At 48.4% G+C, this 136,344-nt stretch overlaps 10 protein-coding genes, 1 non-coding gene and 1 pseudogene across 33 annotated transcripts in view; 5 read left to right on the forward strand and 7 right to left on the reverse strand.

Annotated features, from left to right (window-relative positions):
- LOC138825481 (zinc finger protein 263-like) overlaps positions 1–237 on the forward strand; it is a 6,739-nt gene extending 6,502 nt beyond the window's left edge. For both annotated transcript variants that reach the window (XM_070020097.1, XM_070020098.1), the window contains exon 6: positions 1–237. This exon is cut by the window's left edge. The gene's annotated coding sequence lies outside the window, so the exon portion shown is untranslated.
- A 503-nt stretch (positions 238–740) lies between these two features.
- LOC138825482 (zinc finger protein 75A-like) lies at positions 741–22,813 on the forward strand. 7 transcript variants are annotated; one of them, XM_070020101.1, is made up of 9 exons: positions 741–1,111; positions 2,000–2,517; positions 5,063–5,255; positions 6,533–6,624; positions 7,150–7,276; positions 11,001–11,111; positions 19,934–19,979; positions 21,919–22,203; positions 22,674–22,813. In XM_070020101.1, the coding sequence occupies exons 2-9, from the start codon at positions 2,110–2,112 to the stop codon at positions 22,735–22,737; spliced, it is 1,326 nt and encodes a 441-aa protein (XP_069876202.1). In that variant the 5' UTR covers positions 741–1,111; positions 2,000–2,109; the 3' UTR covers positions 22,738–22,813. The 7 variants fall into 7 exon arrangements, with proteins under 7 accessions (XP_069876202.1, XP_069876204.1, XP_069876201.1 ...); XM_070020103.1 differs by lacking the exon at positions 22,674–22,813 and adding an exon at positions 19,137–19,200 and having other exon boundaries at positions 21,919–21,941; XM_070020100.1 differs by lacking the exon at positions 22,674–22,813 and having other exon boundaries at positions 21,919–22,539.
- Positions 15,825–17,660, reverse strand: LOC138825505 (HAUS augmin-like complex subunit 2 pseudogene; annotated as a pseudogene).
- Positions 22,814–32,397: 9,584 nt separating the features above from the next.
- LOC138825487 (olfactory receptor 2C1-like) lies at positions 32,398–33,861 on the reverse strand. Its single transcript, XM_070020119.1, has one exon. It carries the CDS (start codon positions 33,759–33,761, stop codon positions 32,823–32,825), a length of 939 nt encoding a protein of 312 aa, XP_069876220.1. The 5' UTR covers positions 33,762–33,861; the 3' UTR covers positions 32,398–32,822.
- Positions 33,862–38,332: 4,471 nt separating this feature from the next.
- Positions 38,333–39,370, reverse strand: LOC138825324 (olfactory receptor 2C1-like). Its single transcript, XM_070019726.1, has one exon. It carries the CDS (start codon positions 39,269–39,271, stop codon positions 38,333–38,335), a length of 939 nt encoding a protein of 312 aa, XP_069875827.1. The 5' UTR covers positions 39,272–39,370.
- Positions 39,371–42,823: 3,453 nt separating this feature from the next.
- On the forward strand, positions 42,824–54,258 carry LOC138825489 (zinc finger protein 174-like). Of its 3 annotated transcripts, none has more exons than XM_070020121.1 (4): positions 42,824–43,286; positions 47,780–48,410; positions 49,585–49,807; positions 50,859–54,258. In XM_070020121.1, exons 2-4 carry the CDS (start codon positions 48,009–48,011, stop codon positions 51,455–51,457), a joined length of 1,224 nt encoding a protein of 407 aa, XP_069876222.1. In that variant the 5' UTR covers positions 42,824–43,286; positions 47,780–48,008; the 3' UTR covers positions 51,458–54,258. The 3 variants fall into 3 exon arrangements, 2 of the variants coding, with proteins under 2 accessions (XP_069876222.1, XP_069876221.1); XR_011371413.1 differs by lacking the exon at positions 42,824–43,286 and having other exon boundaries at positions 47,611–48,410; positions 50,859–51,966; positions 52,429–54,258; XM_070020120.1 differs by lacking the exon at positions 42,824–43,286 and having other exon boundaries at positions 47,611–48,410.
- Positions 54,259–55,978: 1,720 nt separating this feature from the next.
- LOC138825492 (N-alpha-acetyltransferase 60) lies at positions 55,979–91,946 on the forward strand. Of its 6 annotated transcripts, none has more exons than XM_070020124.1 (8): positions 55,979–56,154; positions 58,497–58,564; positions 86,361–86,476; positions 87,548–87,677; positions 87,853–87,949; positions 88,640–88,874; positions 89,700–89,989; positions 90,625–91,946. In XM_070020124.1, exons 3-7 carry the CDS (start codon positions 86,367–86,369, stop codon positions 89,854–89,856), a joined length of 729 nt encoding a protein of 242 aa, XP_069876225.1. In that variant the 5' UTR covers positions 55,979–56,154; positions 58,497–58,564; positions 86,361–86,366; the 3' UTR covers positions 89,857–89,989; positions 90,625–91,946. The 6 variants fall into 6 exon arrangements, with proteins under 6 accessions (XP_069876225.1, XP_069876230.1, XP_069876226.1 ...); XM_070020129.1 differs by having other exon boundaries at positions 89,700–89,943; XM_070020127.1 differs by lacking the exons at positions 55,979–56,154; positions 58,497–58,564 and adding exons at positions 69,069–69,153; positions 69,795–70,093.
- On the reverse strand, positions 56,470–68,717 carry LOC138825490 (zinc finger protein 107-like). Its single transcript, XM_070020122.1, has 3 exons — positions 68,465–68,717; positions 66,265–66,391; positions 56,470–62,913 (listed from the first exon to the last, which is right to left on the reverse strand). The coding sequence occupies exons 1-3, from the start codon at positions 68,486–68,488 to the stop codon at positions 60,434–60,436; spliced, it is 2,631 nt and encodes an 876-aa protein (XP_069876223.1). The 5' UTR covers positions 68,489–68,717; the 3' UTR covers positions 56,470–60,433.
- Positions 85,677–85,740, reverse strand: Trnaa-cgc (transfer RNA alanine (anticodon CGC)). The gene has a single exon. It is a non-coding gene; the product is annotated as a tRNA-Ala (tRNA).
- A 2,180-nt stretch (positions 91,947–94,126) lies between the features above and the next one.
- On the reverse strand, positions 94,127–97,421 carry LOC138825325 (uncharacterized protein C16orf90 homolog). 2 transcript variants are annotated; one of them, XM_070019728.1, is made up of 3 exons: positions 97,351–97,421; positions 95,459–95,812; positions 94,127–94,622 (listed from the first exon to the last, which is right to left on the reverse strand). In XM_070019728.1, the coding sequence occupies exons 1-3, from the start codon at positions 97,370–97,372 to the stop codon at positions 94,465–94,467; spliced, it is 534 nt and encodes a 177-aa protein (XP_069875829.1). In that variant the 5' UTR covers positions 97,373–97,421; the 3' UTR covers positions 94,127–94,464. The 2 variants fall into 2 exon arrangements, with proteins under 2 accessions (XP_069875829.1, XP_069875828.1); XM_070019727.1 differs by lacking the exon at positions 97,351–97,421 and adding an exon at positions 96,481–96,593.
- A 1,294-nt stretch (positions 97,422–98,715) lies between these two features.
- On the forward strand, positions 98,716–119,772 carry LOC138825496 (clusterin-associated protein 1). Of its 4 annotated transcripts, XM_070020141.1 has the most exons (13): positions 98,716–98,831; positions 100,476–100,587; positions 101,597–101,681; positions 103,732–103,911; positions 105,375–105,470; positions 107,251–107,334; positions 109,217–109,350; positions 112,563–112,704; positions 113,184–113,256; positions 113,928–114,035; positions 116,015–116,070; positions 116,334–116,390; positions 119,438–119,772. In XM_070020141.1, the coding sequence occupies exons 1-13, from the start codon at positions 98,810–98,812 to the stop codon at positions 119,585–119,587; spliced, it is 1,299 nt and encodes a 432-aa protein (XP_069876242.1). In that variant the 5' UTR covers positions 98,716–98,809; the 3' UTR covers positions 119,588–119,772. The 4 variants fall into 4 exon arrangements, with proteins under 4 accessions (XP_069876242.1, XP_069876241.1, XP_069876240.1 ...); XM_070020140.1 differs by lacking the exon at positions 116,334–116,390 and having other exon boundaries at positions 98,718–98,831; XM_070020138.1 differs by lacking the exons at positions 98,716–98,831; positions 116,334–116,390 and adding an exon at positions 98,909–98,998.
- Positions 116,346–136,344, reverse strand: part of LOC138825494 (NLR family CARD domain-containing protein 3-like) — a 25,548-nt gene continuing 5,549 nt past the window's right edge. The window contains exons 3-20 of one of the 5 annotated variants that reach the window (XR_011371414.1): positions 135,640–136,344; positions 134,502–134,588; positions 133,611–133,694; positions 133,027–133,110; positions 131,455–131,538; positions 129,555–129,638; positions 128,751–128,834; positions 128,089–128,172; positions 127,351–127,434; positions 126,775–126,858; positions 126,028–126,111; positions 123,646–123,729; positions 123,177–123,260; positions 122,299–122,382; positions 121,827–121,910; positions 121,439–121,541; positions 119,258–119,347; positions 116,346–116,434 (exon numbers count right to left, since the gene is read on the reverse strand). The exon at positions 135,640–136,344 is cut by the window's right edge and continues 1,048 nt beyond it. Coding sequence is in view for 3 of the 5 variants with exons in the window: in XM_070020134.1 (XP_069876235.1) it covers positions 121,421–121,541; positions 121,827–121,910; positions 122,299–122,382; positions 123,177–123,260; positions 123,646–123,729; positions 126,028–126,111; positions 126,775–126,858; positions 127,351–127,434; positions 128,089–128,172; positions 128,751–128,834; positions 129,555–129,638; positions 131,455–131,538; positions 133,027–133,110; positions 133,611–133,694; positions 134,502–134,588; positions 135,640–136,344 (2,005 nt within the window). In the remaining 2 variants the exon portion in view is untranslated. Of the gene's footprint in view, positions 116,435–119,257; positions 119,348–119,833; positions 121,565–121,826; positions 121,911–122,298; positions 122,383–123,176; positions 123,261–123,645; positions 123,730–126,027; positions 126,112–126,774; positions 126,859–127,350; positions 127,435–128,088; positions 128,173–128,750; positions 128,835–129,554; positions 129,639–131,454; positions 131,539–133,026; positions 133,111–133,610; positions 133,695–134,501; positions 134,589–135,639 lie in introns of those variants that run through there. The other 4 variants (XR_011371415.1, XM_070020136.1, XM_070020134.1 and 1 more) reach the window with 4 other exon arrangements.

Consider the following 136,344-nt stretch of genomic DNA (forward strand, 5'->3'; position numbering starts at 1 on the left):
CTGTAAACTAGACCTTGCAGGCGAGCCTAGGAGTTGACAGGTGAAATGTTTGTGTAGTCTACCCGTGCAGAGACAGATCTCTCACTTGTGTCCAAAAAATCTGAATCTTGTTCCTGGGTGGAGGGTTCCATTAGAGATGGATTCCCTGGGAAATACTTAAAACTATGAATCCTAGAAAACTTGAGAGGTCTTTTTCTTGTTGGAAATGTTTGGATAGTAATAAACATCTCTAGGAAACGTGTGTGCGCGTCTTCATGGCTGGGTGGCAGGGGGTCGGGGAGGGGGGCTGCCCCCCTCTGTACCACTACCTCGTAAAGGTAAGTGTCCTTTAAAATAGGAGCGCGTACCCCCGTCAGGGAGGAACTGTGGAGGGGGAGGGGGGTGTGGGGAGGGAGAGTGGGGAGGGAGGGCGGGGGCGGGGGCAGCGCAGGCCCCGCACTCCCTCTGAGCAGCGGCCCGGGGCGGCCCGTGCGGCGCGGGCAACCTGTCCACAGGGGAAGCCACGTTCGCGTGGAAACGCGCTTTCCCGGAGGAGGAGGAGGAGGCCGCCGGCGAGCGACGCCTCCGGAGCGGGGACCGCGGCGTGGCGGCCGCAGGGCCCCTCTAGGCTTCGGCGGGCTCGGAGACTCGGTGGTGTACAGTCCCCCGCCCGCCAGGCAGCAGGGGTGGGGGGGCGGTGCTCTGGGCAGGTAGCGCGACGTCACTTCCGGCCGGCTGCGCGCGGGCTGGGAACGGCGACCCGGAGCTCACGAGCGTTCGCGGTCGGCCGGGGTCCGGAGCGGGCCGCCGTCCGCGGGGCTCGGGGCTTCGCTCGCCGGCTCGCCGCCGACCGGTGCGGGAGGCTGGCCGGTGAGCCCGAGAAGCCGGCAGCGGCCTCCGCGGAAGCCGAGCTGTCTGAGGTAACCCTTCGGCGGCCGGACGCGGGGAGGCCGCGGGGCACCGCCCGGCGCGGGCAGCCGGCGCCGGCGTCTCCGAATGCCTGCGGCACCCTGGGCGAAACCTCGGTTCCCTGAGGGAGGAGGTGAGGCCCGCGAAGCTCCCGAGCCTCCCGACGCCCGGGGGGTGTGACGGCAGGCCCGGCCTCTCACCAGCTCCCACTCCGCCTTAACAAGTCAGTTGTGATTTTTTTTTTCCTAGTCCAATTAAGCAGACATGCAAAATTCTGCATAAATGTTCTTGCAAAGAAAGGGGAGCCTCTGGCTTGCCCGGTGAAGAGACCTTGAGAAAAATGGGGCTACTTTCTCCTTTTTTTTTTTTTTTTTTCTGTGTTGGCTCACGGGGTCTTAGTTCTTTGCCATTGTTCATAGAGTGGAAAGTGCCAGAAGGGTTGTGGAAGTTGAACACTTCCTAAACTCAGATTGGGGTGAGCTGTTAAAGAGAAACTAAGAATAGATTGTTATTTTCTCCTACTTTTTTTCTTATGGGGAAAATGGGATAGGAAACACACAAATCACTTGTATGTGGAGCCTTCACACTCCTTTCAACGTGTTGGTGCTGATTTTTTTCTATTGCCTGCCTTTCCTGAGTTAGCTTTTTTTTTTTAAGAGCAATGTTATCTATTGACATTTTTCCTTCTCTTAGCTGTGTTTTACTTTGAGTGGCAGAAAGGAGAGAACAAAAGGCCTGGCAGTTGACTCCCCCATTCCCCTACTCTTATTGAAGCTTAAGCTCAGGTCTGTTTCCTTAGCTTTTTCACTCAAGGTTGGTGCTCTACCACTTAAGCCACAGCTCCACTTGCTGCTTTTTGGTGGTTAATTGGAAGTAAGTCTCATGGACTTTGATGCTCAGGTTGGCTTCAAGTCTCCATCCCCAGCTATCAGCCTCCTGAGTAGGTAGGATTACAGTCATGAGTCACTGCTGCTTTGCTCTGGCAGTTGATTTTAAATGAGAAAGCAAGCTGGGACCTTTTCTGTTTATTTTTTTCTCATAATTATATAACTATTATAGTTCATGTGACTTTATTGACATGTACTTTTTTTTCTCCCCTTGGTGACTTTAGGAAGAAGATATTTTCACTCACTTCTTCTGTACCACACCAGACAGGACCTTGGTGGTCAAAGGTGGCACCACTGAGGTGTCAGACATAGGAGCAAAACTTGCTACAGCAAAATGGTGATGGTAGATCTGAAGATTGAGTATTTGAGCCCTCATGTCAAGGCTCTGTGGGAGACCAACGAGCCTGTGACAGAGCACTCCAGTCAAAGTAAAGTGTCTTCTTCACAGAGAGACAGTCTCAGACACAGGAACTCTTGTTGGCACTTCAGGAATTTTGATTATCACAAAGCATCAGGACCCCGTGAGGCTGTCAGCCAGCTTCAAGAATTATGCCATCTTTGGCTAAGACCAGAAGTGCACTCCAAAGAGCAGATCTTGGAACTACTGGTGTTAGAGCAGTTCCTGTCCATTCTCCCAAGGGAGATGCAGACTCGGATACAGAAGTACCATCCAAAAACCATTGAGGAGGCTGTGTCCCTGGTAGAGCACTTGCAGAGGGAATCTGATCAAATAAGGAATGGGGTGAGAAGAAAGATCCCTGACACATACAATGAAATAGGATGAAGGTGTTTGTAGTTGGGGTGGGGGTAAGTTATGAGAAATGTTAGATTAGGTCACTTCTGTTGATCCTTTAGGGAAGTTAAGGTGGAAGTTGAAACATATAGGTGCTTTGGAAAAATCAGTCCACTTGTTACAAAAAAACATAGAATATACTTCCCTTGCTTTAGAGAAAAAGTTGATTTTTTTTTTTCCTCTTGAAATCATCATTAATTGAAGATGATGGTCTTGGCTAAGAAGACTTGAATTCTTAGGAACCACAATAAAAGCAAGGGCAGGGGGACTGTCTAGGACTTAAAAAAAAAAAGGCCTGCCACCAGATGGTGGCTCACACCTGTAATGTTAGCTACTCAGGACTCTGAGATGTGAAGATCGTGGTTTGAAGCCAGCCTGGGCAGAAAAGTCCATGAAATTATTTTTTGTTGTTCATGGGGCTTGAACTGGGCCTGAATGCTGTCCTTCAGCTCTTCAGCTCAAGGCTAGTGCTCTACCACTTGAGCCACTGTGCTGTGCCACTTCTGGTTTTCTGAATGTTTTATTGGAGATAAGAGTCACACACTTTCCTGCCTGGGCTGGCTTTGAACTGCAATCCTCAGATCTCAGCCTCCTGAGTAGCTAATATTACAGGTGTGAGTCACTGGCACCCAGCTTTCCATGAAATTTTTTTTTGGGGGGGGGTCCGGTAGTGGGGCCTAAACTCTGGGCCTGGGCGCTGTCCCTCAGCTCTTCAGCTCAAGGCTAGCGCTCTACCACTTGAGCCACAGCACCACTTCTGGCTTTTTTCTTTTTGCTTATGTGGTGCTGAGGAATCGAACCCAGGGCCTCAGGCATGCAAGGCAAGCGCTCTACCACTGAGCCACCTTCCCAGTCCCCCATCCTTGAAATTCTTATCTCCAATGAACTGCTTGGGAAAAGCTGGAATTGGTTCTGTGGCTCAAGTGTAGAGCACTAGCTTTGAGCAAAAGAAACTTAGGGACAGAACTCAGGTCTTGAGTTCAAGCCCCAGGACTGGCACAAAACAAAAACACACCAAAGAAGAGACCCAGGGAAGCACGGTGGTTCACACCAGTTATTCCAGGTACTTGGAGGCATAGATGGAATTGTGGCACAAGGCAAGTACAGGGAAAAATTTGCTAAGACCTTATTTGAAAGAACAAGCTGAGCATGGTGGTATACATGTGTAATGCCATTTATGTGGGAAGCATAGATAGGAGGATTATGGTCTGAGGCTAACAGGCAAAAAACATGTGACCTTACCTGGAAAATAAAGGCAAAAACATGGAGTCATGACTTAAGTAGCAGAATTATTGCCTAGCAAGGGCAAGGCTCTGAGTTCAGACCCTCATAACTGCAAATAAATAAAAGAATATTAATAAACGAGAGCAAGGATAGTAAAGAAAAGGAGAAACAGGGTGCCAGTCTGTAATCCTAGCTTCTTAGGAGGCTGAGATCTAAGGATCATGGTTCGAAGCCAGACTCTTATCTCCAATAAACTAGTCAAAAAAGCCACTGTGGCACTGTGGCTCTAGTGGTAGAGTACTAGCCTTGAGCAAAAAGAAGCTCAGGGACAGAGCCTAGGCCCATAGTTCAATCCCTAGGACTGGCAAAAAAAAAAAAAAAAAAGTGCAGTGGAAGGGGAAAAGACAATAAAACAAAGATTTTGAAGGAATATCCCAACAGAACTTTGATAAGATACCAAGGAATTGTGGCCCCTACTGTAGCTTAGCCTTAATGGTTGGTCCTTGATTTTGCTTGGAGTAGGGAGTCAGGGTATGGCCTTGTATTGCTTAGGTAAAGAATATAGATAGAAGCCAGGTGCCGGTGGCTCACGTCTCTAATCCTGGCTACTCAGGAGGCTTAGATCTGAGGATCCAGGTTTAAAGCCACCCTAGGCAGGAAAGTTTGTGAAACTCTTGAATAAACTACCAGAAAACCGGAAGTGGTGCTGTGGGCTCAAGTTGTAGAGCACTTGTCTTGAGCTGAAAAGCTCAGGTACAGCATCCAGGCCCAGAGTTCAAGCCCCAGGACTGACACACACACACACACAAATTTGTTGGGAGTAAGTTAAGAGTCACTCTTCACATTCTCTATTCTATCTCCATTCTCTGAAAAACCTTTCCTGGCCTTAGGAAAAATCTGCCAATAGCAAAAACTTTGTTCAGTTCTTTAAATTTTAGAGAAACAGGATAGACAACCACTAAAAAAGAAATATAAGTCAAGAGAAAAAGCCAGAAAAGGCAATATGTGAATAGGTGGCCTGCCCAACCCTGTTTGGTCTGAAGTGAGGGTTGATATGGTGCTGGAGGAATAGCAGCAATTTCCCCCCCTTCACCTCAATTTTCCCATATTGTTGCTATCCCTGTAGAAAAATGGTCACCCCATATCTAAATCCTGTGGTTTTCTTCCATGACTCATGCTTTGACTGTTTGAAATGTATACTTGTTCCTCTTCTTTGTCTCTTCCCAACTCAAAAGTAAGCCTTTTGTAACAGGATGGGAATTACTTCTAGGTCACAGTCCCTGAGCCAGGGAAGGAGGCAGTGTTCTTGGGAAAAACAGCAGAAGCCCCAGGCTTCAAGCTGAAGGCAGAAGAGGCTCCACCAGAGGGAATGTCCCAGGAGGAAGAATTTTGGAATACATACCAGGGTCTGCAAAAACAGAGCAAGAATACTCATAAGGAAGCCAAGACTGTATATGAGAGGGGTAAGGAGCTTAATAATTTCTTAGAACTATTAGCAGTTTGTTCATCCTAAATGTCATGAGCATTTTTGTGGGTACCTAGGTCTGTGGGTCTGTAAGAAGAGCAGTTAGGTGACCCCCTCAGGCAGTGGAAGAATGTACCAACAATGGGCAAAGATAAGCTTTGCCTAGACTCTAGAAACATCCAAATCACAGAACCCTGCATTGTACTCCTTAGAAAAGTGAAGAGAAGGAAAAGAAATCAAGAAGCAAAGTTTGGGGCTCTTTCATCCTGAAGAAATACAGAATTGTGATCAGAATAGGTTTGGTGTTTTTGTTTTTGAAAAAGTATCGGCATCAGGATGTAAAGACAGGAAGTGGCTCTGTAGCTCAAGTGGTAGAGCGTTCACCTTGAGCTGAAGAGCTGAGGGACAGCGCTCAGGCCCAGAGTTCAAGCCCCACAACCAACCAAAAAAAAAAAAAAAAAAGATGTAAAGGCATGTTTATTAGGGAAGTAATTTTGTTTTGAAAAAGTATTACTGTCAGGATGTGAAGACATGTATTAGGGAAATAATAAAAGGCAAAATAATTCCTACCATATACTGGAGTCAGTACTTCTTTTTTTTTTTTGCCGGTCATGGGGCCTGAACTCTGGACCTGGGCGCTGTCCCTCAGCTCTTCAGCTTAAGACTAGCGCTCTACCACTGGAGCCACAGCACCACTTCCGGCTTTTTCTGTTTATGTGGTGCTGAGGAATCCAACCCAGGGCCTCATACTTGCAAGGCATGCACTCTACCGCTGAGCTACCTTCCCAGCCCCTCGGTACTTCATTTGTAATACCTTTTTCCTAACTCAGGAAATGTTATGTCCTGAGAAGAAAAATTGGGGATTGTATTCATTTCTCATGACAATTAAGGAAACAGCTGAGGAACTGAGTGTGAAGGTTGGTAGAGTCTTGTTTCTTAACTAGATGAAGGTTACCTAAGATATTCCATCATTTCTTTTTTCTCTCTATCTTTTCCTAAAGAATGAGGACCTCGGGCTGGGAAGGTGGCTCAGTGGTAGAATGCTTGCCTTGCATGCATGAGGCACCTTAGCACCACATAAGCAGAAAAAGCTGGAACTGGGGCTGTGGCTCAAGTGGTAGAGTGCTAGCCTTTAGCTGAAGAGCTGAGGGACAGCACCCAGGCCCCATGATCGACAAAAAAAAAAAAAAAAAAAAGAATGAGGACCTATATTGTACAAAAATGACCTCAGAATGCTTATAAAAGAAATTTCCTCTGGCTTTTTCTTACCCACAGCTGTGCCTGCTCAACAGATTCTAGTCTTTCCTGAGCAGACTAACACCAAAGACTGGACAGTGGCACCTAAGCTCATCTTGCCTGAATCCCAGGTGAGCTGTGATTTCCACCTGTTCAGAGCTGCCTTTCCTTGCTGCCCATGAATCCTACTGCCCAGGAGGGCCTCAGAGGCACCTTCTTGCTTGGGAATTGGGTATCTGCTAGGCTGTTAGGTGATCCTTTGGCTCCTTTCTGCATTCTCACTTTAAAAAATATTACAGTCATGTAAGGATGAGGATGCTTTCTGAGAAATGTATTACTATAAATCAGTTGCTTAATGAGGCCTCAATAAAAAAATGAATATATGAATCTACTTATTTCTAACTACTGTATAGTGTATATAACTATACACTAATAATTGCAGCAGTATCACATGAGAAGTACATAGCAATATAACTTCACAAAACAGTAGAAATTGTGCAAATCCACTATAATCTTATAGGACCACTGAACATATGAAGCCCGTTGTTGACCAAAGTACCATTCTATATGTCAAATATTGTTAATTCCTTTAATATGTGGCTTACCAAGCTTCTGTAGTGGTAAGTACTGAGCTAAAAATCCATTCTCTTCTCTAGAGCTTGTTGGCATTTGACGACGTGGCCATGTATTTTTCTCAGGAAGAATGGGAGTTATTGAATCCCACTCAGAAGAGTCTCTACAATGATGTGATGCAGGAAAACTATAATACTGTCATCTCTCTAGGTAATGATCCACTCTCCTTTTGTGTAGAAGTTTGAGTGAAATCCTGTCTTAATCTTCTCTTTTTTTGGGGGGGGGCGGGTCCAGTTGTGGGGCCTGAACTCTGGGCCTGGGCGCTGTCCCTCAGCTCTTTAGCTCAAGGCTAGCACTCTACCACTTGGGCCACAGCGCCACATCTGGCTTTTTTCTTTTTGCTTATGTGGTGCTGAGGAATCAAACCCAGGGCCTCATGCATGCAAGGCAAGCACTCTACCATTGAGCCACCTTCCCAGGCCTGTCTTAATCTTCTCTCAGCTGGTCGTATCTGAGGCAGATGATGAAGAGAGAAGATAAATTCAAATTATCTCAGGGAGCTTTTGCCAAATTTATATGCTTATTTCTTTCAAATTCTTTATTCCTTTTTCCTCCAAATGTGCTCTCCTATATCTTCGATACTCTAATCTTGACTAAGTGATAGTATTCTTTTTTTTTTTTTCTTTTTTTTTGGGGGGGGGGGTTCGGTCATGGGGCCTGAACTCTGGGCCTGGCGCTGTCCTTCAGCTCTTCAGCTCAAGGCTAGCATGCCACAGTGCCACTTCCAGCTTTTTTTTTTTTTTTTGCTTATGTGGTGCTGAGGAATCGAACCTAGGGCCTCATGCATGCAAGGCAAGTGCTCTACCACTGAGCCACTTTCCCAGCCCATTATCTGTTGGTTTTTTTTTTTTTTTTTTTTGTCAGTCATGGGGCTTGCACTCTGGGCTTGGGTGCTGTCCGTGTGCTCTTCAGCTCAAGGCGAGTGCTCTACCACTTAAGCCACCGCGCCACTTCCTAAGTGATAGTATTCTTGGATCTACCTTCTGAATACAGCTTGGGCTGGGAAGGTGGCTCAGTGGTAGAGTGCTTGCCTTGCATGCATGAGGCCCTGTGTTTGATTCCTCAGCACCACATAAGCAGAAAAAGTGGGAAGTGGCTTTGTGGCCCAAGTGGTAGAGTGCTTGCTAGCCTTGGTCTGAAGAGCTGAGGGACCGCGCCCAGGACCAGAGTTCAGGCCCCATGACTGACCAAAAAAAAAATAATAGTAATAATAATACATTGGATTCAACCATGTCTCAGCTTCTTTTACTGTTACCATTATGGTCAAAGCCAGTCTTAGCTCAAACCGGATAGCTCTTTGGCTGATGCTTCTACCTTCATCTTGTTCTCCAGGTTTTTCTACACAGCAGCCCGTGATCTTTCAAATTTTAAAAACCCTTTGACTTCAGGAAAAGATCCCAAATCTATACCATTCCCAGGACCTGCCACATTATAGCTCCAACTTACCTCTCTATAATCATCTCTTAGTACTTCTGCTCTTGCTCCATCTTTTTTTTTTTTTTTTTTTTTTTTTGTCTGTCTTGGGGCTTGAAATCTGGGCCTGATTGCTGTCCATCAGCTCTTCAGCTCAGGGTGAGCACTCTATCACTTGAGCTACAGCGCCAATTCCAGTTTCCTGGTGGTTTATTGGAGATAAGGGTTTTATGGACTTTCCTGCCTGGGCTGGCTTTGAACCATGATCCTCAGATCTCAGCCTCCTGAGTAGCTTGGATTACAGGCATCAGACACCAGCGCCTGGCTTCTTCCTTCATCTTTAACCTTACTGGTCCTGTTACTGAAACTGGCCATGCTCATTTCCATCCTCCTGCTTCCTGAGGGCTGGGAAGGTGGCTCAGTGGTGCAGTGCTTGCCTTGCATGTTTGAGGCCCTGGGTTTGATTCCTCAGCACCACATAAGCAAAAAGAAAAAAGCCAGAAATGGCGCTGTGGCTCAAGTGGTAGAGCACTAGCCTTGAGCTGAAGAGCTGAGGGACAGCGCCCAGGCCCAGAGTTCAGGCCCCACAACCGGACCCAAAAAAAAAAAAAACCTCCTGCTTTCTGAAATTCAACATACTAGAGTCCCTGATTTCTTCATTTTCAAGCACCTTTAAGTTCTGCCCAACTCAGAACCATTAGTAGTGTTCAAGGTGGGAAAGCCCTATTTTTATTGTCATTCCTGAAAATAGAAGTCACCTAGGAAATGGGCTTTTGGTTTTGGCAGATACTTGATTCTAATTTATAATGGAAAAGCCATTTTGGTACCCCAGAAATGGATATACACATACTTGTAAAGGTGTCCCATCTCTACTGAAAGAGAATTTTGCTGGATGCTGATGGCTCATGCCTGTAATCCTAGCTACTGAGGCAGCTGAGATCTGAGGAATTGTTCAAAGCCAGCGCTGGCAGAAAAGTCCTTGAGAGTTCCAGTGAACAGCCAGAAAACCAGAAGTAGCACTGTGGCTCGAAGTGGTAAGCACTAGCCTTGAGCAAAAGAGCTCAGGGACAGTTTCCATGCCATGAGTTCAAGCCCCTCAACTGACCAAATAAAAAATAAAAAGAGTCAAGATCTTTTTGTACTTTAGAAATAAGCTCACGATACTGTTCACAGATAGAAATGAGAAATTTCCTCTGCTTCCTTTCTCCCTAAGCGCATGTTGCCTGAATCCCATGTGACTTTGCTTTTCAGATGTGTAGGGTTGCCTGAGCTAGACCTCATCTGCCTTTCTCTGCTGCTTCATGCCAACATTGCTCAGCTGCTACCTCCTAGGCACCTATATCCATCAGACTTGACATAACGAGAAATTTATTTTGGCTCAAAATTTCAGTCTACCATGTTGGGGATGGTGTGGCAGGACAGAAGCTCAGTAAGAAGCAGTGAAAGTATGCCTGTATTAGTGGCCTTTCTCTTTTTGTTTCTATTCCATCTGGGCCACCTCTAGCCAGTGGGATGGTCTCATCCATGTTCTGGATGTAATAGTCTCTGGAAATACTCCTACAGACATAGCCAGAAGTGTGCTCTATAATTTCCTACTTATCAAAGTTGACAAGATTCAACGACACAAAGCATTTTATCACAGATGTTCTTCAGGCAACCACACCTGGCCTTAGGAGATCAGGCCCTGTGCTGATTACTTGCCTTCTTCCTTTTCTCATTAAAAAAAAATGATAATGTGCATTTTTAATTCCTTCAGTACATAGCCTACTACACTTTTTTTTTTTTTTTTGGTCATTTGTGGGGCTTGAACTCTGGGGTCTGGGTGCTGACCCTGAGCTCTTCAGCTCAAGGTGAGTGCTTTACCACTTGAGACACAGTACCACTTCTGATTTTCTGGTAGTTATTGGAGATAAAAGTCTCTAGACTTATAATCCTAGCTACTCAGGAGGCTGAGATCTGAGGATCGTGATTCAAAGCCAGCCTGGGCAGGAAAGTCTTTGAAACTCTTATCTCTACTAAATTACCAGAAAACCAGAAGTGGCCTTGTAGCTCAAGTGGTAGAGCTCTAGCCTTGAACTGAAGAGCAGAGGGACACCGCTCAGGCCCAGAGTTCAAGCCCCACAACTGACAAAAATTTTTAAAAAGTCTCTGGACTTTCCTGTCTGGGCTGGCTTTGAACCACGATCCTCAGATCTCAGCCTCCTAAGTAGCTAGGATTGTAGTTGTGAGCCACCAGTTCCTGGCTTTCCCATATCCTTTTTGTTAAATCACTTTGAAGTTTATTTCTCAGTCTCTGCTTTTCATATCCATCCATGAATACAGTAGAATAGAAACGTTTGTGGATGTGGAAGACTCCAGCAGTAATACACTGTAAAAGTGTTCTTCATTCTCCCTAAGTATAATTAATGGAACAATTCACTGTTAACTTACATTGCTTAATTTCATTTTTTTCATCTCACAGCATTATTTGTGCTTCCCAAACCTAAAGTGATCTTCTGTCTAGAACAAGGGGAGGAACCATGGGTTCAAGGATCCTCAGATTTCAAAGACAGTCGTAGAGGATTTTGTACAGGTAAATTGTGATTTACGGGAGGAAACATGTTCATGTGAACCTTTTCAGGGACTTAATGTTTTTCTTCTAATTAAAAAAATAATAATCACTTAATTTTCCATCCCATTTCTGTCGTTTTCTTGTTCAGCAATACAGGTGGCTGAATCTTATGTTTATTCCAACAGGGTTAAAAGTAAAAAATGACCATGAAAATCACCAGCCTAGATCACTTTCTGACTTAGAAATGCAAGCATCAAAAGACATAGTATCAAAAAAGATCAAATTGGAAGTTTCCCAGAAAGCAACTGGCAAACAAAATCATGGTGATACACACAGAGTGGGGAAATGGCACCGAGATTTTTCAGTGAAGAAAAGAAAGAAACTTTCAACATGGAAACAAGAGCTGCTGAGACTTATGGATCTTCACAAGAAAGATTGTGAAGGAGAGAAACCCTTTAAATGCCCAGAATGTGGGGAAAGCTTCAAAGTTAGCTCTGACCTTTTTAAGCACCAAAGAATTCACACTGAAGAGAAACCTTACAAATGTCAGCAGTGTGATAAGAGGTTTAGGTGGAGTTCAGCTCTCAGTAAGCACTTAACCACACACCAAGGAATAAAACCATATAAATGTTCTTGGTGTGGGAAAAGCTTCAGCCAAAATACAAATCTTCACACTCACCAAAGAACTCACACTGGAGAGAAGCCCTTTACTTGTCATGAGTGTGGGAAAAAGTTCAGTCAGAACTCCCATCTTATTAAACACCGGAGAACCCACACAGGAGAGCAGCCTTATACCTGTAGTATATGTAAGAGAAACTTTAGTAGGCGCTCAAGCCTTCTTAGACATCAGAAACTCCACCAATGAGAGGAAGCTTATCCAGTGTCCTCATTCTGAAGAAATTTACCAAATAGAAGAGCTTGATCCTGGGCTGGGAAGGTGGCTCAGTGGTAGAGCACTTGCCTTGCATGCATGAAGCCCTGGGTTCGATTCCTCAACACCACATAAGCAAAAAGAAAGAAGCCGGAAGTGGTGCTGTGGCTCAAGGGGTAGAGCGCTAGCTTTGAGCTGAAGAGCTGAGGGACAGAGCCCAGGCCCAGAGTTCAGGCCCCATGACCGACAAAAAAAAAAAAAAAGAAGAGCTTGATCCTTAAGTGGGGAAAATGCAAAATGAAGAATGAGTTTTCACCATCAGAAAATTTGGAGAAAATAAGCCTTGTGTTTCACAGAAAGGAATTAAGGTTAGCTCTGCAGGGAGTGCTGTTTTTTTTGTTTTTTGTTTTTTGTTTTTTTAACCAATCCTGGGATTTAAACACAGAGCCTGGGTGCTGTCTCTGAGCCACAATTTTGCCTTCTACCACTTGCCACAACTCCACCTCATTCAGACTTTCCTACCCAGGCTGGCTTCAACTGCAATCCTCTGATCTTAGCCTCCCGAATAGCTAGGATTACAGGCGTGGGCTACTGGCGCCCATCACAGTTTTACTTTCAACTGTCAGGGAGGAATACCTTAGGAAGAGAGTTGTTCTAAGAGCATTCTAATTGTGGAAAAGGACTATTTTGGAATTGTACCAGAAATAGTAATTTCAGCTTCATATAGCAGGTGCAGCCAGTAGTCTGATAACAGAAGTAAATATTGTTGGGCTTGTGGGTTTTCTTTTCAACCTTAGAAATCTTCAGCCTAATCATTTGTAGCATAATTTTCTAAGGCAAAAAAAAAAATAAGTTTAGGATTATAAGCATGAAAATGAATTCTAGTTAACCATATTGGATTTTCTTTCTCTTATTGGACACTGTTCACCAAGTTGGACATTACAATGATCTCTTACCTATCCCAGAAGTTATCTTTCAGATGTCCACACAATATGTGAAAATCCAAAAAGTAGCAGCATTATATTTATTTTGTGTGTGTGTGTGTGTGTGTGTGTATACACATATGTATGTAACTTTTAAGACTATAAACCCCACTCTCCTATAAACCTTTCCCACTCTCTTATTAACCTTTCCCACACTTTGTGTGTTGCTTGTGGGCATTGAATTCAGGGTCTGGGTGCTATCCTGAGCCTCTTTGTGTTCAAAGCTAGCACCCTACCACTTTGAGCCACAGCTCCTCAATTTCTGGTTGTTAATTGGAGATAAGAGTCTCACGAGGACTTTTCTGCCCAAGTTGACTTCGAACCATGATCCTTAGATCTCAACCTCCTTAAACATTTTTCTACATTCTTAAACCTATGTAGTCTTAACAACATATAAAATTCTGTATGGGTACTCACCAGTGAAGTGTACTATAACTTGAACGATGACAATCATGAATTATGTAGCTATGCAGTGCTAATGGTAATGAAGGTAATGAGATGAGATGAGATGAATATACTGTATAACCAAGCAGCACATCGCAGCTCTTCTGAAGGCACCACTTCATCAGGCACATCAGCTGGTGGTGCAGTATCTTCGCCCTGGGCTGTAACTTCTGTTTCTGCTAAAGGCGTAGGCATAACTGATCTCTTTGTCTGTGTGATGAATATAGTTATGTGAAGTTGCTGGTGCTATTTTTTTTCCTGAGTGATAAGGTTTTTATAAACTAACATGCCATTCTCAGTTGTATTTATGCTGTGCAATGAACGAAGCATATAATAGGGTCCCATCTTCAGCCACTTGCTGAAATTCTTTGGCCATTCTGACCATGGTTACAAGATGATTGAGGGTTAGGCCAACCTCCTCCTCCAACCCATAGTTTGTCTGGCTCCCCATCCTCTTTTTCACTTGCTGACTTTGTCTTATCCATGTTAAACACTTGTTCAGTCAGATAGCCCCCTTACTCAATGATGGACTTGAACACTCCATTCTCGTGCTCCTTGGCTCTGGCTTTATCCTCAGAGGCAGCTTCTCCATGCAGAGAAATGCTCTTGAGTCCAAAGTGTCTGATATTTGTCAAACCAGCCGTTATTGGCTCTGAATGGGGTTGGTTTGGTGGGAGAAGCACTCTGTGTTCTGCTTTTGTGTCATCTTCATCTTCATCATCACCGTCGTGAAGGTCTGTGCTTTCCACAAAAAGCATAATGTTCCTTGGCCTTTGTACAGATGGTGTTGATATCCAACAAGATACTGTTGCTGCAGTCCTTTATCCACAGGGCCAATGCAGACTCCATCCTCACAATGACCTTATTCATCCTCACAATGACCGTATTGCAGGAAGTGACCACCCTCATTGCAGTTTTGTTAAACGTCCTTATTGCCATAGACCTAATATTCTTCTCATCTTTGTATAGTGAACAGTGGATACACTGATCCTGTAATGGTGGCCCAGACCATATAACCTTTTCCTTTAACACATCAAGAAAGTTCTACCTTTTCTTTGATGGTAAGCATCTTCCTTTGGCACTTAGGTTCACTGCCAGAAGTCTCAGAAAGTGCACAATGTTTGGGTGGCATTGTAGGGCTTGAAATAAGTTCAAACTTTTACAAAAATTGCACAAAAAGAGCACCACAGAGCACCACTATGTGCAGTGGTCAGATGTCCACGTGAAGTGCACAAGGAGAGAATGTATGGGCATAGTGTGGGAGAGCAGACAGACCACTGCTATAGTCACTGAGCCAATCAGCACCCAGGATACAATACACAGTGCTGTGGTTGGGCACCTTCCATTTTGTCAGACAATCATATGCTGTGTACGATTTCATGTTGGCAAACTTGCACAGGCAGTAGTGGCATACTGCATTTCCTTTGTGTACAGTATGGTATTCATCTGCTGATGAAATACAGTATATACTGCATTTTGATTCAGTATTTTAATATGGTTGAATTGACATCGTTGTAAGTGTTTTAGGCAAAAACAATCATAAATATATAAATGCCTATATATTGCAAAAATCCTGTGATATAGCAAAAACTGCTGTCCAGAATTACAGCGATCCCTCACCTATCCAGGGAGTTACATTCCAGAGACCCATGCGAAAGTGAAAATCTGTGAAGCAACAGCATTATATTTATTTTTTATATATAGTTTAAGGCTTTAGAAACCTCTTTTCCTATAAACTTTTCCCACTCTTACTATCCTTTCCCACCCTCTTATAAACACTTCGTTTGCTCTTAAACCTGCATATTTTTTTGGGGGGGGGTCCGGTTTTGGATCCTGAACCCTGAGCCTAGGCACTGTCCCTCAGCTCTTCAGCTCAAAGCTAGCCTTCTACCACTTGAGCCAAAGCGCCACTTCTGGCTTTTTTCTTTTTGCTTATGTGGTGCTGAGGAATCGAATCCAGGGCCTCATGCATGCAAGGCAAGCGCTCTATCACTGAGCCACCTTCCCAGCATAATTTTAACAACATAAAATCTGATATGGGTACTCACCAGTAAAGTACACTAAAACTTGAATGATGAAGACCATGAATTGTGTACTGATGGCAATGAAGGTGATGACCATGAGATGAATGTATTGCATAGCCAAGAAGAGGAAACAGACCAGTGCTATGGTCACTGAGCCAATCAGTGCCAAGGATATAGAATACAATGCTGTAGTTGGTCACTTTCCATCCTGTCAGCCAGTAGTGTGCTGTATAGTTTCACATTGATAAACTTATACCAGTGGTAGTGGCATACTGTATTTTATTTCAATGTAATATTTTATTTTTTTGTTAATTTACTTTTTAATTATCATAGCTAAGTTAGATCTCCATTACTGAAGAGCAGAATATAAACATACAGAAAAAAAATGAACCTAAATCTTGGTATTCCAATATTTCCATCAGCAAATTCTATAAATATCCATGTCATAGTTAACTAGAAATAGACCTTGTATGACTATATACAATTCAGCAAAAATAAAGTGGATAATCACTTGGTATCAATATTTTGAGCATAAACTTTAGAAGTACAAGATACTATAAAGCCATGTTTATGAAGATGATTTTCTTCAGCTAGTACTTTGGGGATACACAAGGAAACTTCCTTTTGTTTTTCTCACCACTTGAGTATATTTTCTGCAAGTTCTTCTGTCTCATTCACTAAAATGTCCATCTTGGCTAAAGCCTGGCTCATTTTCTTTAGATTTGCATCTAAATGAGAATTATTTCTAATTATTTCAAGATGGGTTTCCAGTTTCTCAATAAAAGTCACAGCCAATTTCAGCAAACATACCATCTGTTCAAATAGAAAGGATGAATAACGTCTGCTGACTCTTTTTCTAGTTCCAGAAGCTCAATTTCCAGGCTTTTCTGGTAGATTTCAGCTTGAATATTATTGATCTGCTGTACTCTGGAGAAATTCTCAAAACAAGGAGCTGTTTCCTTGGACATATTTAACATTTCCTCAGTGACCATCCCTGAAGTCACCAACTGGTTCAGCAGCAGGCCAGCTGTGTTGGACGCACTGGCCGGGTCCCATGGGTTGGGAACTGCCTTCCCATGACTGTTGGAACAAACCTCCTTGGATGGAACTGGGAGTGGTGAAGAGAAGGCAGGGCCAATGTAATATTTTAATATGTTTGAGTTAACATATTTTAAATTTTTAGGCAAAAAATTAAGATCATAAATATATAAATACCTGTATACTACAAAATCCTGAGATACAGTGAAAACTGATACAGAATTAGATACGTATATATATATATATATATATATATATTTTTAATCTGTGATAGTGAAGCTACAATAAGTGAACTGCAACATACCAAGGGATTGTATATATTAGATGTAAAGAACTTTCTGCAGTAAAAGAAGTTAGACTTACCTTAAAATGCCAATAAGGTAATTTAACCATAAAATGAGCACTTGCCAAAAGCACTAATGAAAGCAAATGGGACTTTACTATCAACAGTTTTTTTTTAACCTTTTGATGTGACTCATTTGTTACTAAGAAGCAGGATAGTTACATGTGTATAAGAACTGAAATGTTTATATGTTAGAGCAGGATCCTGTGGCTTGCTTGCCATGGAAGACGTGGGCATCTAGGCAATGGGAGGTTGAAGACTGGAAAATCAAGGATTGAGAACTTATCTTTGGTGTTGGACAAGTTCAGGAATGTTTACTTCTATGCGTTGTCTTATACTGAAAGCTCTTAAGGAGGCAGGGTCTACCTCTCTTCTAGCTCCAGCACAATAGCAGCCTCAAATATATTTTGTAGATTGCTAATAGACTATCCTCTATGAATTTTTTTTTTTTTTTTTTGGTCGTGGGACTTGAACTCTGGGCCTGGGCACTGTCCCTCAGCTCTTCCGCTCAAGGCGAGCACTCTACCACTTGAGCTACAGCGCCACTTCTGGTTTTCTGGTGGTTTATTGGAGATAGGAGTCTCACAGTCTCTTCTGCCCGGGCTGGCTTTGAACCGTGATCCTCAGATCTCAGCCTCCTGAGTAGCTAGGATTACAGGCGTGAGCCACCAGCGCCCGGCCTCTATGAATTTTTTTTAAAGGTTCTAGAATTTGAACTCAGTCTTGTGCTTGCTAGGCAACTTCCAGCCCCTTTGCTTTTGATTATTGTTGAAATAACATCTCAACATTTCTCCCAAGTTTACTTGAACCATGATCCTCCAATCTCTGCTTCTCACCATAGCTGATGAGAGAAACATGCACCATCATACTTCGCTTTTTCCTGAAATGGGGTCTCAGGAACTATTTGTCCCAGCTGGCCTTGTACTCCCATGTAGCTAGCATTACAGGTCTGAGCCCCCATGCCTGGCTTCTAGCCTGAAGATTCCTTCCCTCCCTCCCTCCCTCCCTCCCTCCCTCCCTCCCTCCCCCTTTCCTTTCCTTTCCTTTCCTTTCCTTTCCTTTCCTTTCCTTTCCTTTCCTTTCCTTTCCTTTCCTTTCCTTTCCTTTCCTTTCCTTTCCTTTCCTTTCCTTTCTTTCATTGGTCGTGGGGCTTGACCTCTGGGTCTGGGCGCTGTTCCTCAGCTCTTCAACTCAAGACAAGCACATTACTACTTGAACTACAGCACCATTTCCGATTTTCTGGTGGTTTATTGTAGATAAGAGTCTCTTGGACTTTCCTGCCCAGGCTGGCTTTGAACCATGATCCTCAAATCTCACCTCCTGAGTAGCTAGGATGACAGGCGTGAACCACTAGCACCCGGCTTTTTTATTTTATTTTTAAATAAGTTTTTGTACTGTACAGAGGGGTTACAATTACACAAGCAAGGTAATAAGTACATTTCTTTTTTTTTGGGGGGGGGGTCCGGTTGTGGGGCCTGAACTCTGGGCTTGGGCGCTGTCCCTCAGCTCTTCAGCTCAAGGCTAGCACTCTACCGCTTGAGCCACAGTGCCACTTCCGGCTTTTTTCTTTTTGCTTATGTGGTGCTGAGGAATCAAACCCAGGGCCTTAGGCATGCAAGGCAAGCGCTCTACCACTGAGCCACCTTCCCACCCCAATAAGTACATTTCTTATCAAGCATTGTTGCCTTGTTGCCTCCTCCTTTGTTTTTCCTCTACCATCCCTGCTCTCCCATCTCCACGACTATATCCCCCCCCCCATGAAGGTTTTCTTACAGCCCACTTTCTCTAGCTGTAACAGTGATTTAGGTTTGTTAGGGTTTTTATGTTTATTAGGAAAGAGGTTAAAGAAGTTATCTCTTCTAAGTATAAATGAGAAAGTTGAGAGATTACAGGAATTTGTTCAAGACTTAATCATTACTGCGTGTCTGTGGGCTGTCAGTTTAATGTATGAAGGCAGAATTAATAGGACTAATTTTGTTATATAATCTCTGAACATCTAGCCCAAATAACATTGTGTTGTATCAAATTTTGGTTTACAGAATATTCCTGTTTTTAGATGGATTCATCCAGAGTCTACTTTTTTGTTGTTGTTGGTTGTGGGGCTTGAACTCCGGGCCTGGGCGCTGTCCCTCAGCTCTTTAGCTCAAGGCGAGAGCTCTACCACTTGAGCCATAGCGCCATTTCCAGTTTTCTGAGTGGTTTATTGGAGATAAGAGTTTCACGGTCTTTCCTGTCTGGGCTGGCTTTGAACTGTGATCCTCAGATGTCAGCCTCCTGAGTAGCTAGGATGACAGACATGAGCCATGGACACACTTTTTTTTTTTTTTTTTTTTTTGATCATAGGGCTTGAACTCTGGGCGTGGACACTGTCCCTAAGTTATTCAGCTCAAGACAAGTACTTTACCAGGTGAGACACAATGCCACTTCTGGTTTTCTGGTAGTTTATTGAGGATAAGAATCTCATGGACTTTACTACCCAGGCTGGCTTTGAGCCACAATTCTCAGATCTCAGCCTCCTGAGTTGCTAGGATTATAGGTGTGAGTCACTGGTGCCTGGCTAAGTTTACATTTTTTTTTCTCTAAAATAGAGATAGCATTAAATTCAGGGTTCTAGGGGGTAAGTGGATTGATGAAACTAGAGCTGCTATAATGGAGCCTGGCCTGCAGAATGTGGCCAATACAACTTTTTTCTCTTTGCCCTGTTTCTCAGTAGTAATTTGGGATGACTGATTATGTGAAAGGAGCAAATGAGGTTATGGCTTTTGCAGTTCTATGCTAAGTTGATTTGATCCTTGGTTTTAATGCTTTATGGCCTGTGTAAGAAGAGATACCTCATCTGTAGGTCTGGAATGCTCAATAGTAATTTTGTTTCGTTTCTGTGAAATGGATTAAACCAAGTCCAATTTCTTAACGTGTAGCCAGCTCTTTATCAAACATTCCATTAGTTTTCAAGTCTTACAACTTTCTCCCAATGACATGATTTCCTCCTAGCACTACATTCATTTGGTTTGATTTAATGAGAACCTACTGTGTTCAAGGCACTTCTTGGACATATCATTTATTGCAGTGAAGTAAATAGGGAAAGAAGCTAAAGTGGAAATAAAAGTGATTTTTATTTATTTATTTATTTTTGGTTGTAGGGCTTGAACTCGGCCTGAGCACTGTTCCTGAGCTCTTCAGCTCAAGGTGAGTGCTCTACTGCTTGAGCCACAGCACCACTCCCAGCTTTTTCTGTTTATGCAGTGCTAAGAAATCTAACCCAGGGCCTAATGCATGCGAAGCAAGCACTCTACCACTGAGCCACCTTCCCAGCCCCTGGTCTTGATTTCTTGCACCTTGTAGTAAGGTAGGTTCACAAGATCGTTTTGGTCGGTGGGTTGTGCACAGAAGTCTCAACTTCTGGGCTGAAGCACCTGCTTTCTGGTATGAGACTCTAGTGCTTCCCTTTTCTGCCTCAGCTATGGAAACACAGAGAAGAACCATGAGATGAAGTCACTCCAGACAGCAGTTGTTCTGGAGTTTCCAGAGCTGTAATGGAGTTTGTGAAAATGAGCAATAAATGTTTATGTCAAACCATGGAGCCATTGTGCTGTGTGTTCTGGCCTGTCTTCATAGACTGAAAACTTGGAGGAGGGCAGTGGAAGTTGCAGATCCCTTTGCTGGATTTTGTTGGTAGAGTAGACTTAGAAGTCATGGCTCTCCTATGGCCTAGCCATAACCAGTCCTCCGAGATCAACACAAGCAATTCGGTTTAGGATCTTCTGCACTAGAAGATGATCCAAGTGATTTCCTAAGAACAGTCTCCAACCTTCCAGCATTTGTCATGGCAACGAGTTTGCAAAATGGCACTTCACTTTCATGAAGCCGCCAACTGCAGCATAGCTTTCGAATTCAACAATTTTACAAGTTTTCATCTACTTGTGATCATTTCCAGGTCAATGAAGATGAGTTACTCATCTCACTTGAGAAACCAGTTAGGAAGTGGCTCTGTGGCTCAAGCGATAGAGCGCTCTTCTTGAGCTGAAGAGCTAAGGGACAGCGCCCAAGCTCAGAGTTCAAGCCCCATGACCAACAAAAAAAAGAAAGAAAGAGAGAGAGAAACTAGTTATATAAGAAAAATGGTAGGAAGTGGCTTTCCAGCCCTGCTTTGTTTTTGTTTTTGTTTTTGTTTTGGTTGGTCATAGGGCTTGAATTCGGCTTGGGCGCTGTCCCTCAGCTCTTCAGCTCAAGGCCAGTGCTCTCTCACTTGAGCCACAGCGCCTCTTCTGGTTTTCTAGTGGTTTATTGGAGATAAGAGTCTCATGGACTTTTCTGCCCAGGCTGGCTTTGAACTGTGATCCTCAGATCTCAGCCTCCTGTGTAGCTAGGATTGCAGGCATGAGCCACCAGTGCCTGGCTCAGCCCTGCTTTTTGCTGGTTATACTTTTAGGAGTCTTGCAGATGTGGGCTTAGAACCTTGATCCTTTGACTCTTAGCCTCCTGAGTAGCTAGGATTATGGGCAGTAGCCACCCAGCTTTGTCGTATTATTTTCTTGCTTTATCCCCACGCTGGCCTGGACTGTTCTACTTGTATTTCCATGAGTTGGGGATGATGGGGCTGGCCGCTGCACCCAGCCACTGAGTGGAGTCCTGTGAACTTTTATGCTTGGGCAGGCCTGGAACTGAGATCCCCAAATTACTACTTTTTGGCAGCTAAGATGATAATTTGAACCACCCTGCCCAGTTTTTGTGTTTATGTGGGGGTGGGGGTGGGGGTGGGCAGGGGTGTTGGAGTTCGAACTCATTTGCTAGGCAGGTGATCTACTTGAGCCATTTTGTCACCAGTGACGTTTTTCTGTCAGAATGTGGATGGATTTGGTGTCTGTGGGATACATCTTCACCCTGGTGGTGGCATAATGTCTGTTTAACTTGTGACCAAATGTCCCTCTAATAAGAAACTTGTTTATACTGCTACATGCCTTTGTGACTCTTGTCTGACCTCTGTCCAGTTGATACTTACCAAGGTACCCACTGTCTAGGAGAGCCAAGATTTGGAAGGAAGTTAGCTTTGAGATGTTAGTCATGTCAAACAAAAGGAAAACTAAAACCAAACATAAAATAACAGAAATAGTTTTGTTACTTACAGATCCCAGAGAAGAGTGGCCTACCTCACAGGACCACTGGGAAGTGGGCTCCATCTGAAACACACATTCAACCAGCAACTGAAGAGAGCAGGAGGAAAAGAGAATAGAGGACATATAACTCTGGTTTCCAAGCCGTTTTCTAGCTGGGTTTCCTGTTGGAAGTTACAGACATCAGTTCCATCGAGGCATTCTGTGACTGCTCAGTGGCTCCCATGCATATCTGCACAGATGTACATCTGCTACGATGCACCCAGCTCTGCGTTCAGGAGTAAGCCATCTGGAGGCAGGTATATAAAGGCAGATGTGTGGACTGACCACACTGAAGAACTGAAAGGGAGTAGGCAACTCTCATCTTGTAATATCTGTGGTTTGGGATTAAGGTGATGATGACTTCATAGAATGATTTAGGAGTCAGTCTCTGCTCCCAAGTCCTGGAAGAGAGTATAAAGAACTGATGTATTAAGCCAGGCACCAGTGGCTCATGCCTGTAATCCTAGCTGCTCAGGAGGCTGAGATCTGAGGATCACGGTTCAAAGCCAGCTGGGGCAGGAAAGTCAGTGAAAACCGGAAGTGGCACTGTGGCTTAAGTGGTAGAGCGCTATCCTTGAGCTGAAGAGCTGAGGGACAGCGCCCAGGCCCAGAGTTCAAGCCCCATGACCAAAAAAAAAAAAAAGAGAGAACTGATGTATTTTCTTGTGGGGAGTGCAGCTGGCATGTGTTTACTGCATCCTAAAACCATTTCACTCTTCCTCCCCAGTAACATTCAGAAATCTGGGAGATTTCATTCAGAAATCTGGGAGGTTTCTGACCCTAGTTTGTAGGAGTGGAGAATGTGACCATAATTGAGTTGATAAGAGAAAGATTGTGCATCCTTGGCTGGACGATGGGTGAGTTGAACATAATATCCTTAAGGTGATGCCATCTGGAATGCGGGGAGCGGGGGCGGGGGCGGTCCTGGGGTTTGAACTCAGGTCTAAGTGCTGTACCTGAGCTTTTTTGTTCAAGGCTAGTGCTCTACCATTTGAGCCACAGTTATACTCCTGGCTTCTTAGTGGTTAAATGGAAATGAGTCTTGCAGATTTGTCTGCTCGGGCTGACTTCAAACCTTAATCCTCAGCTCTCAGTTTGCTAAAAGGGTTTAATAAAATTGTCAAAAAATAATATTAGAAAATATAGCTGTATACTGGTGGCTCACACCTATAAAGGCTGAGATCTGAGGATCACAGTTCAAAGCCAGCTTGGGTAGGAAAGTCCTTGAGACTTTAAAAAAATTTGTATTGTTATTATAAAGGTGGTATACACAGGGTTTCATAAGTCAAGCAATGAGTACATTTTTTCTTTGTTCTCTCTTTGTTCTTCCCTTCCTTTGTTCTCTCCTCATTTTTCCCTCCCGGCCCCACCTACAATTGTATAGTTCATTTCAACATAGTCTAATTGTACCGCTGCTGCCCCTCCATTTCTGTACCCTGAGACTCTTATCTGCAATTAATCACCTGAAAACTGGAAATGAAGCTGAGGCTCAGTGTAGCCTTGAGCAAAAATTTGCAGGGACACTGCCCAGGCCCTGGGTTCATGAATGCCCAGAAGAGTTCAAAGATGATCAGCATTTCCTATCCCTGTTTCCTTTATCCTTTCAGTTGGTTTTGAAAGAGTTGTTTGCTTTGCAGTATGTGAAAGCAAATCTTTTTCACCTTAGTTTGAAAGATACAAATAATCTTTGACAATCTCTATTCTAACCCCATCTTTGAGAAAGAGTTCCCACTCAGAAGAGCCTTCTCTCCCATAGGAGCAATGTTAATTGAAAACAGGTTTTCTCTCCTTAGAGGGTAACCAAACTTAACCAGCTTTCAAGAAGAGCACCTCTTGGTCACCTGTCTAGGGTATTCATTTATGAGAACACCAAGCATCCCAAATGCCTCATAATGAGGGTGGTCCAGAAGTGACACTACCTGCTTGTAGTAATCATCAGAGCAACAGCTTGTTAATAACTTGAAACTACATGATGAACTCTTGCACTTTTAATGAGCCCCAGAGTGACTCATTCATTAAAAGTTCAGTGGCATTAATTAATGGTTAGTTTCTTGGAAGCCTAAGGCACAAAATAATAATCATCCTCCACCATATAGGGAATGAGTCCCCAGAGTTCATAGTGCCCTCAGAATAATTCCTAATTTATCTACTTGAGTTAGCTTAAACATCTTAAATAATACATGACTGTTCTAAACATAAAAATGTTATTGTAGGGGCTGGGAAGGTGGCCCAGTGGTAGAGTGCTTGCCTTGCATGCATGAGGCCCTGGGTTCGATTCCTCAGCACCACATAAGCAAAAAGCCGGAAGTGGTGCTGTGGCTCAAGTGGTAGAGCGCTAGCCTTGAGCTGAAGAGCTGAGGGACAGCGCCCAGGCCCAGAGTTCAAGCCCCACAACCGGACCCAAAAAAAAAAAATGTTATTGTAGTAGTCCAATAGCATTTCCACTTGATCACATTTCTTAATTAGTTTTTTTTTTTTTTTTTTTTTTTTGTCGGTCGTGGGGCTTGAACTCTGGGCCTGGACGCTGTCCCTCAGCTCTTCAGCTCAAGGCGAGCGCTCTACCACTTGAGCTACAGCGCCACTTCCGGTTTTCTGGTGGTTTATTGGAGATGGGAGTCTCACGGTCTCTCCTGCCCGGGCTGGCTTTGAACCGCAATCCTCAGATCTCAGCCTCCTGAGTAGCTAGGATTACAGGCGTGAGCCACCGGCGCCCGGCTTCTTAATTAGTTTTTATCTGTCACTTTTGAGTAACTTCTAAGAAAAAAATAACCTGGAAATGTAATTTCAATTCTACTTTCTTCCTTTGTGACGATGCTGTGTGAGTTATGTTTGTGTGAGTGTGTGTGTATGTGTGTGTGTGTACTAGTATTGGGGATTGAACTGCAGGCTTTGTGTCTTGCTGAGTCTTTACTGTCCAAGGTTGGTGCTCTACCACTTGACCAAGAGCTCTACCTCCCAACTTCTTTCTGGTTAGTTAGAGATGGGAGTCCAGGAGATTTTTCTCACCAGACTGACTTAGAACTACAATCCTCAGATTTCAGATTCCTAGGTAGCTAAGACAGCATGACCAATGGCAACTAGCCTGCTTCCTCTTAATGAGTGATTTTTCTCCTATTTTCCCTTGATAATTATTTTTTCCATTAATCCTCTTTTTCTGGAATTAAAAGTAGTCATTAATACTTTAATACCCAATGCCCTGATAGACAAAAAGTATGGAAGATGAAAGGTCATTTATGAAAATAAGAAAATTGCTGATGTCTGGCAGGGAGAGATCTGCATCTTCACAAGACATTAAACCATCAGTCCTTGGTTCTAGGAATCCAAGGGGATCTGGGGTCACTGTGAAGTGTAATTATGTCTGTCCTGTAGATGACGTATCAGATTACTTACTGCATGTGCTGTATTGTGGTATGCAGCCCTTCCTCTCAGCAGATCTGGGTCACAGCACCAGAATGTGTCAAGTGGTTGGGGTGTCCCAGCTGTTCCTCAGATCTACATACAATGCCTAAAATTAGATGTAGCCTAGATACCAAGAGAACCCTGGAAGATCGTCAAGTATGAGTTATTTAGGAAAGCAAAATTACAACTTGATGGGTGTCAAAAATTAGTTCCTAGAAAGCTAGCTGCTAGTGGCTCACACTGGTAATCCTAGATGCTCAGGAGGGTGAGATCTGAGAACAGTGATTTAAAGTTGGCTGAGGCAGCCACATATGTGAAACTCATATCTCTAGTTCACCACCAAAAAAAGTTGGAAGTGGAGCTGTGGCTTGCATGTTACCTATGGTGAGAGTGCTAGCCTTGAGCAAAAGAAAAAAAAAAAAAAGAAAAAAAAAGAAAGCTCAAGGACAGCACCCAGGCCTGAGTTCAAACCCTAAGACCAGCACCAAAAAAAAAAAAAAAAAATCTGTAACAATGATCTTTATCCAGGCCAATAGATGGATTCTTTTCTTAAAGAATTGCATTAGTATATATTAGTGTCATAAGAGGAATTCATTGTGACATTCCCATAATATATAAAATGTACCGTCAGTCTCTTTCCTCCTTTCTTCTTTTTTAATTAACATAGTTGTACACAAATAGTGACATTTCCACACATGTACACAGATAATCCTGATCAGTGTCATGGGAATACATACATAGAAAGTATTTTGAGTAGGAGTGGCTTTTGTGGTTCAAGTGGTAGAGTGCTAGCCTTGAGCACAAAGAAGCTCAGGGACAATACCCAGGACCCGAAAAAAAAAATCCATTTGGGCTGGGAATGTGGCTTAATGGTAAAGTGCTTGCCTAACATGCATAAAGCCCTGGGTTCAATTCCTCAGTACCACATAAACAGACAAAAAAAAAAAAGCCATAGTTGGTGATATGGCTAAAAGTGATAGAGTACTAGCCTTGAGCACAAAAAGCAACTCAGGGACGGTGCTCACGCCCTAGGACTGGCAAACAACAAAAAAGCTGGGCACTGGAGGCTCACACCTGTAATCCTACTGCTGGGAATGTGGCTGAGTGGCAGAGTGCTTGCCTAACATGTATGAAGCCCTAGGTTCCATTCCTTAGTACCACGTAAACAGAAAAAGCCAGAAGTGGTGTTGTGGCTCAAGTGGTAGGGTACTAGCCTTGAGCACAGAGAGGCTCAGGGACAAAGTCCAGGCCCTGAGTTCAAGCCCCAGGACCAGAAAAAAATCAAATAATAATTGCTCTACTGTATCATTTACAAAGAAGTGTTGGTTGAGCCAGGTGCCTGTAGCTGACGCTTATGATCCTAGCTACTCAGGAGACTGAGATCTGGGGATTGTGGTTCAAAGCCAGCCCAGGCACAGGAAAGTCTGTGAGACTCTTACCTCCAATAAACCACCAGAAAACCAGAAGTGACACTGGCTCAAGTGGTACAGTGCTGGGCTTGAGCTGAAGGGCTGAGAGACAGTGCCCAGGTCTAGAGTTCAAGCCCCATGACCAACCAGGTGGCTCAGTGGTAGAGTGTTTGCCTAGCATACATGAAGCCCTGGATTTGATTCCTCAGGACCACATAAACAGAAAAAGCAACAAGTAGCAATGTGGCTCAAGTGGTAGAGTGCTAGCTTTGAGCAAAAGAAGCTCAGGGACAGTGCCCAGGCCCTGAGTTCAAGCCCAGGACTGGCAAAAAAAAAAAATGCTGTGCGCTGATGGCTCACACCTGTCATCCTCACTACTCAGGAGGCTGAGATTTGAGGATCACGGTTCAAAGCCAGTCCCCACAGGAAAGTCCATGAAACTCTTATCTCCAATAAATTACTCAGAAAAGGCCAGAAATGATACTGTGCCTCAAGTGGTAGAATGCTAGCCTTGATCACAAAGAGGCTTAGGAATGGTGCTCAGGCCCTGAGTTCAAACCCCAAGACCAGGCAAAAAGGAAAAAAAAAAATCTCAAACATGCTTAACCCACCAAGAGTTCTTTACCACTGGCTACTGCTACTGATTATCATCTTTTGTAATACCAAAACTGACTTCTTGTTTTTTGTGTGTGTGTGCCAGTCTTAGGGTCTGAATGCAGAGCCTGGGTACTGGCTTTGAATTTTTTCTCTGTGTGTGTACGCTCAAATCTGGCACTCTACTACTTGAGCCACAGTTCCACTTCCAGCTTTTTGGTGGTTAATTGAGCGATAAGAGTGTCATGTACTTTCCTGCCCTGGCTGGCTTTGAACCTTCTGAGTAGGATTACGGATATGAGGCACCATCATGGCCAAGCTCCCAAATTGACATATTAACCTCCTACCCCAAACTTACTCTGTACTCATGGCTGTCTGTTCCCTAATTTTTTTTATTTTTTTGCCAGTCGTGGGCCCTGAACTCTGGGCCTGGGCACTGTCCCTCAGCTCTTCATCTCAAGGCTAGTGCTCTACCACTTGAGCCACAGCGCCACTTCTGGCTTTTTCTGCTTATGTGGTGCTAAGGAATCGAACCCAGGGCCTCATGCATACAAGGCAAGCACTCTATCACTGAGCCACCTTCCCAGCCCCTCCCTAAAATTTTTTAAGATAAATATATTTTCTGGGTTGATTCACTCATTCCACATAGGGAAATTATTGATCAGTTGTTTTTTGTACTGGTCCTGGGGCTTGAACTTAGGAACTGGGCAATGTCCCTGAGCTTTTGTGCTCAAGGTTAGTGCTCTTATCACTTGAACCACAGCTCCATGTCAGCTGTTTTTAGTGGTTAATGGGTGGTAAGACTCTAAGACTTTCCTGCCTGGGCTGGTTTCAAACTGCCATCCTCATATCTTAGCATCCTGATTAGCTAGGATTATAAGTGTGAGCCAGTGATGCCTAGCTTGTGATTAAAAAAAAAAATCCTAAGTGGCACTGTGGCTCAAATGGTAGAGAGCTAGCTGTGAGCTGAACTGCTGAGGGACAGTGCCCAGATCCAGAGTTTTAAGACCCATGACCAAAAAAAAAAAAAGGACCAAAATAATCTGTCTCCAAGCCATCATGTTTCCTAATTTACTTCCTAATTCCTGTGTTATTCCCCCTCAAACAGTTTGAGCCTTATAATCTTTTTTTTTGGTCCGGTTGTGGGGCCTGAACTCTGGGCCTGGGCACTGTCCCTCAGCTCTTCAGCTCAAGGCTAGAGCTCTACCACTTGAGCCACAGCACCACTTCCAGCTTTTTCTGCTTATATGGTACTGAGGAATCGAACCCAGGGCCTCATGCATGCAAGGCAAGCACTCTACCACTGCGCTACCTTCCTAGCCCTGAGCCCTATAATCTTGTAAGAAAGGTTGGCCAAAGATCTCTTCAGCAAACACCCTGAGAACAGGGTGTTTGGCCCAACTTTTGAGGCAACTTTTCTCCTCGCTACCATTAAGGCTGAGACTACAGAACAGAGTGACCAACATTAGCGGTTCTGCTTATTGATGATGTCCATCTTCTGACACTGGCAGAAAGCTCTGACACTTGTCATTTGTAGGAGAAGCTTTTGAAGCCCAACAGTTGTACTTGTGGCAGTTTACCACTGAGGAATCAAACCCAGGGCTTCCTGCATGCTAGGCAAGCACTGCCACTATGCCCCATTCCCAGCCTTGAAATCAAAATCTTAAACTATTATCTCCTAGAAAATGATGAAATTGTGTAGGAACCTTGAATGAGTAATCTGAAGGTCTCCTGCTGTCAGTTGCAGGTGAATGTGAAGTGGTCCTTAGTAGGGAATGGGATATTGAAGAAAGCATTGTCACGATTCACAACAACAGGGTAAGTTCCCACTCAACACAAAAATGACAGTGGTTTCCTGCAGGGTCCTGTGAGTTTCCCAGCCCAGGTTCTGTTCTGCTTAAGATTCCAAACATGGGTCCCTTTGCAGAGGGGGTGGGCCTATTCCACCTGAACACTTAGAGGGTGCCTGCTTTATCTTGTTCATTCAATAGCTTGCTAGATGTTATAGTCCGTCTTTTTATCAAAAAAATTAGTCATCCCAAAAGGAAGATGTAAAATTTATTAACAGATAACACAATCATATACAGGAAATTCCAAGCATCCATTGAAATGATTAGAGTTAAGTTGCAGGATATAAGATCAATGTAGAAACACAGGCATGTTTTCATATACTGGCAACAAATGATTTGAAAAGCAAATTAGGGAAACAATTCCACTTATCATTAAAAAGAATTTAAGATTTGAGCATCAATTTGACTATGTAGTTTCAATACTTGTACACTGGTAACTATAAAACATTGCTGAAAGAATTACAAGCACACACTTGTAATCCTAGCTACTCAAGAAGCTGAGATCTGAGGATCGGTGTTCAAAGCCAGCCTAGATAGGACAGTCTGTGAGACTCTTAAGTCCAATAAACCACCAGAAAACCAAAAGTGGCATTGTGGCCCAAGTGGTAGAGCCTTCACTTTGAGATGAAGAGCTCAGGGACAGCATCCAGACCCAGAGTTCAAGCCCCAAGACCCATTAAAGAAAAAAAAATAGACATCTTGTGTTCATATGTTGGAAGACTTGGTATTGTTCTATATAGTTTTTGTTTTTTGTTTTTGTTTTTTTTTTGTCGGTCGTGGGGCTTGAACTCTGGGCCTGGGCGTTGTCCCTCAGCTCTTCAACTCAAGGCAAGCACTCTACCACTTGAGCTACAGGGCCACTTAAGACTTGGTATTGAAAAAAAAAAAAAGACTTGGTATTGTTATGATGTCAGTGTTACCTCAAATGACCTGTAGACTCTAGGTAATCCCAATTAAAATTCCAACAAGGAAAGAGACATGGCTCAAGTAGAACAGCAAATACAAGGCCCTGAGTTCAAATTCCATTATCTCCCTCCCTGCCCCAGAAAAATCCCAGAAACCCCTTTTGCAGAAATGGAAAAGCTGGCTGGCCTGTGCCTATAATCAGTGGCTTGTGCTATAATCCTAGCTACTCATGAGGCTCATAATTAAAAGCCAGCCTGAGCAGGCAAGTCCATTTGAATCTTATTTCCAGTTAAGCACCAAAAAAGCTAGAAGTAGAGCTGTGGCTCAAATGATAGAGTGCCAGCCTTAAAGTGCAGCAAAAAAAAGGATCAGGGACAACTCCCAGGCCCTGAGTTCAAGCCCCGACACAGACCACCCCCCCCAAAAAAAAAAAAAGGAAAAGAAAAACTAGTCCTAAAATTCATATGGAATTACAGTAGATGCCAAATATATCATCTGCTGATTTGCTTTCTTTCCATCAGGCTCCTTGTTGAACATAACTATTTATTTTCTTGTTTGTTTTTGTCAGTCATGGGGCTAGAATTCTGGGCCTGGGAGCTGTCCCAGAGCTCTTCAGCTCAAGGTTAGTGCTCTACCACTTGAGCCACAGTGCCACTTCCAGATTTTTGAGTGGTTTATTGGAGTTGAGTCTCACGAACTTTCTTGCCTGAGCTGGTTTTGAACCTTGATCCTCAGATCTCAGTCTCCTCAGTACCAAGAATTATAGGAGTGAGCCACCTGCCCTCAGCTTTCTATCTTTCTTTCTAAGAAATTCAAGGCCTATCTCCTCGTATTGTCTCGGGTGTCAGTTTCACCACTTATGCTGTTTATGTGGTGCTCATAACTGTATTTGTACACATGCACATATCCCTTCTAAAGGTCAGGTTATACAGAAGGAAATTTGTATGTAAATTATAGGAGCATGTAGTCAGGGTGGCAGAGAGAGATGGATGGAATGCATGGAGAGACAGACTGTAGTATTAAGAAGAAATAGAGAGGGCTGGAAAGGTGGCTCAGTGGTAGAGTGCTTTCCTAGCATGCAAAAAGCCCTGGGGTTCTATTATTCAGTACCACATACACACCGGGTCAGGTATCAGTGGCTCACACCTGTAATCCCACCTACTCAAGAGACTGAGATTTCAGGATCCCAGTTCAAAGCCAGCATGGGCAAGAAAGTCCATAAGACTTTATCTCCAATTAACCACTAGAAAACCAGAAGTAAGACTGTGGCTCACGTGATAGAGGGCTCACCTTGAGCTGAAGCACTGAGGGATAGCACCCAAACCCAGAGTTCAAGCCTCATGACTTAAAACAAAACAAAACAAAACAAAAAGTCTGGAAGTGGTAGAGCCCTAGACTTGAGCACAGAGAGGCTCAGGACAGAGCCTAGGTTCTGATTTTTTTTTTTTTTTTTGTAGGTCCTGGGGCTTGAACTCTGGGCTTTGGCGCTATCCCTGTGCTCATCAGCTCAAGGTGAGTGCTCTGCCGCTTGAGCCCCAGCACCACTTTCAGTTTTCTAGTGGTTTTATTGGAGATGAGTGTCATGGACTTTCCTGCCTGGGCTGGCTTTGAACCGCGATCCTCAGATCTCAGCCTCCTGAGTAGCTAGGATTACAGGCGTGAGCCACCGGCTTAGGTTCTGATTTTAAGCCCCTGGCCCAGCAAAAAACAAAACAATAGGGAGGGTCAGAGAGGTGGACAATAATGGTGGATGGATAAGATATAAAGAGGAATTGTTTGGGACTTCATAGGAAACTCATATATGACTTGATTTCATGGACTTATAATAACTATATAAAAACAAATTTAGGGCTGGGGTGTAGCTCAGGGGCAATGCACTTGCCTAGCCAGTGCAACATCCTTTTGATCCCCAGAACCAAAAAAAGAAAAGAAAAAAAATTTACTTTTTTAAGAAAATTCCAAAACCCAGTAGAAGTAGAAGCTATAATTAAATGTGGATAGTAGATACAGAGACAGTAAGACACATCTTTATGCCAAGAGCCTCTCATCTTTGGACTATCTGTTCCCCTTTTTGTTTTTTTTGTTTTTGGTCAGTCCTGGGGCTTGAACTCTGGGATTGGGTGCTGTCCCTGCATTCTTCAGCTCAAGCATAGCACTCTACCGCTTGAGCCACAGTGCCTCTTCTGGTTTTCTGGTGGTTTACTGGAGATCAGTCTCATGGACTTTTCTGCCGGCGCTGGCTTTGAACCTCTAGCCTCAGAGCTCAACCTCCTGAGTAGCTAGGATTACAGGAGTGAGCCACTGGTGCTCGGCTTTTTTTTTTTTTTTTTTTTTTTTTGGCCAGTCCTGTGGTTTGCACTCAGGGTCCTGGCACTGTCACTGAAGTGGCTTTTACTCAAGGCTAGCACTCTACCACTTGAGCCACAGCACCACTTCTGGCTTTTTCTGTTAATGTGGTACTAAAGAATTGAACCCAGGGTTTTGTGCATGCTAAGCAAGCACTCTACCACTAAACCACCTTCCCAGCCATTATCAGTCCTCTTATCTGAAGTCCATAGTGAGATTTCTGTAAATAAATATAGAATAATTTGAATAACACTGTCACCCAACATTTCAGACCATCATGAACAAGCCTTGGTTTTACTGTGGTTAGTACTATGCGCGTTCATCTGGCCAGAGAAATAAAAAACATAGGCAGAGAGAATGAGGCAATAAATCTCAACCAGATTCTCTCTCTCTTCTTAGCAGCCTTCTCAGTGCTCCCTTCACTTCCTTATTTCTTAACGTGTAGATGAGAGGATTTACCATGGGGGTAACCACAGTGTAGAAGAGGGAAATGAATTTTCCCTGGTCCTGGCTGCTGCTTTTGGCTGGAAGCAGATACCCGTAGATTGCTGAGCCATAGAAGAGGAACACGACCACCAAATGGGAAAGGCATGTCATGAAGGCTTTCTGCTGTCCCTCTACGGAACTGATCTTCAGCACAGCCTGAGCAATGAAGCAGTAGGAGATCAGGATGATGCTCAGTGGGACGACTGTGAAGAAGGTAGAGACACTGTTGAGTACAGCCTCATAGACACTGGTGTCTCCACAGGCCAGTTTCATCATGACTGGCACCTCACACAGAAAGCCGTCCACCCTCCGATGCCCACAAAATGGAAGCTGCAGAGTGAGTGTTGACTGGGTCACAGAGTTGCCCAAACCTCCCAACCAGCTAATGACAGCCAGTAGCCAGCATAGGCAAGGACTCATAATAGTCAGATAGTGCAGAGGCCGACAGATTGCCACATAGCGGTCAAATGACATCATCACAAGCAGGATGCACTCAGTAGTCCCCAGCCAAAGGAACACGTAGAGTTGTGTCACACAGCCGCCATAGGTGATGGTCTTGTCTGGCCCCCATAAATTGATCAGCATTTGGGGGACCGAGCTGGTGGTAAAGGCAAGGTCCAGGGAGGAGAGGTTGCTGAGGAAGAAGTACATGGGTGTGTGGAGTCGAGCATCAAGGCGGGAAAGCAGGATGATTGTTGAGTTCCCCATGAGAGTCAGCAAGTAAGAGGAGAGGATCACTACGAAAAAGATCATCTCCAGCCGGGGATGGTCAGATATACCCAGCAGAATGAAGCCCTCTGAGGAGCCATTGCTGCCCCCTTCCATCTCTGGTTGCCTCTCTTCAGGGGTAACTTGGGGGGAAGCAAGGAAAGAAGCTCCTGGAGGCTCTGTATCAGAAAATGGCAAAGGACTATGTACCACTCCTTCCTTCCTTCCTTCCTTCCTTCCTTCCTTCCTTCCTTCCTTCCTTCCTTCCTTCCTTCCTTCCTTCCTTTCTTTCCTTCTTCTTTCTTTCTTTTCTTTCTTTCTTTCTTTCTTTCTTTCTTTCTTTCTTTCTTTCTTTCTTTCTTTCTTTCTTTCTTTCTTTCTTTCTTTCTTTCTTTCTTTCTTTCTTTCCTTCTTTCTTTTTTGGTGAGTGCTGATCTAGAGTTTGAAGTCCTGATTATGAGCTTGGTACCTTAATCCACTCAGAAGTGAAAGAGGAAAGTTATTATTCTTACTGTTTTTTTTTTTTTTTTGCCAGTCCTGGTGCTTGAACTCAGGGTCTGAGCACTGTCCCTAAGCCTCTCTGAGCTCAAAGGTAGTGCTCTATTTGAGCACACACTTCTGTGTGTATGGTATTGAGGAATTGAACCCAGGGCTTCATGCATGCTAGGAAAGCTCTCTACCGCTAAGCCACCTTCCCAGTCTGGAAAATTACTGTTGACTGTTTTTTAGGTCAACAGTGAAATCATTCTGTGGAGTCAGAGGATGCTGAGAATGTCAGGACCCTCCTCTGTCACCTCTGGGAATCCCTTAGGAACAGGCGATTGCTTAGTCTTTTCATGTAAGACATAAGAGCACTGATCAGTTAAGGCACCAACCTCATAGTCAGTTCATCTTCTGTTCTAAAGTTATTCCTAGTACCTGTTTTACCACCTCCTGCTAATCATGTGTTTAGCCCCTCAAATCTCTTCCAAGTTAAGAAACAGGCGCTGTTCCCTGTCCTTCCTGAGCAGTTCAGTTTGTGGGTCTGGGGCTTTGCAGCTGCTCAGCGGTGCCAGGGTTCCTTTCACCACTGCTCTAGGTCTTCTGAGCAGTTTTTCTTGTTGTTGTTTTGTTGGTCCTGGGCCTTGAATTCTGGGCACTGTCTCTCAGCTCTTCAGCTCAAGGCTAGTGCTCTACCCCTTGGGCCACAGCATCACTTCTGGCTTTTTCTGTTTATGTGATGCTGAGGAATTGAATCCAGGGCCTCAGGAATGTGAGACAAGCACTCTACCACTGAGCCACCTTCCTACCCTTACTGAGCAGTTTTTTAGCCCAGGAAAAAAATCAGCCAAAATGGAAAAGCAAGGGCTATTTCCTTTATTTTCTGTTGGTCCTGGGGCTTGAATTCCTGGGCACTCTCTCTGAGTTTTTTAGCAAAAAAGGCTAAGTGCTCTACCACTCTGAAACACAGTGCTGCTTCCAGTTTTCTGGTGATTAACTGGACATAGAAGTCTCATGCACTTTCCTGCCTGGCTCACTTTGAATCACAGTCCTGAGTAGCAAGGATTGCAAGCATGAGCCATCAGCATCTGGCTGCAGGGCTATGTTCTAGAGTGGGGTATCTGTTTAGTAAGTTCAGGAGGAAATAAATGCCAAAAGCCTCTGAACTGCAACTTCAAGTTGGTATCCAGCAACTTGACTGCTTTTCAAGACTTTTTCTCTCTCTAATGGATAGTCTATGAGCCAGGTGCTGAACAACTCAGGGACAGTGCCCCAGGCCTAGAGTTCAAGCCCCATGACTGACAAAGAGTAAAAATAAAAAAGCCGGGCGCCAGTGGCTCACACCTGTAATCCTAGCTTCTCAGGAGGCGGAGAACTGAGGATCAAGGTTCAAAGCCAGCCTCGGCAGGAATGTCAGTGAGACTCTGATCTCCAGTTAACCACCAGAAAACCGGAAGTGGTGGTGTGTGTGAAGAGCTGAGGACAGTGCCCAGGCCCAGATTTCAAGCCAAGGACCGATGGGAAAAAACAAACAAAAACAAAAAAGATTGTCTGTGAATTTCTTATCTCCAGTTAAGCACCCAAAAAAAGCCAGAAGGGGAGCTCTCTCTCAAGTGGTAGAACACTAGCTTTGAGCAATAGTTCCCAGGCCCTGAGCTCTAGCCCCAGGTCCAGCACACACTGACACAAGTATGCGTGTACACACACACTCCCCCCCACTCCCATCCCCTCTCTCTTTCTCTCTCCCCATCTGTTTCCCTGTCTCTCTCTGTCTCTCTCTCACACACACAGACACACAGACTAGGAAAGGAAAAAAAATCATGACTTGACACTCCCTTTTCCCTATCTGTTCTGTTCTTCTGTCCTCATTTTCCCCCCTCTTGGCCTCCATGTCTTCTATTTTGGATACTACAGTAATAAAAGCCTACATGTTATCTGTGGAATTAATACCTTTGCCTTCTGGATTTCTCCATCCTTTCTACATGCCGGGTAGATGGGGCAGGTGAATGTAGAACTTCAGAATAGGAAGTAGGGCAGGCCTTTGGCTTTTAACCTGGTGTGGCCTGAGCAGCCTGGGTCTGCTGCCCAGGGCCCTGGCTCTTGGGGCTGATGCTGTGGGACTCAGAGGGACTCTTAGCCACCTCACCCTCCACCCCAGGCAATTAACACAAAAGGCTCACATGGCCAGGAAACAGGAAAGTAGAATACCAGAAAAAAACGTGGTCTTTCACTTGAACTTTATTAGCATACACTAATTGAACAGGGAGTTTTATTATGCATTTCCCACGTACCTCACCCCTCTATCACTCTCATTTATTCCACTCCCAAAAGTTTCAACAGGTTTCATTGTTCTGTTTTCACACCTGCAGATCAACTATTTACACTGTAGTCTTCCTCATTCACCCCTTCCATGATACCCCTGTCCCAGACTGCAGCAGAGCCTCTTTTGCTTTCCTGTTTGGGGGTAGATTTTTGGTGTATATTAATTATACCTAGGATTTTCACCATGGTATTGCAGACATGTGCAGAAGAATAATGTGTATTGGTTTCTCTTCCCCCTGTCTGGGCTTCTATCTTTCCTTTTGCCTCTCCCCTTCTTATTTTCCTACATAGTTTCATACTTAGTTAGAGTCATGTGTTTCATGTATGTATGTATGTGTGTGTATAGTGCCATGATCATGACACTATACATGGATAGTATACATACATAAATAGTATATCTATGCATGTACCTATCCCCAAAATTCAATGTCTTTTTAGCCTAGCTTCCACATACAAGTGAAAACATACAACATTTGGCTCTCTGAGCTTTGGCACAGTGGAGTAGAACTACGCAGCTACCCCAGGCCGAACAGAGACCTCCGGAGGCCCATAGGAACCTTCGTTGCTGCCTGCAGTGATTCTCAATTCGGTGGGGCTGTCAACAGCATCCCTGGAAGTCAAATATCAAGTGTGCCTCCAGTGCGGCCATTTTCATAGAGATTGTTAGCTGCTGATCTAAAAGTATTTCTTCAGCCAGGTGCCTGTGGCTCATTCCTGAAACCTTAGCTACTCAGGCAGTTGAGGTCTGTGGATCACTGTTCAAAGCCAGCTCAGGCAAGAAAATCTGTGACACTCTTTTCTTTTAATCTCTAATGACTCATGCAAAAGCCAAAAGCAGAGCTGTGGCTCAAGTGGTAGCGTGCCAGCCTTGAGCTGCAAAGCTCAGGGACAGAGCCCAGGCCCTCAGATCAAGTCCCGTGACAAAAAAAAAAAAAAAAAGTGTTTCTTTAAACTGTTAGACTTTGCTTTCTGAAACACCTCAGCTACTTCAAAAAACTCCAATCCAGACGTGAGTGCTCACAGAAACTTCAGTGCCCAGTAGTATTAGCTGGAGGCTGGCTGAAGAGCTCTCAACAATGTCAAGAAGAGTCTAGACACTATGAAGAGTTGCGGAAGTGGTGGGTAGGTGAGGCAAGGTGGAGGACTGAGACTACAGAGGTGTGACACTGGGAAGGCTGAGATTGCTGTGGAGCTGCCAGCCGGGCTGCTGGAAGGTTCCACTGCCAAGCCGCTGAGGCACCTGGCGCTGCTAAGATTGCGTAGTTTTGTTTCTTGTTTGGTTCTTTTTTTGTCAGTCCTTGTGCTTAAACTCTGGGCCTGGGCACTGTCCCTGAGCTTTTCAGCTCAAGGGTAGCTCTATGCCCCATTTGCCACTTGCTATTTCCAGTTTTGTGTTGATTAACTGGAGATAAGAGCTTCATGGTCTTTCCTGCCCGGGCTGGCTTTGAACCTCCATCCTCAGATCTGAGCTTCTGAGTAGCTAGGATTACAGACGTGAGCCCCTGGTTGGGCATCTTTGTTTTTTAGTTTGTTTGTTGGTCCTGGGACTTGAACTCAGGCACTGTTCCTGAGCACTGTCCCTGAGCTTCTTTTTCCTCAAGGCTAGTGCTCTACCACTTGAGCCACAGCGCCACTTCTGGCTTTTTCTGTTTATGTGGGACTGAGGAATTGAACCCAGGGCTTCATGCATGATAGGCAAAAGCACTCTACCACTGAGCTATATTCCCAGCCGCTATCGGTCTTCTTATCTAAAGTCTACCATAAGATTTCTGTAAGTATAGAATAATTTGAATAGGGGCCTTGCATGCCTGAGGCCCTGGGTTCGATTCCTCAGCATCACATAAGCAAAAAAAGGAAAAAGAAATCAGAAGGAGTCATTTCTTCTCTCAGCCAGATTCTCTTGCTCTCCCCAGCAGCCTTCTCAGTGCTCCCTTCACTTCCTTATTTCTTAACGTGTAGATGAGAGGATTTACCATGGGGGTAACCACAGAGTAGAAGAGGGAAATGAATTTTCCCTGGTCCTGGCTGCTGCTCTTTGATGGAAGCAGATACCCGTAGATTGCTGAGCCATAGAAGAGGAACACGACCAGCAAATGTGAGAGGCATGTGTTGAAGGCTTTCCGCTGTCCCTCTGCGGAGCGGATCTTCAGCACAGCCTGAGCAATGAAGCAGTAGGAGATCAGGATGATGCTCAATGGGACAGCCGTGAAGAAGGTACAGACCCCATTGAGCACAGCCTCGTTGAGACTTGTGTCTCCACAGGCCAGTTTGATCATGGCAGGCACCTCACACAGAAAGCCTTCCACCCTCCGATGCCCACAAAATGGAAGCTGCAGAGTGAGTGTTGATTGGATTACAGAGTTGCCCAAACCACCCAACCAGCTAATGACAGCCAGTAGCCAGCATAGGCAAGGACTCATAATAGTCAGATAGTGCAGAGGCCGACACACTGCCACATAGCGGTCAAACGACATCACCACAAGCAGGATGCACTCAGTAGCCCCCAGCCAAAGGAACACGTAGAGTTGTGTCACACAGCCGCCATAGGTGATGGTCTTGTCTGGCCCCCATAAATTGATCAGCATTTGGGGGACCGAGCTGGTGGTAAAGGCAAGGTCCAGGGAGGAGAGGTTGCTGAGGAAGAAGTACATGGGTGTGTGGAGTTGAGCATCAAGGCGAGAAAGCAGGATGATTGTTGAGTTCCCCATGAGAGTCAGCAAGTAAGAGGAGAGGATCACTACGAAAAAGATCATCTCCAGCCGGGGATGGTCAGATATACCCAGCAGAATGAAGCCCTCTGAGGAGCCATTGCTGCCCCCTTCCATCTCTGGTTGCCTCTCTTCAGGGGTAACTTGGGGGGAAGCAAGGAAAGAAGCTCCTGGAGGCTCTGTATCAGAAAATGGCAAAGGACTATGTACCACTTCTTCCTTCCTTCCTTCCTTCCTTCCTTCCTGCCTGCCTGCCTTCCTTCCTTCCTTCCTTCCTTTCTCTTTCTTTCTTTCTTTCTTCCTTCCTTCCTTCCTCTTTCTTTCTTTCTTTTTCTTTCTTTTTCCTTCTTTCTTTTTTGGTGAGTGCTGATCTAGACTTTGAAGTCCTGATTATGAGCTTGGTACCTTAATCCATTCAGAAGTGAAAGAGGAAAATTATTATTATTACTGTTGTTTTTTTGCCAGTCCTGGTGCTTGAACTCAGGGTCTGAGCACTGTCCCTAAGCCTCTCTGTGCTCAAAGCTAGTGCTCTAACACTTGAGCCACAGCGTGATTTCTGGCTTTTTCTGAGTGTGTGGTACTGAGGAATCGAACCCAGGGCTTCATGCATGCTAGGCAAGCACTTTACCGCTAAGCCACCTTCCCAGTCTGGAAAATTACTGTTGACTGTTTTTTAGGTCAACAGTGAAATCATTCTGTGGAGTCAGAGGATGCTGAGAATGTCAGGACCCTCCTCTGTCACCTCTGGGAATCCCTTAGGAACAGGCGATTGCTTAGTCTTTTCATGTAAGACATAAGAGCACTGATCAGTTAAGGCACCAACCTCATAGTCAGTTCATCTTCTATTCTAAAGTTATTCCTAGTACCTGTTTTACCACCTCCTGCTAATCATGTGTTTAGCCCCTCAAATCTCTTCCAAGTTAAGAAACAGGCGCTGTTCCCTGTCCTTCCTGAGCAGTTCAGTTTGTGGGTCTGGGGCTTTGTAGCTGCTCAGCGGTGCCAGGGTTCCTTTCACCACTGCTCTAGGTCTTCTGAGCAGTTTTTCTTGTTGTTGTTTTGTTGGTCCTGGGCCTTGAATTCTGGGCACTGTCTCTCAGCTCTTCAGCTCAAGGCTAGTGCTCTACCCCTTGGGCCACAGCATCACTTCTGGCTTTTTCTGTTTATGTGATGCTGAGGAATTGAACCCAGGGCCTCAGGAATGTGAGACAAGCACTCTACCACTGAGCCACTTTCCTACCCTTACTGAGCAGTGTTTCAGCCCAGGAAAAAAAATCAACCAAAATCTAAAAGCAAGGGCTATTTCCTTTATTTTCTGTTGGTCCTGGGGCTTGAATTCAGGGCCTGGGCACTCTCTCTGAGCTTTTTTGCTCAAGCAAAAAAGGCTAAGTGGTCTACCACTTTGAAACACAGTGCCACTTCCAGTTTTCTGGTGATTAAGTGGAGATAGAAGTCTCATGGACTTTCCTGCCTGGGCTGGCTTTGAATCACAGTCCTCATATCTCAGCCTCCCGAGTAGCAAAGATTACAAGCGTAAGCCACCAGTGTCTGGCTGCAGGGCTATTTTCTAAAGTGGGGTATCTGCTTAGCAAGTTCAGGAGGAAATAAATACCAAACCAAGCCTCTGAACTGCAACTTCAAGTTGGTATCCAGCAACTTGACTGCTTTTCAAGACTTTTTCTCTCTCTAAAGGGTAATTGATGAGACCTTTATCTCCAATTATTCACCAAAAAAAGCCAGAAGTGGTGCTGTGGCTCAAGTGGTAGAATCCTAGCCTTGAGCAAAAAAAGCTCAGCAAGTGCTCAGTCCCTGAGTTCCAGCACCAGCACACACTGACATAAACAAGCATGCACATCCACTCACACTCACGCCCACATACCCACAGATTAGGAAAAGAAAAATAATGATGACTTTAACACTCGCTTTTCCCTATCTGCTCTTCTGTCTCTGCTTTGCTTCTATCTTCTATTCTGGATTCTATCACCTAGGGGTTGTCTGTGGAGTTCTACCTTTGCCTTCTGGATTTCTCCATCCTTTCTTCAGTGCTGGGGAGGGCAAATGTAGAACTTCAGAATAAGAAGTAGGGCAGGCAGTGCATTGGCTTTTAACTTGGTGTGGCTTGAGCAGCCTTGGTCTGCTGCCCAGGGCCCTGGCTCTTGGGGCTGATGCTGTGGGACTCAGAGGGACTCTTAGCCACCTCACCCTCCACCCCAGGCAATTAACACAAAAGGCTCACATGGCCAGGAAACAGGAAAGTAGAGTACCAGAAAAAAACGTGGTCTTTCACTTGAACTTTATTAGCATACACTAATTGAACAGGGAGTTTTATTATGCATTTCCCACGTACCTCACCCCTCTATCACTCTCATTTATTCCACTCCCAAAAGTTTCAACAGGTTTCATTGTTCTGTTTTCACACCTGCAGATCAACTATTTACACTGTAGTCTTCCTCATTCACCCCTTCCATGATACCCCTGTCCCAGACTGCAGCAGAGCCTCTTTTGCTTTCCTGTTTGGGGGTAGATTTTTGGTGTATATTAATTATACCTAGGATTTTCACCATGGTATTGCAGACATGTGCAGAAGAATAATGTGTATTGGTTTCTCTTCCCCGTCTTGGTTCTCTCTTTCCTTTTGTCTCTTATTTTCCTACATAATTTCATACTTAGAATCGTGTGTGCATGCGTGTCTTTGTGTGTGTACAGCTGTGACGGGCTGAGATTGCTGTGGAGCTGTCAGCCCTGCAGTGGAAGGTTCTAAGACTGGGTGATGTTGACACTAGAATTCTGGAACATTAACACTAGCTGCTGAATGATGGACCACTGGCGTGTAAGGCCCAATACAATCAGCGTCTGGCTTTGACAGAGCAGTTGATTCGGGACAAAAGAAGTGAGCCAATGATGCTGTGATTATCTCCATCCTGGGATGTGAGCTATTTTGACTATTTGGGTATGCTCTGTGACTAAGTTATTGTAAACCACTGACGACAGTGGTTGTTTCTTGTTTTGGGTCCCGAGGCCTGATCTCGGGGCCTGGACAGTGTTCCTGAGCCTCTTTTTGCTCAAGGCCAGCACTCAACCATTTGAGCCACGGAGCCTCTTTCTACACTGATTCCTGACTGGCAATAACAGCTGGCAGACGTAAAGGTTAAAACACACAGTGCACATTCTCAGGAAACCTCTCCATAGTGCGATTAAGCAAAAGGCCTTTGCCACAGCACGTTTATCCTATCCATTCATCCCAGCGGGTTAAAGGCCTTCGGACTGCACACTCCCGACGAGGCTGGGCAGGTGCGTTGGGGACACGCTGGCCCGGTCACCACCTTTCGCGCTGCTTTCGACGGTGTCCGGGTGAACTGTCCTGCGGCCTCGCCGGCGGCCCAGGCCGGGCCCCTCGGGGGCTCCAGCTCCGGGCGCCCAGCTCGGTGGGGCCGCGCCCGCGCCTCCGTGCGTCGAGCCCCGAGTCCCCCGCACCCCTTCGGTGGGGTCCCCGAGGGGCTGGATGGGTCCTCGGGCGTTCTGCGGCGTCGCAAGCCCGACGCCAGCGAACCGCGGGTCCTGCGTGGCGGGAACCGCGGGGGGGGGGGGGGGGCGCACGGCGCAGGCGCAGGCGCTCTGGTCCCGGCATGCCTCGCGGCAGGCTCCTTGGCGGCGCTTCCGGTGAGGCCCGGAGGACCGCGGCGGAGGGCTCCGAGCCCGCGCGGGTTCCCCCTCGGCCCGCGGCCCGGCGGAGACCCCAGCTGCCCGTCTGACGCCGGACCGGCCGGCCTGGCGCGCGGGCCGCGGCGACGTGGCGGTGCTGGCGGGCGGGGACCGCGGGCTTCCAGAAGGTGGTGTCCGCCCTCGGGCCGGTCCCTTGAGATCCGGACGCACCCTGGGCGCCCGTGCCGGCTCCGCGGCCACTCAGGAACGGGGAGGGGGGGGCAGGAAGAACCCGGGGAGCGCGGCTCGGCGCCGTCACCCCGCGAGGACAGCCGCACCTACCTGCCCGCCAGCGCCGGCCTGCGCGCCGCGTCCCGTCCCGTCCCGTCCCGTCCCGTCGGCCACAGCTCCAGGGAGCGCAGCGTCGCGGGGGCTTCGCTTCCAGCCGCGATCCTCAGCCCTGCGCCTCCTAAATAGCTAGGATTACATACAGGTGAGAGCCGCCGTTGTCTGGCTGGATCAGGAAGTTTTAGATTTGGTTTCTGGTGCTTGTCATACCCTTCCTTTCGCATGTATTTGTTTATTTATGGTCGGTCATAGGGTTTGAACTTGGGCCACGCTGCCCCTGAGCTTTGTTTTGCTCAAGGCTAGCGCTCCACCACTTGAGCCACATCTCTGCTTGCAGCTTTTTTAGTAGTTCATTGGAGATAAGGGTCTCATGGACTTTCCTGCCTGGCTGGCTTTGAACCTTGAGCCTCGAGATTTCAGCCGCCTGAGTAAGAGTACAAGTGTGAACCACCAGTGCCTGGCTAAGCATAACCTTTCTTTCCCTTTACTGCTCTTTTGGTGGCGGTGGGGTACAAAGAGCAATGGAACTGGAGAAGGTGACGGTTACATGACATTATGAATGTACTAAATGCCACTGAACCGTCTAATTTACAATGGTTATATTTATGTCATTTGAATATTCAAGAAGGTTTCTAGCCAGGTGTTGGTGGCTCACACCTATAATCCTGGCCCCTGAGGAGCCAGAGATTTGAGGATAGCAGTTCAGAGACAGCCAGGGAAGGTAGGTCTGGGAGACTCTTAATTTCAGTTAACCATGAAAAAACAGAAGTGGAGCTTTTTTTTCACTCAAGTGGTAGAGCACAGCCTTGAACAAAGATGTTCAGGAACAGTCCCCAGGCCCTGAGTTCAAGTCCTAGGACTAAAAAAAAGTTTTCTAAAAGACCTAAGACAAAAGTAGAGCCTGAAGTGCTCTCCTCTCAGCTTTTACTACAGTTAGCCTTGTGGGAGAGGTTTAGCCTCCACGCCTTTGTCATTAACACCTCACTGGTGTATTTCCTTCCTGGTACTTAATCTAACACTTTCTGTTTATTTCTTTTTTTTTTTGTCAGTTGTGGGGCTTGAACTCTGGGCCTGGGCGCTGTCCCTCAGCTCTTCAGCTCAAGGCGAGCGCTCTACCACTTGAGCTACAGCGCCACTTCCGGTTTTCTGGTGGTTTATTGGAGATAGGAGTCTCACGGTCTCTCCTGCCCGGGCTGGCTTTGAACCACGATCCTCAGATCTCAGCCTCCTGAGTAGCTAGGATTACAGGCGTGAGCCACCAGCGCCTGGCCACTTTCTGTTTATTTCTATGGTGTCTGTTTCCTCCGGAGCATACAGGCTTGGGGACCAGGCTTGTCTTAGGCACTAACAAAATCCCCCGTCTCACAGCAGTAGCAGGCAGAGCTGCGCATGAGAAATTCTACCTAGACAATCAGGACCTGGGACCAACCAAACCTACCAGGACTTTGTGGCTGAGGGCTACTATGCATTTCATACCCAAGCACCTCCAGAAACTGGACTAAAACACCAAAGTTCCAACTCTATTTTCTTACCTGTTGCTCAGAAGCACCGTGTACCATGTATACTGCTCATCCTTTTCTAGACACGGCTTCCTCACCCGGGTCTGGATATCCTCTGCCAAGATGGTCAGAAACTTCCCAAACCAGCAACTGCAGGATCCTGTCTTTGGAATGCATCTTAGGCCTCAGCTGGTGACAATAGAATTACTAGAGTCTGGGGGACAGCAATCGCCAAGAAGCTGCACTGCCCAGAGCTTGGGCGGGAGGCCTCAGAGTCAGTGCTGTGCCTATAATGTGCTGATTTCTGTGTTGGACCACAAATAAGGTTTTCCTTTGTTGTATTTTTCAGCTTCCAGGATTCCTCCCCTCTTTCTGGAGTAGCAACTTCCTTTGTGAAAGAGCCCATATGCTTCACTGGCTTTGGGAACGTATTAATGGCAATGCCTTTCCTCCCACTCCAGGAGTGGGCACCTGACAATGGGGACCATCAGATTCTGAGTTTTATACAGCAGAGGACAAAGTGCTCAATTTCCTGGGAATTGCTAAAGTGAGCTGTGTAGCCCTCACCATTCCACTCTTCCTCGGAGGTGAGCCCATGACAGGAGGGCACAGCAGGGAGGATTATAAGGTCATTTATGCAAAGCAGATTTCTTTCTTTTTTTATTTGTTGGGTCTTGAACTCTGGGCCTGGGCGCTGGCCCTCAGCTCTTCCTAGCGCTCTGCCACTTGAGCCACAGCACCACTTCTGGTTTTCTGGTGGCTAATTGGAGATAGAGTGTCACGGACTTTCCTGCCCAGGCTGGCTTTAAACTGTTATCCTCAAATCTCAGCCTCTTGAGTAGCTGGGATTACAGGTGTGAGCCACTAGTGCCCTTCATGAAGGAGATTTTTGGTTTGAATTAGGTTTCAATTACTTGAAACACAACCTCGTACAATCCAATTGCTCAAGATTTGGATTTTACATAGGAACTGACCTACTCCCCAAAACAGTATTAAAATGGATTTTGCTTTCCTAACATTGTAAATACAATCAATATTACTAGAGTATACAATTAAAAATGGCCACGGGGTAATCCTAGCTACTCAGGAAGCTGAGATCTGAGGATCGTGGTTCAAAGCCAGCCTGGGCAGGAAAGACTGTGAGACTCTTATCTCCAATAAAACACTAGAAAACCAGAAGTGGTGCTGTGGCTCAAGTGGTAGAGCGCTAGCCTTGAGCTGAAGAGCTGAGGGACAGTGCCCAGGCCCAGAGTTCAAGGCCCATGACCGACCAAAAAAAAAAAAAAAAAAAAAAAGGCCACGGGGCTGAGAATGTGGCTCAGAGGTAGAGTAAGCACTAGCAGCACCACATAAACAGAAAACGCTGGAAGTGGTGCTGTGGCTCAAGTGGTAGCATGCTAGCCTTGAGCAAAAGAAGCTCAGGGACAGAGCCCAGACCCTGAGTTCAAAACTGCAAGACTGGGCTGGGAAGGTGGCTCAGTGGTAGAGTGCTTGCCTTGCATGCATGAGGCCCTGGGTTCCATTCCTCAGCACCACATAAGAAAAAAGCCGGAAGTGGCACTGTGGTTCAAGTGGTAGAGCACTATCCTTGAGCTGAAGAGCTGGGGGACAGCGCCCAGGCCCAGAGTTCAGGCCCCACGACTGGACCAAAAAAACAAAAACAAAAACAAAACTGCAAGACTGGCGAAAAATAAAGAACAAAATGGTAAAAATATGTTTGCATTTTCGCTTGCGCAGAGGAGCCTGAGATAGAAAAATCAAGGCTGCCCGGCGACGGTGGCTCACGCCTGTAATCCTAGCTGCTCTGGAGGCTGAGATGTGGGGATCACGGTTCAAAGCCAGCCCGAGCAGGAAGTGGCGCTGTGGCTCACGTGGCAGAGCGCTGACCTCGGGCTGTAAGCTCAGGGACAGCGCCCAGGCCCAGAGTTCAGGACCCACAGCCGACAAAAGAAAAATCAAGGCTATTATTGTCAGCGATCGCCTGTGCTTTGTGGCCTTACAGAGCGAGGCTCCCAAGCACAAGGCCAGCACCAGGTCCTGCGGTCTGGCCTGGCACATTCACCGGGCATCCTGTCCGCCCAGCGGCTCCAGGAGCATCACAGATGCGCTTCCGGTTTCCTGCCGGGGGCGGGGCCTGCGACTCCCCCGGCCCGCAAATCCCGTTCTTGGCTGAAATACGATGTGCAGGTTTCTCAGCAACTTACTCCTCTCTGGCGACGGCCCCGCGCACTGGGGAGGTGCGGTGAGGACGGGGCGCGGGCTGGCTCGTTTTCCGCTTGGTGGGCACCTGTTGCGTCGGTGTCGGGGTTAGTAGCCCTCGGAGCCCCACCGGGCGAGGTGGGCGAGGTGAGTAGGGTCAAGTAGCAGGTGGCCCGCCCGCAGGCGCCCTAGCCCCGCTCCCGCCGTCGGCGTCCCCCCTGGACCAAGGACTTCCAACCCGAGAGGGTCAGGCCCTCCAGCAGGTGGAGGACGCGCTTGCAACTCCCCCAAATTCTCAGCTGCAGGGCTGCAAGTCAGGCAGAGACCGCCCACTGCGCACGCTCGCACTCCGAGTTACTAGACTACAGTTCCCGTCGTGTCCTGCGACCACCTTGACAAACACAGCAGCCAATGAACAGGGGGGCCCTATTCCGGAGCAGCCAATCCCTCGGGGCGCGGGGCGGGCCCTCCCGGGCGGCCCCGCCCCGCGGTGGGCGTTTTCGTGGTTAGCGGTCCGGCCCCGCCCCTGGCCGGCCCTCCGGAGTTCCGGGTCCCGGGCCGCGGAGAGGTGAGTCAGCCGCAGGTGGGCGCGGGTCCCTCCGCTGCCCGGGACGGTCGCGTCGCGGGTGTCAGCCCTCGGCCGCACCTGGCCTGGCCGCGGAGCTGCGCCTCCGTCCCGTCAGGTCTCGTCGGGCCCAGGCCGACTGGGCCTGCGGCGCCCCCGGGTCTGCCTCGCGCTCCGTCGGGGCTGCGAGCGCGCCGCCTCGGCCGGGGCTCGGGGTCGCCGTGCGGCGCGGAGGGTCGGGGCCAGCGACCTGTACCACAGCTGCAACTTTTCCCGGGCCGTTAGATCGTGCTGCCCCCGTCCTGTGAGCCCCGGGCAGGGCAGGGCGCTCGGTTCCGGAGGGCTGCCACGGCTGACCCGCTCTTCCCGGCCCAGGACCCGGCCGTCTGCGGAGGTGGGGCGATGCCCGGCAGCTAGGAAGGCCGGTCCTCTGCGTCCATCCTCGGGAGGAACTTCGTGACTGTCGTCTTTGTAGCATTTGGAGACTCTCCAGGGCATGATCCCAAAGGCTTGACCGGTCTCACCAGGAGAGTAGTTTTTCCTGACACACGCGCGCACACACACACACACACACACACACACACACACACACACACACGCAAAAATGGCAGCTAAAATGGAAATAACTTTGAGCTCCAACAGCCAGGCTTCCTCCAAGCAAGAGCGACACATCATAACAAAGCTGGAAGAGAAACCGGCGCCCAGTCAGCAGAAAACCTGCCCGGACCCCGAGCTCTCCCGCCAGAGCTTCCGACGGTTCCGCTACCAGGAGGTGTCCGGGCCCCAGGAGGCGCTTTCCCAGCTGCGACAGCTTTGCCGGCAGTGGCTCCAGCCGGAGCTGAACACCAAGGAACAGATTTTGGAGCTCCTGGTGATGGAGCAGTTCCTAATCATCTTGCCCCCCGAGATCCAGGCTCGGGTCCGGCATCGGTGTCCAGAGAGCAGCAAGGAGATCGTGACCCTGGTGGAGGATTTCAACAGAGCATCCAAGAAACCAAAACAGTGGGTAAGGAAGGGCCTGGCTTCTGCTGCCAGCATGTCTTTCCCGTGTGGGCAGTGTTTTGTCTCCGTATCCATCCCCATGAACAAGGGCTGGATGGCTTTCGACCTTGTGTCCAGCCAGTATCCAGAACCTCTTCCCCGGCAAGTTCTAACAGGTTTTCCCAAAACCCTTTGGTGAGGGGCCTCATGTCCCCAGAAATGGTTTGCGTTCTTGAATCTCTGTTGTCAGATTTCCCTGGCCCCTTCCTCTGGAAGTCTCCCTATAATCAGAATTCTTAGCAGGCAGGATTCACCTGTTGGATAGGAATTGACTGGGGGAATCTCACTGGATTTTGTTCAATTTGCTGATTGATACTATGATGTATGGCAGATACCTCAGAGCATCTGCCATATTGCCTTGGAATCAGGCAGTTTCAGCAAGGTTAACCCCATAGTATTGCTATTCCTCTCCACCCTATTCCCCCAAGGCAGACCCCTGTCAGAGCCTTTGGCAGGGAGCAAACAAGGTATGCTTCGGAAAATGAAGGAAGCTGCCAGTGAACAGATAGGCAGCTCTTAGACACCCAGTGCTATGGGACCTGTCTCCCAGAAGAGCCCTCAGCAGAACAATTCATTAAAGAAGTCTTCAGGGGCCCCTCACCATACTGCTCCCTGTTCCCACAGGAAGCAGGGGCTGGTGTAATGCCTGACCCTGATAGTTGTGCTAGCTAGTTCTCCTCAGATGGCTTTGACCTGGGGCCTAAGCTTTTTTTTGGGGGGGGGGGAGGTCCGGTCGTGGGGCCTGAACTCTGGGCCTGGGCGCTGTCCCTCAGCTCTTCAGCTCAAGGCTAGCGCTCTACCACTTGAGCCACAGCGCCACTTCCGGCTTTTCTTCTTTTTGTTTATGTGGTGCTGAGGAATCAAACCCACAGCCTCAGGCATGCAAGGCAAGCGCTCTACCACTGAGCCACCTTCCCAGCCCCTGGGGCCTAAGCTTTAAGGACAGCCATTTTGGATGGATCATTTGGTGTGAAGCAGCCTTATGCTTGTCATTCTGAGACCCCTCCTTATGCCTCCTGGGAGGGAGGGTCTCAGTGGTCTATAGGCCATCATTAGAGGAGTTCCCCAAGTAAAGGAATTACACGCAGACTGTTCACAGTCAATCTTAAAAGCATTAACAGATGGGGGCTTGTTCCTAGGTGGCCGTCTGTGTACAGGGGCAGAAGATGCTTTTGGAAAGAACTGGAGCTCAGCTTGGTGATCAGGAACTGCCAGACTTCCAACCGCAAACCCTTACAAGAGATCTCAAGGAGAGCTTTCCAGAGGACCCTTCGCAGGAAGGATCTCATGAGGCACCCAGCCCCCATCATTGGGAGAAATCACCACTCCTCCAAGAGCCAGCCCCCAAACTTGCTGGGACAGGTAAACAGTGCCTCTTCACTCCCTGTCATCAGCAGAAAGTAGTATATTTTTTAAAAATAATTTTCTCTTAGTGAATATGTGATAACGTAGTGCATGACAGAACATGCACAATCATGTGCAAGTTTTCTATGGATATATGTTCTCATTTCTCTTGGGTATACACCCCAGAGTAGACTGTCTAGGCCACAGGTCAGTCTATGCTCAACTTTGTGAGGAACCAGCTGACCATTTTCCAAAGCAGCTGCATTGTTCCACATTCTCACCAATAAAAGCTGAGGATTCTAATTTCCCCACATTTTTTTCTTTTTGCTTATGTGGTGCTGAGGAATCGAACCCAGGGCCTCATGCATGCAAGGCAAGCGCTCTACCACTGAGCCACCCAGCCCCCCTCCCCACATTTTTTTTTTTTTTGGTAGGGCACTAATTCTATTTCCACTGTCTTCTTTCTTTCATTCATTAGATGACATTCGGATCTGATGGGCTTGCTTTTCCTAAACCTTTCCCTAAAAGCACAAAAGAGGAAAGGGTCTGGAGAATTTGGTTCCCAATTTTGTTTTTAAACTTTTTTGGTGGTTCTGGGATTGGAGTCAGGGTTTTGGAGCAAGGTGCTTGGGCTTCCCTTTGCCATTTGGATAATAAGTGTGTGTTAACTGGAGCTGGGGATAATGGGTATGTCCCACCCTAACCAACTGTGGTTGAGGTGGAGTCCTATGAAGCTATTTTGGCCTCAATCCACAATCCTCTGCCCTCTGCCTCCCAAGTAGCTAGGATTATAGGCTTTTGTGCTCAGCTTGGTTCTTAACTTTAATATACATCCTCTGATTTATGTTAAACCCATTGAAAATTCCCTGGCCAAAGTGTCAAAAGATTCTGGTTCAGTAGCTTCGAGGGAGGGGCTGGATGCCTGCCTGCTCACAGGTACCCCAGAGGATTCTATGCAAGCTGCTGCGGTGGAGGGCTACCCTACCCTTTGAGCAACACTGCAGTGTGTGCTATGACTCTGACTCTTCCTCTAAGTGCAGTAAATGAAGCATATTGTTTCCAATTATAGAGGAGTCTGGGATGAAAAGTGACAACAAGGAGAATCCACGGCCAGAAGGGGCCAGAGGAACAAAGTCAGGTGTCGTGCCGGCCGGCAGGCCCAAGGGGAGTGCTCTGCAGAGCCCGGAACCGAGAGGCGCAAACCTAGGTGAAGCCCACTTGTCCGGGAAGCAGGTGGGTCCCTCGAATGCTCAGAAGCCATATGCTCCCTACAAGAGACACCGCCGGGAACTGGAATACAGCAGCCCCGTCAAAAGCCACCCGCTGAGGGAGCTGAAGAAAAGCAAAGGAGGCAAAAGAACCCTGAGTAGCCGCCTGCAGCGTCTCGCTCACCAGCCAGCCTACACGGCCAAGAAACCTTACAAATGTGACGACTGTGGGAAAAGCTTCACGTGGAATTCCGAGCTGAAACGACACAAGAGGGTGCACACGGGAGAGAGGCCCTACAGCTGCGGGGAGTGCGGAAACTGCTTCGGGCGGCAGTCGACCCTGAAATTACACCAGAGGATCCACACTGGGGAGAAGCCCTACCAGTGTGGCCAGTGTGGGAAAAGCTTTCGCCAAAGCTCAAACCTCCACCAGCACCACAGGCTCCACCACAGGGACTGAGAGGCAGTGTCCTTCAGGTCCCAGGGAGGCCGCTCCTTCCCCCACCTGCATGTACATCACCGTCAGTCCGCGTCACTTACCAAGAGAGCAAGTGGCCCTCAGGGTGTGGAGCCATGTGAAGAACGGCGAAGAGGCTGCGGTGGCCTGGCCTGGCCTGCCTGTGCTGTGACTGGGCGCAGATGCCAGCTCTGGTATTGGGACAGAGAACTAGTCTCTAGCCACGTGAGAGTGACCCCCGGGAGCGTCCGGACGACTGCAGGCGGCCTTTCCTCCCTCATGCTTTATTTATGCTCTACAGTAGGTCAAAGAGTCAAGTGCAAGCAGTTTTGCATTTGCTGTCATTCCAGACAGTTACTCTCCTGTGTTCGCCGGAGCAGCTCACCCACCCCAAGGCTGTGTTCATTGGGAATTACCTTCCCGTCATCTCTCTGTTCTTCCTCACTGCTCTTCACAAAGAACAAATTAAGTGAGAATATATATGTCTACGTAAAGAGAGAATTTCCAAGCAGGTAGGTGGTGCCTTTAGAAAACAAAGATTGCATTGGAGGACTTCAGTAGCAAAGCGCCTTTTAAGTTAGAGAAAGAAAAATCTACACAGTGGCTACAACTGTGGCCCAAGAGTCGATGAGACCCAAGTAGTGGACAGATGCTGCTATGGAGATGTAAGAGGGAATCCTGCCTGTTCTCCTTTCTCACGCGAGCCATTGAGTGTTAAGAATAAAATAGCTGCAGTGATAAGCGTTTGAAGTTGGGCTGTAGTGGTGGCTGCGCAACCCAGTGACTTTATGAAGTCCCTGAAATGGGTTAATTTTATGATATATAAATCATACCTCAATAGCCATGTTGAAAAATGACAAAATATATTTATATAAAATGTTACTTGTGGAAATAAGCCTGAGAGATGCTCTAGTCCCACCCCTTGTTCGCCAGGGTAGAAGGAAGCCTAATCAGCTGTAATTGTGTGATTCCAGGTCACCGTGGCCAGCCACTCCCCTCCTCCATGTAGGGAGGACTGCAGGCAGATGTGCGCGCTAGTTCCTCATGCAGAACGAGGCCCCCATAGGACTCTTTAAACAGCTTCAGGTCAGTCACCTCAGGGCTGCGGCCTGTACTCTTCTGCCCCTTTTGCTGAAGAATGGGCATTCACCATGAGTATTTCTGGGTCATGGGGGGAGCTTTATATACTGTTCCCTTTCTCTGCCTTTCATTTCTGCCACTCCTACTCTGTCCTCCCTGGATCTCACAAGAGCTGCCTGTGGCCTGGCACAGTGGCATACATCTGTAATGCCAACTACTTAGTAGGCAGAGGTCGGAGAATCACTGGGGCAAGCTGGCCTCAGATCACAAAGTATGAAATCCAATCTGAAAAATACCTGAAAACAAAAGAAGGTTGAGGGCGTGGCTCAACTAAGCTCAGCGCCTGAGCTCAAACCCTAGTACAACCAACACACACACACACACACACAGCCACACAGCCTGCACAGAGCCCAGGCAGACGTGGCAGCAAACTTGGGTGAGCCCCCTGCTAGATTCCATACTAGGAGCGCTCAGCCTGATATCAGTCTTTCCCCCCAAGGGGTAGTTGACCGTTCCTGCAGTTGCTGACGCCAGGGAGGGAGGGCGGTTCCTGGCCTCTAGTAGTTGGAGCCCAGGATCCTGCCAGTGTCCTCCAATGCACAGGACAGCACCACAGTACAGTTTGTGGTCCCAGCAAGTAGGGTGCTCTCTCACGCTCTTTCAAGACCAGCACCTTGTTTGCCATTATTTTAGCTTGGGGACTTGGCCCATGTCCAGCCAAGACAAAGCCACTGAACGCTTGAGGCATCTGCCATCAGAGCGACCTCTTCCTGGCTGCAGAGCCACAGTGTGACCGGTGATGTGGCCGTGGAACACGCAGACCTAATCTCTGCCTTTTGCCAGTGGCCTTCCTGCTAGCCCCGGAGACCCCTAGAGAGCCTCCTTCCCACTGCTCTGTGAAATCATGGAGGAATTTGGTCTTCTGCCTGCTCCATGTCTTATCTTACAGCCATCCTGGCCAGGGCCTGCACTGCTCATTGTACTTACCCCGTCCGACCCTCTCTCTTACTCCAGGCCTATTTCACTGTTGTTTCCTAGTAACTTCCAAGTCTTAACCATGTCTGTAATTAGTTTTTGTTGTTGCAAACTTGGTGGCATAATATATAAAAAAACTTCCACTGTGGTTCTGGAAGTTAGAAATGTGAATCCCTTTCATTCAGCCCAATCAAGCTGTGGGCAGACTGGTCCCCCCGGAGGCTCTCAGAGGTGACCTGCTCCCTTGACTCCTTCAGCTCGTGGCTACCTGCATCCTTTGGCTTGCAGCCCCCTTTTCCATCTTCCAAGTTCATCCTCCACCTGCCATCGCATCACCATTTCTGGCCCTTGCTTTCCTCTTAGGGGACTGTGGCCCCTGCGATAATGTCTCCATTTCAAGATCCTTCACAGGCCAAAACCCTTTTGTCACATAAGGTAACAACTGCAGGCTCCAGGGTGTAGGATATGAATGTATTTTTGGGGGGGAGGGGGCATGATTTAGCCCCCACAGCAGTCTATCTTGAGTCAACTCTGAGTAAAAAAGGATCTGGAAAAAGACAAGAACCACAGAGTCCCATTTTTCTTTTAGGGTTGGCTTGGGGATTCACCCTTAAAAAACAATTTTTGCAGCTAAGTGTGTTTCATAGACCCAATGAGCGTGATTCCTCTTCTGAATACAGATCAGAAGCTGTCTAAATGTCTTTGTGTACCTGTTCAGTTGTGGACCTTGAATAAACGTGGCAAAATCATGTGGACGTGATTCTTCCCCAAAAGATGTGTGGTACTGCCCTGCCCTGCCTTTGCCTGCCAGCGTGGCTCTCCTTTGGTATAAAGCTCGCCTCCAGATATGGGGTCAGTAACAGTCCAGTGGCCCAGAGGAAGGCCTGGAACCCTATATTCAGATTTAGAGACCTGTTGCACCCCCCACCACCCAGGCATGCTTCACCAGGGCCTCAGCATGAAACGCTGGTTGTAGCTTACAACCAGCTTTAGTTACAGCATCTCCAGGCACCAAGAGGACCTTCCCCTCTTTGCCTGCAGTCCTTACCCCAGGAGCCACCCTTTATAGGATGACAGCCATTTCAGGGTGGGGGTGTCTCTTGCTCTGGGTCTTTGGTCCTTGTGTTGCCCCTAGGGAGACAGGAACGAAGCTCTGACACACACATGAATGAACCTTGAAAGCATTAGGCTAAGGCTGGCGCCGGTGGCTCACGACTGTAATCCTAGCTACTCAAGAGGCTGAGATCTGAGGGATGGCGGGTCAAAGCCAGTCTGGGCAGGAAAGTCTGTGAGACTCTTATCTCCAATAAACCACCAGAAAACCAGAAGTGGCGCCGTGGCTCCAGTGGTAGAGCACTTACCTTGAGCTGAAGAGCTGAGGGGCAGTGCCTATGTCCAGAGTTCAAGCCTCATGACCAACCAAAAAAAAAAAAAACAAGCATTAGGCTAATGGGGCCATAGAATTAGAATTCCACCAGAGGAATTTGGGGGAAGATACTGATATATTTAAGCTATAGTAAGAGAGGAGTAAGAAAGATGATAGCATGTGTAATGGGTGTGGATGGGGTACCATGTAGTGAAGGCAGACAGATAAGAGGCTAAAATAGGAGTTACATTTGGGGAGTTTCGACTCAGAGAGACATCAAAAGACGAATGTCCATAGGCATCTGAATATAGGAATTTGGAACTCAGGCAAGAGGAGAAATCTGGGCTGACATCATCTGAAGTATGTGTGGCCACAGAAATGGCGAGGGCCATTTGGGAGACCGTTTGCCCACAGTGAGCAGGGGTTAAACTCTAGCTAACCAGAAGCACAGAGAATCTGGCTGAAGACGGCTGCGGTGCCATGGCGTCTGTAGTCCCATCTACTCAGGAGGCTGATGTGGGAAGACTGAGCTTCCAGTTCATGGCCCGCTGGGCAACGTAGTGAGGCTGTCTCAAAATGCCCTCTCTACAGCTCTAAGTATGTATCTGCATCTGTACGTGTACACACACCGGCATACGTGCTCGTGCGGTGAGCGCGCACGCACATCTTCGCAGGGCCCACCTAGCTGCACGGAGAAGACGCTCTATGGCAAATCAGAACCGCAGCGGATCCCTCAGGAGGCGCATGCGCGCGCGCATGCGCGGCAGCCCCTCAAGGCGCGCGGCTAGGTAAGGCCGGGGTGGGGCGGGGCCGGTGCCCGGCGCCGGCAGCGGGCGCAGGCCGCAGCCGAGGCACCGCGATGCCTCCGCGGGGGTCCGCGCCACCGAGCATGAGCTCGTCATGGACGCGAGCCGGCCTGCCGAGGCCCTTGGCGAGTGCTGCCCGTGTCCTCGGCCGCGTTGCCGCCGAGGACACGGGTGACTCGCGGGGAGGGGGGGGGTGGAGCCCCTGCACCGGCCCCACCAGCCTGGCGACCGCGCAGGCGCAGCCGGAAGCGGACGCCGGAAATGGCCGCCCGCTTCCGGTCCTGCCCACCGCAGCCGTGGCACTGCGATCGGCTGGCATCCGCCGCGGCCTGTCGGGTGCGGCTCCCGGAGGCCACGGCAGCCGGTCACCGGTCCTGCCCGGTCCCCGGCGCTGCCCGGCCGCGACTCCCACGCTGGACGCCCGCTGCCCGCGGAGCGGGAGCCGCCTCGCCCTGCGCCGCCCAGGCCCCGAGGTAGGTCAGGCCCGAGCCAAGGCCTCATTCCTTTGATTCAGTGGGTGAAACGCCTCGCTTGAAGCCACAATCCAACCAGTCTGTAACATCCACGTCGCAATGAAAGACGGGTTGGGAAGGTGGCTCAGTGGTAGAGCGCTCGCCTCGCATGCTTGAGGCCCTGGGTTCGATTCCTCAGCACCTCATAAGCAGGAAAAGCCGGAAGTGGCGCTGTGGCTCAACGAGAGCGCTCGCCTTGAGCTGAGGAGCTGAGGGACAGCGCCCAGGCCCAGAGTTCAGGCCCCACGACCGACAAAAGAAACGAAAAAATTCACCTCGCCTTCACCACAAAATACTATTTATTACAATGAAAAATTGCACATCACATAGACACCATCAGTCTGCTGAAAGACTGCAATCTAGCGCTAGAACAATGAGAACGCACCAAGAACAGCAGAAGCCGGATCACTACATAAACAAAAGTGCATATGCTGAAACATTAAAGAACCAAAAGTGCATATGGTAAACATACTTCTTAGGTATCCAAACAGTAGAGGTTACAGTACATTCTTAGAATGATATAAACATGTATTTATGTTGTCTTCACCTTTCCCCCTGAACTGTTCATGCTAGGAGAGATCTCAATTCAAAAAGACAGAACACCTGTAATCAAATGTCCTTCGAAAGATGGTAACAGTCATCTTTACACCAGATCAATAGCTCTCCTAATCTGCAAGACTAAAACAACAGAGCTCGATAAGCCAGCAATCATGTTAGGTACACAGTTCATCACTGCATCAACAATAAAAGCCAGTTCGGCACAGTTTTCACTCTGTAAACATGTAGTTAGCCAACTGTGCACAGTAACAAACTTTTACATTTAGTTTTTCATCCCTGGATTGGCTTTATGCAGTATTTAACAAACACTAACACGAAAAGCTAGTAATATCTGAGTTAGAAACAAATCTTATGGGGTCTGCCTTTATTGTTTGACAGAACAGGAGGATGAAGAGACCATTATCATAAAAATAGCCTGAACACCACTGGCATAGTAGCTTGAGTAACATGTAACAAAAAACAAGGGCACTGCAGGACTACTAAAATATGCCTATTTCACAGTAACTAATATTCAGGCTTTTTTCCCCTACATACTAGTCACAACAGAATTATTATTCCCATGAGTATGTTAACTTTTCTGTAAAATGTTATTTTTTTCTAATTTTTTTATGAATTGTTTGGCAAAAGCTGTCAAATACAGAAAGCTGCGAATACTAAAAGGTAAATGCTGAAGGAAATATCTGGAAAGATGAAGTTCTGTATTAATGTGCGCAACAGAACTTGGACAAATTCTCATCTACATTTTCTTAGAAGCAAAGAAAACATGACTGACTGCTTCTGTTTTTTCTATCACTCTGTTCAAGGGCCGTCTGAGATCTTCTACTTCTTTCTGCGGCAAATATGCTGGTGGAAACCCAGTTACTCCTTGCCTCCCAGCTCTCTTAAAACTGAAACACTGAGTATATGGGGTACCTTGCCAATTTCTCCCTCTGAGAACAGAATCTGAAGAAAGGCATTGCTCTTGAGTAAACATCAGTATACCCTTGCGTTAGTTGCAAAGAAAACTGAGGAACATCTACACAATTCAAAGTATCTCAAGAGTGAACTGAAGGCCTCTATTTTCTTTTCTTTTTTTAGTCAGTTGTGGGGCTAGAACTCTGGGCTTGGGGGTCCCTGCTTTCTTCAGCTCAAGGCAAATGCTCTACCACTTGAGCCACGGTGCCACTTCCGGTTTTATGGTGGTTTATTGGAGATAAGAGTTTCACGGACTTTCCTGCCTGGGCTGGCTTTGAACTGTGATCCTCAGGTCTCAGCCTCCGGAGTAGCTAGGATTACAGGCGCGAGCCACTGGCGCCCGGCTGCCTTTATTTCTAACTTAAGACTTTGACATAATGTCTTATATCCTCTAAGAGTGGATACAGAAACAAAGAGCCAAGGCCATAGTCTCAATTTTGAGTCCACAATTTAAAAACCAGGTGACAGATAGGGGAAAAAGAATAGACACTGCTTGGGGCTGGGAAGGTGGCTCAGTGGTAGAGCACTTGCCTTGCATGCATGAGGCCCTGGGTTCGATTCCTCAGCACCACATAAGCAAAATGAAAAAAGCCAGAAGTGGCACCGTGGCTCAAGTGGTAGAGCGCTGGCCTTGAGCTGAAGAGCTGAGGGACAGCGCCCAGGCCCAGAGTTCAGGCCCCTCGATTGGACCCCCCCCAAAAAAAAAAGACTGCTGGTTTCAGCCTTTTTCATTCCTGCTGCAGCAGCCAGCATCTTTCAATACATCAGCTTCTCAACCTGCTCTTTTGTAGGACTGCCTTCTGAAATCCAGCTGATTGGCAAGAAGACCATGATACTTTTCAGCAATAATCCTACTCTAGTAAGTACTGTACTTTTATAACCTATTTAAACAGAATGAGGCCATTCTTTTAATCAAGACCACTTAAATACGGCTTTGTTGTATGTATACAATCAATTTTGCTGTGAAGAGTAATTCCCCATGAACATATATTCATATCCTCTAATTCTTAACAGCCATAATATTTAACAATATTTTGTTCCAATATTTTTTTCTGTAATGGTATCTACATCAAAGAGTTTTGATCAAAAGCCAAACAATTTCTATACATATTTTTCTTTGGAAATGGAGAAAAGATTCTTTTTCTTAAGCCAAAACTGAAGCCTTCATGATGTACTATCATGGAATGTGAAACTTCTGACCTGATGTAGGATAGGGAGTTTAAACTAGAAGTCCTTGGAGACTCTTCCCTTTCCTTGTATGTGACAGTCAGGCCTTGGGAAAAGTACAAAGGATTCTGGGATTACGTATATAATGATCATCCTCCTATGCTATTTTAGCCTCCTTGTCTCCTAGAGGTGCTAGCTGTGTTGCCAAGGCCAAGAGGCAATACAGTATCAAAAAGTGCATGGCCTTTGAGGCTACCTCAATGCAGTGTCAGCATCATCACAATATGATGTTTTGTGGCTTAGCAAATTCTGACCTCACCCTCTGAGGACTTCTGTTTCCTCATTCATGAAACAAGAACAATCTCTTCTCTGTCACAGATTTACTCTAAAGATTAAATTACATAATATACGGAAAGTTTCTAGCGTGCTCAGAGAAAATAAAACAAACAGTTATGAAAGCCGGGTGCCAGTGGCTTATGCTTATAGTCCCAGCTACTCAGGAGGCTGAGATCACAGTTCGAAGCCAGCCTAGGCAGAAAAGTCTGTGAGACTCTCGTCTCCAATTAGCCACAAAAAAGCCAGAAGTGGAGCTGTGTCTCAAGTGGTTAAAAAAAAACAAAGCTAAGGGCAGCACCCAGGATTTGAGTTCAAGCCCCAGTAGCAGCGCACACATACAGCACACACACATACTCATGTACATGCACACACACAAAGTTAGGATTATTTATAACAAATCAGGTTATTTGTTTTAGTAGTGATCTGGAGACAGATCCTTCTAGAGAATAGCAGGTATTTTCCACAAACCAAGTCCATCCAACCTCCTGAAAAGGGCTGTAATTATATTACTAAAACTCCTGTGAAGCACTTAAGTCACAGATGGCAGTACCTGCTTCTGCCATCAGATTTAAGAATGGAAACTCCATAGACTGTCTATTACAAGATATCAAGTAGTCAGCCATGGTAGTGCATGCCTATAATTCCAGCTCTCAGGAAGAAAGGCTAGAGGATCTTGATTGCAAGGCCAGCCTAGGCTATATAACAAGACCCTGTCTGAAAAAAAAAAATCAAAATGTGGTCCTAAACTCTTATAGAAATTCTCTTGTAAAACAATGATCTCTTACAAATATTACACTCAGATAGTCATATGAAATGTATAAAAGACACAAAAAACACTTACTTTCCTAGACACATGTGCAAAACTGGCAAAAAAATAAGTTTTCCCTCTAGAACATTGTTTAAACGACATAAAAAACTAAAAGAACTCTAGCAATAACCTTCATTTTACTGAAAACTGGATTTTTTTTAAAATTTAAAGTTCCATATTTCTCTGGCTCATATAAATGGAATTTGATAACTGAGTTCAAACTGTGGCTCCAGTGGTAAGTGTGCTAGTGGCATTCCTTAATTAGGAATAAGGAATAATACTGCCTAAGTTAAGGTTGTGGTAAGAATTAAATATATAGTGGAATGTATGTATAGGGCTGGAACATGGCGCCTGGCACATGAACAGTAACTTTCTCACCACAGAGATCCCCTAGGCATTAGCAAAACCTTGTTCTAATTATATGGTGCTTTTCTTGTGGGTTTGCCTATGAATAATGAGACGCATATACACTTTAAAACTCTTGCCACACTCCGTACATTTATAAGGTTTCTCTTCTGTGTGGCTCTTCTGGTGGCATGCGAGTTCTGACTCCAAAGCAAAACTTTTTGCACATACTTTACACTTATGGGGCTTTTCCCCAGTGTGAATGCTTTGGTGAGAAATAAGCTTAGAGAAACAAGGGAAGGTCTTGTCACAGTCAAGACACTGTAATGGTTTGAACTGGGAGAAGATGTAATAGTTTTCGTCATCAGTGCTGCTCTGATCGGGTTCCTCCTTGAAGCCCTGCTCCAGGAGGGGGCGACTCGAGGACGTCCCAGAGCTCTTCACGCTCAGAGCATTCTGGTAAGGCGAGGCCTGTGTGCTGGAATCTCCATTGAGATCCACATTCATCTTCCCAATTGAATACTTGTCATCATGAGCATAGGGAGCATAAGAGGTCTGTGTGCTGGAATCTTCACTCAGAGACACATTTATTTTCCCAGTAGAATATTTCTCATCATGAGCATAGGGAGCATCCTGGTAAGGAAAGGTCTGTGTGCTGCAATCTTCATTCAGAGCCACATTTATTTTTCCAGTAGAATATTTCTCATCATGAGCATAGGGAGCATCCTGGTAAGGATAGGTCTGTGTGCTGGAATCTTCATTCAGAGCCACATTTATTTTCCCAACACAATATCTCTCATCATGAGCATAGGGAACATGCTGGTAAGGAGAAGAAGGTGGTATGCTGGGTTTTTTATGCAAAACCACATTTGTTTTCCCACCAGAATATGTATCATAGTTCTCACAGGGATCATACCGGTAAGGAGAGGATGCTGTGCTGGTTTTTTCATTCAAAGCCACATTTGTTTTCCCACCAGAATATTTATCATGGTTAACAAAAAGAGTATTCTGGTAGAGAGAGGTCAGTGTGCTGGCTTTTTTATGCAAAGCCAGATTCAATGTCTTTCCAGAGTGTTTGTCATGGTTAGCACAGGCAGTGTTTTGGTAAGCTGAAGTTGGTGTGCTGGTTTTTTTATGCAAAGCCGTGTTTGTTTTTTTACCAGAGCGTTTCTTACAGTGAGCACATACAGCATTACGGTGAGTTGAAGTTGATGTGCTGGATTTTTTTCGCGAAGCCAGATTTGCTTTCTTCCCAGAGCATTTCTTGCAGTGAGCACACGTAGTTTTTCGGTGAGTTGAAGTTGATGTGCTGGTTTTTTTACGCAAAGCTGGATTTGTTTTCTTCCCACAGCGTTTCTTACAGTGAGCACATGCAGTGTTGTGGTGAGTTGAGGTTGAGGTGCTGGTTTTTTTACGTGAAGCCGGATTTGTTTTCTTCCCACAGCGTTTCTTGCAGTGAGCACACAGTGTTTTTCGGTGAGTTGAAGTTGAGGTGCTGGTTTTTTTACGCAAAGCCGGATTAGTTTTCTTCCCAGAGGATTTTTTACAGTGAGCACACAGAGTGTTTTCGTGAGTTGAGCAAGTTGGTGTGTTGGGTTTTTTATGTAAAGCCAGATTTGTTTTCTTTCTAGAGGATTTATGACAGCCAGCGCACGTAGTGTTTTTGTGAGTTGGAGTTGGTGTGCTGTTTTTTTTACGTGAAGCCACATTCGCTTTTTTGCCACAGTGTTTACCACAGTTGGCACACTTGAGTGTGCTGGTTTTTTTACGTGAGGCCCGACTTCTTTTCTTCCCACAGTATTTACCGCAGTGGGCACACGCAATGTTTCGGTGACTCGAAGTTGGTGTTCTGGTTTTTTTATGCAAAGCTACATGTTTCTTAGCAGAATTTTTATCGTGGTTAGCATGCTTATCTGTTTTTTCAGCAGTGTGGCTTTTCTGATGCTGGGTCAAGTCTGAGAGCCACTTAAAGCCTCTCCCACATATGGCACACGGGTAGGGTTTCTGCTTTGTGTGGCTCTTCATGTGCCGGGACAGATGGGAGTGCTGGCGGAATCTGGCAGCACACTTGACACACTTATATGGCTTCTCACCAGTGTGGACTCTCCTGTGCGTCCTCAAGTTGGCTCTATGATTGAAGATCTTCCCACAGTCATCACATGTATACTGGTTCTCTCTTGAATGAGTTTTCTGACGTAAACCAAGGTATGAATTATCACAGAAGGTTTGGTCACATTCAGCACTCTGGTAAACATTGTCAGGGGGTTCTTCCCCGGGAGGCTCAGTAATTTCTGAAAGTGTTCTGGTTCCTAAATACTGAGAGAGTTCTACTAATGGGGTATGGTTGTCAATGGTAATTAAAAGGTTTATGAATCGTTTTTTGCAAGTGGAAGTTCCACTTGATATTTTCCATTCAGGGAGTGTAACCTCATCTTCAGAAGATTCTGGATAATCAACAAGGGGTGAAGCAATGGAGTGCTCTCGGGAATGCTCTTCAAATTCCATAGACTCTAGGCTTAACTGCGGGTTAATGTCAGTCTTGCCTTCCACTCCTGTTGATAAAAAACAAAATAAGGCAAAACAGACAATGCCTGGAGGTGAAACTAGGGAAGGGAAAGTTCAAGTGGTTACACAGAAGACTAGGAAACAGCACATAGGTTCTCTTAAATGCAGAAACTGAGAAATAGGCAATGTTGAGAGCCACAAGGCTCTCGTGACTTCCCCAAAAATCCAATTCTCCAAAAGTATACTAGAAGGAGAGAGCAGAGAATGGTGATCAGTAAGGGCCAGAAGGACAAGTGCTTGGCAGATGCTGACTAAATGAATGGTTTTCTACTTAGTCTGTTTTGATCTCAAGAGCTTTTCACAGACTGGTGCTGGTGGCTCACATCTGAAACCTTAGCTACTCAGGAGTCTGAGACCTGGAGAGTTGCGAAGTTCAAAGCCAGCCTGAGCAGAAACTGAGATTCCATCAACAAAAATACTGACAGGAGGTATGGTCAAGTGGTAGAGCACTAGCCCTGAGCAAGAAAGCCAGGGAGCAGGCAAAAGGCCATGAATGGAAGCCTTAGTACTGGCATAGGCATGCATGTACGTGCGTGCACACACACACACACAGAAATTTTCATTATTTAAGTTACCTCAGGGACAGTGAGGTATCAACTCTGGAATGGATAGCTGGAGGGTATGGCCCTAGTAGAACACTCGCCTAGCAAGTTAAAGGTTCTGAGCTCACACTGAGTACAAAGGAGAAATAACACACATGCAAAATATAATTGCGATTGACATACTTATTCACCAAAAAGGTAAGTTTTGGTAATTTTTCTGCCTTAACAAAGAAACACAGGTTTCCCAGAGCAGCCTCACTGTCACTGTCTTTCAGGGAAGGATCAAAGTAGACTGCTGTGTGCCATGGCAAATAATGTTCTCTCAAAAGTGGCTGACAAAACTTGAAGGTGGCAAAAAGAATTTTTAAAATATTTTTCTGCACATAAGTAGCCCTACACATCTAAAGCCTCTGAATCGTAGATTCAACCAATCACAGATTGAAAATATTCACAGCAGATGTCACATCTGTGATGAGCATATACTTTTCTTCTTTCATTCTTTCCCGAACAATACAATGCAAGCACTCCTTATACTGTTTTTAACCTTTATTAGTATTATAAAGTAATCTAGGTATGATTTAAAAGTCTGTGGGAGGCCATGAATAGCTCATATACAAATACTACACCACTTTGTGTAACAGATGAGCATTTTCAGAGTTTGGCATCTTGCGGGGAGGGGGAGTCGCGGAGGGGAGAAGGAGGAGGTTGGCTGTGTCCTAGAACCAGTCTCTTGTGGATAGGAAGGACAAGTCTATTCATTTGTAAAGCGAGAATATTAACACAGACAGGACCTTTCCTTCCAATGAGTATTACTACAGAAAGGGCCTTTCCTTCCAATGAAACAAAGTCTGATGATTGTCCCAGGTCACTGACTGCAAAGTGTTTCTGGGCTGCAGTACAATGAATGTAAATGCAAATAGTTCACAGTGGTTTTGCTGATGTGAGAATGAATTCAGAGATAATGGATTCCAACGCAAATCTCAAATAGATTCCAGAGCAAAATAACTGCAAAACAAGTAGCTCCCCAGAAACAGACTTAGATTATCTGCATGCAATTCCCTTTAAAATATTTTTTTTGAGACATTTGCTATTCAGGAAGTAAAACTCAGGTTCAAGATGAGCCTAGGCCAAACATCTGCACACATAAAGTTAGCAGAACTCTATCTAAACAAACAAAAAAAAACAACAAAAAACAGGTGTGGAGGTCTGCTGCTGTAATCCAACCTACACATGAGACCTTAAGTAATAGAATCCTAGCCAAGGCTGACACAAAGCAAAACGCTGGTGGCTCATGCCTGCCAGGAGGCTGAGATCTGAGGGTCTATGTTTGAAGCTATTCTGGCCAGGAAAGTTCAGGAGATTCTTATCTCCAGTTAACCACCAGAAAACCACAAGTGGCACCGTGGCTCAAAAGGTAGAGTGCTAGCCTTGAGCACAAAGAGGCTCAGAGGCAGTTCCCAGGCCCCGAGTTCAAGCCCCACAACCAACAAAAAATAAGAATTAAAGCAAAAAAAGTTACATGTATGGTTCAAGTAGTAGAGTGCCTGCCTAGAAAATTTGAGGCCCTGTAGTTAAACCTCCATACTGCCTTTTTTTGGGGGGGGGGTGTCGGTAGTGGGGCTTGAACTCTGGGCCTGGGCATTGTCCCTGAGCTGTCTTCAGCTCAAGGCTAGCACTCTATCACTTGAGCCACAGCGCCACTTCCAGCCTTTTCTGGTTATGTGGTGCTGAGGAATCAAACCACAGGGCCTCAATACATGGAAGGCAAGCAATCTACCACTGAGCCACCTTCCCAGACCCTAATTTTTTTTTTTTTGTCCAGTCGTGGGGCCTGAACTCTGGGCCTGGGCGCTGTCCCTCAGCTCTTCAGCTCAAGGCTAGCGCTCTACCACTTTAGCCATAGAGCCACTTCCGGCTTTTTTCTTTTTGCTTATGTGGTGCTGAGGAATCGAACCCAGGGCCTCAGGCATGCAAGGCAAGCGCTCTACCACTGAGCCACCTTCCCAGCCCCCCTAATTTTTTTTTTAAAGAACTCTTGCCGAATACTAATCTGCCTCTATCTGTAGAAGCTACTCAAACCTACAGAAAGTACCACTGCAGATGAATATACAAAGCAAGATTCATGACCCAAAGTGGAAAGACCTAATACATAGGACATTAGTCTCCTCAGAAAATACTGCCTAAGCAATAGGCCAAATAAGACAATAGGCTGATCTGAATTCACCATAATAAAGCAAAGGCAAACCCTGAAAGGATCAAACTGACTTCAGATAACTGCATCCTAAAACAAAGTGCAAAACTATTTTCTAAAATACAACAAAAGACATCAACAAACATAAAATTCACAATGTCCAAAATCTACTAAAAATTTACAAGGCATGTGAAAGAATTAGGAAAATGTGACTTAGTAAGAGGAGAAAAACCCATCAATGGAAACAGACCCAAGAAAGACACACTTGATAAAACTAGCAGAAAAAATGTTTTAAAAGCTATTATAAATATACTCCATTTGGTCAAGAAGGTAGTAAACATGAACATGACAAAGTAGAAGATATAAAACACGAAAAAAATATAACCAAACTCAGAGATGAAGGCTACTCATATATGATAGTAATACACATCTGAAAAGATAATCTCAGACTTTGAAACTTGTTCTTTCATGTAAGTTGTTATCACAAGGATACAATCACCCAGAAAAAAGGTACTATTCAACACCATCAACATGTGGAGAAGGCATGGAATCCGCATCCTGGAACACACAAAATTCCCAAAGCACAGCAAGAAAAACCGCCTTACCAATGCGAGTCCCATCGTCCAAACATTCCTTGGTGGCCTTTCTGCTCCGGGGCCCTGGAGCAGCATGTGGACTCACACATTCCTCTTGAGAAAAATGCACGGCCAGATCTTCAAATAGCATTGGCCCCTGAAAAAACAGGAGAGCCCATCTCACTACAAGAGGTTAGCAGGACAAGCCCTCTGGTGTGTTGGAAGATAAAAGAGCTAAAAACATCACAGATGCTGGGGGCTGACGCCTGTAATCCTAGCTCCTCAGGAGGCTGAGCTCTGAGGATTGCTGTTCAAAGCCAGTCCTGGCTTATCACCAGAAAACCGGAAGTGGGGCTGTGCTCAAGATGGTAGGGCACTACGCTGAGTTCAAGCCCCATGACTGACCACCCACACACACATAAAATCACAGACAAGGGAGAAAAAGGACTCAATGTCAAATACTCCACAGGACAGGAATGGGTATAAACACATCGTAGGGGTGCCTTCAGAGTTGGAAAGAAGGTAGTACGTGGCTCAAGACCTGTAGTTGTCCCTGGAAAGGATGGAGGACCAGACTAGAGGAGGAAAAACACTAAGGATGCTGTAAGAAAAACTGGCCATCTCAGGAAGAAAAAGACTTCCCCAGTTCCTGCCAGCACTCCTTCAAGGCCCTTCTTCCTAAGTTTATTTCTCTAACCAATTGAACTTTGGCATGATTAAGAATCACTGTGGCCAGGAGATGGCGGCTCCCACCTGTAATCTTAGCTACTCTAGGAGGCTGAGATCTGAGGATCGCAGTTCAAAGCCAGCTGGGGCAGAAAAGCCCTTGAGACTCATCTCCAATACACTACTCAGAAAAAACAAGAAGTGGTGCTGTGGCTCACGTGGTAGATCATTAGCCTTGAGCACAGAAAGGCTCAAGGATGGAGCCCAGGCCCAAGTTCAAACCCCTGGCCCATTCCCTGCCCCCCCCCAAAAAAAAATCACTGTGGTTGGCTGGGAATGTGACTTAGTGGTAGAGTGCTTGCCTAGCATGCATGAAGCCCAGGGTTTGATTCCTTAGTACCACATACACAGATAAAAACCGGAAGTGGCACCGAGTAGCCTTGGGCAAAAAAAGCTCAGGGAGAATACGCAGGCCATGAGTTCACGAAAAAAATCACTGTGGCATCAATATCATATTCAACGGGTATGAAGCCTAAAAGTCTACTTAGAGAGTGACTTTCCTCTCAACAGTGAGGCGGGCTGAGAATTTTTTAAAAATTATTATAAAGGTGATGTCCAGAGGGATTACTTAGGTCAGATAGAGAAAGCTTCCCTTTGGACCACGTCATCCCTTCCAAGCACGCTGTTGAGAAAAACAGTTGTAGGCCCCGCCCCGTGCCCTCGCCCCAGCTGCGCAGAGGAAGTCGGGCAGCGAAGACCACTGGAGGAGACACACCCACCGCGGCCGTGGGGCCCCGCGGGGGCCAGGCAGGAGCCTCACCAACATGGAGACGCGGACACCGCGGCCGTGGGGCCCCGCCAGAGCCTCACCAACCAGGAGACACACCCACCGCGGCCGTGGGGCCCCGCGGGGGCCAGGCCAGAGCCTCACCAACCAGGAGACGCGGACACCGCGGCCGTGGGGCCCCGCCAGAGCCTCACCAACCAGGAGACGCGGCCACCGCGGCCGTGGGGCCCCGCGGGGGCCAGGCCAGAGCCTCACCAACCAGGAGACACACCCACCGCGGCCGTGGGGCCCCGCGGGGGCCAGGCCAGAGCCTCACCAACCAGGAGACGCGGACACCGCGGCCGTGGGGCCCCGCGGGGGCCAGGCCAGAGCCTCACCAACCAGGAGACACGGCCACCGCGGCCGTGGGCCCCGCCAGAGCCTCACCAACCAGGAGACACACCCACCGCGGCCACCGCGGCCGTGGGCCCCGCCAGAGCCTCACCAACCAGGAGACACACCCACCGCGGCCGTGGGGCCCCGCGGGGGCCAGCCAGAGCCTCACCAACCAGGAGACACACCCACCGCGGCCGCGGGCCTCGGCGAGCCCTGGCGGTTCTCACCTTCGATTAAAAGGCCAGAAGGAAAGCTGTGGCTCAGGCGGTAGAGCGCCAGCCTTGAGCGGACGAAGCTCAGGGATGGCGCCCAGGCCCCGAGTTCAAGCCCCAGGGTCGGCGCGCGCGCACACACACATTTACACTTCCACGAAAGAGAAAAGAAAAAAGTGCCTCGCCTCACCTGGGCTTCCGAGGTCGACGCCATCTGCGGTGAGGGGCGCCGTCGCCGAGACGCCTCGGGACGTCAGGCCGAGGCTCCGAGAGCGCGGCCCTCAGGGACCCCCGGGAGGCCGCCAGCCGCCCCGCGCACCATGCACCTCGCGCGAGCCCGGCGGGCACCTGCGCCGCCGCGGCCCCGAGGACGATCCTTGCGGCAACGAGGGCCTCGGCCTACCCGGACCCGGGCGCCGGGAAGCAACGCAGCGGAGACGAAGCGATGCTGCAATGAAGATGCAACGCAGCAGAGATGAGAGACGCGCAGAGCGCGCGCGCGCTGCGGGGGCGGCGGCCGCCCACGCAGCCGCAGTGCGCAAACCGCCGGAAGCGACGCACCCCGGCGGCGGCGGGGGGGGGGGGGGGGCGGGGACGGGGGGGGGCCTCCACAGTCCTGTGCGCTGATTGGATGGATGCCCCAGAAAGGGCAGCCCCTCTTCTGTCTGGACCAATTGAGTATCTTACTCAAAGTCATTGTATAGTCGGCCATTGAAAGACTTCGCTTCTTCTGCGTGTCCACAAAGGAGGCATTTCCGCTTCCGCCTGCCTGGTCTCCCCGGTGAGTTCCCGGAGGTTGGCCTCTTCAGTGGGGTGACGCGCGAGGCGTGATGGTTCCAAGGAGGAGAGCGAGAGATTGCAGAGCTCGCGAGAGAGTCGGTAACGACATGTGTGACCCTCAGGCCTCGTGGGCGTGAAGCTGGGGGTCTGGCCTGGGGGAGGCGAGTGGGAGGCCCGAGTCGGGCCGAGGCCCGGAGGGCGAGGGGGGATGAGCGGGGGCGGAGTCGGGGGTCCGACGCCGAGTCGGCGCTGACCCCGCCGCGCCATCCCAGCCATCCCAGCCATCCCGGCCACACCGTGCTGGGCACGGCGCGGCGTCCACGGAGTCGGGAGCCGGGCGCCTTCCCACACGGGCCTCAGCGCTGGCCAGCGCCGTTGCCGAGGCTTCAACCCGGGACTCTGCCACCTTGCTCGGCTGGCTTGGTCGTGAATGGCGCCCTACCACTTGAGCCGTGTCTCTAGTCTCGTGGTGGTAGCTTTTGGTTCTTGTTTTTGTTTTGGGGTTTTTTTGGTCAGTCGTGGGGCCTGAACTCTGGGCCTGGGCGCTGTCCCTCAGCTCTTCAGCTCAAGGCTAGCGCTCTACCACTTGAGCCACAGCGCCACTTCCGGCTTTTTTTCTTTTTGCTTATGTGGTGCTGAGGAATCGAACCCAGGGCCTCAGGCATGCAAGGCAAGCGCTCTACCACTGAGCCACCTTCCCGGCCTAGTCTGGTTTTTGTTTTTGTTTTTTTTCTGCTTAGACATAGAATCTCTCGAACTTTTCTTCCCCGTCCGACTTTGAACCACGATCCTCAGACCTCAGCCTCCTGAGTAGCTAGGATTACTGACTGGCATGAACAGCAATCAGGTTTCTAGCCAACGTTTTCTCAGTGGCGTGGAGTTCAAAGCACTTCTTGCTGGGGCCATGTGGACATTTCTGACATTGCTGAGCCGTTTCAAAGTCATCAGTCCAGGCCGAGGGTTGAGGGAAGCATGGAAGAAGGCGTGCTTCTGGCGTCCTGTACCCCGTGATTTCGCAGGCCTCACGTGGCACAGCCAGGTATTCCCCACCCCTGAGAGATGATGTGAGAGCAATAGTGAAGGTGTTTGGGGAAGTCGGGAGATAGAAAAGACAAGGCTAATACTTTCTTGAAAATAAAGACCGGATGTAAATTCCAGTTATTAATTGGAAGCAGATAAACAAGCATTTGGTCTGATTGGTAAACCCAGTCTCAGGGCATACTGCCATTGATGGAGAAACAGACCTCCACGATTTGCCCTAACCCTCTGACATGGGGCTGTGTGGCCACATGGTCACCCTCTTCCATCTTTTTGGGGCCTGTCATCATTGGTGATGCATCTTTTATACTTGCATTATTTCACACTAAGGGAAAAATCTCTCTGGGAGCAAAATGCTTGGCTCCTGGTCGTTGTGGTTGTGACCCGTGCAGATATTAAACCCTTTAGAACCGTGTCAGGAGAACCTGTCTCATGCAGATTTCACTGAGCCTTTCTGCTCTCTCCAGTGTGCTCCCAGGGTGGTCCAGAGTCCTCTCAAGGCAGAGCTAATACTAATCAACAGGCTTTTAGGCAGGCTTAACATGAAGTGGTCTTTCTGGAAAAGATGTTTTTGAGACTCATGACTTTCTACCTGGGGCTTGAACTCAGACTCTGAACACTGTCCTTTAGCTTTTTTTTTGCTCAAGGCTGGCACTCTACCACTTGAGCCACACTTTCACTTTTAGCTTTTTTGGTGGTTAGAGATGAGTATTTCATGGGCTTTCCTGCCCAGATTGGCTTTGAAGCAGAATCCTCAGGTCTCAGACTTCTGATAACAGGAGTGACTCATGATGGCATTTAGCAATGAACCAGTTTGTGTTAGTAATGAATTCATTTGTGATTGTTTCTTAGTGGATACTCTGGGCAGCCATTAGTGTGTGGAGAAGAGCTTCATTCTGCAAAGGCCACGGGTGGATGTCTCATTGTAAAACAGAGATGATATCTAGCTTCCTTTCAGAGTTAAGGAAGAATAAGAACCACCGAAATCCCACTGTAGTACAACAGATGCCTCTGCTGGAGTCCTTGCAAACCATGTAATCACACATCTCCCAGACACAGTGTCCTCACCATTGAACCCACAACGCCTGGTCCTCCATCAGTGAAGAGAGGGAAAAAGAATTTTGTTTCAAAGCTTGGTTTTCGTCTTGCTTTCTGTTTATGAAAACATAGTGGTGGTTCATGTTAGTAAGATCTGAAGGTTGGGGACTTGGTTCAAGTGGTAGAATGCCTGCCTAGCAAGCCTGATGTCTGGAATTCAACTCCAATCTCACTACAATCAATAACAAATGAGGGGCTGGGAAGGTGGCTCAGTGGTAGAGTGCTTGCCTTGCATGCCTGAGGCCCTGGGTTCGATTCCTCAGCACCACATAAGCAAAAAGAAAAGCCAGAAGTGGTGCTGTGGCTCAAGTGGTAGAGCGCTAGCCTTGAGCTGAAGAGCTGAGGGACAGCACCCAGGCCCAGAGTTCAGGCTCCATGACAGATCCCCCCAAAAAAAAAATTAATAAAATATAGCTGGGCACTGGCATTAAATAAGTAAAGTCTCTGAAAGGATTCTAGGAAATTGTAGTGATGATTACCTGAGTTAACTGCAATCAACAGTGTGAGGGAAGCTCCTTTCTCACTATGTATCCTTTCATTTCTGCTTTTTAAAATTATCACAGGCATGCACTACTTCTTTTTTAAAAAAGTTTCATTTTCAGAGGATCCTCTCAAGTTAAAAAAAAAACTTGTTGGATAAATTTGTAAAAAAAAAAAAAGTGTAAAGATAAGGGATTCATAAAAACTGGGAGAAGAAAAAGATCAAACATACAAGAAATGCACCTGAGTACAATGGGAACTCTTGTACTTCAGAAAAGTAAAGAATACCCCATAGCGGGGAGGGTGTGGGCCACTGTACTGCCACAGCAGGTACAGAATCTTGTCAGTCTTGGTCTGAGATCACATCAGTTAAACCTTCCTAGCAGGCAATTTTAACTTTGTCTCCAAAGTTAAAATGTGAGTAAAAATAATTGAACCAACATTCTACAAATTTTTCCTAAGGAAATAACATATGTTTTCTCCCAGTTATGTAATGATTTTTTCCACTGTTCAATGATGCAAAAGCAGTACACATTCTGTGGAAACCACATCTGACATTTTGATATTTCCTTAGGGTAGCAATATATGGTAGCAATATATGGCACAATACTTACTCGAGCTGTTAGCAAGCTGCAATCTTAGTGATGAAGAAGATTAACCAGCCGGGCGTGATGGCTCAGGCCTGTCATCCTCACTACTCAAGAAGCTGAGATCTGAGGATTGCGGTTCAAAGCCAGCCCAAGCAGGAAAGGACAAGAGACTCATCTCCAATAAAGCACTTGCAAAACTGGAAATGGTGCTGTGGCTCAAGTGGTAGAGCTCTAACCTTGAGCTGAAGAGCTGAAGGACAGCACCCAGGCCAAGTTCAAGCCCCAGGACCAAAAAAAAAAGATTAACCAGTACTATACAGTGTGCTGTGTTGAATATATAAGTATTCAGTAATGACATGAGGTGGTCAATGTTGTATTATAACCTAGGCTTTTTGCAAGATGAATTTGCAAAAGTGTAGACTAAGGGAAGTTCTCTGAGCACGGCTAAGCTATGATGGTTTTTAAAGTTTGATTGGAGGCACAGACAGACATATATGTGTACATAAACACTATGGACAAGCATATGCACACGTATGTTCGCCAGTTCACTTTCACTTGCCAATTCATCTTCTAGTGCTATACATAGAACCCTGGAAACAAATGTTTTACTCTGCCATCTGGAGAGTGCTTCTCACTTTAGTGATCCTGTTTGGTGCATTCTTACTTAAATGCAAATTCTGATCCAGTCTGAGGTTTGTCATTTGTCACAGGCTCCTAGGTGATGGGCCACACACAGTAGTGAGGACCCAGGAAGTTTGCCTGTCCCTTATAACCGAAGGGGTTCCTCACTGCACTCATGTTCTGACAAGGGGAAAGGGGAAGGGCGAGCAATTTCTTTCTTCTTTTTTTTGTGCCAGTCCTGAGGCTTGAACTCAGGCCCTGGGTTCTGTCTCTGTACTCAAGTCCAGCACTCTACCACTTGAACCACAGTGCCACTTCCTTCTTTTTCTGAGTTTTATTATTGAAGCCCTGGTTGGCTTCAACCCGTAATCCTCAAATACCAGGGGCTTGAACTCAGCCTGAGCGCTGTCCCTCAGCTCTTCAGCTCTAGGCTAGCGTTCTACCACTTGAGCTACAGCGCCACTTCCAGTTTTCTGGTGGTTTACTGGAGAGAAGAGTTTCACCAATTTTCCTGCCCGGGCTGGCTTTGAACCACGATCCTCAGATCTCAGCCTCCTGAGTAGCTAGGATTACAGGCGTGAGCCATCTGCACCCAGCCACAGCGTCTTGGGTAGCTAGGATTATAAGTATGAGCCACTGGTGCGAGTGCAGTTTCTTTTTCTTCTTCCTTTCTTCTTTTTTTCTTCTTTTTTTTTGTATGCTGAGGTTTTAATTTAGACCTATTCCCCCAGCCCTCTTTGCCTTAAGCTTCTCAAGTAGTCTTGTTCTTTTGCCCAGCTTTCCCTTGGACTGTTATTTTGTTTCTGCCTACTCCCCAATAGGTGGGATTATAGGCTGGTACTACTATGCCTGACCTTCAATTTCCTTTTCTCATACCCACCATTTTGCTTTAAGACCCTCAAAACCTGAACATTCAAGAGAGTAATGCAGTAAATACTTCTGTACTCCCCACTGAACTGCACCAGTTAACATTTTAGCAGTGTCCTTAAAAGGATGCCTATATCACTTTCCTTCTTGTCCACTGGTAAAACCATGAGCACATGGCCTGTGGCGAGTGAGAGTCTATGGATACAGGTAGATGAGATAGAGCAGAGTTTTTTGTTTTGTTTCATTTTCGCCAGTCCTGGGGTTTGAACTCGGGGCCTGGACACTGTCCCTGAGCTTTTTTGCTCAAGGGTAGCACTCTTCCATAGTGCCACTTCTGCCTTTTTATGTGCAGGGCTTCATGCATGCTAGGCAAGCACTCTACCACTAAGCCACATTCCCAGCCCCTATTTTTTTTTTTTTAAGAAGAGGAAATGTGGAACAGTGGATTCAACTTCGCTATAAAGTATGGAGGGCTTAATAGTATACCCATACATGTCCTTATATGCCCATTACAACAGTGTCTTGCCTGCATCTTCCCTTTATTTTGTCATATTGTGTGAACTTACATTATGTCACAATTTAGCCCAGGCTGGCCTTCAACTTGACAACCTCCTGCCTCAGTTTCCCAAGTGCTAGGATTATCAACTTATACCATGATTCACTACTCAAATACTTTTTGCAACAAGTTTAATTAGAAATCCTTTCAGTAATGAAACTATAATCAAGAGTCCAAAATGTCTTGAATGAGGGCAAACACACCCTGGCCGCTTGCTTACAATAGCACATTTGTGGCATTTAATCTTCATTTTGGCCTAGTGATTTTACAGCCTATATTTAAAATTAGGAAGTTACAGAAACTTACAAAATAAAATATAGGTTGCTTTACATAAGTTCTGCTAGCCACTACACATCAGCACAGGCAATCTGTTTAATTATCCCTTGTTGATTGTGTCACCTTGTCACACACACTTTTGGTCTGCTTGTGCCGGTAACAGTTAAAATTTGTAGTTTGGGTTTTTTCCCCTCCCTCCTCGAGTGCTAGGAGTCGTAAAACCCTGGGCCTTAACGCATGCCCGGCCGACTGAACTTCATCCTTAGCCTAAAACTTAGAAAACCTTTACGTTTTTGTTTTGTTTTGTTGTCAAAATGTTAAGAAGAATCTGCTTTTCTCTCGGATCCCCCGTGCTGGCGCGGTCCCTGAGCCTCTCTGAGCTCAGGTCGCGCTCTCCCTCTCGGGCCACAGCGCCACTGGATGGGAGTTGAGTCCCCGGGCGGGCCTGGAACCGCGCTGCTGGATCTCTGCTCCTGCGCAGCTCGGTGGCCGGCTTTGACTCTTCCTCCTCGGCCGTGGGTTGAGCTCACGCTGCCGGCCTCCTTGCTCGGGCGGCACTCCGCCAGCTCCAGTCGGGTGCGCGGCCCGGCGGAGCCGCGGCTTTTCCACCCCGTCCTCGGCGCCCAGACGCTCGCCCCTCGGGCGGGGCGCCGCTCGGTAGTTTGGAAGCCAAGGACGAGTCCTGTGGTTCCAAGGCTTGGCTCCACACAGGTTGCCTGGAGACCGAGCTGGGCGACGTCCGGGCGGCGCGGGCCCGCGGCGCGGGCGCTGTCGTTCCTTCCCCGCTGACAACTCGGGGCCGCCGTCCGCCCCCTCCGGCTCTGCCCGTTGCTAAGATGGCGGCGGCGGCGTCAGGGGGCGGTGCCGCGCTTGGCCGTGGCCAATGGGCTTCCGGGCTGCGCCGCCGGCCGGGCGCGGGAGGCGGAAGTGCCGCGGGCCGCCGCCTCCGTCCCGGCTGCGGCCCCTGCCGGTTACATAACTCGTTGCCGGCCCGTCGCGGCCCCTCGTCCCGGCTCCCGGCTTCCCCAGGATGCGTTGAGCCCCGCGACGCCCTCAGCTGCCGCCGGCTCCCACCCGAGGTGAGCGGCGTGTGGGGCCCGGGGCGGCCGGCGCGGCCCCGCTCCGCGCTTCGCAGCCCCCGAGCCGGGTCTTCGGAAGCGGCGGGCGCCCCGCGGCGCGGCGCGGCGCGGTGCGGTGCGGTGCGGCGGCCGCCGGGGCGCGGGCTCGGTACTTGTTGCTGCCCGGCCCTCCGCGCCCACCCCGCCCCGCCTCCGGGCTTGGGACGTCGCGGGGAGCTGGCGGCCGGCCGGCCGGGTGGGCCGCCTGCGGGGGGACGAGGGGTCCGCCGCGGTAACCCCGCTGGCTCGGGCGGGAAATGAGGGGCCGTGGGAAACAGCCGGGGGGGGGGGGGTCGCGCACGGCCCGGCGATGGCCAGGGAGGCCCGGCGCTCCCAGTCAGGGTGAACTTTGGCCGCCCCGTGGATCGCGGCTCCTCTGCCAGGTCCTGGAGCCTTGCACTTCTGTGTCGTGTGTGTGCGCGTGCGCGCGCGCCCGAGTGCTGATATTGGGGTCCAACTCAGAGCCTGCGCACTTTGCCTCAGCGCCAGAGTGCTGATATTGGGGTCCAACTCAGCCTGCGCACTTTGCCTCAGCTTATTCCACTCGAGGTTGGCGCTCTACCACGTGAGCCACAGCTCCACTTCCGACTTTTTGGCAGGTGAATTGGAGATAAGAATCCCTTGGGTTTTTCTGCTCTGGCTGGCTCCAAACTGCGATCCCTTGGAGATCCCTTGGAGGCCTCCCGAGTAGCTAGGATTACAGACGTGAGCCACCGGCGCCCTGCTTTTTGTGTCATTATTGTCGCTCCTTGGTCTGTAAAGAAAAGGACCCAACCCGACAGACTGGCCCACCCTGGTGTCTGCAATGGTATTTAGTCTCTGGGGAGAAGGTGGAAAGATTGTTCATTTACTTTTTTTTTTTTTTAACCCAAAGACCAGAGACATGAAAGCCCTTGTGAATGCTTACCTGACCATGCAGGAAGTTACCCGACTCATCCTGTGTGTGCTATACCCCAGTCCTTGTATCAGTGTGATACTCAGAGTGTTGTAGCTGACAAGGCAGGAAGAGGGGGTCTTGAATATGGTTGAGAGGGCTGGGCACCGGTGGCTCATGCTTGTAATCCTAGCTACTCAGAAGGCTGAGATCTGAGGGTCGTGGTTCAAAGCCAGTCTGAGCAGGAAAGTCAGTGAGACTCTTATCTCCAATAAACCACTCAGAAAACGGAAAGTAGCCCAGTGGCTCAAGTGGTAGAGCGCTGGCCTTGAGCTGAAGAGCCACGGGACAGCACCCAGGCCCAGAGTTCAAGACCCATGACCAACAAAAAATAAAAAACGATCTAGAGCAAAAACAAATATGGATGCAATGCATGTTGCTTTAAGCGTAATTACAGCCTGTAGGATAAAGACGTGAAGAAACTTAAGGGCCATCTTCTAAACTATGATCATGGCTGTGGATTTAGGACCTCAACTCCTCCCTCTTAGCATTTGAGTTTGGGAGTGGGTTTGGGCTCCCCAGCCAGGTTGAAGTTTGCTCTACTTTCCTCTCCACAGGCTACAGACATCCTGGGTTTCTGGGAAGATGGACAGAACATTTTCCAAAGTCAGGCATGGTGTCAACATGTCAGCATAAAAACATACAATAGGAGCTGGGAATGTGGTTCAAGCCCCAGATCCAACAAAACACACACACACATGAAATCTATCTTAAAGTATGTGTGTTCTAACTTTAGCCTTTCCCAGTTGTAACTTGAAATGATTTTGTTTAACCACACCTACACCATGTGGAGAATATCTTTAGATATGACTTGTGCAAGTTGCTTAGCAACAGCTTCTGGCCAGAATGGAAGAAAATTTCTGAATATCAGGTTTAAGGGATAAGAGATAACCCTGAATTGAGACCAGGAAGGGTGATGCTGCCATAGTGCTCATGACTTGAAAACTGCCCCAGTGCACAGGTCAGCAAGAAACATGGCCTCTGGTGGCTCAGGTGGATGACAATCTTTGCATTGAAGGTGTGGGAAACAAACCTAAGGAGACAACAGATTGAACAACTCAGATTGTCAGCTTGTTGACAGATTGACAACTCAGATTGAAGATCTGAGTTCTGGGCAAGGTGTGTCTTTGCCTGCCGAAGGAGACCGGAATCCTGAGCGCTTGTTGGAAGCAGGTCCACCTGAGTAGAGTGGCTGCCTCCCCTGCATGTCTTAAGTGCTGGTTCCTCCACATCGGCCTCTCTCATCTCCTGGAAGGAACCACAAAGCCCTCGGGGTTTTAACACCTCAGGACCTTTTTGCAAGAATGCAAGCAAGGCAGGTTGTGGGCTCTGCACTGAAGCCGTGCTGCTTTGCTGTGGGTTGTGCTTTCAGGTAAGGTGCTGAGCCATGTTCAGAGTAAGGGCAAATGTTGAGTTTGGTTGGGCATTTGTAAGGGCCTTTGGTAATCAGGGTCAGTCAGACCTGCTTCCCCACACTGACAGAGGCTGGCTGGCAGGAGGGCCCGGGGTCCGTCTGAAGCCTGTGTAGCACACTGCTGATTCAGGAACAAACTGCATGTTTAACCACCAGCAGAGTTTTCATTCTGCTATGCACACTGCGTGGTCTTTTGGGATGAGAGGTGGTGTAAGCTAGGAGCTTGAGCTTTCTTCCAGAAGTTGTGTGTGTTTCTGGTGAACTGGGAGCAATGCTGAAAGCGGCTGTAAGGCCTCAGGGCAGAACTGGCTGAAGCGTGGCAGCCACTTGAAGATGGGCACAGCTCTGAGCGGATGTGGTCAGCCAGTGGGAGAGTGAGGACAAGTCACGGTCACCTCCCCATCCTCCCCCGGCAGCGCGCTCAGACCCTAGCCCATCCCTTTACTTTGGGCCCGGCCCACGTGGCCAGGAGGGACCAAAGGACCCCCAAATGATCATTGAGAGCCAGCTAGAGCTGTGCCAACATATTTTTGAAGGTCTCCAAATCACAAACAAATGACTACCTACCTACTTTGCCCTGAAATAGACAGCACTGACTTTTAAACCCAGCACCCTAGGAATAGCATGGCATTTGAGGCCTTGGTGCCAGAAATAAATGTGCTAAATACAGATTTAAAGTTCAGAGAAGTGAAAGAAAGTGGTTGTGGATAGGGACATAGAAAAAAATGGAGAACATGTTTGTTGCCTTTGATTTAACCAGAGCACTTTTGATTGTACATGTTACATATGCGTTAGGCATGAATATATGTGAATATGTATTTTATATATGCTTTTTGTGGTACTGATTTTTGTTTTCATTTGTCTTGTTTGTGTGTGTGTGTGCTGTGTCAGTACTAAGGCTTGAACTTAAGTTCTATTTCTTGCTCACAGCTGATAGGTTACCCCTTGAGCATTGCCTTCCGTCTGGCATAATTGGAGAAGGAATCTTACAGATTTTTCTGCCCTGTCTGGCTTCAAACCAGGATCTTCTAGGTCTCTGCCCCTTGAGTAGCTAAGAATTACAGGTGTAAGCCCCTAGCTCCTGGTATGATAATGGAGTTTGAACTCTTAGCCTCATGCTTGGTAAGTAGGTCCTCTGCCAGTTGAGCCATTCTACCAGCTCCAAGAAAAATACTTTGTCTTTGTTTTTTTTTTTGTTGGTCGTGAGCCTGAACTCTAGGCCTGGCGCTATCCCTCAGCCAGCTCTACCACTTGAGCTGGTCACCACTTCCAGCTTTTTCTGCTTATGTGGTGCTGAGGAACTGAACCCAGGGCCTCATGCATGCATGGCAAGCACTCTTCCACTGAGCCACCTTCCCAGCCCCTACTTTCTTCAGCTTTATTTTTGTGGAATGGTTATTAAGAACCAAATAGGGGTGGGAGGCATGGCTCAAGTGGTAGAGTGCTTGCCTAGTAAGCAAGGCTTTGAGTTCAAACCCTAGTTCTGCCAACAGAAAAAGGGGGAGCCAACCCAGGCATAAAGTTAGCAATATTTCATCTCAGTCAATAAGCCGGACATAGTATCACATATTTGTCATCCAAGCTACAAAGAGGGCCAGAGTGTGTGGTCCAAGGCAAAAAGGTTTGTCTCAAGTAGTAGAGGACTCCCTGAGCAAGTGCAAAACTCTTTGAGTCCAAACCCCACTACTGACAAAGCAGAGCATGTTTCATGTTCTCTGTTTCTAAATAGACTTGCTTTGGGCAGCGGAGTGGTGGAGAGAGAGTATTCCTTGTGCAGATAGGTTGTGTCTCTTAAGTGTGTTCTTTGCTATGGAATTCCTTTATCAAGCAGAAGTTTCTGTGATTAGTAATGATTCAGGATAGCATCTTTGCAACCCAGAGCTGCTTCTCATTTTGTTATGTTTGTGGGGGGGGGGGAGGTGTTGATAATTAATTTTGATAAGTTCATGATGGACTGGGATTTCCAAAATAAAATGGAAGGAATTTTGGGCCCAAAGGAGAATCTGGGGCTAAACATGGAGCCTCAGACCCACTTGCCACTGTTTCTGTCAGAGATAAAACACTCGGCTTGCATGTACACTTCATATGACTTTATATTTTTAATTTCTAGTAGTTTTTCTAATATACTTTATTGTTGTTTTAAAGGTGATGTCCAGCGGGGTCACCTTACATACGTCAGGTCATAAGCACATTTCCTTTGGCCTGGTGTCATCTGTTCCCTCATTCCCTCCCATCTCCGCCCACAGCTTGTACCACTGTCCAGGGCAGCCCGTGCGCCCCACTGCTGCGCTTGGTCACCTTTTCCTTCGGATTCTGGGCCCTCCCCCGCCCTCCCCCAGGTGTGCATGTGAACACACTGTGTATAAGGTAAAGAATACAGAGTCATCAGGAAAAGAAAAAACAAACTTTAAAAAGTTCTTTGTTTCCAAAGGAAACAGTATCACTTTATATATAATATATATATAATTTTATATACATTATATAACTTTAAGCAGCCCAGAAGCCCTCCTCTGCCCCTCCCCACTGATCACATTCTGGTTGCTAGTGATTGCTAGAACCATCAATCTACTTAGCCAGTTGTAGAGTCTCCTGCAACTGGAATTCTCCAGTACCATTTAGTGTTTGTAGCTCAAATTATTATGTGAGCAATCTGTGGGCTCCCTTCAGAGCATAAAGACTTGGGTTTTTAAGTATGCTGTTCAGAAATAGGTGGGTGTTTGTTTCTTGTCACTACAAATGACTCATTTTCCTACTACACTGACGTTCGGGGAGAAGCCCAGGCTGTGTGGAGCTGGCGCTCTCGGCCACCGGCAGCTTGCACTTCAGCAGCCGGGCTGGGAAGAGTGTCCCTTGTGTCCTCACGTTTGACATTCAGCCTTCAGCCCATCTCACTGGGGTACTAGACAGTGTCCTGTGTCTGTCACCACTGTGTTTTTTCTCTTCATCCCTCTTTTTTGTTGTTATTGTTGGTCGTGGGGCTTGAACTCTGGGCTTGGGCGCTGTTCCTATGCTCTTTAGCTCAAGGTGAGCACACTACTGCTTGAGCCACAGCACCACTTCTGGTTTTCTAGTGGTTTATTGGAGAAAAGAGTCACAGACTAGCCTGCCCAGGCTGGCTTTTGAACCGCGATCCTCAGATCTCAGCCTCCTGAGTAGCTGGGATGACAGGTGTGAGCCTCACATTCCTGAGGTACTGTGGTCTTTATTTCCTTTGCGGAGATTGTGCTAATCTTTGTGCTTTGATTGAGAAGTCTGTTGTGTGTGGGATGAAGGAAGACAAGGCCCTGAGAAAGGGAGCTGCACAGTAGAGTGCACATTAGGGATATTATGTAAGAAAGGAACGTAAGAGGCCAGGCTAGGTAGCTCAACCCTATAATCCTCGTTACTTGGGAGGCGGATCTGGTAAATCATGGTTGAGGTCAACCAAGATTTTATTTTCTTTTTTTTTTTTTTGGGTCCGGTCGTGGGGCCTGAACTCTGGGACTGGGCGCTGTCCCTCAGCTCTTCAGCTCAAGGCTAGCGCTCTACCACTTGAGTCACAGCGCCACTTCCGGCTTTTTTCATTTTGCTTATGTGGTGCTGAGGAATCGAACCCAGGGCCTCAGGCAGGCAAGGCAAGCGCTCTACCACTGAGCCACCTTCCCAGCCCCTCAACCAAGATTTTAAAAAATTATGAGACTTCATCTCAATAATTGGGCAGTGGGGCGCTGGTGGCTCACACCTGTCATCCTAGCCACTCAGGAGGCTGAGATCTGAGGATCGGGGTTCAAAGCGAGCCTGGGCAGGAAAGTCTGAGACTCATTATCTCCAATAAACCACTAGAAAACTGGAAGTGGCGCTGTGGCTCAAGTGGTAGAGCACTAGCCTTCAGCTGAAGAGCTGAGGGACAGCGCCCAGGCCTAGAGTTCAAGTCCCACGAACCACCAAAACAAACAGTGGTATATGCCTATCATCTTAGCTACAGTGGAGACACAAATAGAGGATCGTGGTCCAGGCCATCCCAGACATAAAGCAAGATGCTATACGCTGTCTTGAAAATCACCACAGCAGCCCGGTGCTAGCAGCTCATGCCACCACTCAAGAGGCTGAGGTCTGAGTATGGAAGCGCAAAGCCAGCCCAGGCAGGAAAGTCCATGAGACTTACCTCCAGCTAATCACAAAAGACAGCAGAAGTAGTGCTGTGGCTCAAGTGGTAGAGTGCTAGCTTTGAGCAAAAGAAGCTCAGGGACATTGCCCAAGTCCTGAGTTCAAGCTTCAAAACCAGCACCAAAAAAGAAAAGAAAACCACCAGTGCAAAATCGAGAGGGGAGGGAGGAGAATATAGTGTGTTTTTACAAGCCATTGGAGGGACGCTTGTACAAAAGAGAAGACTGGCGTGCGTCAGGGAGGAAGGGGTGTGGAGCACGCTGGCCAGGGACTGGCCTGGCTCGCTTGTGGAGGTGTCTGTCTCATGTAACCGTCCCCATGACTCAGAGGGACGTTGTAGCAGCTTGTTGAAACAAGTTGCTGGGGAGCTGTCTCGGGGCCCAGGGTGCTGGAACACCAAATCCCAGGGGGGCCTAAGGCACGCGAAGTCCAGTGTAGAGGGCACATTGAGGGCCAGCCTGGCCTTCAGGGATGAGCTGTGCTGTGAATGGAGAAGGAAGGGCGGGGCGGGGCAGGGTGGCGTGTGGCAGCAGAGCACCTCTCAAGCCATTAACAGATCAGGTTGGTTTTTCACCGTGAAGCACCTCTGAAGAGAGGGGGAAACTCCTTGGGCCTGTGGCTGCCGTCAAGCCTTCAGGGACAGAGGCTTCCAGGAAGTAGGGTTGTGTCTACCTTTCTTATTTCTGAAGGACCAGAGTGCAGACCCCTAGGTCTAGGACATGAAGGGAGGGGCATTCCTGCGTAGATCTGACTTCACAATGTAAATGAACTTCGGGTTCTGTACGGTGCATCATGCTTACAGTAGAGAACCTGTCCCACATGAAGGAGATGTGCCCAAAAGGTGGCTTGGATATCTGTGACTTTCTTTCCCTTGTCCTCTTAGCACAACCAGACCTGAAAAAGCATCCCCCTGTGTCATGAGCCTGTGTCTGCTCCCCACAGAGGGGCCCGCAGCGGCCTGTGTGGGGGAACGGGAGCTATGGGAGCTCACAGCCTGCAGTGCAGAGCCAGGCCCGCAGATCAGCACAGACCTCCTGTTCTAATGGGAGGCCATAGGCCAGCTGGACACCTGGGGGCCACATCCGAGGGCTTCTAAAAAAACAGCCTTTGTGGAAACATGGCAGTACTTTTAATAGGATTGCAAGAATCTTCAAATTGTTGTATATCTCAGAGCTCAGTGTTTTTCTGGAAAGTGGAACTGGGGCATGCCTGTCCCAAGGCTAGTAGGAGGATAATGTGTAAACCTCGGACGTGTGAGACAGTCACTTCCTGTGAATCTCTCCCTCTGCCATCAAGCCTCAGTATAGAGTTTGTGTGTGTGTGTGTGTGTGTTTGTTTGCTGGGCTTGGGGCTTGGACTCCGGGCCTGGGCACTGTTCCTGAGCCATTTTGTGCTCAAGACCAGTGTTCATTTGAGCCACAGGGCCACCTCCAGCTTTTTCTGAGTAGTTTATTGGAAATAAGAATCTGCCTGGTCTGGCCTCAAACTGCAGTCCTCATATCTCAGTCTCCTGAGTAGGTAGAATGTACAGGCGTGAACCACTGGTACCCAGCTAGAGGTTTTAAAAAAAAAAATTTGTTTTTGGGGGGGGGGAGGTCGGTCATGGGGCTTGAACTCTGGGCCTGGGCGATGTCCCTGCGCTCTTCAGCTCAAGGCTAGCGCTCTATCAGAACTTGAGCCACAGCGCCACTTCCGGTTTTCAAGTGGTTTATTGGAGATAAGAGTCTCAAGGACTTTCCTGTCTGCGCTGGCTTTGAACCGCGATCCTCAGATCTCAGCCTCCTGAGTAGCTAGGATTACAGGCGTGGGCCACCAGCACACAGCTTAGAAAATTTTAATTATAGTTGAAGTGTAACATACATTGCCAAAGTAACACATCCAGTTCAGTGTGTGGTTCAGTGAGTTTTGGAGAAATTTGTGCATATTTGGGGGAGGCATTACCACAGCCACACGTCACCTAGGAAGCCCCTCGCTACCCCAGCACTTCTACTGTCAGTCTTGTGCTCCAGGTCCAGAACCTGCTTCTTCCATTGCCTCTGCTGCAGCCTCAAGTCCTGAGGGCGATCTGCCCATGGCCATTCATACCCTGGGCTCTGCTGCCCTGTGTGGAGGGTCACCTGTGCACAGAGCCAAGTGATGCTGTCCCCTGTGGAGACTGCTGCATTGTGGGAGCTGGAGGAACCAGCAGTTCAGTGATAGGCCTTCGGGAGTTCTCCCTGCAGTGTCAGGTGGGAAGCTTCTGCGGTCCTGCAGGCACCCTGCAGATGGGCAGCCGGGAGAGGGCCTTGCAATCTGGAATGAGCAGGCACGTTGGCCTTGGGCACTTGCCGTGGGCGCTTTACTTTTGTGTGTGAGTTATGAAGGCTTACCAGTGGATCTGGGGCCCACAGGTATCTGGGCAGCTATAGCCTGGACTATCTTAAAACTAGTCAGAGGGGCTGGGAAGGTGGCTCAGTGGTAGAGCGCTTGCCTTGCATGCCTGAGGCCCTGGGTTCGATTCCTCAGGACCACATAAGCAAAAAGAAGAAAGCCGGAAGTGGTGCTGTGGCTCAAGGGGTAGAGCGCTAGCCTTGAGCTGAAGAGCTGAGGGACAGCGCCCAGGCCCAGAGTTCAGGCCCCACGACCGGACCCAAAAAAAAAAAAAATCTAGTCAGAAAGTGAATAGCCATTTCATACCATCTTCTACCATGGCCAGCCTATGTTTAAGTTGCTCCAAAGTACTGTTTCCATTTATTCACTATAGGTTAGGCATTATTTTTTATTCTTTACCTTACTCTCTTTCGCCTACTTTTGTATCTTTACTAACACTGGCTTTTTGAAAGGATCAGCTAGAGAATGTCATATGTCTGTGTGTGTCTGATGTCATTTACATTATTGCCATATGTTGGGGACAATCTGAAACCAGGAACCTAAGCCTAAAGGCACATTGGTTTCAGGCCTACCATACTAGGCAGGAACTTAAGGGATTATGCTATTTCTCATTGGTCAGCGTAACCGGTCTCTCCTTGGCCATCACAGAACCCTAGATGACGAGATGCTTCACCTTACACCTGCCCACACCTGTTGACTTCAGCGCCTTCCATGACTCTTGCTGGACTTAGTCATTTCCTTTGATGGTTTTCAAAACAGTGACTTCCTGATTCTATCATAATGTCTGCTTTTTATTTGTGTTGTTCTTCTGTAAAAAAGATCTTTTCTTCAACCACATAGATCCTCCTTTTCCTTTAATGACCTATTCCCAACTCAAAGGTAAAAGAGTTCTGCTTCCCCTGTTATCAGAGCCTAGCACTTGGCCTTCCTTCCTGATTTTCTTTTTTCTTTTTTTGGCCTTCCTTCCTGATTTTCTTTTTTCTTTTTTCTTTTTTTTTTTTGCTGGTTTTGGGGCCTGAACTCTGGGCCTGGGCGCTGTCCCTCAGCTTTTCAGCTCAAGGCTAGCGCTCTACCACTTGAGCCACAGCGCCACTTACAACTTTTTCTGCTTATGTGGTGCTGGGAATCGAACCCAGGGCCTCATGCATGCGAGGCAAGCGCTCTACCACTGAGCCACCTTCCCAGCCTTCCTTCCTGATTTTCTCCATGCTTTCCTTCCTCCATCCTCGTTTTCTTCCTTCCTTCCTTTGAGTAGAACAAAAGGCAGAAATTCGTAGCCTGGACTGTGTTCTGTCTTCATTTAGGAGACTGGTCGTCACCTGGTTTGAGGCCTTGGCGTTGCTCAGAGTCTGTGCTCGATGGGAAGAAGCTGCGTGTGCCTCGTGCTCTGGCAGTGAAGCCAGCGTGCAGCATCTAGCACTCACCAGCCCCAGTCCGCCGTGTTGCTCTTAGAAAGCCAGTGAGCCATGCTGTCTGCTTTTGGCAGACACCAGACCAGGACTGGGAGAGTCGGGGTGAGGCCATGGTACCTCCTGCAGCGGAAGAACCACAGTGAAGAGACTGATACAAGCCAGAGAGAAACTGGGACTGTTGGGGAGCTTGAGAGCAGAGAGGGGCAGGAAGCAGAGGCAGGCTTCCCTGACTCGGCCTCACGCTGCTTCCCTTCTTCACTGTAGAGTGGAGATGACTGTGCCTTCATTCCGTCACAAAAGGCCACTGGTGGACCTTATCCTCCTCCCAGGTCAGTGGATGGAGGAGGAACTAGCCACCGGATGACACTTATCTCCTCTCCCTGCAGGTGTGAATGACAGAGGTGGTGCCATCCAGCGCCCTCAGCGAGGTCAGCCTGCGCCTCCTCTGCCACAATGACATAGACACTGTGAAGCATCTGTGTGGTGACTGGTTCCCTATTGAGTAAGTGATTGCCCGTGGCCATGGCAGCCGGGGAGGCGGGGCAGAGGAGGGAAGACACACAGCTCTGCAGTTGCTGAAGCCCGAAGGGGCCATGATGCAGAAGCAAGGAATGGACCTGGAGGGACTGGCCAGTGGACTGCAGGTCACTGTGGCTCTGGCATCTTTACAGCTTGCCTCGTGTGACACTCCCTAAAAGGGATCTGATGAGAAACTTTAGTTCTTTTTTTTTTTTTTTTTTTGGCCTGTCATGGGGCTTGAACTCTTGGACTGGGCGCTGTCCCTCAGCTCTTCAGCTCAAGGCTAGCGCTCTACCACTTGAGCCATAGTGCCACTTCCGGCTTTTTTTTTTTCTTTTTGCTTATGTGGAGCTGAGGAATCGAACCCAGGGCCTCATGCATGCAAGGCAAGCGCTCTATCACTGAGCCACCTTCCCAGCCCTGTAGCAGGGTGCTCTTGAGCACATTGCTCTTGAGGTCATCTCCCTGATCCTGTCCACCCCTGTCTTCAGAGCAAAATGCCTCATAGAATTTTTGTAGGAAGTTATCTGAGTGTTGGAAGGTCACCCAAAGTTCCAAAATCACAGCTCATCCAGCTAAGGAGCAGGCGGCCATGTGCTACCCCCTGTGGACTGCTCTGTGGAGACAATCTGGTTGGAGTTTCTTTCTGTCTTCTCATATGTCAGGGCTGATCAAGTCATTTTGGCTTTTTTTTTTTGTTTTGGTCAGTCATGGGTCTTGAACTCTGGGTCTGGGTACTATTCCTGAGCTCTTCAGCTCAAGGCTAGCACTCACCATTTGAGCCACAGCGTCACTTCTTGTTTTCTGGTGGTGAGTTGGAGATAAGAGTCTCATGGACTTTCCTGCCTGGGCTATTTTTGAACCCCAGTCCTCAGATTTCAGCCTCCTGGGAGCTATGATAACTGGCGTGAGCCACCAGTACCTGGCTTGATCAAGTCATTTTGGTATCATCAATTCCCATTCATATCTGGGAAGAAGGTTGCTCTGAAAAGACCTCTGTGCTAAGAGGTGGGCAAGCATCCTGTGCCTCACCTGAGTCTATTCACTCCCCCAGGTACCCAGACTCATGGTATCGTGATATCACATCCAACAAGAAGTTCTTCTCCCTTGCTGCAACCTACAGAGGTGCCATCGTGGGAATGATAGTAGCTGAAATTAAGAGCAGGACCAAAATACATAAAGAGGTGTGTCTGCTGTGGTTGGGATGGATAACATGGCCACTGGAGAGGTGTATGGGGCCTCCCCCCATACACCCTCCGCCCTCCGCCTGCAGAGGAGTTGTGCTGCCCATTCTGCAGCTTGGGTCTTAGGAGCCTGCAGGTCCCAAGCATTACCCTCACTTCCTCTCTTTCTCTTTAGGATGGAGATATTCTAGCCTCCAGCTTCTCTGTTGACACACAAGTTGCATATATTCTAAGTCTGGGAGTCGTGAAAGAATTCAGAAAGCATGGCATAGGTAAGGGAGGACAAGTTCCTGGTTTGGGCATTCCCCAGCCCCTCACCCTGTCAGTCACTTCCTTTGTCCTTAGAACTCCAGCTCCTAAAGGACCCCTGCTTGTTTTCCTCCTCCTACCCCTTCTCCCCACGCCTTTCCCATCCTGCTGGTCCAGGCCTTTCCATGGAGCCTCCTTCCCAAATCTGCCACAAACAGAGCAGCAGCAGCTCCCAGAACAGTCATGAGGGAGCAGGTCACTCTTAGCCTTCCTCTTGTCACATACTCGGTTATGTCTGTGGGCAAGATATTCTGGATTCAGAATTGAAAACAAGCATAAATTTAAAAAATAGCACTCACTAGTGTTCATTAAACACCATGACATCAGATCAGATTCCCATCCCACTCAGCCGCTCCGCAGTGAGCAGCCCTCCTGCTTCTGATCACACGCTCACCGATCCTGTCTCCTGAGGCTGCAGTTTACACTGTTGTTGAAGATCGATGAATCGCTGTTGTGAGTCCAGCCCACAGGAGGGTACCTCCAGGCCACACCTGTGGCCCACAGTGGTCTGCAGCCTACAAGCTCCATGTAGCCTTGATCTTTTAAGGGCTTTAGCAATAGGAAGTGCCCACAGAGTGACCTAGATGCCTCCAGAGGTCACAGCCTGCTCTGCATCCTCCTAACTCCGTACGACCTTTTCTTCTTCTCACAAGGGTCCCTTTTACTTGAAAGTTTAAAGGACCACATATCCACCACAGCCCAGGACCACTGCAAAGCCATCTACCTGCATGTCCTCACCACCAACAACACCGCGATTAACTTCTATGAAAACAGAGACTTTAAGCAGCATCACTACTTGCCCTATTACTACTCCATCCGAGGGGTTCTCAAAGATGGCTTCACCTACGTCCTCTACATTAATGGCGGCCACCCTCCCTGGACCATCCTATATCCTTTACTGCTGGGAATTGTGGGAGGTCTTGGCTTCCTGGTGGCCAAGGGCTGCAAGAGAGCTGAGGCCGAGGCCACTTACTGGTGAGAATGATCTATGGCCTAGCTGCAGAGGTGCTGCTGCTCCCTGTTCTGGTTATGTGAGGCATGTGATCTGGTTGGTTAGAAAAGCACTTGGCATTCTCCAACATCAGCCCAGCAGGAAGGATGGGTTCTAAACCTTGGCCCCAAATCCATCCATTACTACAACAAATAGTAGGATCGAGAGTCTCCAGTTGTAGGTGTGCTGGAGGTCAGCAGTAAATACAGCAGACTGTACAGACAGGAGAAAAGAAACCATTGGGGTAGGCGGGAGACTGGTGGCCACTCACAGGGTTTCACTCGGAAGATACTACACGTGTTTGCATGTGTTTTCAAGTGAATGAGTCTCGGACTCATTGATTCCGGAGGATTAAACAGGAAACAGAGAAGTGGCCCAAAATTCTGTGGGCCTCCCAGCTCACATTAAGTCCCCTCCTATTGAAGGGATAGGGGGTCTGTCCATCCTGTTATGCTGAGGGTTAAGAGGCTGAGGGAGAACCAGGAAGAGTTGCTTCTTCTGGAGCCTGAGACTGAGCTCCTGTTCTCAGGTTCCACCATTATTTTCCACATTGGCGGCACATGTAATACAGCATTCTAGTGCTCTGAGAGTTTCGTGGGCCCTTGGGCCCGTTGAGCCTGGGTAAATCGTGTGTGCAGGGCCATGCTTCCATGCACAGGCACAGGTGGGTTGGGCAAGCCCGCTTCCACTCAGGCCACAGCATCTTCCTTGACGGAGCTCACGGACTACATCCATCACCTGGGCTCAGCGCTAGCCAACCTGAGCCCCTGCTCCATCCCACACAGAATCTACCGCCAGGCCCACAGCCTGCTCTGCAGCTTCCTGCCATGGTCTGGAATCTCTACCAAGGGAGGCATTGAGTACAGCCGCATCATGTGACGCCAGCCTGGCAGCCTCTACGCCCTGTGGAGACCACCTTCCTGTCCTTGTCACCTCTGCTGTCTTCTGCAAGGAGCTGCAGCTCAGGTGCTATGCGGGCTCAGGAGCAGAGCATGGGTCTTGTCTCCCGCAGGTAGGTACAGACATGAGGGTTCAGTGAACCTGGCACCTCCAGCCACACAAACAGAAGTCCCTAGACAGTGGTCCGTAAGCACTTCCCAGCCAGCCTGAAAGCTTTGCAGAGGAGCGTGGGGGGAGAGATACTTTAAGCTTCTCACTACAACTTGGATCCCCATTTCCCAAATTGCTTTTTTGCTAGATAATGCAATTTGAAAAGGTACAGAAACGTCCAATCTTTCCTATCCATGGCCCCTAACTGCATGGCTCCTCATGCAAGCGTACCCAGGGACCGTGTGTTATATCTGCTCCAGAATTGTACACATACCTCAACTGTAGCATCCACTGCCACCAGTGCTTCTCCACATGGCATTGTTAGAGGTCCAGTGGTGCAACCAGGTCAACATTGGGAGGGGCCTCGGGACTCCCGAGTCCCATCTCTGTGTGCTTGGGCTGTGCTCACATGGCAGGCCCCGTGGCCACCTTGGGGTGCACACCCAGGTATGTACTTTTTTGTGCCAGGACTAAGCCTTGTGACCACTGGCAGGACTGGGCTTTGGGGTCCCCTGGCCCAGCTGCAGCTCATAGACCAGTAGTGGGGTGGTTGAGTAACCACGGTGTCCTCATCCTGCCATGCTATCTTCCTTACAGGCTCCCCAGCTCCTTCCTGCTTCTGGAAACATCTCTTCCACGCACTGCGCTGATCCCACCTCCACACACATCGTCCCCGTCGCCCAGCAGATGTGGCTGGATTCACTAGGGAGAGTCCCGCTCCGGGCCTCTCCCCCCGTGCTGCCTGCAGCTCCTTCCTGTAAAGCTGACTGAGGAGAGACAGGTGCTGCGGCACCCTTAACTCAAGATACAGAGGCTGCAAAAATAGTGGGTACAGTAAAAGGAATGCCAGGCCTTTGTCCTACACCCAAAGAAGCCTGCAGGGGGGGAGGCCTGCAGGCCTCTGCTCCTGCTCCTCCACAGGAGGCTAGTGAGGGGTGGGCAGCGTGGAACTGGCTCTTCATGAGAGCGTGGAGCTCCAGAGCTTGGTGCCTGTCACAGGTGGTTAGCTACCAAGGCCGCGCTCTGCCTCCCGGAGGCGGCCTGCTGCCTGCTTCCTGTGGTCCGAAGGGGTGGGCCTGCCTGCGGGAGCGAGGTGTGCTCTGTGCCGCTGGCCTGTGCTGGGAGCTGGGCTGAGCCATGCCACAAGGCTCCCCGGATCTTCTGCCTGCCCTTCTATGAGTGGAGAGCTCTGAGGCCTAGCCAGGTCAGGTGGGAGGAGGAAGAGGCTGAGCACAGCAGGTGCCACCGCTGCTGCCAGCCGCTTGGCCCCCCCGCAGGCAGTGGGCCGCTCCCCGCCCCTCCGTGGGGTGAGTCATGCGCACGTCACTCCTCCAACATCCCACCCTTCTACACCAAGCTGCTTGCTGCCAGTCCTGCCCAGCACTCCTGCAGTGTACCCGGAGCCCTGGCAGAGGGTCCTCATGGCCCCTCCCTCCACCAGCCTGAGGAGGAAGAGGGAGGAGCAGCTGGCCAAATGGGGCATCAGTGACTGAACGTTTCCCTCCCCAGCATCTCCTGGCTCCTGGCTTCCAGGGAGCTGAAGCCAGCTCAGGCCTCCGTCTGACCTCACAGAGGGTAAGGCTCCTCACAAGGCAGGCAGGCCTGGCAGGAAAAGAAAAAAAAATACTGCAACAGTGCTGGCCAGCAGTGGCCATGCTGCCGCCTGGTGTTACCGTGGGCCAAGGCCCCAGCCCCATGTCCTCGAAATCAATGGTGATCGTGTGATTTTCATTTCAACTCTGTGGTCAGGGAAGAATCTTCCAGAAGGTTCTTCCTTGGACATTCACAATCTAGCTCAGAGGCCTTGCCCTGCCTTCCCTCTTTCCTACCCCCTAATCAACTACTGCAGCGTCCAGCCCAGTGTTGAACAGATTGTAGTGTTTCGTCTCATTACAAAATAAACAGACCTTAGCTGGTCACATCCTGCTCTAGCACCCACTTGCCAAACCGTGTGGCCCCTGCCCGTGGCCCCTGCCCATGGCCAGGCCCGTGGCGGGGCTGCAGGCTGTTTGGCCACTGCTTGTTCTGAGGTGCGTCCAGCCAGTGGGTGACTTGTGCGGTTAGTGCAGAGGAGTGCGATCCTGGGGCACCCCCCAAAAAAACCCTGCTCCCCGGCCCCCAGCTGTTTGCCTACAGCACCCCCAGGTCTCCCCCCCTAAAGCCCTCCAGATCACAGAACAGGACCAGGAGATATTTCTGTCCCCACATGAGGAGGTGTGACTTCGAGAGAGGAGCAGAAGAGTCACAGCGCCATTCCAGGGCTTCAGACCAACCTGGACGAGCAGCTGAGTCTCAGCCTGAGCCCCGGGAAGGGTGCGCACCTCTGTGCTGGGAGGGTTGATTCTCCTGGGGCCCTGCATATGCCCCCTGAGGACCACCTCCCAGCCGCCCGTAGACCCACCCTCACCCTTGTAGGCCTCCGTCTCCGGCACAAACTCATGGTTGTTGTCCCACCTAGTGTTTTGGGGTTTTTTTTTGTTATTTTGTCAGTCATGGGTCTTGAACTCTGGGTCTGGGCGCTGTCCCTGAACTCTTCATCTCAAGGTGAGCGCTCTACCACTTGAGCCACAGCACCACTTCGTTTTCTGGTGGTTTATTGGAGATAAGAGTCTCAAGGAGTGTCATGGACTTTCCTGCCCGGGCTGGCTTTGAACCATGATCCTCAGATCTCAGCCTCCTGAGTAGACAGGATGGCAGGCGTGAGCCACCAGCGCCCGGCAACCTACTGTGTTTAAAATTGCTGGCAGCAGTGCTTACATTGGTGCTTGATGGGGCCCCGCCGACGTGGCCCCCACATGGCAGCCCAGCATCCCACGGGGCTTTTGCACATCTTACTGTGTAGATCCGAGCGTCTGCACACAAGCCAGTTTATAGCCGCTTTTTTACAGCAAGTGTGTTATACAGGGGGAAAGAGCCTGGACCAGGCTGCAGATGACTCCTGCAGCCTACGTGGCAGCCATGTTTTCACCATTCAGTGATCAGGACGGGTCTGCGGGGAAAGCTAGGGCCAGCTGCGGGGCTGACTCCCCGGGTGCCAGCAGTGAGCTCAGCCACGAGTAGAAAATTGACTTCTACTGTGAGCACCAACTTCCTCCCACAGCACGTGTTGGAAACTTCCAGGTCTCTTTGTCACCCAGAAGTAACACTACGTCACTGACCACATTTCCTGCAAAGCAACACCCAGCGCCAGACCACATTCAAGGGGAGAGGGCTGCAGAGGGCCATATATGGGACACATGGCTTATCTGGGGTCACCTGGGCGGCTACTGGATGGCCATTGTAGATGCTCTGTTCCTGAGCCTGTGCTGTGTTCTGAGCTTTGGCCAGCTCCCCGTCAGTGCGGGGATCTTGTATTGACAGCTTTGACGACCCACTGCACCCCTATCCCCCCGCGCAGCAGTGGGTGGTGGGAACCGCCGGGTGCCGGGTGCCGTTTCCTCAGCAGCCTCCCGTGTCTGCCTCAGGTCCTGGCTCCTCCAGTCCTGCCCGAGTGGATGAGGACAAAAGCAGCTGCTTGTCACCCAGCGGGCACTACCGTGCAGACCACTAGACGACCACATCCCTGCCTCCCCGTTCTAGTCCCAACTGCTCTTGGATGCAATGTCCCCAACCCGCCTCGTGCCCCTGGGGCTGTGTCCCCCACCCAGAAACCAAACCCACATGCTCAGGAAAATCTAAGTGCCCGAGGTCGGAGCTCTCCTGCATCCTGTGTCCTAGGGACCCAGGAAATGCTCAGTGATGGAAATGGGGTTCAGGAGAAAGGAGGGGCCGCGCCACGTGCGGCCTGAGCGGGAGTAGCACTTGCCTGAAGCCTGATGCTTACCGGCAAGGGGCTAAGAGGCAGGCCCGGAACCCCACCACCCACTGCACTGTGGGTGCCCTGGGGTTGCTGGGCGGTGTATGGAGCCACCAGGATGAGGTGACAGTGGCAGTGCCAGGACCGCCCCGCTGCCGACCAGTGCAGACCGAGATGCCAATGGAGCCCGGGCTGAAGCCCATGCCTGGGATTGCAGGTGTGCTGTGCGCACCACTCCCAGCTAACACTGGGCTATTTTCCCAAACTCACGTGATGACAGATCAGTGACAAGAAGGTGCAGGCCTTGGCTTTTACTGAGATTAGACCTGAGGACTTCCCAGCCTCTCAGGAACCAGATTCTCCTCCTGGCCTCTCGGGAACAAGTGGCTGACTGGAGTTGGGTCTGGCTGTGAGGGCATGGCCACGCTTCCATGTCTTCTATCCCTCCCACGGGCCCTCTTCCCTCCCCCCCTCACCTTCCTGAGGCTGGCCCAGATCCGGTGCTGGGCAGCTGGGGGGTGGGGGTGGCATCTCCCTGGGGGAGGGCTACTGCTGGCGCTGAGCCTTTGCTCTGGGATCTGCCTCTTCCTGCTCTTCTGCCATACTTTCCCTGCTGTCCTCAGCCCTGGCTCTCGGAACCCCTAGGACCTCTCACATGCCCCAGAGCGGGTTCTCTTGCACAAGGGACACATGGACTCCTCCAGGGCCCTCCAGGATCTCTTGGACCTAAGCCCCAAGCCCTCAGGGGGAATGAGCTGGGAAGGGGCACCCATGGCTGGGTCCATGCCGGAACTGGAAGCTGGGGAGAGAAGAAAGGAGAGTCACCAGAGGGAGCCAAAGGGAGGCCACATGGGCAGCCGGCAGCCCCCCTTGGAGTCCCTGTCAAACCCTCAAAACAAGGGGATGGCTGGCACGCTGGCATGTTCCCTTGCCGAGAACTGCCAAAGGGTGGAGGGGAGGGTCACTGGCTCCAGCTGTAAGGCTGCCTCATCGTACAAATGGAGAAACTGACGCCAGCCAGGGAGCTGCCGACAAGAACCCCGACCCACGGCTCATCAAATTCACAAGCAGAACAAGAACCCTGAACTCTTTTTGGGGGGGTTGGTTATGGGGCCTGAACTCTGGGCCTGGGCGCTGTCCCTCAGCTCTTCAGCTCAAGGCGAGCGCTCTACCACTTGAGCGACAGCGCCACTTCTGGTTTTCTGGTGGTTTATTGGAGATAAAAGAGTTTAACAGACTTTCCTGCCCCGGCTGGCTTTGAACCTTGATCCTCAGATCTCAGCTTCCTGAGTAGCTAGGATGACAGGCATGAGCCACCAGCGCCCGGCCTAAGAACCCCAAACTCTTGATCGATCCAGGAGCCTCATTCTTGCTTTGGCCCCAGCCCTGGCTCATCACCTGGGAGTTTGATGAGAGCACATCCGTGGCCTGCACTCAATCGAGGCTCAGGGACAGGGATACATTCATTGGGATCTTAGTGCCTGGAGCATGACTCCCCGCCCGCCTTGGAAGTGTCCCGAACACTCTGCTCTTTCCTAGTCCCTGACAGACGTATGGAAAATGGGGAAACGGCCCATTTGGAAAGTCCCTGGGGTCTTAGCCTCCGATTTCCAGTCCTGCCTCAAAGGCGCTCACCTTTATTTCCCAGGTTGTCCCTGGGCTTTCGGGCTTCCAGAAGGGCTGAGGAGTGGCTGTTACCTGGACCCGGAGTTCCCTGGGACAGGTCCAGGGGCCAGGCTGAGCCTTCAGGCCGTGGCAGGCTGCTCCCAGCCAGCAGCCGGCCCAGCCAGTGGCTCTCACACTGGCCGGCTGGCTGCACGTGGCCTGGCAGGTAAAAAGCCAGGCTTCGGAGGTGACGCAGGCGGAAGTTCTTGGGCTTGCTTCCCTGGGTATTGGGGCACTGCTGCTGCTGGGTCCCCAGGCCACCTTCGTAGATGTTGGATGGTGTGTCTGGGTGGCTGGGGTGTCCTCGGACCCAGCTGACTGCATCTGCAAGGGAGAGAGCCAGGAAGGAGGGTGATGGCCAGCCAGCCCACAACCTGCCTTGAAGACCAATGCGTATGATGGGCTGTATCCCTAGCCAAATGAGCTCTGTTTCCTGCCTTTCTGCCATCCCTTCCTCACATTTCTTCTCCAATCAACAGGCAGCCGTTAAAAAGCGTGGAACTGCCAGTTGTTGTCTTGCACCTGTAATCTAGCTACTCAGGAGGCTGAGATCTAAGGATCATGATTCAAAGCCAGCCCAGGCAGGAAAGTATATGAGCTTCTTTATCTTTAATGAACCATGAGAAAACTGGAAGTGGCGCTGTGGCTCAAGTAGTAGAGCGCCAGCCTTGAGCTGAAGAGCTGAGGGACAGTGTCCAGGCCCAGAGTTCAAGCCCCACAACCAACCCAAAAACAAACAAACAAAAACCCTGGAACCTCGGCTCTGAAATCCCTCTCAGGATTTTGATCCTTTTGTACCAGCCTTTAGTGCCCTCTACCCTAGGAAGGGAATTCTGGTCCAAGTATCAGAATTTCACAGTGGGTACAAAAAGACAGTGGCCAGCCCAAGGTCCACAGCATGTATGCATGTCCCTGAAGCCACCCCCATGGCTTTGGGCCCAGGTCAGGACAAGAGGACATCTCTCTTGCCACTCCTCCTCACATCCTGGCACCTTCTCTTATGCGCAGCTCAGAGAACGCACAGACCAAGGCATCCATGGAGGGCCAGTATGGTTGGGCAGGAATGGCCAGGCCTTGTGTGCAGCAGGGCCCTGCTCTCCCCTGCCTAGGGGATGGGTCTGCAGGTCTCCCATGGCAACAGACTCTTATGACATCACAGTGAAGATCCTGTCCTTCCTAGGCCTTCTAGTTTGGGAGAGGTTGTTACCCAGGGCAGGGTGAAATGAGGGCCGCAAAGGAAGTTGCTGGTTCCTTATATGACTCAGGATAAGCCACACCAAACAGATTGTACTCTGGCAAGCTGGACAGTCATTCTCTGGGATGACCCCTGGGGATATCAGCTTCCTCATCTGTGGGGGAGATTGAAGCATGCTTTGAGCATGCTGAAAAGGTGGTTCTTGTGACTAGACCTGATACTTCATTGTTGAACTGTCTGTTTTCCCACACCGTCCTGGGTAGTACCTGTAAGGATGTGGAAGAATTGAATTATATTGCTGGTGAAAATGTAAATGTCACAATTTAGTAATCATCCAGGTTGGAGATGTAATTCAGTGTTAAGCATGGGCTTTACATGAACAAGGCCCTGGTTTCAGTTCAGTGTACACACATGCACACACACAACCATCTAATTTTCTCTACTGTCAGATACCATCATCTGTACATAGGGAAAAACACTGGAGAATCCACATTGAAAACAATCGTACCAGATTGAGGTGTTTTTTTTTTTTTTTTTAGTATTGAATTCAAGGTCTAATGGCTGCTCCTTAATTTTGTTGCTCAAGGTTAGTGCTCTACCACCTGAGTGTCGGCTCTACCTCCAGCTTTTCAGTGATTAGAGATAAGAACCTCATGGACTGTTTTACCTGGGCTGGTTTGGAACACCATCTTCAGATCTCAGCCTCCTAAGTAGCTAGGATTACAGATGGAAGCTCCTGGTGAACCATTTAAAATTAGCTTCTGTGTCTTGTTCCAGATAACAGTGGATGTTCACTTATTTGCTGTGGGTTTCCAGTTATTCCCAAAGCCATTTTGTTATAGATGGCTATTTTTTTTTTAACTTCAAGTGCATTGTCACTTGTTGGATTGGCTGCAATGTATGACTATCTCATCTCTGTTTGAATTCCACACACCGAGTTCCCTTTTCCTTTGTATACTGTTGAATTCAGTGTTCCATACTATTATCAATCCCATATGGCATCCGTATTTCAGAGCCAATAATTTTACATTATGGGTATACAGCAAGCTCGCCTTTCATGTGAATTTATTGCGCGCATATTTAAGAAGCTAAACATACATGAAGAAATAGAAGTTTCAAAACACTCGTTATTCCTGCGTGTGCACTTTGCACAACTCAGTTGATGCACGAGTCTCAAGTCTCGCGTTGTCTCTCGCACACACCAAGTTCGATTCTTTTACTTGGCTGATGCCACAGTGGACCGGCAGAGGGCGGCCTTCACCACAGCGGCCTCTCCGCCGGGGCGGGGTCGGCCTTCCTCGTCGCCCACCTTTCTGGGCTCCGTTCATTTCCATTCCCAGCCGGTCTTTGTCTCGTTTCCCGAACCCTGCGGTGGGCACCAGGGCGTGTTCCTGATGGGGACTCCGCGGGAAGGGACCAGGGTTACCGTGACAACCGCAGGCACGCTAGGCTCGCGGAGGAAACTCCCCGAGCCGGAGCGGGCCAAGCCGAGTGCGCGTGCGCCGAAGCCGAGTGCGCGCGCACACACCTCCCTGGATCGTCCTCTGCGCGTGCGCCGGAGCCGAGTGTGCGCGCGCGCGCAGCTCGGTGGAAAGCCCTCTCCGCCACTGTGTGTGTATCCTGCATCCACTATTCGCTGCGGATGCTTTTCTTCTTGACTTTGATCTGGCGACCGCCCCTTTTACACACACGCTGGAGAGAAACGGTGCTGTGCAAGGATCCGGGAGGGAGACCGGGCTTCATGAGACTGTAGCGCTCGCGAGGGTATATAGACCTTACAGACGCGAGAGAATGAGAAGCATTACGGGACGTGCCACCCAAACTGTCCAGCACGCTGTAGGCACTCAGCGCGTGCCCACCGGTGTCAAACGTCAGCCAAGGGGGTGGAAAGACAGGCGTCGAGTGGCGGCGCGAAGCCCGGACTAGAGTCGGAACGTCCCAGGCCAGCCTCCTTTCCTATGCGCATGCGTGCGTGAGGAGGCGGCTTCGCGTTCCACCAAGTTTGGCCCAGCCGCTCGCCGTCCGGTGTTCCGCAGGTTGCCATAGAAACCCGAGAGCGCTGGGCCCGCGAAAGCTGGGGCGTCCGCGACGCGGCGGGGACCGCGGCTCCCGGGAACCAGAGCGCCATGTCTTTCCGCGACCTGCGCAGTAAGGCGGCTCGCCCTTTGTGTGCTCGGGTCCTGCGGAGACCCGGGACTTGGTCAGCGCGTCTGAGCGCCCGGGCAGGCCGTCCCCCTGCGGGCCCCACAGGGCCAGGCCCGGCCTGTGGCTGACAGAACTTTCCAGAACCGGGTGTTGATGGACAGTTCTGTCAGGTACCGGCCACGCGTGGCTTGAGCATCTGAAATGTGACTCTAAAGCGAGTCCGGAAGCGGACGTTAAGCTTTCAGGGTGGCGTTGGCCCAGCCGCCCGGGCCTGCGGGGTCTGCGGGGTCTGCGCGGCCTGCGGGGCCTGCGGGGCCTGCGGGGCCTGCGGGGCCTGCGGGGTCTGCGGGGTCTGCGCGGCCTGCGGGGTCTGCGCGGTCTGCGGGGCCTGCGCGGCCTGCGGGGCCTGCGGGGCCTGCGCGGCCTGCGGGGCCTGCGGGGCCTGCGCGGCCTGCGGGGCCTGCGGGGTCTGCGGGGCCTGCGGGGTCTGCGGAGCCTGCGCGGCCTGCGCGGCCTGCGGGGCCTGCGGGCCCGCCGCACGCGGACCCGGCGCCGGGGTAGCTTCACGTTCGAGGAAGCGGCCGAGTCTGGCCGAGGCGGGGGTTGGAGGGAGAAGGTAGTTCCAGCTGCTTCTTTAAAATTCTTTCTCGGTGTGCCCGCTGTGGGTCTTGAACTCGGGGCCCGGGCGCCGTCCCTGAGCTGTTTTGCTCTCTCACCTGTGCCGCAGGCCACGTCCGGCTTTGCTCGCGGTGGAGGGGAGGGCGGAGTCTCTCGGACTCACCTGTCCAGGCTGGCTTCGGACAGCGATCCTTAGCTCCCAGCCTCCCGAGTAGCAGGATTATGAGCATGAGCCACCCTGGCCTGGCTTCGGCTACTTTTTTATTGAGGCTCTATCCCTCCCATTCCTGGAACCTTTTACTTTGAAAAAACGTTTTTCATCTTGTTTTAAAATGTATCCTCTACCACATACTGGCAGTTTAAAATACGTGCCGCCAAAGCACATATGCAACTGTTTTAACAATTTTTTTTTCTCGTGACATTTTATAATGCCGTGTAGTTCTTATTTTGCATGGAAAAGCCAAAAGATACCGGAAATTAATGTCATCCTATTTTCTTATACAGCATCTACTTTTCTCATTGAACTTTAGGCTTTTTTTTTTTTTTTTCGGGTAACATATTAAGTATTTTTAAGTTCATCACTCTGGCAGTCATTAAAACTGTTGGTGGCAATGAACCAATAAAGGAAAGCAGAGGCAATATCTGATATTAACTACTTGTTAAAAGTAAGCCAGGTGCTGGTGGCTCACGCCTATAATCCTAGCTATTCAGGAGGCTGAGATCTGAGGGTTGCAGTTCAAAGCCAACCCAAGCAGGAAAGTCCATGAAACTCTTATGTCCAATAAACTACTCAGAAAAGGCTGGAAGTGGTGCTGTGGCTCAAGTGGTAGAGCACTAGCTTTGAGCACAGAGAAGCTTGGGGCAGTGCCAAGGACCTCAGTTCAAGCTCCAGGAACAGTAAAAAAACCCCAAAAAACAAAAAGTTGTCCTTTCTGAGTTCAAGCACCAGTACCAGCATAAAAGTGAACGATACCTTTTTTTAAGTAACTGTCCTTTAATGAGGAGCTAACCATGCCGTTACCTTGACAGATTTCACAGAGATGATGAGGGCCCTAGGATACCCACGACATATTTCTATGGAGAATTTTCGCACACCCAATTTTGGACTTGTTTCTGAAGTGCTTCTCTGGCTTGTGAAAAGGTTAGCATAACATTAGATGCTTCTGGAAGTGACATATTTAACCTTAGTGCCTGTCTTGATTTCAAGGGCCATTAGCTACTCACAATTCTGATTACTTGGAGGTCTTAAATAGATTTTTTTTGTCTGTAGTGGGGCTTGAACTCTGGGCCTGGGCACTGTCCCTCAGCCCTTCAGCTCAAGGCTAATGCTCTACCACTTGAGCCACTGCCAGTTTTCTGGTGGTTTATTGGAGATAAGAATCTCATGGAAGGAGTCTGAGATCTGAGGATAGAGGTTCAAAGCCAGCCTGGGCAAGAAAGTGAAACTAATGGCCAATTAATCACCAGAAAACCAGAAGTGGCACTATGGTTCAAGTATTAGTGCTAGCCTTGAGCTGAAGCGCTAAGGGACAGCAGACAGGCCCAGAATTCAAACTCCACGACCCACACACAAAAAAAAAGTCTCATGGACTTTCCTACCTGGGCTGGCTTTGAACCTCTATCCTCAGATCTTAGCCTCCAAAGAAGCTAGGATTACAGGCGTGAGCAGACGGCACCTGGCTAGATTTATTTTTATAAGCTGAATCCTGAATTTTATTTTTAAGTCGCTATACCAGTTCTTAGGGGGGCTGTGCTCTGTTGGTAATTTGTGTTACTTTTTTTTGTTGTTGGTCATGGGGCTTGAACTCTGGGCCTGGGTGCTGTCCCTCAGCTCTTCAGCTCAAGGCGAATGCTCTACCACTTGAGCTACAGCGCCACTTCCAGTTTTCTGGTGCTTTATTGGAGATAAGAGTTTCACGGACTTTCCTGCCTGGGCTGGCTTTGAACCGCGATCCTCAGATCTCAGTCTCCTGAGTAGCTAGGATTACAGGCGTGAGCCACCAGCACCCAGCTTGTGTTACTTTTGAAGTTTTTTTTTTTTTTTTTAATCTTAGCATCTTGGTCAAGGCCTTAGAGCCTCATGCTAGCAACCCACTTTCTCTTTGATAGACTTTTTGTAGGTTGACTCATGTTTGTTCTCTTCCTGATAGGTATGAGCCTCAAACTGACATCCCTTCAGACATTGATACTGAGCAAGACCGAGTTTTCTTCATTAAGGCAATTGCCCAGTTCATGGTTAGTTCACAGTTATTTTGTGGTATTGTGAAAGTAAGTAAGGAAGGGATGTGTCCTGGTTAGGGCTAACTTTGAAATTGAATAATAGGGTTTACTTTCTACAACATTCCGTTGCTAGTTTTCTGTGGCATCATAACCAAAAAAGTTATTTTATTGGGGGAAGCCTACTTCATTACTTGTTTATTTTTAATAAATATTATGTTTTATGGTTCAAATTTTTTTTTTTTTTTTTTTTTTTTTTTGTCGGCCGTGGGGCTTGAACTCTGGGCCTGGGCGCTGTCCCTCACCTCTTCAGCTCAAGGCGAGCGCTCTACCACTTGAGCTACAGCGCCACTTCCGGTTTTCTGGTGGTTTATTGGAGATAGGAGTCTCATGGTCTCTCCTGCCCGGGCTGGCTTTGAACCGCGATCCTCAGATCTCAGCCTCCTGAGTAGCTAGGATTACAGGCGTGAGCCACCAGCGCTCGGCTGGTTCAAATATTTTTAAAATGGTAGAGTACAGTAATATTCTACTTTGTCTACTCTGGGCTCAACTCTACTTTGTTGGTTTATTTTTTTGTTGGTTATGGACTGGGCACTGTCAGAGTCTAAGTGCTGTCCCTGAGCTCTTTGCTCAAGGTTAGTGCTCTACCATTTTGAGCCACAGATCCAATTCCGGTTTTTGAGTGGTTAATTGTAGCTGAGGCTCATGGGGACTTTTTTCCCCAGCCTAGCTTTAAACTGTGATCCTTAGATCTCAGCCTTCCGAATAGTGAGGATTACAGGTATGAGCCACTGGTGGTGGTTCAGTTCTACTTTCAATAGCTATTTTAAGTTTCTTTCAGAGCTTCTTTATGCATACCTAAGCAAATAATACATGTTCTTTTTCCATAAAACTTCTTGTACATAACTGCTATATACCACTATGTAACATCTTTCTTTCTTCACTTATTAGTATATTTTGGAGAACTTTCCAAATACATAAAGAATGCTTCCAGATGGGCTTTGGAGGCTCATGTCTATAATCCTAGCTACTCAGGAGGCTGAGACCTGAGGATCCCAGTTCAAAGCCAGCACAGGCAGTAAAGTTTGTGAGACTGACTCTTATCTCCAATTAACTAGCAGAAAACTGTAAGTGTTGCTATGACTCAAAGTGGTAGCGTGTTATCCTTGAGCAAAAGAGCCCAAGGACAACATCCAAGCCTTAAGTTCAAGCCCTATGACCACCACCAACAATAAAAAAAGAATGCATTCAGCTGGCAAAGTGGCTTAATGGTAGAGTGCTTGCCTAGCATGCATGAAGTCCTGGGTTTGATTCCTCAGTACCACATACACAGATAAAAGCCTGAAGTTGTGCTGTGGCTCTAGTGGTAGAGTGCTAGTCTTGAGCCAAAGAAGTTCAGGGACAGAGCCCAGGCCCTGAGTTCAAGCCTGAGGACTAGCGGGGGGAAAAATGCGTTCGGCCCTGTTTTTCATTGGTTGTTATTGTGCCTGGGCTGTGATTCTGCTTGTGCTCCTTGGCATTGCTGTGGATGACAAGCATACGCCACTTCCTCCAGCCACTGTGCTCCTCAAGGGTCACATGGCACCTCATTCAGCCATTGGTTGAGATGGCGTCCTGAGAACTTTTATGCCTAAGTGGGCCTAAAACTTCAATCCGCCAACCTCTACTTCCCAAGAAGTTAGCATTTCAGGCTTTTGCCACCACGCTCAGCCTTTTGTTCTCTTAAACTTGATTCATATTGCTTGCAGGGGCTCCCATGATTTATGTAACATGTAAGTATTTAATTGATTTCCAATTTTTACTCTTTGAAACGATACTGTAATAAATAATCTATTCCTATCATTTTGTGTATGAGTATATCTCTCAAGAAAATCCTTAGGATTGTAATTTTGGGGTCAGAAGATAGGTGTATTTGTTATTTTGGTGTCTTTTACCAAAATGATCTCCATTACTTAGGTATTTTAACCTTAATTATTGGCAGAGACTTTTTCAAATTATCTACATGGGATTTGATTTAGACATTTCATGGAAAGGGCCTTAATCATTGTGTGTGTACATCTAAAAATAGGCCACAAAGGCACATATAAAACTCAATACCAAGAAGCTCTACCAGGCAGATGGGTATGCGGTGAAAGAACTATTGAAGATCACATCTGTGCTTTATAATGCTATGAAGAGCAAAGGGATGGAAGGCTCTAAAATAGGAGAGGAAGACATCAGCAAGTTCAAGTTTGATCTAGGCTCCAAGGTAAGGACGGTGCCAGGTGTGCAGCTGGGGACAGTTGTCTACCCTCAGACTTGGGGATGGGACGTGGCTGACACTGGAAGTTCTTTCTTGTTGCTGGTCAGTTTGTTGCACTAAATTAATTCAACTGTTTGAATAAAGCCTGTCATTTGCCAGGTAGTGATCAAATACTGAGGATGCAGGTGAGGACAAAGGAGACAGAAACAGGGTTTCCGTGCTTAGTTGGAGGAGTCACACTGAACAGCAGGAGTGAAAGCACAGGTGGTCCAGTGTAGTTATTCTGCCCTACAGAATGACGGAACAGGGGCCAGGGATGGAGGGCTGCCTGGATTGGATAGCTTCTCAGCAAAGATATGAGAGAAGAAAGGCCATACTGGCAAGGGTGGGAAAAGGTGTTCAGGATGAGCATGTGTGTCTGAGGAACAGCAGGGAGGCCCTGTGGGGAGAGCCATGGGGGAGGCGGTGACAGCCCCTCCAGCCCCTGGAAAGCCTTCGATTTGATACTGAGGTGAAAAATGGAATTTTGAGCAGAGATGTACCTATTAAAAGCATCATTCTTGGGCTGGGAAGGTGGCTTAGTGGTAGAGTGCTTGCCTTGCATGCATGAGGCCCTGGGTTCAATTCCTCAGCACCACATAAGCAGGGGGGAAAAAATGCTGGAAGTGGCGCTGTGGCTCAAAAGTGGCAGAGCTCTAGCCTTGAGCTGAAGAGCTGAGGGACAGCGCCCAGGCCCAGAGTTCAGGCCCCACGACCGGACCAAAAAAAAAAAAAAAAGCATCATTCTGAGCTGGTTGCCTGGTCTCTCACACCTGTAATCCTAGCTACTCAGGAGGCTGAGATCTGAGGATCATGGTTCAAAGCCAGCCTGGGCAGGAAAGTCCATGAGACACTTATCTTCCAAGTAAACACCAAAAAACCAGAAGTGGCGCTGTGGCTCAAATGGTAGAGTGCTTGCTTTCAGCTGAGGGACAGCGCCTAGGCCTAGAGTTCAAGCCCCATGACTGACCAAAAAAAAAAAAGGATCATTCTGACAATTCACTCTATGAAGGTTAAAATGTGTTTGTGACATGAGCTAAGTATCACTATCCCACAATATTGTGAAATTTATGTAATCACTTAGTAAAGAAATTAAAAAGAAGAAAAAAAGGATCATAGTCAGGCATGGTATCACACATGCTACTAGGGAGGCTGAGACTAGATGAGTGCTTGAACCTAGGAGTTCAACTGTTGCAGGATACTGGTCTCGTCAGCTTTCTCTTGCCTATACCTCCTGTTGCAGATGCAGATTCAGCCTGACTTGACATTTGGTTTCAGAGAGATTAGAAGTCCAGAAGTTAGTTTGTGTTCCCAAACAGTTCCTTGGAACTCTTGGGGGTGGGCTTGTGCCTAAAGGTTACAACTCACCTTAACAGACTGCTGCTGAGTGTTATCAAAACCTGAGGTTCCTATTTTTGTTTGCCCTCAAGATCTCAGATTTGAAAGCAGCCAGGCAGCTGGCTTCGGAAATCACCGCCAAAGGAGCATCTCTGTATGACTTGTTGGGAAAGGAGGTCGAGTTGAGGGTAAGTAATGTGCAGAGAAAAAATGCAGACTGTTCCTTACAGTGCTCACCGGAAAAGGAAGTATAGACAGATTTTTGTCCATCCGGACCATCTCTATCGGTGTTCAAACACATCCCCAATTATCTCTGAGATACAGATTATTACACTAGACTCACTACTATCAAGTAATTTTTTTTTTTTTTTTGTGGGTCATGGGGCTTGAACTTGGGGCCTGGTCGCTGTACTTCAGCTCTTCACTCAAGGCTAGTGCTCTACCACTTGAGCCACAGCATCACTTCTGGTAATTTTTAAGTAGAATTGGTCCTATTAAGAGACTTGAATTATTTACTTACTTATTTTTTGTTGATTGTGGGGCCTGGACACTGTCCCTCAGCTCTTCAGCTCAAGTTGATCTCTCTACCACTTGAGTCACACGCCACTTCTGGTTTTTCTGGTGGCTAATTGGAAATAAGAGTCTCATGGACTTTCAAGCTGGGCTGGCTTTGAACCATGATCCTCAGATCTCAGCCTCCTGAGTAGCTAGGATTACAGATGTGAGCCACTAGCGCCCTGAGGAGACTTGATTTTTACCTTTGTTTATTTGTAAATGGGATGGTCCATCCTTAAAGCTTTTAGTTCTTTGAAAACTTGCAGTTTCAGCTGAAAATTTAGCAAACTATTAAAAAGGAAAAACCTCTAGAATTACTGTTTAAGAAATTGAAAAGCCAGGGCTGGGAAGATGGCTCAGTGGTAGAGTGCTTGCCTTGCATACATGAGGCCCTGGGTTCGATTCCTCAGCACCACATATTCAGAAAAAGCCTCAAGTGGCGCTGTGGCTCAAGTGGTAGAGCGCTAGCCTTGAGCTGAAGAGCTGAGGGACAGTGCCTAGGCCCAGAGTTCAGGCCCCACAACCTGCAAAAAAAAAAAAGAAAGAAATGCTACTGACTCATACCTGTAATCCTAGCTATGTGGAGGCTGAGATTAGGAGACCAAAGTTTCAGGCCAGTCTAAGCATCCAAGGCAGGCCCCCTTCTCAACCACTTGCTGAGTGCAGGAGCATACATCTGTCATCCTTGCTATGTAGGAGACTGAAAATCAAAGGATTGGGGTTTCAGGCCTATCTAGGTAGAAAAGTACATGAAAGTCCATCTCAGTGGAAGAAGATGAATATAGTATTGCACACCTATCATCTTACCTATTATGGAAAGTGAAAAATAGGTGGATTACAGCTCCAGCACATGCCCAAGCAGGAAGCAAGACCTTATGTAAAAAAATAACCAAGCCAGGTGCAGGTGGCGCATGCCTATAATTCTAGCTACTCAGGAGTCTGAGATCTGAGGATCACCGTTCAAAACCAGCTGGGGCAAGGAAAGTCCATGAGACTTTTATCTCCCAATTAACCACCAGAAAACTGGAAGTGGCATTGTGGCTCCAGTGGTAGAGCACTTGCCTTGAGCTGAAGAACTGAGGGATAGTGCCCAGGCCCCGAGTTCAAGTCCCATGACCACCAAAACAAACCCAAAATTTAAAAGGATTGGAGGCATAGCTTACATGGTAGAGAGCTTGCCTAAATGCAGTACCCTGAGTTCAATCCCCAGTACGAGGAGGGATGAGGGAGGGAAAAACTTTTTGAGCAGGCAAAGATGATACACACCTGTAATTCCAGCTGCTTGGGAGGCTAAGATTTTGAGTTCAGGCTCAACCTGGGCGACATGGCAGGACTCCATCTCGAAAAAAAATCTAGCAACCAATGGGAGAAACTTTTTCTGAAAGAATGTGTAAATTGTTCTGTTTCCCCTAGGAACTGAGAACTGAAGCCATTGCCAGGCCACTGGAAATCAACGAGACTGAGAAAGTGATGAGAATTGCAATAAAAGAGGTTTTGGTAAGATATTGCTTTTATCTTACATATTTGTGCCTGGGACTCAAAACAATTTCCTTCCCCCATCGGGCAGAACCAGGTATGCTTAGTAACCAGCACTATTTCAAGGAGAATCCGAAGGATTTCTAAGACATCTGTTGTTTCCCCTCAGAAATAAATAAGAGCAGTTTATCATGGTCTTAAAAAATGAGTAGGTTTAGCTAGGGTGCCAGTGGCTCATGTCTACAATCATAGCTACTTAGGAGGCTGAGATCTGAGGATCACAATTCAAAGCCAGCCTGGGAAAGGAAAGTCTGTGAGACTCTTATCTCCAATTAAACACCAGAAAAAACCGGAAGTGGTGCTGTGGTTCAAGTAGTAGAGTACTTGCCTTGAGCTGAAGAGCTCAGGAACAGTGCCCAGGCCCAGAGTTCAAGCCTCAGAACCACCACCACCACCACCATCACCAACAACAAAAAGAATAGTTTTGATGATTTCATAATTTTCAGTTAGTGAATACAGCTCTATTTAATCTTTTCTTTTTTTGGTCTGGTGGTGGAGCCTGTACTCTGGGCCTGGGCGCTATCCCTCAACTCTTCAGCTCAAGGCTAGTGCTCTCCCACCTGAGCCACAGCGCCACTTCTGGCTTTTTTTCTTTTTGTTTATGTGGTGCTGAGGAATTGAATCCAGGGCCTTATGCATGCAAGGCAAGCGCTCTACTACTGAGCCACCTTCCCAGCCCCTCTGAGCACTTTTTGCTGAAGTCTATTCTTTTTTTTTTTTTTTTTGGGTCCGGTCGTGGGTCCTGAACTCTGGGCCTGGGCACTGTCCCTCAGCTCTTCAGCTAAAGGCTAGTGCTCTACCACTTGAGCAACAACGCCACTTCCAGCTTTTTGCTTATGTGGTACTGAGGAATTGAACCCAGGGCCTCAGGCATGCAAGGCAAGCACTCTACCACTGAGCCACCTTCCTAGCCCTGCTGAAGTCTATTCTACAACTTTGAGCCACAGCCCCACTTCCAGTTTTTGAATGGTTAATTGGAGATAAGAGTCTCAGAGGGACTTTTCTTTATGATCCTCAGATTTCAGCCTCTGAGTAGCTAGGATTATAGGCATGAGCCACCAGTGCCCACCTTATTTTATTTTATTTTTTGGTCGGTCGTGGGGCCTGAACTCTGGCTTTGGCACTGTCCCTCAGCTCTACAGCTCAAGGCTAGCACCCTACCACTTGAGCCACAGCACCACTTCCGGCTTTTCTTGTTTATGTGGTGCTGAGAAATTGAACCCAGGGCCTCATGCATGCAAGGCAAGCATTCTACCACTGAGTGAACTTCCCAGCCCCAGTGCCCAGCTTATTTAACCAATTTTTTTTTTTTTTTTGGTCAGTCATGGGGCTTGAACTCGGCCTGGGTGCTGTCCCTCAGCTGTTCAGCTCAAGGCTAGCACTGTACCACTTGAGCCTGAGCCACAGCGCCACTTCCAGTTTTTGTTTTCTGGTGTTTAATTGGAGATAAGTGTCTCATGGACTTTCTATTTGTAGCTGGTAGTCAAGTCTTTGCCAGCAAGAAGGAAGAGGAGCCTTGTCCTTCAGTAGCCAGTAGTGGTTTAGGGCTGATGCCAGATCTGATGGAGAGATTTCCCAGGGTGCTCTCAGTCCTAATCAGAACACTCTTTTTGCCATATTCCTTTGTTTTCCTGAGCAGACACACCCACTTTTCATGAAAATATTTTTCTTTTCCTGAATCTATATGCTACTCTTCCTGGAACTAATTGGTTAAATGAGTCATTCCTGGAGACCATGTGTACATTGTTTGCTTTTGGGTTTATTCAACATGACATTGCAATCTTCAGGCTCAGGATGTGGTCCTTACAGACCTCATTGTCTTACTAATTCCTGTTAAATGTAGGCACAGATTCAGAAGACTAAGGACTTGCTCAATAATGTGGCATCTGATGAAGCTAACTTAGAAGCCAAAATTGAAAAGAGAAAACTAGAACTGGAAAGAAATCGGAAGCGACTACAGACCCTGCAGAGCGTCAGGTATATGTGAACTCCTATGTGGGTAGTGACAGCGAATAGAGAGGTATTTTGGAAAATAGAACAGAGACTAAGAGAATACTAATGGCATGACCTCTTAAAGCAGCAACCAGCCTGGTGTAAGGAGACTGCGTCACAGTGCATTCATGTGTGTATATGTGCTGCTTTCAATGTGTCTGGAAAATGGCTTAATTCTTGAGCTACCTTTAAGCTTTCATGGCTTCTTGAATGTAAGGTGAAGTAAAATCCAGATGTTGTAAGCTATGCAAAGCTTAGCCTCCTAAGATCATGACATAAAATCAGGTAAGACAACATATTTCCATATCTTGACTGAAGTAGATTTTAGACTTTAGATTATAATGATTTTTTTTTTTTTTTGGTGGGGGTCTGGTCGTGGGGCCTGAACTCTGGGCCTGGGCGCTGTCCCTCAGCTCTTCAGCTCAAGGCTAGCGCTCTACCACTTGAGCCACAGCGCCACTTCCGGCTTTTTTTTTTCTTTTTTGCTTATGTGGTGCTGAGGAATCGAACCCAGGGCCTCGTGCATGCAAGGCAAGTGCTCTACCACTGAGCCACCTTCCCAACCCCATAATGATTTTTCTCTTTTCTTTCTTTTTTTGGTCAGTCATCAGGTTGAACTCAGGTCCTATCTCTGTGCTCTTTTTGCTCAAGACTAACACTCTACCTCTTTGAGCTACACCTCCACTTCTGGTTTTCTGGTGTTAATTGGAGATAAAGAGTCACAGTCTTTCTTGCTTAGACTTGCTTTGACCCTCAGATCTCAGTCTCCTGAGTAGCTAGGATTATAGTCATGAGCCACTAGCAACTGGTTGATGATTTCTTATCTGTCAGCACTTTTATCTTTTTTTTCATTTTGTCAGTACTGGCATTTGAACGCAGGCCCTCACATTTGCTTAGCTTGCTATACTGGTGTTTTACCATTTAAGCCTTGCTTCCAAGCTGGCTTTTTGCAGTTTCTTTTTTTTTTTTTTTGTCGGTCGTGGGGCTTGAACTCTGGGCCTGGGAGCTGTCCCTCAGCTCTTCAGCTCAAGGCGAGCGCTCTACCACTTGAGCTACAGCGCCACTTCCGGTTTTCTGGTGGTTTATTGGAGATAGGAGTCTCACGGTCTCTCCTGCCCGGGCTGGCTTTGAACCGCGATCCTCAGATCTCAGCCTCCTGAGTAGCTAGGATTACAGGCGTGAGCCACCAGCGCCCGGCTTGCAGTTTCTTTAAGATGGAGTCTTGTGGTTTCTTTTCTGCCTGGGCTGCCTTTGAACCATGATCTTCTGGAGTTCAGCTTCCTGAGTAGCATTATAGATGTGAGCCACCAGTGTCCAGCTTTATCTTTCTTATGACTATACCTCATTGGAAATCCATTTTCAGATACTAGAAAATGCTAATAGAACACCTTCTAAGATAAACCTTAGAAGTGTAGTTTAAAAGATCATGAATTATTTTCAGCATATACACATGTATACACGCATATGTTCATAATCATACTATATAAATACAATATACATCATGTATACACATGTCTATATGTATATCTCATATACATTTGTATATGTGTATGTTTTGTAGGAGATAAATGTCTCGCTGTGTTGACCAAGCTAGTCTAAATGGCTAAGCTCAGATGCGCCTCTTCTTTCTACTTCTAGAGGAGCTGGACAAGGGGCCTCCTAAACGAAACTGAGAAAGTAGAACCCTAAGAAGGGAACAACTATCTGGTTTGATTTTGGAGAAGAAAAGTTGAAGAGAATAAAATTATAGTCCCAAGAGAAGGAGCACTATTTAAAATCACATGCCTATAATTCTCGCACTGGGGGAATTGAAGCAGAAGGAGAGTGAGTCTGAGGCTAGAATGGGCTACAATAGCCAGGCTCAAACAAACCCACCGACTATAGAATCTGGCATTTTAAGCTGGGTGTTGGTGGCTCACACTTATAACCCTAGCTACTCAGGAGGCTGAGATCTGAGGATTGTGCTTCAAAGCCAGCCTGAGCAGTAAAGTCTCAGAGATTATCATCTACAATTAACCACCAGAAAACCAGAATTGGTGCTGTGGCTCAAGTGGTACAATGCTTGCCTTGAGCTAAAGAGCTGAGGGACAGCGCCTAGGCCCAGAGTTCAGGCCCACGACAGACCAAGGAAGGAAGGAGGGAGGGAAGGAAGGAAGGAGGGAGGGAGGGAGGGGAAGGAAGGATCAATCTGGCATTTTAGCCAAAAGGAAGGATCACTGAGATGTCAGGTGTGATGGAAGGGCTGACTTAAGATTTATATTAGAGGAGGAAAAGGGAGTAGCCCTGGATAATGAGATGCCTTCACACTTTTGATAGGTCTAGTGGCCCATCTGAGCTTAGAAATTTTATTGTTCCTACACCATGTGACAGGGCTCTAGAGTGTTGACTCACATTAGCCAAATTCTGAAGAAAAGCCACATGCCAGTGGTTCACAGCTGTAATCCTTGCTACTCAGGAGGCTAAGATCAGGGAGATTGCAATTCAGAGGCATTCTAGGCAGAAAGGTCTGTGATATATCTTCAAAATAACCAACACAAAGCAAGCTGAAGGTACAGCTGAGGTAGAACACCAGCCAATTGAGCAAATGGAGAGAGTTGAAGGCCCTGAGTTGAAATCCCAGTACTACCTACAGCTGGTTTTGAAGGTTCAGTAAAATGATGAGGCAAAACTATATATACCAGGAACACAGCTGCAGCTCGTTGCCTGTGAGATGGACGAAGCCTTCTAACTGTGAGGATGCAGCTCTGCACTCTGCAGTTCTGCAGTTCTTCTCCTCAGTTCTGCTTTCTGCAGTTCTGTAGTTCTGCACTCCACAAGGCAGTTGTCTGAATGAAGGACCTTCTGTAATTAAAGATTTCCAAAGAAAGCCATGGTGGCATTTTTTTTTTTGTCGGTCGTGGGGCTTGAACTCTGGGCCTGGGCGCTGTCCCTCAGCTCTTCAGCTCAAGGCGAGCGCTCTACCACTTGAGCTACAGTGCCACTTCCGTTTTTCTGGTGGTTTTTTGGAGATAGGAGTCTCACGGTCTCTGCTGCCCGAGCTGGCTTTGAACCTCGATCCTCAGATCTCAGCCTCCTGAGTAGCTAGGATTACAGGCGTGAGCCACCAGCGCCCGCCTCCATGGTGGCATTTTGAATACTAATTTCAAGCTATTGCATCTCATTGATCTTTCTGGTTTTGTTTCTTTTGCTTGTTTTAGGCCTGCCTTTATGGATGAGTATGAGAAGATTGAGGAAGAATTACAAAAGCAGTATGACATTTATCTGGAGAAATTTCGGAATTTGGCTTACCTGGAACAGCAACTGGAGGACCACCATAGGATGGAGCAAGAGAGGTTTGAAGTGAGTCTGTTCAGACCAGGCCCTGCACACTGTCTGCCCTTGGTGACATGTCAGCATATCAATATGTGGAAACTAGACTACTCTCTGCGGGTTGCTCATATAATTCTTCTTTTACTGGAAGTCGATTTTGATGTCAGTGACCTGCCCGGTCACACAGTGCTCTGTCTGTTAGGGCCTAGGCCTGCAGAATAACAATACTTTCTGTTCAGTATTTAGAGCATCACTCTAAGTTGCTCAGTTCTTTCAGCATGGCAGAGTGTGGTGGAAAGAGCAAGGGTGAGGCCAGTACATCACTTCTGAGCTACTTCCACAGGCCTGCCATTACTACCAACAAGGGCGCAGGTTTGGGGATGGTAAGGGCAGCTCAAGAAAACTTAAGATCTTTCCTTGTTCTCTGTCACAAATGTTTCTGGACCTACACTGGGAAGGAAGAATAAAATCATCCACCAAAGATCTGAATCTTTATTTCCTCTTCTTAGGAGGCTGAAAATACTCTCCGTCTGATGCAGAACAAGCTAAAGGAAGAGGAAAAGCGGCTTCTCAAGAGTGGAAGTAAGGCTGTTTCCAGCCTTAACAAACTATATATTTTAAAATATTTACCTACATATAATGTATTTACTTACTTTTGTTCTGGCCCTGGGGCTTGAACTCAGGGACAGTGTCAGGCTTTTGTGATAAAGGCTAGCACTCTACCACTTGATCCACAACTCCATTCTGGATTTTTGGTAGTTAATTGGAGATAGTCTTATAGACTTACTGCCCAGGCTGACTTTGAACTATACTTTTCTCAGCCTCCTGAGTAGCTAGGATTATAGACATTAGCCACCGGCGTCCTGCCACTTTAATCGGGGGCTTGAGTTCTGGTAAAACAGCCTAACAGAGAACAGAAGGTATTTCCCTTCAGTTAACCAGAAAGATAGAGCTGCTTTGACATCTGGTTCCTCAATTTGAAAATTTTTAGATTATCAGTGTTTTTCACTAAGCCATCTAGGCCACTTTTTCTCCTGTTGTGGGATATTGCTTATTATTTTGTTAATACAACACATTACAGTGTTTTAACTCTTCACTAAGTGTCTACACACAAATCCATTGTGGAATCTGATGCATCCAGAGAAAGAAAAGACTAGTCAATAGAGACACTTTTTACATATGAGCCTTCCTCCACAGAAGCTGTTTGTAAGGATGGACCTGCTCTTTTCTTTGTCTCCTTGTGTTCCTGCCAGGTAACGATGACTCCGACATAGACATCCAGGAGGATGATGAGTCTGACAGTGAGTTGGAGGAAAGACGGCTGTCCAAGCCGAGGACCGCCATGGAGGTGCTCATGCAAGGTAGTGTAGCTTGTTCTGTTGGCCCTGTTCCCTGTGCCCTGAGTAAGAATAGGGAAGGGCTGCTCAGTCCTGAGCTCACAGCAGCCTGACTCTGAAGCTGATCCTGTCCCAGTTTGTCCTTCCCTGGGTAAGAATCTGGCTCTTACTGGCTCAGTGGCATCATTACCTTGATGCCTGTGGTCAGAAAATTGCCAATTCATACCTGTGGGCTGGAATGTTTCATGGAAACCACAGAAATGCACTGGCTCTGCCACTAGACTCTCTCCTGCCTTGTGTCTTAAGTTGTTCTTAATGTAATTACATCTAATGCCTGGAAATTAATTAGTGCACAGAGAAGGAATCATATGAGCATCTCTCCCTTAAAAAAAAAAAAATCTAATTTCTTTTGTCTCACTTCAGACTTTCCTAGAGTCTTTCTCATGGCCTGTTCCCACCTTTGAGAGCCTCAGTTCTGACCACACAGAGACAGGTGCAATTGAACATAGTACAAAGATAGCCTAAACCCCTTAAACCTAAGTAGGGTTTTTCAACTGTTGTTTCAAAGTATGTTGTAACTCCCCATGACAGTAGATATAGATCTGCTTCATTATTTTCAATAGCTGTGTCATATTCCAGGCTGACCTCGAACTCAAGACCCTCCTGCCTCTACCTCCCCCATGCTTGAATTACAGACAGGTTTTTTGTTTGTTTTTATTTTGTTTTGTCAGTCGTGGGGATTGAACTCTGGGCCTGGGTGCTGTCCCTCAGCTCTTCAGCTCAAGGCTCTACCAGTTGAGCCACAGTGTCACTTCCAGTTTTCTGTTTGTTAGTTGGGATAAGTATCTTATGAACTCTCCTGCCAGAGCTGACTTTGAACCATGATCCTCAGATCTCAGCCTCCTGAGTAGTTGGGATTACAGGCATCAGCCACCAGTGCCCTGCAAGACAGTTTTATTTTATTTATTTATTTATTTTTGGGTCTGGTCGTGGGGCCTGAACTCGGCCTGGGTGCTGTCCCTCAGCTCTTCAGCTCAAGGCTAGCACTCTACCACTTGAGCCATAACACCACTTCCGGCTTTTTTCTTTTTGCTTATGTGGTGCTGAGGAATTGAACCCAGGGCCTCATGTGTGCAAGGCAAATGTTCTACCACTGAGCCACTTTCCCAGTCCCAAGACAGTTTTATTTATTTATTTTTTTTTTGGGTCCGGTTGTGAGGCCTGAACTCTGGGCCTGGACGCTGTCCCTCAACTCTTCAGCTCAAGACTAGCACTCTACCACTTGAGCCATAGCGCCACTTCCGGCTTTTTTCTTTTTGCTTATGTGGTGCTGAGGAATCGAACCCAGGGCCTCAGGCATGCAAGGCAAGCGCTCTACCACTGAGCCACCTTCCCAGCCCCGACAGTTTTATTTTTATACCTAATAAGTTTAAGGGGTAAAATTAAGATCCTTTAATAAATTTATATTACCATTTCGTTTCTTATGAACTCTAATAAATCTTAGTTCATAGTTCTGATTTTTTGGACACTAAGTAAACTTTTTACTATGATTTTTCCTTTTCCTGATTTCATAAGGGAAAGTAAGTGTCAAAGTCTATCTTTTTTCCAGAGCTGAGGACTGAGCCCAGGGCCTTGCACTCGCCAGGCAGGTGCCATTCCGCTGAGCTAAACCCCCAGCCCCTCAAAGTCTATCTTCTAAATTATTTTTTGAGGTTCTCGTATGTTTTTTTTTTTTTCTTTTCTTTTTTCTTTTTTTTTGTCATTGGTTGTGGGGCTTGAACTCTAGGCCTGGGCACTGCCCCTAAGCTCTTTAGCGCAAGGCAAGCACTCTACCACTTGAGCCATAGTGCCGCTTCCGGCTTTTTCTGCTTATGTGGTACTGAGGAATCAAACCCAGGGCTTCATGCATGCGAGGCAAGCACTCTACCACTGAGCCACCTTCCCAGCCATTTTAAGAAGTTTTCTAATGCTTTGGCTTTTTTTGTTTTTGTTTTTTATTCCAGGAAGACCCAGCAAGCGCATTGTGGGCACAATGCAAGGTGGAGACTCGGATGATGATGTGAGTCCTGACCATTCCCTTTCCCACTTCTGTGCCTTGTGCTCTTGGGCTTTTCTCCTTGACTAGATTAGCTCAGGAGCTGCTGGCAGCCCAGATCCATCTGTTCCTAACCTAAGTGCTTTGCTCAATTTGTGCCAGAGTTTGGCCTCTGAGAGGGTTGGACTCTTCTTCGCTTGTCAGTAGTTGATTTCTCATTTCATACGAATATGCTTGCCCTACTTTTTTTGCTTTCTCACTGTTCTTTCCATTCTTGCTTTCCAAAGATGGAAGCAGCACCAGCTCTTTTAGGTAAATGCAGCACTCCTCGCTCCAGGAAGCAGGTTGGTCTTCTTTTTTGCCTCGTCTGTTTACGGTGTGTATCAACCTGCGTAGGGCCAGCAGAACCAGTGTTCAGAATGGTATGTCCTGTCTGTTGGGCAAGAAGCCACTGACACTGCATCCCACAGTGAGACTGGAGCCCACAGTGAGAGGCAGAATGGTCTCAAGGTCCCTATGTGGGGGAGGAGGGGTGAGCACAGAGGCCAGGGACAAGAAAGGTGGTGAGGAGTCAGCAGGCCCTTGACCTGTAACCTAGCATGAAGGGACAGTGCTGACCAGCTCTCGCAGCTCCATCCTGGGGGAAGGATGTGGATAAGTACCAGACTGCTGGTACTTTGAGCTTTCCTGGGCAGATGCTGACTAGAGGACTTCAGCAGAAAGGAGAAGGTAGCAGAGGAGTTGTTCCTGACAGGGCAAGTTGGGGATGAACCTCCCATTGCTCTGGGCCTTTGTCCTATTGCAGTCCCATGTGCTAGAGGTGGCTGGACTGGCACTGTCCCAGACAGGCTGTTGGGGCTTAGCCTGTGCTGGGGGCATAGTGCTATGGCTGTGTAGGGCCTTTTCTTTTTTCTTTCTTTTTTTTTGTCAGTTGTGGGGCTTGAACTCTGGGCTTGGGCACTATCCCTGCGCTCTTCAGCTCAAGGCTAGCGCTCTACCACTTGACCTACAGCACCACTTCCGGTTTTCAAGTAGTTTATTGGAGATAAGAGTCTCATGGACTTTTCTGCCCGGGCTGGCTTTGAACCGTGATTGTCAGATCTCAGCCTCCTGCCTACGTAGCTAGGATTACAGGCGTGCCCGTGGGCACCCGGCTGGGCCTTTTCTTTAAATTTTAGCAAAGATTTATTTTAGTATAGCAGGGTAAAAGTAGAGGGAAATAAAATAAGAGAACATTTCCTGCTCCCCATTCAGGAGATGGAAGTTGACAACTGCCTCTGCAGTCTCAGTGCCACGGAGTGTTAGCAGAGTGCTAGCAGCATTCACAGGAACAAGCTGTCTCCCAGTGTGGCAGGGTACAGAGCAGTTTGGGCCTTGAATTCCTAGTCTACGATCTGCAGAGGCAGGGAGCCCTCCTTAACAACGATCGCTGTCAATGGGGAGGACGTGGGTGTTACCATCCATGCATTCATCCTGCCCACCTGAGCGTGAAACAGGGAGGGTCTGGCCTGGAACGCAGAGCTGGTCTCTATTGCATTTGCTGTGTGCTTTTTGGAATGAATGCATCAGCAGTGGTGCATTGCTTATTTCTTTCAAGGAGGCAGTCCCCTGAGTGTAAGGGTCAGCCCTTCACCCATCTGTTGGGTCCTGTCATGTGCCAGCCTCTATTATAGATGATGGAGAACACAGCAGGAAAGAGAAACACAGCCTCTGCCTTTAGGACATGCACAGTCCAGTGATGGCAGGCATACCTCAGTCATAGGTATTAGGAAGAGTAGCAAAGCTACTCTTCCTAAATATCTCTGTATAGTAAGGGAATGCCTAATACAGTGCCATTGGAGCAGAGACTTGGATGAAGGGAGGTGGCAGGCTGCGCAGGGAGGGGCTCCTGGCGTGAGGAGCAGTGATGGGGTGAAGGGACTGGGGCTAGCCCTGTAAGAGGTGGAGTGGCATTGCCATATCTTCCTGCTCAGCTCTGCTCATAGCATTTTTTCTGAGTGGGGCCAGGCTGCGCCCAGGAATCGTAAGCTTAGGTGGCAACAACAGCTGTCAGGTTTCAGGTGCCAGTGGCTCAACCTTAAGCAGTGACAGTCAGTTGTGGGTATGCTTCTGGAGTCGGACCTGTCATGTTTTATGAGTTGATTGCACACATGGTATTGAAGGAGAGGAGAGAAGGTGACCTCGGTTGTGGTCTAATCAGCTGAAGGCACAGGATTTTCATTTCTTTAAGCAACAAATTGAGGAGGGGATGGGAGAGTCCAGATTAAGAGTTGGATTTTGAACATTCTGTGGTAAGCTGCCTGCTACACAGCCACATGCCTGCATAGAGTGGCCAGTTAAAATTCAGATCTGGATGGGCTGGGAAGGTGGCTCAGTGGCAGAGCGCTTGCCTTGCATGCATGAGGCCCTGGGTTCCATTCCTCAGCACCACATAAACAAAAAACTGGAATTTGTGCTGTGGCTCAAGGGGTAGATCGCTAGCCTTGAGCTGAAGAGCTGAGGGACAGTGCCCAGGCCCAGAGTTCAGGCTCCATGACCAAAAAAAAAAAAAAAAAAAATTCAGATCTGGAATCTGTGAGGTAGATGTGAGTCATTGCTTACGACAACAGGAAGAGAGGAGGGCCAGGCAAGGGGCTGAGCAGACAGCGTAGAGAGCTAGGGTAAGAAGCGGGACCAGCACAGATGCTCTAGAGAACAGAGATTTCAGAGAAGAAGGGGTGACAAAGTGAGAACTGTGGACCCCACTGAATTGGAATCCTCAGAATGTTTTGTTTTGATGAATGGTTTTGGAGTTGTGGGTTTAGAGCCTGGTTCGAATATACCTAAGAGGGGCACGAGCAGAACAGATAGGAGGCTGGCTTCACTCGAGGAACTCTGTGTGGGGCAGACAGCTGGAGAGAATGGTTGGTGACATTTCTGGTTTTCTGAAGAAGGAAATTCTAGCACGTGTATGTGCTAGCATATGTGGGCACAACCAGCATTAGTCTCCCAGATCTGGACATTGATGACTCCTTCACTTTGCTCCTCACACTCACTGGCTGTGCTGCTTTCTACCCTTCTCTGGAAGGAGCCGCTATGCTGTCGATTGTGTCCCTGGGCTCCCCTGAGCTGAGCAGCACCAGCCACCCTTAGTGTTTGTCCAGGGTATGCTTGGGACACCCCTGGAAAGCCAACCCCTGACCCAGTGCACATTGGAACTTGAGCTACCTACTCGTTAGTCAGGCGGTCTTGTGGAGGTATTCCAGCTGGCAAAGCCCACTGTGCCAGCACAGCCTGATTGGCACTCTGCCAACTCTTCTCACTGTTATTGAGCAACCATAAAGAATGAGGAGGGGCCTCTTAAACAAGATACTGTAACAAAACAGGACCCCATACCATGGTTTCTCTATAGGAAGATTCGGAGGACAGTGAAATTGACATGGAAGATGACGAAGAAGACGATGATGACTTAGAAGATGAGAGCATTGCTCTCTCATCAACTAAGCCCAATCGAAGAGTCCGGAAACCCGAGCCCCTGGATGAAAGTGATAATGACTTCTGACTTGCCAAGGGACCCAGGCAGATTGAGAGCCTCAAACCTGTAGATAAATGGTAAGCCAGAAGGCTGGGAAGGTAACAGGTATTGTGTTCGCTTCGCTACATCATTGGTGTGAAAGAAGATTTCTTTCTGCTTTACCTTCCTGTTTGTACTCTGAAGCATAAATGAGAACTGAAGCAAACCACAAAGATGATTTCCTTTTGCCTTCTTTTTCTCTTAATACTTGGGAAATGCATGGGTGTTAAGTGACTTAAATCCACAGGACAAAAGCTTAAAGTGAAATATGGGAAGACACAACATAAGTTTGGTGGCATTTCCTCTGAGCCTGACAGACCTGGGTTTGGGACTTTGCACAGGACTTGTTTTAGGAATTGTTAGGTAACATCTAACTGTTAATCACTCACTTTGCACAGTTTGGAACATGGACTATACATGGGCTTTTAATTGTGCTTTTATTCTATTTTATAATCTTTTCTGCATGCTCACAATACCAAGCATTATATGAACCTTAACTAAAATTTTCTGAGACATTCATTAAGTTTAATATCCTTGACTATCAGGCAACAGAGACCTTCCAGATTCCAGTAAGCCTGACAATCAGAATATAGTAGTTTTATTCTCTTCTTCTGAAATTCCACTAAAATGAGAGGGAGGGAAAAGGAGAAGAAGAAGAAATCTAGAGAGGCAAGTTCATAAAGGTCACAAGGACCAGAGCAGAAACCAGAGTGGAGGAGACAGCATCAATACTTTGGGACCTGAAAAACAAGTATAGACTTTAGAGCTGGGGAAGCTGAGATCTTAGGCTCACCCTAATAGAACTGAGTCTGAGGTGAGAAATGTGAAAGATGAAGTTGACACCAATGATGCATTGCGGAGTAAATGATACACTCAAGATACCGTAACTAAAAACTGACTAGAATGGAAAATGACAGGCTGACTCATTGTCTCAACTCCAAATTCACCTTTCAGTCTGCTCTGTACTAAGGCAACTAGGCCATGTAACTATTTCTCCTTTGTAAGTAAGCAAGCTATGAAGCCTTGTCAGTGGGGTGCTAGAGACACTTTTACCAGTGAAACCCCCCTTTTAGTGCTAGAGGGGCTTGTGTTTCCAGCCTCAGGAGAGTATTTTCTGCACGCCTTCTCCTTCGGGCTCCTCTAGTGTTCAGGACACAGCCTTTCCCTGGTGTTTGATTACTGCAACTTTCTGTTCTGTGTAGCTCTCTCAAAGACAGTGCAGACCAGCAGCAGTAGAGCAACAGGTTGAAAGTATTGAAAGGAGCTGGGCGCCAGTGGCTCATGCCTATAATCCTAGCTACTCAGGAGGCTCAGATCAGAGGATTGCAGTTCAAAGCCAGCCTGGGCAGGAAAGTCCATGAGACTCTTATCTCCAATAAACCACCAGAAAACTGGCAATGGCACTGTGACTCAAGTGGTAAGGCATCAGCCTTGAGCTGAAAAGCCTCAGGGACAGTGCCCAGGCCCAGAGTTCACGATCCCTGACCACCAAAAAAAAAAAAAAAAAAAGATAGCAACTCATTTCAGAACTTCTACAGGAGTGAATAAGGGAAGAAATCATCATTGTTTTTAAGTTGGGGCTCATGAAGTCCTCAGATATAAATAAGCTGGAACATTTGGCGATACCAAGCTTTCAAGCTTAGACTGCGTCTCGTGGTGGCAGCCTCTTTCCTTCTCTGGCATAACAGTGTTCCTCTACCCTGCCTGGACTGGCCCTGGGCAGGAGAGGTGCCTGCGACTGCCTTTGATCATGCCTTGCCTTTCTCCGGGCAGAACTTCTTTTGTGCCGGGCAGCAGCATCCTTGAAGCACGGGATGGTGCCTAGAGATTGGAAATTACCCTTTCCGGTTGGTCCACAAAGGAGCTAATTTTCCTCACATTTCCACATTGCACATGGGAGCATTTGCCTTGATAGCATCTGAGATCATCCTGGCACCCGATTCTGCAATGAGATTTCCCTGCAGACTAGAACAGAAGCATTAGAGCAGGGCTCAACACCAACAGGTTCCATTTAGTAGAACAATCATCACTATAGCAATGTAGGACTCTGTGGACACACGGTCGAGACTCTCAGACACAGGCTCCTCCTTAGACTAGTCCCCTGGAGAACTTCTGGGGAGTCTGCATGGCAGCTCATGCCCAGAACTGGGCTAGACACTGATGTGGGAACAGTTTTCAGGGTGAGCAAAAGTGGCCCAGAAGGGGCAGGTGCCGCCAAGTTACTCACTTGATTTGCTGCAGCCCGTGGTTCTCAGCTAGTGCAGTGGCCACATAAATCGCTCCATCCATCCCCAAGTAGTTCTCCTGGAGACTAGGCAGAGAAGAGACCGAGATGCTGTGGGGAGCTCTCAGGACAGAAGAAACACCAGAAGAGCCAACACTGCCTTGGCGTTGTGGGAGATGAGAGGTGAGTAGTTCTGGGGTTGGTCTGCCCATAGGCATCATGGCAACTGCTAGGTGGTGTTTGACCCCTGAGATGGATATCTCTAAGTATCCATAAATGCAGATTTTTAAGTGACTTGTGTGTGACTTAGAATGAACAACTAACTACAATGGATATGAACTGTCAGAATAGCTCTGAGTCATTTACATCCAGAAGTAAGCAGCAGGGGGAATCAAGAATATTTTATACCGAGGGATGATCCAGCATAGAAATTTCCTGCTCTGAGACACACGTGTAGGTCTCCATGGCCACTTACTTGAGTCTTCGGAGACTGGAGTTTATCTTCAGAGCATTTGCCAGGGCCTTGGCTCCAGCCATCCCAATGGCATTTCCTCGTAAGCTGTCAGGAAGCACAGGGACAGGCTAAGTGGTGGTGACGATGCCCCTCCACATAGATGTGGGGTTCCTGGACTTCCTCAGCTATAGGAGATGAGGGTCATTCTTTCCCTACATCTGCAGTAGAACAGAGCGAGGCTCTAGGGAGAGGAGGGCACACAGGAAGGGTTGCTCTGTTGGAGCCCTTGTCCCCCTGTTCCATCCCAAAGGTGGAAAAACTGGACGTTCGGCAGGTGCTGGCATCATAGAGTCCCCAAGCGTAGAGATGTGGACAGGCCTGAGAGCCTGTAGAGCTTGAGCCTTCTCATAGAACCAGGGCCATGGCCACTGGCTACCCCAGAGGACATAAAGGGGGCCTCGAGACAAGTACACCCAGGGCAAGAACACTTCAAGACAAACCATGGAGACTTCAGGGAAGAGGCACTAAGGGCGAACACTAACTGGGGCACACTTGACCAGGAGTGAAGATCGTGACAGTGACCTGTGAGTTTATATGTAAATGGACATGTTTATTCCTTTGGGATCAATCCCTTTCTTTCTGATTTATTTATTTACTTGCTGGTTGTGGGGCTTGAACTCTGGGCCTGGGCGCTGTCCCTCAGCTCTTCAGCTCAAGGCTAGCGCTCTACCACTTGAGCCACAGCACCACTTCCAGCTTTTTTCCGCTTATGTGGTGCTGAGGAATGGAACCCAGGGCCTCATGCATGCGAGGCAAGCACTCTATCACTGAGCCACCTTCCCAGCCCCAATCACTATTTTTATGGACAAAAGATTGTCAGTGGAGACAGGAATACTCACTCAAGTATCTCCAATGTCCTGTTGACAGCCAGGGCCTCCCCCAGTGCCTGGGCCCCTGGGGTGCCAATGGAGGCCATCTGGAGGCTATAAAAGGAGGCCCAGTCACTGCATGTAGGAGCGATCCCTTTCCCATCATGCACCTACTCTGGGTCCAGCCTTTCTCCATACTCTTCCCCCTCTCCCCCCACCCTCCCACCCCCCCGGCTAGGGCTGAAGGTGGAGAAACTTTAGGAAAGTTGAGTCCCCTATATTCATGACAAATGTGTGGATGTGGATGTTAGCAGACAGAGTAAGAATCTCCTAGCACAGGGGAGAACACTCACTGAAGCCCCTAACTCTTAAATCCTAGAAGTTTGATTCACTAATTGTGATACTAGGGAAGTGAAGCACACCTTCCTTGACTGGTAAAGATGGTATGTGGCATCAGAGGATGGTGGCGGGCTGGGCTCCCCGCACATTCAAGACTTACTAGAGAGCAGTGAGGGTTGTGTTCACCTTGAGTGCGTTGGCCACTGCAGCTGCACCTTCATCCCCAATGTCATTCTCCTGTAAGCTGAACACAGAGTCACCCCTTAGTGCACAGGGGGTGCAGACTGGCACTCTGGGAGGACCGCTAGGTTTAATTCAGACCGCACACCAGGTATACCCCCAGTCACCTTGGGGTGACCCGCCTTGCTGTGCAGCCACTGGGGCCTGTGTCCTCATAATCAACACGCAGAGGAGTCTGGGCACTTCATGATTCTGAATGAACCATCAGGCAAGCAGGGAAAGGAATATATGGGAATTACTGTCAACAAAGATTTGAGACCAAAAAGTATAGCTTGGAGCTCTCAAGTCATGGCACATTCTTGTTTGTTAGGGTTCTATATCATCCTCCTAGAACTAGAAATAGTTGGAGGAAAATACAGGCTCTGGAGCAGTAAATGACCAGTTCAGGTCAAACAGACCTGATATGTTTGGGGAGCAGTTCACAATCATTAGCAAACACCCATGTGGCCAGTGTGCAAGGTGTACAAGGCGTGGGCCTAGCCCACCCTGCAGGTATGAAAGCCAGGCTGCAAGGAAGACCAGCAGGGTCTCTACCCCAGTGTGGTGTCCAGAAGAAACAAGTCTAAGCCAACATCCAGAGAAGACAGGAAAACAGCTGAGAAGCCCAGGGAAACTGAGCTGAATTCCCAGAGTGGTGAGAACCAAGGTTTGGGAGTGGAAGCAGAGATTCAGGGGCCTTGGAAGCCAGGCTTGGAGCCTTATACTTTGTCTTGCAGGTGCAGGCAGCCATTTAAGGATCTTGTGGGTCAGGTGGACATTCTGGAAAGAACTCTGCCAGCGGTGTGAAGGCACGGCCTGGATGTGGAGGCTGCGCAGTGATGGAGGTGAGTGGTGGTGTCCGTCAAGACAGACAAACAGAGGGAGAATGGAGCTAGAAGCGGAGATGGTGCAAAGGTGGACTGCTAGCTGATGTGTTTCTGGGAGCCAGGTGGGGAACCAAGAAGCAGGCTTTCTGGAGAGGAGGTGGCCACCAGAAATGCCCATGGGACGTGGAGAGAGCATGTAGAATAGGGGTGCATTCATGCTCCGTGGAGCTGTCATCAGTCCAGTCTTCGGGCCTGTGGGGTCATTGGGGGGGAAAGGACAGCTGTGCAGAGAAAGAGGGTCTGGACCAGAACACTTCGCATCTCAGCGTGGAATAGAAGGAGAAAACGAGAGCCAGCTGGAGAGGAGGTGGACAGAAAGAGATCCTGGGAGCTGCAGAGAGGAAATGGTGAAAATGGAAGCAGATGAATCTCAAGAAGTTAAGTACCAGGTTACCAGGGGACCCTGCAGTTCCACTCCCTGCCCTGTATCCCTAGAGACAGGAAGTCTGTGTCCTCCCAGAAAGCATCCTTGCAGCATTATTTATAATAGCCACAAAGTAGAAGACAACCAGATGTCCATCAACATGAAAATGGATACATAAGATGTGTATCCATACAATGGGGTAGGATTCAGACTTAAAAAGGAATGCAAGGCTGACCCGTGCTACAACAGCGATGAACCAAGTAGGAGAGGTGTGGTTCAGTGAGAGTGTGCTGCTTGGCTGCTCAGGGCCCTGGGTTCAATCCCCAGCACACCACTCTCTCTCTCTCTTTCTCTGTCTCTCTCTGTCTGTCTGTCTGTCTGTCTCTCTCTCTCTCTCTCAATCTCACATTTGTAAGATGAGATTTATTACACCTAATTGTGAGAGTAGATTTATGTGAAATGTTCAGGGTAGGCAAATTGAGAAATGGATGGATGGTTTCTAGCAATAATGTGGAAGAGAAAAATGTTTTTTTAGGGATGATGAAGTGTTTTAAAATTGTGCCAATGGCTGCATGACTCCTGGTATGAAGTGAGTAGTGAGTAGACTTCGTGGTATGTGGACTGTTTCTCAGTTAATCTGTCTAAAGAGCAGATGAGACTGGGGCATGGCTCAAGTGGTAGAGCTCCTGCCTGGTTAAGAAAAAAAGCAGGCCGGGCGCTGGTGGCTCATGCCTGTCATCCTAGCTACTCAGGAGGCTGAGATCTGAGGATCGCGGTTCAAAGCCAGCCCGGGCAGGAGAGACCGTGAAACTCCTATCTCCAATAAACCACTAGAAAACCGGAAGTGGCGCTGTAGCTCAAGTGGTAGAGCGCTCGCCTTGAGCTGAAGAGCTGAGGGACAGCGCCCAGGCCCAGAGTTCAAGCCCCATGACTGACAAAAAAAAAAAAGAAAAGAAAAAAAGCAGATGAGGACTGATAGTAGCTTGCCTATGGCAGAGGCTGTGTATGCAGGGGAAACTCTGAGTGCTCCCTCCCTCCCCCTGCAGACTCCCCCCACCCCCTCCATACTTACGCTAAGCTTCTCAGGCTCCCGTTGAGCTGGAGAGCTTGTCCCAGTGCCCTGGCCGCACCGGCCTGGATGAAGTTCCACTGCAGACTGTGCAGACACACACATGTGATCCATGGCCCCGGAAGAGCCACAGAGGCTCTGGAGGTTCTAGGAGGCTGGTGTGGTGGGGTGAGGCCTGGCAGGACTCCTTCAGCTCCCCTCGGTCCCCAGAGGGTCAGTGTGTACTCTCCATTAGTGGTGACACAGGGGCGGGCTCATATAGCCCCTGCCTGGAGCATGGGTCACCACCTCCGGGCACTGAGCCTCTTCACATGGGTCTGAGGCTGAGCCTCAGGCACTGGAGGCTTCTGGAGTTGGGGAACCTTAAATAGGCCCCTGGGACCTTGGAAAGGGGTTGTCCTACAGTCAGGTTTTTTTTTGGGGGGGAGGGGCAGTTTGGTCCTGGGACTTGAACTCTGGGCTTGGGCGCTGTCCCTCAGCTCTTCAGCTCAAGGCAACTCTACCACTTGAGCCACAGCACCACTTCTGGTTTTCTAGTGGTTTATTGGACATTAGAGTCTCACAGACTTCCCTGCCCGGGCTGGCTTTGAAGCACGATCCTCAGATCTCAGCCTCCTGAGTAGCTAGGATTACAGGGGTGAGCCACCGGCACCCGGCCAGCGTCAGGTTTTGAGGGCCCGTAGTTTAGAAATAGTCCTGCAGCTCTGCGGCAGAGTGGTAGGTGGGCTGGGGCAGGGGTGGTGAACTTACTGGAGGGATGTGAGGGCGTGGTTTTCCCCTACTGCCACTGCGATGGCCTGTGCGCCCTCATCGTGGAGGAGGTTGGCTGCCAGGCTGAGAGGTGAGGAGTAGGAACGAGTGAGTGGGAGCCCTAGCTGCTCCCCATCCTGTGCCGATGTTAGTATCTGGCCCACATCTGTGGAGAGATCTGGTGTGCCAGGCACGTGCTCCTGCGTGTTACGCCAGACCCTGACAACCACCCAGGTTGTCCCAGGCTCAGCTCAGTAGGTGTGGTACTAGGTCATACAGCCAGGACTCTCTGGAGCTGCCAAGGAGACTCACCGATGGCCTGGCCCCACACCAGCCCTTCCCCAGTGTGAGCCTGGCTGCGTATCCTCACCCATGTAACTTATACCACCCTGGGGGGAGGCTTGTGCCAGAGCCGCTGCCATCTACCGGGACTCAGACAGCCCTCCTCCCACTGGGAGGGCGAGGGTACCAAGGGCTGGCCTTCACCAGCCTAGACTCTCACTAGCCAGGTGGCCAGGGGCACAAGTGAGCCTGAGAAGCCCAGTTTCTCCGGCCACCCCCTGCCCCGCCACATACTCCAGGTGCTGCAGGGTGCTGTTCATGCGGAGCATACGAGCCAGGGTCTGGGCTCCCTCGAGGCTGATGGAGTTTTCTCGAAGGCTGAGGAAAGAGAGAAGACCCTGAGCTGCCCATTGGGCAAGTGAGACCTCTGGCTGGAGACAAGACCTTTTCTTTTCTTTTCTTTCGGTTGGTCATGGTATTTGAACTCAGGGCCTGGGCACTGACCCAGAACTTTTTCACACAAGGCTAGTGCGCTATCAACTTTGAGCCACAGCAGGGCTTCCAGTTTTCTGGTGGTTAATTGGAGATCAGAGTCTCATGGACTTTTCTGACTAGGCTGGCTTTAAACCATGATCCTCATAGCTCAGCTTCTGAGTAATTAGGATTACAGGCTGAGCCACTGGTGCCCAGCTTGTCTTTTTTTTTTTTTGGTCAGTTGTGGGGCTTGAATTCAGGGCCTGGGCACTGTCCCTGAGTTCTTTTTGCTCAAGGCTAGCACTTTACCACTTTAGCTACCACTCCATTTCATAAGCTTTTTTTTAAAGCCTCCCAAACTTCAGAACAAGGGAAGAATACTGATCTTCCTGAGACAGCAGTGAGGGGACAGAATCCCCGGCTCCAGAACCAATCTTTCCCTGATTACAGATTTCCCAATTGTGGGCTTCCTGGTTTCAGACTTTTTTTTCCAAGTCCCAAACTCGCAGTTTCTCTGGCCAGAGGGATGGCCTAGTGGGAAGGAAAGCCAGGACTTACTTGAGGCTGAGTAGGGTCTGGTTGGTGCAGAGGGCCCCCATCAGCGCCGCCACTCCCGTGTCACTAATGGAATTACTCTGCAGGCTGCAGACAGAGGACGGGGCACCCTTGGCGTGGCTGCTCCAGGACCCGGGAGGTGGGGGTGGGGAAGGGAGCTGCCTGGTGCAGCCTGGGACCACAGGCACTGAGTTCAACAGGGAGTTAGGGGACTGTTCTCATCCTCCCTTCTTCTTCCATCGCCCCACCTTCTACCCCTGGTCAGGTTGGGGCAGGAGGGCTTAGCACAAGCCCCAGGGATTAGACTCTTGCCACCTAGATGGCTCCAAACATCTCCAGAGGGAAGCATTGTGGCTGTACCATCCAGAGTGAATAGTGCAGAAATCACCCACCTGCCCCCATCCCCACCATGGCTTCTCTTCAGCCACCTGTGCTCAAGACGACTGTCATTCAGAACATTCTAGACACAACCACAACCCTTACTGTCAAGAGAAGTGGAGCTGGTGGGTAGAGTAGAATGAGGCAGATGGTGAGGCAGAGAGGGGCTCATGTTGATGGGGCTCTGGTCGGGGAATGGTGCTGGCTGACAGCCCTCCTCCAGACCACTAGCTGCATGGAGAACCCGGGAGTAATTGTCACCCCTGAAGGGTGGACAGCAGACTCACTCCAAGCTCTGCAGGACCTGGTTCATCTTTAGTGCCTCAGCCAGGGTTTTTCCACCTCCATCACCAATGCTGTTACTGGACAGCCTGTAAGAGACAGATGCTGGTGAGCCATCTTCTAGAGTCACCATGGAAGGCCATCTCTGCTTCAAGGGTGCCCATGGCAGTTTGTTCTGCCTGAATCTTGTTCATCTATAATCTGTACACATGACTCCCTGCTACCTGTAAGAGAGTAAGGTTTCCAGGTCTTTCTTGCCTCTCAGGCAAGAATCAGAATTATGCCATACTTTTTGGGGGGGGCGGGGCTGGGAAGGTGGCTCAGTGGTAGAGCGCTTGCCTTGCATGCATGAGGCCCTGGGTTCGATTCCTCAGCACCACATAAGCAAAAAGAAAAAAGCCAGAAGTGGCGCTGTGGCTCAAGTGGTAGAGTATTAGCCTTGAGCTGAAGAGCTGAGGGACAGCGCCCAGGCCCAGAGTTCAGGCCCCACAACTGGACCAAAAAACAAACAAACAAACAGAATTATGCCATACTGAGAGGTGTTTGTTTGCTTCATGTCAAGAAAGCCAAGAAAAGCCATTTCCAGCTGGGTAAATATAAGGTCAGGGCTCCTCAGCCCTGAGAATCTCGGTCTCTATTTTCCTTGTCTAGGAGGGTGCTATGGCAGGAGGATTCCTGTCTATTCTCCACCCATCTGTCCATCCGTCTATCTACTCATCATCTATTCATCTATCTCTCTGTCCATCCAATCACAAATATTTAAGGGGCTGGCACTGAGAAAACAAATTTGACCCTTCAACATGTCTTACATGAGCTCCTTCAGAGTCCTGTTCTGCTTCAAGGCATCTGCCATCCGTTGGGCTCCCATGAGCCCAATGCTGTTCTTCTGTAGACTGTGAAAGATGAGAGGGGCCCATCAGCAGAGTGACCACAGTCATTCCCAGGCAGAGGACAGCCTGGGCTTGGGGGAGGAGGTCTGAGAAATTAGGGTGTCCTCCATTTATTACTGTAGTAAGAAGGGGTCCCATAAAGGGTTGAGCATGAGAATAAGGATGAAGGGCAGCTGGGGCTGATAGAAGGGGCTGGTAGTTCCCAAGAATCTAATGGGTGGGGACTGTCACGCACAGGTCTGCTGGTCACTCACCCAGCAGTCTACCTTCCATTCAGACTAGCCAGCCGTCTGCCTCTGCTTTGAGAACCTCTCTGGGGAGAGGCACAGGAGAGACAGGGAAAGACCCTCCTATATGATGTTAAATAACAACCTTTAAAAAGTATAATCTTGCTAGAAGGAAAAAGATACCTCCTTTTTCTTTTTTTTTGGGGGGGGGAGGGGGTCCAGTCATGGGACCTGAACTCTGGGCCTGGGCGCTGTCCCTCAGCTCTTCAGCTCAAGGCTAGCGCTCTACCACTTGAGCCACAGTGCCACTTCTGGCTTTTTTCTTTTTGCTTATGTGGTGCTGAGGAATCAAACCCAGGGTGTCTGGCATGCAAGGCAAGTGCTCTACCACTGAGCCACCTTCCAGCCCGATACCTCCTTTTTCTTAAGACTATTTCCTTGAGGAAACTTCAGGCTGCACATCTTGTCCCTTTGAGATATATTGTCTCTTCAAAAGCACCATTGGCCTGCTGCTCCTTTCTTTCTTTTTTTTTCTTTTTTTCTTTCTTTTTTTTTTTTTTTTGGTCGGTCGTGGGGCTTGAACTCTGGGCCTGGGCACTGTCCCTCAGCTCTTCAGCTCAAGGCGAACGCTCTACCACTTGAGCTACAGCGCCACTTCCGGTTTTCTGGTGGTTTATTGGAGATAAGAGTCTCATGGTCTCTCTTGCCTGGGCTGGCTTTGAACCGCGATCCTCAGATCTCAGCCTCCAGAGTAGCTAGGATTACAGGCGTGAGCCACCAGCGCCCGGCCTGCTGCTCCTTTCTAAGCCTTACATCTTTCTGAGTCTTGGGTCTTTCCTTGAAAGATAAAAAAGCCATGTACTGTTCCTGTCTCCATACCAGTACAGGAATTAGCCTAGATGCCTGACTCTTAAGTTGTGAAGTACCTTCTTATCACAAAAGAGAAGTTTTAAACCTCAAGCAGTTAGGGGCACGGGTGACCACCCACTTATTTGGTACATTCAGGACTTGTGCTGTCTGGCCCTTTTGCTTCAGGAAAGAATGAGAGTTCTTTTTGTCCTCGCAGCTGCATGAGCGGCAGTCTGTGATGCTCACTGCAATCTGGCTGAGGTGTATTCAGTAATGAAATTATTGGTGCCTCTCCTTTAGATTGGCCGGAGGTTTTATTGTCAATTAATTCCTCCACCTATTTTCAGTCAAAAAAGTGTGTGTGGGCTAGGAAGGTGGCTCAGTGGTAGAGTGCTTGCCTACCATGCATGAGGGCCTGGGTTCAATTCCTTAGCACCACATAACCAGAAAAGGCCAGAAGTGGCGCTGTGGCTCAAATGATAGAGCGCTAGCCTTGAGCTGAAGAGCTGAGGGACAGCGCCCAGGCCCAGAGTTCAAGCCCCAAGACTGACACAATAAATAAACAAACAAATAAATAGTTTTAAAAAGTGTGTGTGTGTATGTGTGTGTGTGTGTGTGTTCCAGAGAACATCCAGATGGGTCAGAAGAATTGAGAATCAGCCACCCATTCCTTCTTTTAGGAAACGGGCAGAGGCCAAAAGAGGGAGGGAAGAAAAGAAGAAAGAGGAGGCAAGTTGACTCACTGTAGCACACGGAGGGTCTGGTTGGAGGCCAGGGCCTCAGCCATGCACTTGGCACCTTCATCTCTGATCCCGTTGCTCTGGAGGCTGTGGGCACAGGAGGGGATATGTCAGTGAAGGAGCAGAAGAGAAGTCTCATTGGTGGCATGAATGCCACTACAATGGGATGCCTCCATGCTACAAGGTGCTGCAGGGGCGCTGGCAGAGAGCCAGATGACCTGTGGAGAACAGACTGTGCCACCACATGGAGAGGATAGTCAGCCCTCACACACGGAGTCTGTGAGCACTTGCCTGTTAACTGGGAAGAGGGTGCCGTGCTCTATGGATTGCACAATGATGAGGTCATCAGTAGTCCTCTCTACAGCTAAGAGCCACAGCAACAGCCAGGCACCCATGACTCACACCTGTAATCCTAGCTACTCAGGAGGCTGGGATCTGATTATCTCGGTTCAAAGCCAGCCCGGGCAGGAAAGTCCATGAGACGCTTATCTCCAACTAAGCACCAGAAGACCAAAAGTGGTAGAGCACTAACCTTGAATTGAAGAGCTCAGGGACAGCACCCAGGCCCAGAGTTCAAGCCCCATGACTGACCGCCCCCCCACCCAAAAAAAAAGTCACAGCACCTAGGTATTGGTGAAGATGTAGAGATATTGGAACCCTCACCCTGCGGGTAGGAATGGAAATGGTCCAGCGTGTATGGAAGATGGTTTGGCAGTTCCTCAGCAGGTCAGATTTGTGACCCAGTAATTCCATTCCTTGGTCTATACCCAAAAGAGTTGAAAACAAGTACTTGAATACTTTATACACAAATATAGCTGCATTGCTCATAGTGGAGACAGACAAAATGTCCACCACTGGATGGAAGGGTAAACAAACTGCTCTCCATCTATACGACAAATGCTGTCCAGTCATTGATTAAATGGAATGAGACACTGATAACATGATGCAGTGTGGACAGACCTAGGGAATGTGGTGAGAAATGAGGAAGAGCGACACAAAGGGTCTTCCTGGGAAATTCCCTTTGTATGAAATGTCCACGGTTGGTCAGGAAGCAGATGGGTCATCAGGGCTGGGAAGGATCATGGAAAGCGGCTGGTGCTGGATGCAAGGTGGCCTGTACAGGTGTGCAGATGCTTTGGAACTGAAGCTGACGGGTGCATAGCATTGTGAATGCACTAAATGCCAGTGTACTTAAAAGGCAACATTTTACATAATGTGAGTTTCACCTCAAGAACAAATAAATTGAAGTAAAACAAGAGAACACAAAAACACTGCCGGCTCAATGGACTGGATACAGCCACAGGCTCCTCCAAGACAGCCAACCACGCCAGCTTCGCCATGGAGGTGGGCTTTTCAGTATCTTGGGAAACACCATAACTTTGGGGATTCGTAGAGGCACAAAGAGGAAGAAAGAGCTGGAACTTGAGACTAGCTTAGGATGTTAGCCTGGGTCCCCAGTGAGGTGGTATCTGGGGCCCCAGGGCCCCCATTTGGAATCACCTCCCATCCCACAGGTGGCTCTAGAGGCACCAGTTTTCTGGGTCCTTTTGGGGCGCAGGGAGCAGGGTGTATTACCTCAGAGAGGCTAGCGTGCGGTTAATCCTCAGCACGTCGGCCAGCGCCTTGGCCCCCTGTGGTCCGATGGCGTTGCTGCGAAGGCTGGCAGAAGCAAGTGAGAAAAATGACTTCCAGGTATGGCAGGAGGGAAGAGACTGCAATCACATGGACTTTTAAATCTGTGATCCTTGAAGCTGTAGATGAGGGCTTCAGAGTTCATGTTTAATTGGCCCAGGATAGATTCTTACGTAGGTAAGCAAGGAAGGAGTGTCTACATCCTCCAGGTGATGAGGAATAGGGAACAGGCCCTGACAGTCCAGTGGGTGTAAGAGTGTGGAGATGAGGGGAATGGTGATTCTAGGTTGAAGGTTGAGAGCTGTGTTCTTCATGGGATGAGGAGGGATGGCCTTGTTTGATTGGCTGGCCTGCCAGTCACCCAGAGAGTCATATAGTCTGGAGAAGCTAGGAACTTGGAACTACTTTAAACAGAAGAGGATAGCATGCCTAGAGCCTACCATGGACCGACTCTGGGGAGCCAGGGAATGATGATGAAACTACAGGCGCAGAACTCCTCATTCCTGTGAATTCTGCTGTCTACTTACTCCAAAGCAGTCAGGCTTCTGTTGACGAGCAGAGATCTGGCCAGAGCTTTGGCCCCTTTGTTACTGATCTGGTTCTCAGCTAGGCTGCTCAAGAAAAAAAGAGAGGAGTGGTCATTCGGGTATCTGAGGAAGCCCTTGCCCTCCCTGAAGAGAAGGAAGAATGGTAGAGGGGCAGTTACGATCAAGATGTATGGTATTCATAAATGGCTTTGTGAACAGGAAGTCCCCTTGTACAACTAATTGATACCAGTTTTTTAAAGACCATTCATCCTTCTAAATAAATATGCTCATGTTTCAGACAGACTTTTTGTATAATGTTTTACAAATGTTTTCTTATCAGCAGCTATATATGGTATATTTGTGGGGTTTTTTTTTGCCAGTCCTGGAGCTTGAACTCAGGGCCCAAGTGCTGTCCTTAAGACTCTTTTGCTCAAGGCTAGCACTCTCCCACTAAGCCACATTTTCAGCCCTAATGTGTATTTTCTAAAGAATGAATGACTTGGACATTGCAAACAGGAACATGGCATTGAGGGCCAACCTTAAGGGGGCGGGGAAAGAGCACATGGCCGTAGAAATGTTTTCTTTGTTCAGAATAACTTCTGAACGCTACCATGCAGAATAAAAAGTTCCATACGCTAAAATCTCCATGCGCCATGGCCGCCCTTGCAGTGTTTAGAGACACCCTCCAGTGTGCCACCGTCTGAGCCTCACCAGGTGCCTTCTCTGCTCTTACAGGTGGCACTTTTTCAGAGTGTGCAGAAATTAGCAGACTGTCTCCTGAGTCACACACTACCTCTCCTTGAGGATGGCACCGGCTGGATGAGCAGAGAGGATGATGGGAGAGGCGGTCTGGACCCCATGACACAGGTGGGTCTCCAGGGTTAGCGTTACCTGATCTTCTGAATGCGACAGTCTTTCCCACTCAGCACGCTGCCCAGCAACTCCATCATGGGGTCCTGGAACTGGTTATTGTCCAGCCTGGCCAAGGAGAAGCAGTGACAGTGAAGGCTCCCGCCATCCACACGCAGGGTGGGGACCCCTCTCCTCCTCTGATCTACGCCCTTCACCCCCACAGGGTGCCTGTAAGTTCTGGTCTTCCTCCTGGGGTAGCAACAACCCTGAACACTGTCCACCTCTGTGGGTCCCCATTTCCCAGTTCTGCTTTGTAAACTGCTCTCTGGTCCTGAATGACCCTCATCCCTACATATTTCCTCCCTACTTGCTAAGGTCCGGAGCAGTGGACAGAGAGCATGGGCTGACAGCCCAGTCTGTAGGCAAAGCTTCTGTCAGCACTGCATGGCTCCCAGGGTCTCATGGGGTTGGATTATATCTTCAAAAAGGGCGGATTAAAGATGGGTGCTGGTGGCTCACACCTAATCCTAGCTACTCAGGAGGCTGAGATCTGAGGATCGCATTTCAAAGCCAGCCTGGGCAGGAAAAGTCAATGAGAGTTTTATTTCCAATTAGCCACTCAGAAAACCAGAGGTGGCACTTGGCTCAAGTGGTAGAGTACTAGCCTTGAGCTGAAGAGCTGAGGGACAGCACCCAGGCCCAGAGTTCAAGCCCCACGACGGACAAAAAAAGGGGGCAGATTGAAGTGCTAACTCCTAGATGTTACCCAGAGTAGGGCCCTTCCATATTCATGGTTAAGCAGACATCACACTGGGAGACACTCAGAAGGCCTCTAACCCAGTGTGGTGGTGTCCTAGGGGAGGTCGGGGCCCTGAGAGGCTGACAACACCCCACCATATGACAGTGGAGGCCAGGGCTGGTGGGAGACAGTTACAAACCAAAGACATGTGATCGCAAGGATTGCCTGGCTCACACCTAGAAGGGCAGGAGGGGCCTCCTCCAAGGCCCTTCAGATGCTGATGTCTTGACTTCTGTTTTGAGGCCCCCAGAACTCTGAGAAAGTGAGGTGCTGTGGTGTCGGTACCCAGCTTTGAGTACTCTGCTACAGGCAGCAGAGCCAGTAGCCGTTGTGGGTCTGTCTGCACTCTCCCACGCACCCTGTACCCCGTTTGCTCACCTGAGGCTCTGGCAGTAGAGAAGCTGGGGCAGCAGACTCTGGAAAACTCCTTGTCCCAGGCACAGGGACAGGTTAATCTCTTGGGAACAGGTGTCCGACACTTGCAAGAGGTAGGCCAAGGCAGCCCAGTGTTTGGGGCCAGTCAGCTTGGCCAGGGCCCCGTTCTGCAAGGCCTCTTCCACGCTGCGGGCCAGCTCTGTGTGTTGCAGCTCATGCAGGCAATGCAGGATATTGACTGAGCGAGCACAGACTGCAGTGTTGGGGTGCAGGCACCCCTGTAGGAGCTCGGCCACCTGGGCGTGGTAGGCCTGGTGCTCGCCTTGGGCCAGCAGCAGAGAGCTGGCCAGCAGGGCATTGACCCGTGGAGACAAGAGGCCTGCGAGGAAGCGCAGGAATACGTCCAGCCTTCCATCCTCAGCCTGCATAGCCCGCTGGGCTGCGCTCCTGAAATGCGCCAGGAAACCCAGCCTGGGCCATGACATGCCACTCTCGGTGAAGAGATCAAAGATGGCCCTCTTGGATGCACTGTAGTAATAGGTAGCTGCCACAAACTCCTGCAGGGACAAGTGGTTGAAACAGTAGGCCACAGAGGAGGTTAGTGTCTCCTCCCGCTGCAGGAAGCAGCCACACAGGGTGCCCTGCAGCAGGGCGAGGTCCACACCGAATGCCTTCATGTCTTGCTCATAAAACACATACTTCTTCTTG

This window comes from Dipodomys merriami, unplaced genomic scaffold (genome assembly GCF_024711535.1).
Source record: "Dipodomys merriami isolate MVZ:Mamm:240054 unplaced genomic scaffold, mDipMer1.0.p SCAF_137, whole genome shotgun sequence".
Taxonomy (NCBI): Eukaryota; Metazoa; Chordata; class Mammalia; order Rodentia; family Heteromyidae; genus Dipodomys; species Dipodomys merriami.

What these genes read in the sequence shown, in the direction of transcription:
- LOC138825487 (XM_070020119.1), bottom strand. Translation starts at nt 33,761, where the DNA reads ATGGAAGGGGGCAGCAATGGCTCCTCAGAGGGCTTCATTCTGCTGGGT.
- LOC138825489 (XM_070020121.1), top strand. Translation starts at nt 48,009, where the DNA reads ATGGCAGCTAAAATGGAAATAACTTTGAGCTCCAACAGCCAGGCTTCC. An exon ending in CCAAGAAACCAAAACAGTGG is followed by an intron (nt 48,411 to 49,584) that starts GTAAGGAAGGGC and finishes GCTTGTTCCTAG; the next exon opens with GTGGCCGTCTGTGTACAGGG. An exon ending in CCCCAAACTTGCTGGGACAG is followed by an intron (nt 49,808 to 50,858) that starts GTAAACAGTGCC and finishes TTCCAATTATAG; the next exon opens with AGGAGTCTGGGATGAAAAGT.
- LOC138825490 (XM_070020122.1), bottom strand. Translation starts at nt 68,488, where the DNA reads ATGGCGTCGACCTCGGAAGCCCAG. An exon ending in CGTCGACCTCGGAAGCCCAG is followed by an intron (nt 66,392 to 68,464) that starts GTGAGGCGAGGC and finishes CTGTTTTTTCAG; the next exon opens with GGGCCAATGCTATTTGAAGA. An exon ending in GGACGATGGGACTCGCATTG is followed by an intron (nt 62,914 to 66,264) that starts GTAAGGCGGTTT and finishes TTTTATCAACAG; the next exon opens with GAGTGGAAGGCAAGACTGAC.
- LOC138825325 (XM_070019727.1), bottom strand. Translation starts at nt 96,526, where the DNA reads ATGGATGCCTTGGTCTGTGCGTTCTCTGAGCTGCGCATAAGAGAAG. An exon ending in TGAGCTGCGCATAAGAGAAG is followed by an intron (nt 95,813 to 96,480) that starts GTGCCAGGATGT and finishes TCTCCCTTGCAG; the next exon opens with ATGCAGTCAGCTGGGTCCGA. An exon ending in GGACAACCTGGGAAATAAAG is followed by an intron (nt 94,623 to 95,458) that starts GTGAGCGCCTTT and finishes TTCTCTCCCCAG; the next exon opens with CTTCCAGTTCCGGCATGGAC.
- LOC138825496 (XM_070020141.1), top strand. Translation starts at nt 98,810, where the DNA reads ATGTCTTTCCGCGACCTGCGCA. An exon ending in CTTCTCTGGCTTGTGAAAAG is followed by an intron (nt 100,588 to 101,596) that starts GTTAGCATAACA and finishes TCTTCCTGATAG; the next exon opens with GTATGAGCCTCAAACTGACA. An exon ending in GTGGAGACTCGGATGATGAT is followed by an intron (nt 116,071 to 116,333) that starts GTGAGTCCTGAC and finishes TGCTTTCCAAAG; the next exon opens with ATGGAAGCAGCACCAGCTCT.
- LOC138825482 (XM_070020099.1), top strand. Translation starts at nt 2,110, where the DNA reads ATGGTGATGGTAGATCTGAAGATTGAGTATTTGAGCCCTCATGTCAAG. An exon ending in TCATCTTGCCTGAATCCCAG is followed by an intron (nt 6,625 to 7,149) that starts GTGAGCTGTGAT and finishes TCTCTTCTCTAG; the next exon opens with AGCTTGTTGGCATTTGACGA. An exon ending in TCGTAGAGGATTTTGTACAG is followed by an intron (nt 11,112 to 11,275) that starts GTAAATTGTGAT and finishes TTATTCCAACAG; the next exon opens with GGTTAAAAGTAAAAAATGAC.
- LOC138825492 (XM_070020124.1), top strand. Translation starts at nt 86,367, where the DNA reads ATGACAGAGGTGGTGCCATCCAGCGCCCTCAGCGAGGTCAGCCTGCGC. An exon ending in GGTGACTGGTTCCCTATTGA is followed by an intron (nt 86,477 to 87,547) that starts GTAAGTGATTGC and finishes TCACTCCCCCAG; the next exon opens with GTACCCAGACTCATGGTATC. An exon ending in GGACCAAAATACATAAAGAG is followed by an intron (nt 87,678 to 87,852) that starts GTGTGTCTGCTG and finishes CTTTCTCTTTAG; the next exon opens with GATGGAGATATTCTAGCCTC.
- LOC138825324 (XM_070019726.1), bottom strand. Translation starts at nt 39,271, where the DNA reads ATGGAAGGGGGCAGCAATGGCTCCTCAGAGGGCTTCATTCTGCTGGGT.